This window comes from Bombyx mori, chromosome 5 (assembly GCF_030269925.1).
Source record: "Bombyx mori chromosome 5, ASM3026992v2".
In the NCBI taxonomy this organism is placed as follows: Eukaryota; Metazoa; Arthropoda; class Insecta; order Lepidoptera; family Bombycidae; genus Bombyx; species Bombyx mori.
In genome coordinates this window covers 6,028,680-6,172,858 of record NC_085111.1, presented here as the reverse complement: position 1 = coordinate 6,172,858, position 144,179 = coordinate 6,028,680, and the positions used below count along the sequence as shown (strand labels likewise).

The window sequence follows — 144,179 nt, the reverse complement described above, 5'->3', positions numbered from 1 at the left end:
TACCCAAAGGTACGTGGGATTCTTAGGTTTCATTATATGTTAAAAGGACATATAAGTAAAATAAAAATAATGTTCAATAAAATTTAAATTAGGTAAGAAATTTTATTATTGGTTACAAATGCTTTCTAAAATAAACTATGCTGCCATCTAGTTTCTATTACTTGATGAAAAGTTTTAGTACTAAAAATGAAGTAGTACACTATATTGCCAAAAGGTGGCGGTAGCTTATTTTTTAACTAAATGTTCCAGCAGATGGCACTCAAAACTTATAATCACAATTTAAAGCTGATAATAATATGCATAGAAATTGCCTATTTGATAATATGTTTTTAATATAGATATATATACATCTATATATTTTAACGATGGACCAAATGAAGTATTAATGTTATAGGTATAGTATATTTTTTAGTATTTTTTTTATTGCCCATTGCATATATTGTGCTAATTTTATTATAAGAAGTCTAAATGCATAATCAAATCTAATTGATTATTTTTGACTTATTCACAAATAAAGCATACTATACTATTTAATGCCATTTATAAAATATTCTTATAATTATTTTGAGTAATAGTTATAGAATATTCAATCGAATAAGTAAAAATAAAGTAAACCACAAAATTTTATGCCCATTTTAGATTTAGCTTAAGTTCCTTTTGATATGTTAGTGAATATTATGTGGGTTACAGTTTGGTTAAGTTTAGTGGCGTATATATTTTGCAGATTACAACGATTTGGCTAATGGCGATTTCTGCCCACTGAGTTTCTCGGCGGGTCTTTTCAGTGGGTCGCGTTTCCGATTCGGTGGTAGATTCTGCGAAGCACGGCTCTTGCTAGGGTCCGTGTTAGCAACATCGTCAGGTTTGAGCCCCGTGAGCTCACCTACTATTTAGGCGAATCTAGAATAACCCCTCGAGGCTACTAGAATAGGTAGAAAAAAAGGCGATTTCAAGAAAATCGTATAAAGCAAATCTTATGCTTCGTTTACACGCTTGCCGAGGCTTGGCAAACGTCCATAATCTCCAAGACTTTACAACCGCTTGGATGTCATTTACACGCTTCCGGGTCGTTAGTGTGGTCCGGACAGGCAAGCTGTGCCGGCAAGCATGGCAGACGTGGACGTCGAAGTCGATCGAAGTTGTGTCGGCTATTGCGTTTAGCTTGACATATTTTCTTCAATAAATACATACAGTACAAAGGAAGCGAAAATTTTGCCAAAGAAGATGGTGGATTACAAATCCATAGATACTGATATTAAAAACGCGCCAACGTGTAATGTACGACACAAGCGCTTGCCGCAAGCTTCCTTTGATTTGTGTTAAAAAACCTTTGCCCGAATTGGCGACTAGCTCAGCCATAAACCCCGTTCACACGCTTGTTTTTGTGGACGTTTACCAAGGCTAGCGTGCAAACGTAGTATTATTTGAAACATGTATTATCTATACATTAACATAGTATTATGAGAGATACACAGCCCGGGCAAGACGAAAAGTTTCGCGAGGACCTCATCTTTTCTTACCACAGGGACTCTAGTTAGGCTTGTTCTTTTTATGACAAAATGCTGACCTGTTTGTTAGATGTGAAACATTTATTTATTTAAAACGTGAATAAATAGATGAGAAAAAAAGGGTGCGTGTACTTATGTACGCGCGTAAGAAGTTATACTTTATCTTTATTAATTTTTTTTTTTTAATGATTAACAATAAATATTTAACGTTAATAATTTAATAATATTTAGTATGAATTATATTAAATAATAATTTTGTCATTTATATTATTAAAAAATGAATGCTAATAACACTTTTTTTTACGAGTGTACATGCGCGAAAGTTCACCTGCGGCTATATTCAGACTCGCCAAGTTAAGTCCGTCGTATTGTAATGAGCGATTTAGTGGGCAACTTCATTCTGTTAATTTTGTGTCACGGTGCGCGCGCATCGTAAAATTTCACTCTCATAAATTTTTCAAAACGCGCCTAAAGAAGTATAACTTCAAAAATTTTAAAAAAAAAAGAAAGAAAAAAACCACGATTCCTGATTTTATTATTTCAAGGAGGCAACAAAATTTAGCGTTTTTTCTTCCTTTTTGATTTGAAGTCGGTTATTGATTAACAGTTTTTGCGCTTGGCAGTAAATCAATTTGTTTTATGCAAAACCACATTCTGATGAACGAGATTATAAATTCATCTATGTACCTACTATCTAAAATCTTCTATTATTATGATACCGTCATGGAAGTGTGTCAGTACATTAGATACGGCTTATATAAATAGTATGGCTTAGAATTGACCCTTAATCAATAATTATTGTCAAATCGATTGTTGACTTGACTTGTTTTTTTATTTATTTTTATTGCCCTTTTAGGCAGACGACCCCCCCTGTGGGTGAGTAGTTATCGTCGCCTATGGACTTCAGTAATGCCAGGGGCAGAGCCAAGCCGCTGCCTAAAAACGGAGTGCGGAGAGCGGATTCAATGGAGTGTTTTTTTATTTATTTAAAGAGTACAGGTGGCCCGGAGGCCCTTCCAGTTTCACCAGGACAGGTGGGCGGGCAAAGGCTCAGGTAGGAGGGGTGGGATTTGCTAACAGCTGCCCGAACGCCTCCGAAGGAGACCTAACAACTCAAGAGCAGCTGCTTCGCGAATGAATCTACTACCGGATCGAAATAGCGACCCGCTGAGAAGATCCGGCGAGAAACTCAGCGAGCTGATTCATGGGTTAGGTTGCATGTTGAACTCTTTGTCGAGTTCGACGAGTACGGTTACCGGGGTCCCTTAGCCTGCTCCTAGTGTTAGAGCTGAAGGCGTCAACTCATTCAAGTGTAATTGTAACCAAATTGTTTATGTACATTGAAGTAAACGTAATACCGAAGAAGGAACTCGCTATAAAGACGGATTTAGGAGATTTAACAATAAAATACTTTTTATACACAATACAAACCGATATAGCATGACCTTTCATTTCTAGTCTACTCCATATTATTTATTCTTAATGCGGGTGGAGCGGCAGATATATCTAGTAACCTGTAAATTCATTCTAAAGTAGTGACTTTCTAATCTAGTGACTTATATTATATGTATACGTTTGTTCTGTTATAAATCGAAGGAAAACGCCGATTCCATACATCACGAGGTGGTTAGTACAGACAGTGAGACATTAGAACAGTGTTTTCAACTAGGAGCTAAGAAAATATAAAGGTGGCTTATTTACAAGAATATTATAACGGTTCAAGTTGACGATTCAGACGGAATTGTTCGCGAAGATATGTACGAGTATATTATTTTTTTATGTATGGATAAATATTGTATTAATTTATGTGCACATCAATCACAGTTGGGCTTAGAAAAGCGTAACTCAAAAAACTATTTTTGCACTATATGCGTGATCGAACTCACGGCTCACTTGGTGATAATTATACCCCTATCTATATTGGGACACGGGGTAAATTCTTAATTTTATTTGTGGACCTACCTAAGGTGTGCTCTGAAGAATTGATTGAGATGATCCCATCATCTCGTTTTTACCATCGCACCGTCCACCACTGCAGTAGAGTTCATCCATACTACCTGGAGCCACTGCGTTCTTCCACAGTGCGTTTCCAGAGATTTTTCCCGAGCGCTATGACATGTCCTTCTTCAAACGAGGCTAGAAGAGAGTACTTAACGGCAGGCAGCGGCTTAACTCTGCCCCTGGAATGACTGAAGTCCATGGGCGATGGTAACCACTCACCATCAGGTGGGCCGCGTTCGCGTTTGCCTTCAAGACCAATAAAAAACAAAACCTTTCAACCCGCTTGTAACGGCTTCGCGATGACAGCTAGAAACTTAAGCACTGTCCGATTATCATTAATCCGAGCATCTCAAAGGCACCGTATGCTTTCACCGGAGGCTGCAAAATAGTTATTACTAATCTACTGCGGTTAGTGCTCCGAAGAACTTACTTATTTAATTAATAACACAAGTGATTTATATTGTCTGTTTAAATTGAATTACGCCTGTATATTAAGCCGAGTATAATAGAAAACGACGTTAGTAGCTTTTAGAATTAATCCTTAGTTATTTTCTGATTTATCACAGTAATATAAATTGTTTAACCTACATTTTTGACTATATTTGTATTAAAAAACTATTTTTAAGCTATTGTATAGCTTTTATCGCGGGCCTTGAGCGCGGCGACCGAATCATGAAATTCCGTAACGAAAAAAACCTAACACCCCTCACTCCGCCTACCATGTAGCTGCGTTCAACACATTCACACGTTGCGCTTGTGTAGTGTTTGTGAATAAGCGCGTGGCGTGACGTCATACTGCATGCGCATCATGAAAAGTCTGCCCATCTCTCTCTCGCGCGGTCTAGCTTATGAGTGTGAAGGGGACAGTTAATTTTTTGCTTTTATTAATGTTTAATATAGCGTGGTCTTGTTTTATAATTTTTTTATATTAAATTATCATTGTCTAATTATAATTGCATAAGTTGATAAAAAATGCTATGCAATAGCTTTACCGGGGCAGTTCCCGAGTGCCACACATTTGGTTTTTTTTTCAAAAGTAGACTAGCCTAGAACACATTGAAAAAGTTTGACCCTCGATTCTAAAAAAAAGACCTACCTGATAGTTAATGATCGCGTGCGGACATTGTCATTGCCAGAGGCAAAGCTAAGTCGCTGCGTAAATACTATAGACACTTTTCAAACTCGATCAATTGTACTTTAGAAACACCGTGCTGAGGTTCAGATCTACCAAGGATATCCAGAGCTGGATATCCTTGGTAGATTTCAACTATCGCGCTGTTATGAAGATGATAGGATCATCTCAAACAATTCCTCAGAGCACTTAACAAAATTACGCTACAAAACGGAAGTAAAAATAACCAAATGAACTTCAGCGAATATAGGCTATAAAGTCTGTGTCAGTATTTTTTAGATAGATCGTAAAAAAATGACAATTAACCTCGTCAATCGAGATAGTGGGATTACCGAACATTGAAATCTAGGTCTAGGTTTGTATAGAGACGGAGCGTCGTGTCAGTTCTTCATTAAAACGACCTTGATTTAGGCCTTGCGACTAATGTTACAAAAGAAACGCTATTAAGATTCTCACATTATGCCTAATTGCTATATTTTTTTACCCTACCTATTCAGTGGTAGCTTAAGGGACTATTCCAGCAACTAAACGCATAAAAATATTCAGAATGAAAAGAATTAAGGCGCGAATAAATCCTAGGGACATACGAGTATTATTTCGGTGCGTATTTTTTTTTTATTATTATTTAAAGGCAGCCGAATGTTGTTCGAAACTGGTCGGTCGTCAGCTGGCCAATTATGATACTTGTGTCAGGATAGCTGCCTCGTTCCCGACCGGTTTTAAGACAAACCCAACATCTGCACGGTGGCTCAGGTCAGAAATATACAGATGCTATTTTACTATATCAATAATTTATTTGAAAATAAAGAATTTATGCTTAAGATATTGAGTCGTATCTAGCGAGTTAGATCGCATCCATACTATTTAATTTTTTGATATATGAATCACCATCTTCCTTGTAAGCGGCACATGGACAGGGAGTATAAGTGGGTACTATCCACTGCGCAGTAAATTAACCCATAGACACAGCCCACTAAGTTTTTTGCCGGATCTTCTCAGTGGGTCGCGTTTTCGATCCGGTGGTAGATTCTGCGAAGCACTGCTCTTGCTAGGGCCAGTGCTAGCAACACTCGGTTTGAGCCCCGTGAGCTCACCTACTAACTCGGTGAATCTAGAATAACCCCTCGAGGTTACTAGAATATGTAGAAAAAAAAGGGTAATATAGACTATTATTGTAATGGAGCATTCATTTTTAGAACTATACTAGCTCATGACCAAACATTGGTAGCGACATATGTATATAATGGTATAATGGTATATATGTATATCGGGTCTCTACGTGCTTAATAATCATTTATTAGACAATCATATTGTGGGTCATTTTTTCCTATCTAACTACCAGTAGCCTCAGTAGATCCAAAATTATATGTCTAGAGCGATAGCTGTTGTGCGTTACATCTAGGAAGTGTTGAAATAACATGGGTAAGTGACATCTTGCCTATTTCGCGAAGCAGTTATACGTTTGGGTTCGATAGGTAAGGCAGTCAGTGAATACAATTGAGACTTTAACCTCATGTTTCAGAGTGGGTGACGGCATTCACGTTGTGATGTTTGTAGGCTGCTGTAAGCATTTGATACCAGGTGCACATGTATTGCAATAAAAGACCAAGCTAACAATAAGGGTGAAACTTCGAGCAACCATTCAAATGCATTGATTGACCTTTTTATAGCCGTGAATCGGGATTGAATTATGCGAAAATAGTATCAGATTACGAAAATGGTAGTAGGCACAAGGTAAAGTTGAATCCAATTTAACGCAAATTGTTCCTTTGAAAAAATACCAAGCGAGTTCAACCTCCGATAACCGGTTACAAACTAGATTTGTTAAAACTATTATTTTTCGCAAATAGCAGTACGATAATTACCTATATAAGTATCAAAACATTTTTTACAAACTGACAATTTGCCGCCATTAAAGGTCATCAACATTTTTTGGTACAGATTATCTTCAATTTATGTGTTCATGAATCAAAGACACCGAATCATAAATTATATTGATATCGAAAACCAAGTCTTATATGTAATTATAAGTATTTATGAAGAATGTTTTAGTTTAGTTTAGTTTAGTTCAAACTTTTTAATGTTCATTTTAATTCTAAGTACATATGTAATAACATTTTTTCCTCATTTACATTTGAAGATGATTAAAAATGAGTGTCGCCCTATTGTGGTAATTGCTGGTTTAGGCAATTGTGACAAAGCACTTTAGTTCGAGCATCAAGTTTACATCTCTTTAATGGATTTAGTGTCCCATTTCTGAACAAGCACTATTCTTAAGTTTACGTGCTAAAGAGTCAAGTGGTCTCATTTGAACATTAAACTCTTAAGCAGGTGTGACGTGAGATTTTTTAATATTATTCTGTGCAAGAAGTAATAATTTAATAAGATCTGGGGACAACTTCGTCATTATTTCTCATGAAAAATTGCGAAAGAAGAATGCATTAAGAAACACACATATTCTAATAAAAAGTGAGTTATTACGGTCGAATTTCAATCACTAGGCGTACACTAGCATTCATATAACAGATACTTATTTGTGTTCGGAAAATGGAACTACATGGATTTTTTTAATTATGTTCAATCTGTGTTATATTTTTCTTTTAGCGTATCCATCAGAGTTCACAGCGTCCGATGTAATCATTACGACACGAACTTGACAGCCACAAGCTTAAAAATTATTTAGAGAAACATTATTATTAATAATGTTGTAATTTTTTTTTTCAAAACCAATTAGAAACCGCATACGTAAAAACAACATTGTAGGAACATCGTCACATACTACAAGTGTATTACAAGCTATGAAATTAAGTAATTTCTTCAAGAACCTCGTTCACCATCTTCAAGTAAACTTTTAACTAGACTACACAACTGATCTTAAGAATTTCACAAAGTAGTATTGACGTAGATTGAGACTGACTCATGTTACATTGGTCGTCATTTGCTAATTGCATTGCATTGGTTGCTCAAATGTATTTAACTATTTTAAACTTTTTTAATTATGACATCGCATGACTCTGAAAAAAGCTTTTAGGCTTATAAGCAATGAATGTACATCGTGTTAAAAAGATGCACCCGAAAAAAACAAGCATTGACCAAACATTTCGACCCTCACGACTTTTCGTATCGAACATTATAGCAATATATACAAAACATAAATAGGGGTGTTAAATAATTAACATTTTTTTTATTGCCCTTGTTGGCAGACGAGCATACGGCCCACTTGATGGTGAGTGGTTACCGTCGCCCATGGACTTCAGCAATGCCAGGGGCAGGGCTAAGCCGCTACCTTCCGAATGTAATACTAATACATACTAATACATATAATGCTGTATTACATAGAAACTATTATACAGTTCTATTTATCTTTTATACCGCTGTAAGCCTGGCAATGTTCGTGGTAATACTATCCAATCTCATTTTCGCTACAATGTTACTTTTATTGCAGCCCGGGGCATCGAGAGATTGCATAGCCTATCTTTAAATCTAAATCTCGGTGTACATAATAAGCTCTTGTTTGTAGACCGCTCAATATAATTAACACTAGGTATTTTTTCTAGCTTCATAGCATTTTGTCTTCCGGCTTTGCTAAAATACACTCTATGTTCATTAGATAAAAACGTATTAGTATGTCTTATGTGATTTGGTGTAGAAAGAAATCTTTTAGGTTGAGCACGTGAACTCACCTACCCGTCCGGTCGCGGGAATAGCTCCTTAGACTACCGGCGAATAGGTAATGAAATAAGTACTCAACAAATGTTCACGATTGACTTCCACGGTGAAGGAATAACATCGTGTAATAAAAATCAGACCCCCAAAATTATAATTTGTGTAATTACTGGTGGTAGGTTTTCTTGAGAGTACGCGCGGGTAGGTGCGTTTCGGTTTGAAGGGTGGGGCAGCCGTTGTATCTAACTATACTGAGACCTACTGAGAGCTCGTCCACCCATCTAAATAACCGGTTTTGTATGCATATACATATAGAATATATCATATAGATGTAGAATAGAATCTCCATGAAAACTCTGTCCAGCTATTGAGGTACGCATATGCTATCTTGACTTACTCCTATATCTATCATTCTTGCAGTGGTTCTATTTCTACTGCCTCCTCATTCCTCTCTCAAGGACTGGTGGAGTGTGCTATGTGCCCGATGGGAAACATCGATCTATCTATTTTTGCCACAAACCGTTTATTCACGCGTTCCGGTTTTAAGGGCGTTACAATCGATTTCCAAAACAAATTAGACTTCGATCTTATGACTAGTTTTTTGCTGCACTGGACGGATAGATGATTTAATTCTTAACCGGAACTGTGTTAGCAAATTCGTCAGATTAAAGTCCCGTGAGCTCACCTACTCGCTCGGTGAATCTAGTAAGACTCCTCGAGGTCACTAGAGCAGGTAGGAAGAAAAAGACCGGAACTGATTTAAAACTTAACTTGAATTCATCTTATCTTGAGGTTCGACGAGGGCTTCAATGAGGATGTCATTCGTGAACACGTGGTATGTGCGTATTTCATTAGAAAGTAGTGCATTCTTCGATAAGGTCACATGCAGTGCCATATATTATAATACCTTGAGCCACTTACTATTCTATTAAAATAAGAGCTTAGAAAAGGATCACTAAATCTTTTTTATTTATTTTTTATTGCATAATAGTGTGGACGAGCTCACAGCCCACCTGTCATTAAGTGGTTACTGGAGCCCATAGACATCTACAACGTAAATGCGTCACCCACCTTGAGATATAACTTCTAAGAGCTCAGTATAGTTACAACGGCTACCCCACCCTTCAAACCGAAACGCATTACTGCTTCATGGCAGAAACAGGCGGGGTGGTGGTACCTAGCCGTGCGGACTCACAAGAGGTCCTACCACCAGTAATTTCGCAAATAAATAAATCTCTAAGCAAGGACATTTATCACTTAACACACGACCCGTCATCACATCAGTTGATTTTTTTTAAATAATTATCGATGCCGTTAACCAGCAGAGATCTTACGAAGTGCTTCAGGTCACGACGCAGACTACTAAAAGATCTAGAACAATTTAGATTACATCAGATTGTTCCACTTTGTTTTTTTTTTGGGTGGCCAATCGATTTCCACGTCGACTGAACAATTTCATGGTCTGACATAACAAGGTTTGTTTTTTTTGTACCCGGTTTTAGATTTGTGGGCTGCAGGATGTAAGAATGGTCTTGAAGAAGTGATTTGATCTCGATGTAGGGAGAACAGCGTGTGTGGTTCGCGCAATAGCAAAAATAAAATTATGTAGTTGATCATTTTGGTCTTTTTTTGACACGATGACACCAAATTGTTTGTAGTTCGAAAAATTGTAACTTCCAATAGTTTTTAAATTTCACGCACTGGTAATATCGTTTAAACCAGTTGACATCAGTTTGTGAGAATGTATTGAGCAACTGCTTGGGTTTGCTTTACATTATCTCACGAACTTATTTACTAGATCAATCTCGTAAAATTATATTGCTTTAGCTTTCTTCCGAGGGTAAGCACCACCATGTTGCCTATTTCTGTCTTGCGTTCTGGATTGAAGACTACCGTTTTATAATACAATTGAGGTTACGTTCATGTCTCACAACGGGGGGCGGTATTTAGTTGTAATATCAATGAGCTTCTTTATCACTGGGTAAAACGTGAGATGTTCTACGCAATAAAAAATATTAAATCGAAAAACATTGTTATTAATGTATACCAACTACCCAAAAACTTCGACGCAGATACTTGTATTGGATCGAAAATGAGCTCACTGAGTTTCTCGCCGGATCTTCTCAGTGAATCGCGATTCTGATCTGGTAGTAGATTCTGCGAAGCACTGTTCTTGCTGGGGCTAGTGTTAGCAAATCCTCTCATGTTGAGTCTGTGAGCTCACCTACCTATCCGGGCGTAGCTGGAATAGCCTCTTAAGCTACGACCAAATAGGTAGGGAAAAATATCGAAAATGTCACACCATACATACAAAAAAAATATTTTTAATTCGCATGCTTATACCAGTTTACCTTTTAGAAAACTAAGAAGTGTCAGCATTTAATACTTTTAAATTTTCAAAACTTATGACACGTCATTTCATTTTTATGATCACACACTAAACATTCATAGGGCTCGTGCATACAACCGAATGCTAATAAGTTCAGAAAACAATGAATAGTTCATGTACTATCATCTAAAAAAGTCGGACTCACTCCACGGTTAATGATTTTTCTATAATTCGTTACTTTTTCTGTATCTACTTTTATTGCTTATTGTTTAGTTTTTGAGTAATGCTACCATAGTTTTGCGTTTGGACTAATCACTGTCCTGGTTAGTCAAACGCAAATAAAACGTCATAATGATTATCTTTTACATTCAGACACGCATGTCTATATAATAATATGTCTACGTGTCCCTGTGCAATTTACCATAGCTCAGAACAATACTTCATAATTTAAATTCAACAATAAATAATTTAGTGCAGGGTGGTTATTCTTACCTACCATGGTGAAGTGTAAATATTTTTGAATTATGACGTGTCTCTAGTGGAGGTCATACTTTTGATCACGCAACACTGCGTGTTCACGTCTGTTTAATTAGCGAGTTCACTAGTGCTCACGATCGAAAGCATGTTAGCAATGTATGCACATTATTAATAGATGGGCTTATTAGCACTCGTTCATCAAACATCATATTAAGGTAAATATATTAATACGTAAAGCAAAAACTTTGTACCCATATTTACGAAAATTGCGCGGACGGAGAAGTAAGAAGTTTACCACCCTTATACAGAATATAGAGAAGAAGTACAGAATGCTAATATTTCTTTGAAATTATGTGTTCACGATTAACTTCCACGGTGAAGGGATAATATCGTGTAATAAAAATCAAACTCGCAAAATTATAATTTGCGTAATTACTGGTGGGTCCTCTTGTGAGTCAGCACGGGTAGGTACCACCACCCCGTCTGTTTCTGCCGTGAAGCAGTTATGCGTTTCGGTTTGAGGGAGGGGGGGGGGGCAGCCGTTGTAACTATACTTTTTTTTTATTGGCTTTGTAGGCAAACGAGCATACGGCCGACCTGATGGCGAGTGGTTACCATCGCCCATGGACTTCAGCAATGCCAGGGGCAGAGCCAAGCCGCTGCCTAAAAACTTAGAACTTATATCTCAAGGTGAGTGGCTCAGTTACGTTGTGGATATCTATGGGCTCCGGTAACCACTTAACACCAGGTGGGCTGTGAGCTCGTCCACTTATCTAAGAAATAAAAAAAATTAAAATAATAATAATACTTTCTTACAGGACTGTACCGTCGAGCGTGCTTTATGCGCATCCTGCCGAGTGTTTGGTAAATAAATAGACGTGAACTCTACCGACCCTGGCCACCACGTGCGATGCACATTGAACTTTAGCACTCTTAGTAATCATCCTTTGTTTCCTATTTTAATAATAATTAAGAGTTTGTTTATTATTGTTAAACACAATCGAATGCACGATCTATTTAACTAGCAAAATGAAAATATGTATTAGAACATAATATATTAAACTAGTGATCCCGCAGTAGTCGAAATTCGACTATAATTAATTGGAATTGTAAGTTTGTACACTATTATGATTGTATTTTATACTTCTATAATCACAAATTTCGCTAAGGGTACACTATAAAAAATATTAATAAAGACAAACAATATTTAATCTATTCTCAATTTGACCACAGACGTCAAGAACAAAAGTTTGACAATAAATAGTATGTATGCGTGTGTGCGTCAAATACATGGTATGTAGTGTGTGTAATGTTTTCTTTATTGATTTATTGTATCTTTAATGCATTATTTTAAAAAAATATTAGCATTCTGCATTCCTTCTCTATATTCTCTATAAGTGTAGGAAATTTCATATTGCTCCGTCCACGCAATTTTCGTAAAAAGGGGTACAAAGTTTTTGCTTCACGTATTAATATATAGATAAGTACGTACAATATTCCAATTTGTTATACGAATGAAGCTCTCTCTGATGATATGCGTTGTTGAGATGTTTGCATATCTTGTTTTATAAACGATCATTGCCGTTCCATTTACACATTGAATTCGTGTTGAAGTAGCAGTTCTTAAGCCATTACCCGTTACATCAACATTGTCATGGTTTTTGTTCGAGTTTTATTGGTAATATTTAATGTGTTTATTTTAAGTCTCATTTAGTGCAAGAATAAGAAGGCATCAAGTTTTTTCTTCGGTTTTCGTGACATAATTAAAACTACTCATATTGAGCGTCGTATGTGTATATAGTCATAAGTATTTGCAACGTCGGAAAGGGTCAAGGAAATGTCACTAAAAAGGCGAAAATAAAAACTAGTTTTTATTATAATAAGGGTTGAGACAGCGGGGTATTCCGTAGGATAGCTCACTCTAACCGGCGCCATCTAGGCTGGCTTCGGATAGCCTGCCGACCGAGAGGGCTGGTGGTCGTGGCGCCGACGACCGCCGGTCCGGCGTCCCGAGGGGGAGGGTGATGGAAGAGATGTGCTCCGCACTAAGCGCTTCACTTTCCCCCCTTTGCCTTTTCATGAGTTCTGTCTCATGCGAGGTTTGGACGTTGATTGTTGAGCGACTGGAGGTTTTAGTCAGTTCGAATCTGACGTGCCCCGCCCCCCAGTGGAGGACGGAAGTCTGGCGATTTCCTCCTGACCAAAAAAAATGGTTTGAGAAGATACGTCTGTACTGATCTAACTGTGTATAATACACACATATCTATGTATAATGGAAGCATGCATGTAATTTTTACTGACAGTCAACTTTAAGCACGATTGAAAAAGATTAAAGTGAAACAATTATTATTATGTACTAGGTTTTTTCTAGTCTATACCTTCTATATAGGCCGTTGAACTTACTGTTAAACCGCAATCGAAAACATAGCAACGTGCATGTCACCAGCCATCTTGAAGCACGGTTCGAAGTCTGTCCTACATTTCAAACCAAGAAACATGTCGACTTCGCGGCTGAAACAAGCACGAGAACAGGCAGTCAGTTTTCAATGCAATTAAGACTCAAGACACATCTCACAAGACGGAAAGCTGGATTTTATTGTTGCTAAGCACTGAACTAAACAACTCAAATCCACTAACTCTATCATTAGATGCCTTCGGCTCTAGCACTAGGAGCAGGCTTAAAGACCCTTGTAACCGTACTCGTCGAATTCGGCAAAGAATTCGATGTGCAACTTAACCTATACATCAGTCCGCTGAGTTTCTCGCCGGATTTTCTTAGCTTATCGCGAATCTTATACGGTAGGTAGTAGATGTATTCGCGAAGCAGCTACCCTCGAGTTGTTAGGTCTCCTTCGGAGGCGCTCGGGCAGCTGTTAGCAAATCCCATCCCTCCTGGCTGAGCCCGTGCTCGCCTACCTGTTCTGGTGAAACTGGAAAGGCCTCAGAGCCACAAGTTATCCTTCCTTTCAAAAAAAGAAAAACTAAGCGACATGACATACGTTGCAGGCGAAAACAACGTTATAAAAGAAAGGCATTTAACATAGACAAAGAAAGCATAAATAAAATAAAGTTACAACGTGTACATACCGATCACGTTCCCAAACATCTTTTATGATATGCGAGAACATTGAATAGAATTTATTATTAATCCGATTATTTCGTTGTTATAAAAACAAACTGTCCCGTGTAATGGGTGGACCGCCCGTAAACATAACTAATAAAACACAAGAAATTCGAAGAGTCTTAATAAACGTACATAATGGTTTATAGCTTTTTAATTGTTTTTTATAGGCAAAAGGATGTACAGAAAACAAAAGGTACAGGTGTTTTATGAAGGTAAGTATCTATATATTAATACGTGAAGCAAAAACTTTGTATCCCTTTTTACGAAAATTGCGCGGACGGAGGAGCATGAAATTTTCCACACTTATAGAGAATATAGAGAAGAAGTGCACAAGGCTAATATTTTTTTCAAATAATGCATAAAAGGTACATTAAATCAATAAAGAAAACACTACACACACTACATACCATGTATTTGACGCACACACGCATACATACTATTTATTGTCAAACTTTTATTCTTGGCATCTGTTGTCAAATTGAGAATAGATTAAATATTGTTTGTCTTTGTTAATATTTTTTATAGTGGCGAAATTTGTAATTATAGAAGTATAAAATACAATCATAATAGTGTACAAACTTACAATTCCAATTAATTATAGTCGAATTTCGACTGCTGCGGGACCACTAGTTTTCTTTATTCGTCCTGGTTCACGTAAGTGTCTAAATCTCTGTTTTAGGTAAAATGTGCATACGCATAAAGTTTGTTGTAACAAATTATTACGTAAGACGATTTGACAATTCGATACTAATCGATTTCTAGTTTTTTTTTTTCTTTCTGGAAACTAATAAGGTTTTAGGAATTTTTAACAAAACTTATTTGCTATCATATTATGCTCTATAGATTTTAGGATCGCATTCTGTCAATACAGAGAAAATACAGTTCTCGTTTCTCAGTTCACTAGAAACGACTTGATCGGGTTACGTTCCGACATTCTTCACTACAATGGGATTATAAAGGCGAGTTTTTAATGCGATGTTTGGATTACTTCGAAAAAATATTACGAAACCAGCGGTGTCTTCGCTTTCCGTACCAAGAAATGTACGTAAAATTATACGACGTGTTGTTATTTTAACGGTATATGTATTAGCATTAGCATTAGTATATATAGCAATAGTATTAGTATTTTTACTAGTGGTAGGATCTCATGTGAGTCCGCGCGGGTCGGTACCACCACCCTGCCTATTTCTGCCGTGAAGCAGTAATGCGTTTCGGTTTGAAGGGTGGGACAGCCGTTGTAACTTACTTGAGACCTTAGAACTTATATCTCAAGGTGGTTGGCGCATTTACGTATGTCCATGGGCTCCACTTAACACCAGGCGGGCTGTGAGATCGTCCACCCATCTAAGCAACAAAAAAAAAAAAATAGCAAGAAAAAAAGGATAAGTGCGTGTTGAACTACGCACTGTCACGGGTTAAGTTTACGTAGTTAATAATTAAAATACGGGCGGCACTGAAAATTTCGGGAATTAACGAAGTGACACAACATTACTATTTAAAAATGTATTTATTGCTTTTCGAAGTATTCTCCGCGAAATTTGACACATTTTTCCATACGATGGAACCAATCATTGAAGCAACCATTCCATTCGGAAGTTGGGGTCTCCAAAATGGCCCTTTTGTAGGCGTCCACAGCTTCTTCAGGTGATGAAAATCTCTGTTCACGCAATTTATTCTTTATTTTAGGGAAAGTATAGAAATCATTAGGGCTTAGGTCGGGGCTGTACGGCGGATGGTCTAATAATTCTATGTTTTCTTGCTCTAAAACTCTTTTGTTCTGTGCGCGGTGTGAGAACTCGCATTGTCGTGATGTAGGATGATGCGGCGGTTGCAGTTCTCTTTACGGAGTTCAGAAACGACCTGTGGCAAACAAATGCTAGCATACCATTCTGCATTAACAGTTCTTTGTCCCTCAAGAGGAATAGTCGTAACATGGCCGGTTTTGGAGACAAACGTGTCCACCATTTTTTTTGCAACACTCCGTGAACGAACAATTTTTGTTGGCTTTAACTCATTTTCGAACACCCAAACTCGTGACTGGTTTTTTGTTTCGGGTTCGTACGCGTATATCCAGGATTCGTCACCTGATACAATGTTGTATACAGCATTTGAGGATCCTGCGTGGAATCTTTCGAGAGTTCTGACGCACCAAGTAACGCGAGCCGCTTTTTGCTCTTCACAGAGCGAATGCGGTATCCATCGGGAAAACAACTTTTTTACACCTAATTGTTCATGTAAGATTATTTGTATTTGACTCATGCCAATGTCTAAAGTTGCCTGAATTTCGCGGTATGTCACATGTCGATCTTCCTCAATCAGCTTACGCACAGCATCAACGTTTTCTTGGGTGACTGCAGTTTTTGGACGACCTTGACGGGGATCATCACTGAGCTTGACACGTCCACGTTGAAACTCAGCAAACCAGCGATAAATTGTGGTTTTGGATGGGGCTTCATCACCAAATGCAGAAATCATCCGGTCAACACACTGTTTTTGTGTTAAACCACTTCGAAAGTCATAATAAATCATCGCTCTTGAATTTTCTCGAGTCAATTCCATTTTCTCAACGACTAAACAAGTTTGACAAAACCTCGTGACAAGACCGAGAATCTTTTTTTAAATAAATAAATGGTATTCGATTTTTAAAACCAAGGAGTTTTCAATTAAAAAGATTTTAATATGACAGAAACAGTGGAAATATTCCATTCCCGATACTTTTAGTGCAGCCTAGTATGCAGCTAGCTATATATTATCGCTTGGCTTCGTGTTCGGTATCGCGATCATTACAAATCTCAAAAACTTCATACAAACCTTCGAAAAAAATAGACATTTTTTAATTTGATTGTTTATATATATGGGGTACAGGATAAGACAATAATGAACTTCAACAAGGACCTCTGAGTGTTTTATTGTTTGTCCCGCATGTTTTAAAACTCGATATTAACAAAAATAGTTTTTATTTTATTTTAAGATATGTAATATCAAACAAATCTACTGTTCTGACAATACGAATGCCACCACAATTCTAGGGACACGAAGTGGATGTTTCAATTGCAGAGGAATGTAATCTGTTTTATCGTGCAAGGAGTGATGAGTTGGAGAAGGAAAACCACGGATAGGTCGGACTGGAGATATTTACAGGACCATGCTAAGGTCCGTCCGCAGGTGTTATGCCTCAGATGATGATGACGATTATGATGATGTAAATACTGGTGGTAAGATCCACACGGATAGATAACAATATCCTGTCTATTTCTGCCGCAAAGCAGTTTTACTACCAGTTTGAAGGAGGGTATGGCTCTTACCTTCATGTTTCAAGACGAGCGGCGGTATTCATTTTATGATATTCATTTATGAGTTCCACTACGTAATTGATACAAGATGCACTCGATTACGACGAAGAGTTCGTTTTTTACCATTACGTTTTTCGCCGGTTTTTTTTAGTGGGTCACGATTCCGATCCGGCGGTAGATTCTGCGAAGCACTGCTCTTGCTAGGGCTAGTGTTAGCAAATTCTTTCAGGTTGAGCCCGCGAGCTCACCTACCCGTCCGGGCGTAGCTGACTATTGTAGGCAGACGAGCATACGGCCCATCTGATGGTGAGTGGTTACCGTCACCCATGGACTTCAGCAATGCCGGGGGCAGAGCCAAGCCGCTGCCTACCGCTTAATACTCTCCACAGGCCTTGTTTGAAGAAGGACATGTCATAGCGCTCGGGAAACACCGTGGAGAGGAGCTCATTCCATAGCCGGATGGTACGTGGCAAAAAAGACCTCTGGAAACGCACTGTGGATGACCGCAGTGGCTCCAGGTAGTATGGATGAACTCTACTCCGGTGGCGGGCGGTGCGATGGTAAAAACAAGATGCCGGTATCATCTGGAACAATTCCTCAGAGCACTCCCCATGGAACATACGGTACAAAATACAGAGGGAACCGAAGTCTTGGAACTGGAAGGACTTGTGCTTTATAATGCAAAAGCTTTTAGCCTCTTAGGTTACAACCGTAAAAGTAGGGCAACGAAACAAAAACAAGGCAGACAGACTACAATGATATAATACTCATCCTAACACTGAAACCCGTAACTGTCTCCAATACGAATGCTTATTGTTTGATTAATTTAGTTTACACAATTAGTTTTGTCATTACCATAACAACACACGGTAATTTATCATCAAAATTAATTAAAACGTTTAATAGTTTTCTCAAAAACCGAACCTTGACCGCCATAACCAAATAGAACACAAAATAACGTATTAATTTTTCGACATTCCCATTTGGCATCCAGATAGACAAAACACTAAAGGAACCGCATTGTACCCGTGTCGAAAATCGAACAATAAGAAATGTTGATGCGCTTCCGTTCTTTTTGTTGTTCCTTTACAGCCTACCCTTTGTCCCTTGTATCCTGTATGGTCGCAGTATGACATGAATATAGATGCAGGGATGCCGTCTGCCGCGGGCCAGACGGCATCCCTGCAGTGGTTCTGAAAACGTGCGCCCCTGAGCTGACGCCTGCGCTAACGCGTTTGTATCGCCTCTCTTATTGCGCTAACAGGGTTCCGTCTTCATGGAAGACTGCCCACGTCCACCCTATCCCCAAGAAGGGTGACCGGTCGGACCCATCGAGCTACAGGCCTATCGCGATAACTTCCTTGCTTTCCAAGGTGATGGAGCGAATAATTAATATACAACTCCTGAAGTATCTGGAGGATCGCCAGCTGATCAGTGACCGACAGTACGGTTTCCGTCACGGTCGCTCAGCTGGCGATCTTCTTGTATACCTTACTCACAGGTGGGCTGAAGCCTTGGAGAGCAAGGGCGAGGCTCTTGCTGTGAGCCTTGATATTGCGAAGGCCTTCGACAGGGTCTGGCATAGGGCACTTCTGTCGAAGCTACCATCTTACGGAATCCCCGAGGGTCTCTGCAAGTGGATCGCTAGCTTTTTGGATGGGCGGAGCATCACGGTCGTTGTAGACGGTGACTGTTCTGATACCATGACCATTAACGCTGGCGTTCCACAAGGTTCGGTGCTCTCCCCCACGCTTTTCATCCTGTATATCAATGACATGCTGTCTATTGATGGCATGCATTGCTATGCGGATGACAGCACGGGGGATGCGCGATATATCGGCCATCAGAGTCTCTCTCGGAGCTTGGTGCAAGAGAGACGATCAAAACTTGTGTCTGAAGTGGAGAACTCTCTGGGGCGAGTCTCCAAATGGGGTGAATTGAACTTGGTTCAATTCAACCCGTTAAAGACACAAGTTTGCGCGTTCACTGCGAAGAAGGACCCCTTTGTCATGGCGCCGCAATTCCAAGGAGTATCCCTGCAACCTTCCGAGAGTATTGGGATACTTGGGGTCGACATTTCGAGCGATGTCCAGTTTCGGAGTCATTTGGAAGGCAAAGCCAAGTTGGCGTCCAAAATGCTGGGAGTCCTCAACAGAGCGAAGCGGTACTTCACGCCTGGACAAAGGCTTTTGCTTTATAAAGCACAAGTCCGGCCTCGCGTGGAGTACTGCTCCCATCTCTGGGCCGGGGCTCCCAAATACCAGCTTCTTCCATTTGACTCCATACAGAGGAGGGCCGTTCGGATTGTCGATAATCCCGGTCTCACGGATCGTTTGGAACCTCTGGGTCTGCGGAGGGACTTCGGTTCCCTCTGTATTTTGTACCGTATGTTCCATGGGGAGTGCTCTGAGGAATTGTTCGAGATGATACCGGCATCTCGTTTTTACCATCGCACCGCCCGCCACCGGAGTAGAGTTCATCCATACTACCTGGAGCCACTGCGGTCATCCACAGTGCGTTTCCAGAGGTCTTTTTTGCCACGTACCATCCGGCTATGGAATGAGCTCCCCTCCACGGTGTTTCCCGAGCGCTATGACATGTCCTTCTTCAAACGAGGCTTGTGGAGAGTATTAAGCGGTAGGCAGCGGCTTGGCTCTGCCCCTGGCATTGCTGAAGTCCATGGGCGACGGTAACCACTCACCATCAGGTGGGCCGTATGCTCGTCTGCCTACAAGGGCAATAAAAAAAAAAAAAAAAAAAAAAAAAAAATATTATCTTCGTGCCTATAGACGCTTCTCATTGTGATGTTTTTTGGGTTATACTTGTCGCTTATGGCTTCGGTGCAAGGTCACTTGATGACTTTGTTTCTTGTTGATTGTAAGCTTAAAGAGAATTAGTACCCGGTAATCGTACTCGTCGAACTCGGCAAAGAATTCGACGTGCAACCTAACCTAAACATCAGCCTGTTATGTTTATCGGCGGATCTTCTCAGCGGGTCGCGATTCCGATCCGGTAGTAGATTCATTCGCAAAGCAGCTGCCCTTGTGTTGTTAGGTCTCCTTTGGAGGCGCTCGGGCAGCTGCTAGCAAATCCCTCCTGGCTGAGCCTTTGCTCGCCCACCTGCCCTGGTGAAACTGGAGAGGACTCCGGGCCACCAGTAATCCCCCAAACATAAATAAAAGAATTAGTAATTAGTCATCCTTAGAAGCAAGAGCCTAAACGCGTCCTTACTAATCCTGGTCGACGTTACTTTTCGACCAAGCATATTTCGACCAGAAACACACAGATAAGAGCTCCTATTAGACTCTATCGTCAGTACTCGCATAGATTGCCAGACGCAGTGGGTTAGCAGACGTGGATAGGACGCCCACGAGGTAGAATGATAACCGCTCGACGACGATTCGCAGGAATCTGCCGGATGTGGTTATTGTAGTAAGCCTTGGAGAGGGCCTATATCGAGGAGTGGGCGTCTATGGGCTAAAGATAATGATCAGTTGCACTAGAAATATTTGGATTACTTCTTCGTTACAAGGACAGCGCTTTGGAGGACATTGTTCGACAATTACATCGGAATACTAAAATTACTATACCTCTTACTATTGTTTTTACTGATGGCAGAACTCCTTGTTAGTTCGCACGGGTGGGTACCACCACCCTGCCTATTTCTGCCGTAAAGCAGTAATGCGTTTCGGTTTAGAGAGTGGGGCAGCCGTTGTAACTATACTGAGACAATTTTTTTTTTATTTTTTTTATTATTATCTCGTTTTCCCCCGACGTTGTCAGAGCTCTTGTCAAAGTTGTTTAATGCTTGTTTTATATTTATGTATCATTTGCCTAGAGTTTCTGATTTTAAACATTTTTTTCTTTCCAAAGTAATGAAGTTACACTATTTTTCCACTAATTCCCCATGCTTACAAGACCATATTATTTCTAATAAGGTGGAAGCATGGGTCAGGCTTCTTTATTCCGTTTAATTATTCTCTTTTGGGCTCAGTGGCAACCCGTTCTTGATCAGAGCCACGTCCTCGCATCTTTTGGCGGTTCTACCGCTGATCCTCCTATACTCTCTCCCTGTCCCGCTTCTTGTAGAACCCTCCAACTCTGCGCCTGTGCCCTTTTCACTTGGGACTCATAAGTTTCTTTTGCTTGCAGGTACTCCCCGACGACTCTCCGCCTACGAACTGGTGCCATGGTGCAGCGCTCCGTATGCGGCGTCTATACTGAGACATTAGAACTTATATCTCTAGGTGGGTGGCGCATTTACGTTGTAGATGTCTATGGGCTCCAGTAACCACTTAACATCAGGTGGGCTGTGAGCTCGTCCAGCTAGTCTATCTAAGCAAAAAAAAAATAAAAAAAAATACAGGAGATATTTTTTTGTATTTTCCATTTGATTCGTGTCTCTTTTTGTCTCTTTTTGCTATGGTCGTTGGTCTAGTATTAGTACTAGCGGTAGTAACTCAAGTTGGCCGGTAAATTCAAACATTATATGTTATGTACTCTTTGACTAAAAACCATTTTTGCATATAGTTTGCGGTTGACATAGATAATAAATTACAATGAATTTCTTATCAAATTCAATATGTTGTAAAAATTAGATTTGGACAGGTCTCGGAATCGTTATCTGTTTGAGTAATATCCGGTTGAACTTGCGGTCTAACCGCACAGAAGTTCTTTGTTTGCGTTTCAACCTTTGTTGTTACATTATTTTTTTATTGCAGAGCTGACGGCCCTCCTAATCTTAAGTGATGGTAAGTGCTATGTGGTTTAGCGCCCATGAACGATGATTATAACTTACCAGCAGGTAGGACGTATGTCTGTCTATCGACAATAACAATACGAAAGTAACTCTACTAATTCGGTGTGAAAGTATAAGTTATAGGAAATATAGACTATCCCACTTCCTAGCACGGGTTTCTTCTCACGCGATTTAAAATGTAGTCAATGCAGACAAAGCTGCGGATCGATCGCGAGTGATTAATAAATAGATCAAATAAATAGATAAACAGATGTTTGTCAACTAGCAGATGTTTCAAAACTTGATATACACGAACTCGATTTAAAATTTTTGCTCATTATGATTACTTCGAGAATGCATGCGGTTTTTGTGCATTGAAATGAATTTAATGAGGAAAAATACAAAAGTCATGGTCAACATATCGCAATTTTATTTGGAATAAGGTCGCAGCTCACGTATTATTATGTTTACAAGTAATTTGAAGCGTTCATGGAAATGTGAAATCACTATTTGAACATATTCGAATAATCTCAATTCAGGGGTGAGGTTAAGGAAAATTATTCATAAACTAAAAACAAATGTTTTTGTCGCGGATCGCAATTCCGATCCGGTGGTAGATTCTGAGAAGGATTGCTCTTGCTTGGGGCCAGTGTTAGCAAATTCTGCCAGGTTGAGCCCGTAAGCTCACCTACACGTCCAAGCATATTTAGATTAGCCCCTTAGGCTACCGGCGAACATGTAAGGAAAAAAAATCTAATGCTTACTGATACTACGAGTATTGCGCCATCCGCAGTAGATAGAGGTTAACTTTGACAAATACCCTTATTTTTTTTATTTTTTTTTATCGGGCCGGGGGCCGAACCTCCTACGAGATCCCCGCGCCTAGGAGGCGCGCGGGGTATGTGAGACTCAACGATCTGCAGGTGTTGAGCGCAGATCGCGAGATTTTAGGGCCCACCCACTAAACGACTCCCCTGCACTCTTACACCCGACGTCCGATCTCCGTCCGGGGTCAGAACCCGTTCAGAGTAGGGGGGTTCCCGCGGTCAACACAAATACCCTGACATAATACTCAGATCGTATTCAAAATGATTTCTATAAATATTATAATACGAGTACTTAGAACGTTTGTAAAGACATCTATATATTAATACGTGAAGCAAAAACTTTGTATCCCTTTTTACGAAAATCGCGCGGACGGAGGAGTATGAAATTTTGCACACTTATACAGAATATAGAGAAGAAGTGCACAATGCTAATTTTTTTTTAAATAATGCATATAAGATACATTAAATCAATAAAAGAAAACATTACGCACACTACACACATGCATCTGACGCACACACGCATGCATACTATTTATTGTCAAGCTTTTGTTCTTGACGTCTGTTGTCAAATTGAGATTAAATATTGTTTGTCTTTGTAAATATTTTTACAGTGTAGTCTTGGCGAAATTTGTGATTATAGAAGTATAAAATACAATCATAATAGTGTTGCAAACTTACAATTCCAATTAATTATAGTCGAATTTCGACTACTGCGGGACCTCTAGTATCAATAAATAAAAAAGGCCTTATTTAACTCATTTTTAAATCTCATTTCAAATATTCCTATTTGTTTTACACTAGATGATGATTATGTTCGATACATCGCCAAGAGTCGTGTGATCGATTTGAGCAAACATTCGTGTTATGGACAGTTTTCTTTGCTCTTTATTTACACGTAGCTAAGAACATGTGTGAATATGTGTCCAAAAAAAGTTTAATCCTTCTAAAACGACTGACGAATAAACGTTTTTCCTGTCTTGTTACCAAAGTGTAACGAATTAGATGTGCCGTGAGCGTGGTGATTCATTTACGATATAGGCTCCGGGACTGTCAGATACCGGGTCATTTACCTAACAGACGTTCACACTAGTTCACAGTAATTCTGTGGTCTCACGGTCAGACTGGCAAATATTTGAGGGTTCGGTTATTCGCATATTTGCATTGGACAACAGAAACATACCGTTTTGTTAGTCGCTATTGACTGGGTTTAATTTTCAAATCAAAGTTAAGTGTGTGATGATTTTATTTAAAAAAAATATGATATTACTGTATTGAGTTTACTGTTAGTGATGATAAAACGAAGCGTGAGTCTGAGTGGATACCACCAACCTGTCTATATCTGTGAAGCATTCAGTATCAGCTCAAAGCCGTGATACACATGAGACTTGGATCTCATGTTATGTGAGTGACTCACCCTTGTCCTCTGACTTTAGTTACCATCAAACAAAGATCACACAGTAAATGAAGATTACAGTAACAAAGTTGCAACTTTAAATGAATGTATTATTGTGAGTTCATTAACAACATTTTATCAGTTAATAAAATATAAAAAGTGCATACGCTGATGACAGGAAAGTTCAATGACCCCGTTCGCTGACAATGTAATGCGACAACACATTGCACGCACATCCATTAAATTGCGGTATAACAAAACGGTAATTTATTTAAAGAGAAATATGACAGACAGCTCTCGTGTAATTAAATTTGGCTATATATCTATGGTTTTTACTAAACTAATTGTCTTTTTAAGTTTACCACGAATTCAGTGTAGTACTATTGAATTATTTGATTGAAAGACAGATGTATACTAAATAATTTAACCTCTATAGACCATGAAATATTAATATAAATAAATTTGAAGCGGATCGGTAGGGCAAATCGTTCGTTCGCCCACTAATTTATGTAATAAAAAGATACTTTTTTTTTTAATATTTTAGGTTAACTTCTTTAATTATCTTCCGGTATGATCGGGTTTATTATTCTTGGCTGTATTTTTTTTAAAGTAGATCGGAATCGGATTACTATACAAGACAGTGTAAATAAGTTATTAGTTCATTTAAGAATCGTGGTATATTGCAAAAATCAAAATGGTTACTGTTGCCGCAAACGTTGGTCACTATTATTATTACCTGATACAAACCGTGAATTTTTTTAATTCACTCAAGTTGCGTTTTGTTTTGATTGAACCCTGGTATGTTTCAGTCTTGAAACTTAGTGGAGGGTGGTCTGAAAAAAAAACTACAACAAAATTTTGTATAGATTGTTTGATAGATATTGATAAATCTTGTTAAGCTCTCTAGAATGAGGAAAATCGATGATTAAAAATTACACAGCTTACACGATGAACACTAATTTCAGTTTTTTAAAATACCGTTAAATTGTTAAGGTACCGACATTTTTAATACTAAATGGAATTTATTAAATGGAATTTTGTTATCTCATACGAAATTTATAATTGGAATATATTATCAAACTTGTTTGTCGTGTTGTTATTTTAAAAACATTTTTGTACACAACTAAAATTCTATATAATTGCCCGTTTGTTTGGTAAGAACAAACGGGCAGCTATGGTAAGCAGCGGCTTGGCTCTGCCCCTGGCATTGCTGACGTCCATGAGCGACGGTGACCACTTACCATCAGGTGGGCCGTAAGCTCGTCTGCCTACAAAGGCAATAAAAAAAAAGAACATTTTATTTACGTAACGATAGTATACATAGTAAAAACGAATACGTTATATTTCTTTTAAATTATAGGCTTAGCTAGAAGACGCCAAGCTGTCTAATGCAAAAGTGGCTATGTCACAACACAGAGCGGGTCGTTGACCTGAGAACACAAATCCACCATTAACGTGCTCTCCGCTGTTTCGTGATTAAGTGAAGAACCAGAACAAAGAAAAGTTTGTATTCTTAATACCAAAGAGTATGATTCTTAGGTAAAATGAGGTTGACGTTAGAAGCTTAAGTAGGGAGCGGTTTTAGGCAGCAGTTTGAGGCAGCGGCTTGCCCCTGAACTAATTGATAATCATGAGTGACGGTTTCTGTTACTTTGGTAGACCAACTCACGAACCATCCGCTGTTAAGTAACAAACCACTGCGTTTTGCCTGTGGGTTCCATGCAAGTAGTAAATACTGCCATACACTTTGATTCATGAGTTTTAAGGATCTTGTCGACGTCCCCCAAAACACGTCATTACGGATCCTTCCGATCCATTAACGGTGCTTCTAGGTACCACAAGCACCGGTCACCGTCCTCGTCGAACCCGTCGAATTAACGCTTAAACACAGCCCACTGAGTTTCTCGCCGGTTCTTCTCAGTGGGTCGCGTTTCCGATCCGGTGGTAGATTCTGCGAAGCACTGCTCTTGCTAGGGCCAGTGTTAGCAACACTCCGGTTTGAGCCCCGTGAGTTCATCTACTAGTTAAGGTTACGCTGAAATAGCCTCTCCAGGCTATCAGCTTAGGTAAAAAAAAAGGCTCAGTTTTACAGTATAACGGCTGCCCCATCTTCGAAACCGAAATCCATTGATGGTTCACGGCAGAAATAGCCAAGATGGTGGTACCTACCTACCCTTGCGGTCATAAGACGCCCTACCAACATCTTGAGATAAATAGTAAAATTTTCAATTGTATCGTATACTGTCGGAAACATCAATCGGGAAAGCATCGTTGCTTTGCTGAAGAATTAGATAAATAGCTGTAACTACCCGTGCGAGCTTTCCGCATACTAACTTTACTCTGGTACCTACTAAGTGGCAACTTTAGTGTACATAAATCTATTTGCAGCCTACATTAAAGCTAAATCGAAGAAATTATGCAAATTTTCATTTGTTCGGGTTCTACGATATCTAACACAGGCCGGATATTCTGCACTGCAATATTCGGAAGACGCGTCATTAGCGGTTTTACACATTAAGTTTTTGCGGACGCCGTCAAGCAGTCTATTGCAATTGTAGCTACATTGTAATAAGCCACAGTCTGGGTCATTGATCTGAGCTTAATACAGCTCTGCCATTAACTGGCACGCGGCTGTTTTCAACCTGCCTATTAAATAATTTTATAGAACTCTACATTACAGCTTAAGTTTCCAAATGGAAGCTTCCTACCGCATTATTATCTTGTTTTGGTCGGTGTTATTATTACATTTTAATCATTTGCTTGTCGTTTGTCTTTTGAAATAATTGAATGAAAAATATATTTTAAGTTTGTGACGCAGTAAATAACGGTGCTAATCGCAAATTATTCATCATGTTTAAATTTCTGATGTGATCGAGCGTTGTACTGGTTAGAACTATATTAAAGGTTTACGGTAGGCAGCGGTCTGGCTCTGCCCCTGGCATTGCTGAAGTCCATGAGCGACGGTAGCCACTCACCATCAGGTGGGTCGTATGCTCGTCTGCCTACAAGGGCAATAGAAAAAAAAGGTATGAGAAATTTTACCTTAAAATACACACGTGAGCTAGCTTCATCTACGACCTCTTTTTATCGTCAATGCTGATGAGCATCAGCAATGTTAGAGGCACGTCTGAACCTGCTGAGCATTCCACTTTTGAAATATAATGATATGATGTGATATCTTGTCAGTATTTTTTGTATGCTATTTGCATAAGCGTTGACAGACAAAGTTCCCCTCCTTAGATTCAAAAGTTAAGTGATGTTAACCGATGCATTATTACAGCACCTACATTTTTTTTTAATTTTTTCCTATGCTAATAGCCTTCAGTGGCTATTTCAGTTTCACCCTAACATGTAGGTGAGCTCGCGGGGCTCAAGCTGGAAGTGTTGCTAACACTGGTCCTAGCAAGAGCAGCGCTTCGCAGAATCTACCACCGGATCGGAATCGCGACCCACTGAGAAAATCCGGCGAGAAACGCAGTGTGCTAACACCTCATTGATGACATAACAGTCTAAGCCTACAGTCTAAAATCTGGATATTGCGTAACATTTTTTACCAGTTTATCATCCATCAATAAGATGCTTAGCATCGGCACAAAACTTTTACTGTGGCCGATTGTGATTTGTAAAACAGATTTTAAATACAAAGTTCACATAACCAGTCTTTCAGTGGTTACATAAAACTAGCCAACGGAATACGAAAGTTCATTCGCATGACTCGTGAATGGTAATAATAGGAGGAGACGCGGTCTGCGTTTAGTGTATACAGACGTACTTGTATTTGTCTGTTTTCGCCATAATAATGATCTTTTTCTTATTTTTTTTATTGCCTATATAGGCAGACGAGCGCACGGCCCACCTGATGGTGAGTGGTTACCGTCGCCCATGGACTTCAGCAATGCCAGGGGCAGAGCCAAACCGCTGCCTACTTTTTTTTTTTACGCGACATCAATTAATTTTATACCATACGATTTCTGTTCTGACACTGTTTCTGTTGTTTCCATGATTTTTTGTCTAAATGAATTAAAATCGATATTATTAATCTTTTAGATACATGATTTTTATTCATTTCTACACAGCTTTCAGATATTTTATATTGGTGGTAGGACCCCTTGTGAGTCCGCGCGTGTAGGTATCACCACCCCACCTATTTCTACCGTAAAGCAGTAATGCGTTTCGGTTTGAAGGGTGGGGCAGCCGTTGTAACTATACTCGAGAACTTAGAACTTATATCTCAGGGTGGGTGGTGCATTTGCATTGTAGATGTCTATGGGCTCCAGTAACCACTTAACACCAGGGGGGCTGTGGTGAGCTCTAAGCAATAAAAAAAAATCCTGTCCTTCAAAATTACTGATTTAAATGAAACATGTAGATCGTAACAAATAGCCTTGTTTCGATTTTAGCTTCAGTATAAATTCTGAATTTACAAACTAAAATATATTGTATTCATTTTAAACTGTGACGGGACGGAAGTTCGAGATTTAAAATGACTTTTAATATGAAATTTACATAATATTATTGTGCAACTGAACAATAAAAGGTCCTTCGTTGAAGGTTATAAATCTTTTCGAATGTTAAAATGAATTCGTATAAATATATAGTTAGACGGTATTGCATTAAGACATGTACCGCTTCGAACGGTTTGAGGTTTGAGTTGACGCGCGTTAAGTGTACAAAATATAATAAAAAAAAAAACTTCAGAGGTGTCAAGGGACACCCGGATGGAACGAAGTTCTTTTCGATTAATTAGTGAAGGAATTGTAATTTTTTTTTAAAGTTATAATAATAAATTACGGCATTATGAAGAAGAAAAAAACAATACTATGAACTAAATTACTATTGTTGAAACGCTATCTCGAGAAACTGTACTCATTACGCGGACCAATCGGATACGAGCAATGTCACGCGATAAGCGCCTACACGTTGATTGGTCAGAATGACGGATCTAAAAAGTGTCGTGACAACTTTTCGTAAGAATTTTTTCCGTCTAGCCCCCTTTCACAACGCGCGATAAGGAACTTCGTTCCAAAATACTAATCCATACTAGAAGTTACTGATCACATATTAACTGATATTATATTAACACACATATTGTATTAACTGTTAGTTTTTATTAATACCTGTCAATACGGTAACATAACAAAATAATGTACATTTTTCTACAATTTGCTAAACGTTTTCAAATCCAAGATCGGTAAATTTGAAATAACGCCGTCGAGAGAAGAAATAGTTTTAGCAATTTGTAATTTATGTATCCCGCAGAATACTTCAACAAATAGGTATGCAATAATATGAAGCTTAGATGTTAAGCATCGTTTTGCAGTAGCACGAATAAAAAAAGCTAAATTGATCTTCATAATTTGAAAAAAAATAATCTTTACAATTACACAGTGTCAAACGAACTTAAAAAACATCGAACTCTCTGATAAATACCCATTAACATTCCTTGGATAGGACGATAGCTATCTGTCAACTTATAGGATTAATTTTTATATAAATTGGAAGAGGCTTTGTGAAGAATATGGACTTTTTCAGCGTTATTCTTTTTTTTTCTGACGTCAAAAGTTTTGTGTTTTGAAATCCTTGTCTATGAATTAATAAACAGAAGAGAAGTCAATTAAGTAGGCATTCTTATCTGTAGCCCCTTGATGTATATACATAGTACCGCATATGGGTGTCGTAAGAAAAATAAAACCGTAGCAATAAATTGTGAAAAAAAAAAACCAAGTGGTTTTTTTTCACAAACATAGTGTAAAAAAACTAATGTTGTTTTAATTTTTTCTTTCTTTACTCATCTTTATATTTTACACACAATTTAATTTTAACTAAAACCAAACAAAAAGTACCTATATTGAGAACAATGGGCGATCTTATCGTTAAAAGCGATCTCTAGTCTCGTTATTAGAACACACATTTCAGTTCGGGCATTTATGAATAAATTACACTACAATGCAGTAAATAACAATAATGTTCTAATATGATTAATGATGCCTAACTAATACTCACAAAAACGCTTCATATTTATTAGCTTTCTTACAGTGCATGGCAAAAAAATGGTGATAATCTCGAAAGACTTCTCATCACCGGCAAAGTTGAAGGAAAGAGGCCTAGGGGGCGTAGTCCCATGCACTGGTCCGATCAGATTAAGACGACTTTGGAATCCAGCATCAATGTCGCTATCCACTGCGCGGAGGACAGGAGTGAATGGAGGAACATAGTCCTAATAAAAGTGCTCCGTAAAGGTCACGACCCTCAGCACTGAGGAATACGACGCACGGAGGAGGATAGTGCATCGCAATGAACGATTACCCACATTTTGAATCCAATGCATTCTCCCAAGTCGTCTACCCAGTGGTTTATTACTTGGCCTTCGACTTTCGATATACACGAGAGCGGCAATGAATTGTTTCACTAGTAAGTCAACGCCTCTGCCAGATAGACCTTATTCCAATGCAGCTGGGGCTTTTATCTAATGTCTCAAGATCTGCACAGCGTGAATGCCGACATTAACATTTGAGGTCGAAGTCAATTTGATTATATGTATAACGGGCTATTTAACGACAATTTTGTCGTCATACGACCCTTCGAACCGAAATACAGAACTGTTTCGTGGCAGGAATAAGTAGGGTGGTGGTATCTCTCCGTGCGAGTTCAGAATATGCTGTACACTAGTATGTAATTACGTAAAATTTATAAAGTATTGATAATTATTAGACGATGTTTTATTATTACATTATTCTTTAAAATGATAGGATAGAGAGTAACACAAAAATAAACCACCCACAATCGAACGATGTGGCGCAGAAATACTAAGATAGCGGACCCTAAATGAACTGGGATAATAGTCAAGAGAAAGAAACAAAGATTTTTGAAGTTTTGTTCTTCTATCGTGAAAGTCGTGCATAAAAATTGTTGCGTGGTCATACGGAATTTGAACATGCGCATGAATATTGTGGGACTTTTCCTTTACGCCACGACGACGGCTAATAATAAATAATAAAATTCAGTAGTATCCTGATTCCAAATAAAGGTGGATCTTGGTTGAAGTGGTGATCGAGCTATGCCGCTAATGCCCGTAGAAAGAATGAAACTTAATGCGAACGGAGCTTTAATCTTGTCTGATTTTTATCTGTTTTTTAAACACATGACTTAACGAGTTCAAAGATTGCTTTTAGCAGTAAAATGGCCAAAACATAAGATTACTATCAGGCATTAACGAATGCGTTTTCACGACTAACGTTTACGAGTAGGAAAATGTGGTATTAGAATAAAATTTTGCAAGACCATTAGGTTACATATTAACCATTTTTAATCTACGATTTTTAATTGTTTACTGCGTTAAGCCGTAAAATATATCGTTACGATAACCAGCACTAAAAATATTTCTCTTTAAACTCCGTCAAAGTCATTTACGTAACGTTCCGACCGTATGGTGATTTATATTTCTTACTCTTCTATTTCCTAAGTCCCGTAATATTCTTTTATTGCTTTGTATATAAATCTTTTTTGGGATTCGAATCGTAAAAAAATCTGATAGTCAGTACTTTTGGATTTTGATTGGCTTTTAAGACAGATGAGCTTGTGCCTTAGGTAAGTGGTCATCATCGACATTAGCTTCTTTTATTCTACCTATTCGCTGGTAGTCTAAGGGGCTAGCTGCGCTGTGACTGGTAGGTGATTAGGGCTCAACTTGAGAGAATATGCTAGAACTGGTCATAATAAGAGCAGTGTTCCGCAGAATCTACCAACGGATCGGAAACGCGACCCACTGTGAAAATCCGCCGTGAAATTCAATGGGCAAATCGACATATGCAAGTGCAGGACCACAGTCAAGCCAGGTGAACTGTCGCCTTCCCGGGTAATCCAATAAACAAAAACACGGACCATTGAAGAACGTAACCAGATACTTTCTTTTTAAAAACTATTATTGTGTATTGCTGGTTACGCCTTTATAGCTCGATATAGGTATCGTTACAGAAAGCGGCCCAGAGGCAAAAAAATGTCAGCAGGTATGTTAGTGAACGGTAAAGCACTTTGTGTATGCGGTGTGATGTATCATGTCCTTCTAAATATAAGGTTTTAAAAGAGGGATTGGCTTGGCCGTGTCCAAAGTTACAGCAAATAGAGAGCTGCCAGTATCTACCCGCGAAGCAGTCATGCGTTACAGTTTTCAAGGGTGGGACACCCGTAAATATTAAAGCCGTAAATAGTAAAGTCACGATTGAAAAAAATATTGGTTTTGAACTTCACGCAATGAACTCAATTAAAAAAAAATTAGTTGACGCATAGGTGTGTCCTATGTTAGTTCGGAATAGCTATCGTACGGCTCGGGGTCTATAGAAACGAGGGCTTCGTAGGCTGGATAAGTTATCGAATTCCTCAACCGAACTCATAAGGGTTCTATTCAATTTACAGTGTGACCGTTCCCAATACCCTAAAGCGTAAACTGTCAACAGCTCCCGGTAAAAGCAGTGAAATGTCTGAATATTACTGGTGGTAGGACCTCTTGTGAGTCCGCGCGGGTAGGTACCACCGCCCTGCTTATTTCTGCCGTGAAACAGTAATGCGTTTCGGTCTGAAGGGTAGGGTAGCCTGGGCAGCCGTTGTAACTATGCTGAGATCTTAGAACTTATTTCAAGGTGGGTGGCGCATTTACGTTGTAGATGTCTATGGGCTCCAGTAACCACTTAACACCAGGTGGGTTGTGAGCTTGTCCACCCATCTAAGCAATAAAATTTTTTTGCAGAAAACTCACTAGTGTTACGACGACTACTCTCAGAATAGTGAAAGACTTTAACACTCCAAACCGAAACCAACGATTGATTTGCAGAAAAACATTTGTATTTATTTATTTATTTTACCTACATAATCGTTGGTAACCGGCTGTTCCAGCTATTCACGGGCCGTGTTTGTACTAGCTCGTACTCACAAAACTAAACGTATTATTGTACCTTTAATTACTCGTGTTATTTATCCCGAAGCGACGATTAGACCACAACGATTGTGTTGAAGGCGAAAGTTGCTGATACAACAATTTGACTGCTTTTTCATTAGTATGATTGATGCCGATCGCAGTAAGCCCGACTCGGGTGACCGTCGTCATTTTAGATGAAAGTGATTTTTTGATATCATATTAATATTGTATTGCGAGAGAACAATCACTATAAATCTTTATTGAATACTATATTTTATTACTGCGTTGCTTTTTTTATTTTAAATGTAATTGGGTGTGCTAGATCGAAGTTTTCTTCGCAATAACATCCTAAAGATGCTAGGAGACATTTTGAATACGACCCACTATGTTAAGTAAATAATAATTTTGGGGTTAAATTAATTTTCAATGTTTTACTTTGTAACACGCATCAAGAAAGTACAGTCGAATTGAGAAACACCTCTTTTTTGAAGTTGAAAAAATTGTCCTTTCAAATCGAACAAGCACTTTTTATAAACATTGGAGGGTAGGTGAACTTAGAACCACACGATGACAACAGCTTACCCGCCCTTACAGCGTAGCCTACAAAGGTCACCAGACGGTGACATGAGTTGGAATCCTCAAATTATGTTGTATTTTATTATGTAACTATACTTGAGACCTTAGAACTGATATATCAAGGTGGGTGGCGTACGTCGTAAATGTCTATGGGCTCCAGTAACCACTTTACACCAGGTGGGCTGTGAGCTCGTCCACCCACAAAGCAATAAAAAAAATTTTTATGACGACTGTTTCACTCTTCAACCCTTAATATACATATAACAACTTGTACAGATCATATAGATGTACAGGACGTCCTACCACCACCAATTACGCAGGTTGATTAACAACAATGAAAATATAGTATCTTCTTCCCTTTTCGGGATTCGTCGACCATTCAATATAAAACACAATATTTACATACCACTCAATAACACGTTAGTCGTCCGTGATCCACGAAAACTGTAAAATATTCGAAACTCCGAAAATAGAAAAACGCGAATTTAAACCGTAAAAGTTAGGTTTAATTGTAGCGAAATTGCTTTGAACGCAATCAGAATTAGAGTAATCGCGTATTTGCGAGCGCCGCGGTTATTCGCGCATGTGCATAACAAGGATATAAGGCTCTGTTCACACCGTCCAAAAACTGGGGCCGTTCAGCGGAATGACAACTCGATATGGTTGTCGATCGCCCTGTCATCGCATTACAACCAACTACCAAATAACATGATCTCTCAATTATACGAAAGCCAAATGTAGTTTGTGTTTCTAAGTAAATATGTTAGTACCCTCTTCGCAGTACGACACTTTCAACATGATACGTATTGTCTAATTTCATGCTAACTCTATTTGAATTTGCAAACGCGGTAATATCCGACTTTGTTTTTTTTGATTACATAGAAACAACAGTAGGTATTTAATTATAGGTGCTCTAGTATGACACCCCTTGTATTGCAATGAAATAACCATTTATTAAAAAAAAAAAATACGGTTATTTACATAGCAGTTGAAACATGAATAGATGATGAAGATGTGCTCTGTAGTAATATTTTTATAATCTGGCAACCACAGCTCGTGATTGTTAATGGAGATTGCATCGTTGAGGCAAAATAGGTAGAGGCTCAGAAACAAAAAGCCTTATTTTTGATTTAAAAAAAAAAAAAAAACGAACTTCGTATTTTGTAATTTAGTTGTCGGGTCTTCTTTTTTATTTATTTATTGCCTAGATGGGTGGACGAGCTCACAGCCCGCCTGGTGTTAAGTGGTTACTGGAGTCCATAGACATCCACAACGTAAATGCGTCACCCACCTTGAGATATGTGTAATGTGGATGGCGGCATTTGTTGATGACCACGAGCCACAATAACCACTTAAGACGTGAGCTGATTCTCCCGTCTAAGCAATACACGAAATACCTTTTTTTTTAATTTTCAAAATAACCTACACCGATTTTAATGTAGTCGTGACTGCAAAACCAAAGCGTGCCACGCATGGCATTTAAAGATATTCTCCGTGAAAATCACCGAGGAAAGGTTAATATTCTCACTAAGTCTCGTAACATAGATTTCTAATGCCATTAACTTAGGTTTTAATACTCATCAACCTTTATTTATTGCACATGAAGTAGCTTGAATCAAAACAAAAAAACATTGGATTAATTGAGGCCTATAAAACCAGAGGCAGCTAAACGCCTTAATGTCGTAAAATAATAATAATAATAATAATATTTATTCAAGCCTCTTAAAATCGATTAACAATGGCGCTATCTTGTTTAGTTAGTTGGACACGCTTTAGTGTCTTCATGTTATAACAAATGCAGCTAAATCTCTAACAAATTCAGTTCAAAATTTTTATTTTTACTCTGTACTAAGTACTAATAAACGAAGTTTTATCATTTAAAATTTAGATTATTAGTAATATTCTCATTCTTTATAAATCTGCTTTAAAATAAAGAATATCGTAGCAATCTGAACAAAGTTATTTCAGCGTGTTGCTAACACAGGCCCTAGCAGGAGCAGTACTTAGAAGGATCGGGAGGATCCGTAATGACGTGTTTAGGGGCGATTTTTGTAGTTTACCTGAATATTTGACAGACTTGGATTTAGCTGCCTTTGATTTTATAGGCCTCAATTTATATAGATTGTACGTTATAAACGCTCTCTTTGGAGTATGAATATTTGAGAAGCCCTACTAGTAAAATATTATACGACAGTATTTAGTCGACGTCTCCCAAAACACGTCATCTTGGATCCTCCCGATCCACTAACGGTGCTTATAGATTTTTTTTTTTTTTTCGGGCCGGATGCGAACCTCCTACTAGGTCCCCGCGCCTAGGGGGCGCGCGGGGTATGTGAGACTCAACGATCTGCAGGTGTTGAAAGTAGATCGCGGGCCCAAGGATTTTAAGGCCCACCCACTAAACGACTCCCCTGCACTCTTACACCCGACGTCTGATCTCCGTCCGGGGTCAGAACCCGTTCAGAGTAGAGGAATTCCCGCGGTCAACACTACAACCAGACACGCGGCGCCACCCCGAGGACGCCCGACCGACGGGTTGTCGATAGGCTTATAGATACCCCAAGCACTGGTCGTCGTTCTCGTCGAACCCGTTGCATGCGACGAAGGTTTCAGCGAGTAAATTAACCCACAGACACAGCCCACTGAGTTTCTCGCCAGATCTTCTTAGTGGGTCACGTTTCCGATCCGGTGGTAGATTCTGCGAAGCACGGCTCTTGCTAGGGTTCGTGTTAACAACATTGTCAGGTTTGAGCCCCGTGAGCTCACTTACTAGTCCGGTGACGCTGACATGATATCTCTAGACCATCAGCTTAGGTAGGAAAAAGAAGATAGTATTTTATCTTTTTTTTTGGCAAAATAGGGAAAATTGTAGACAAGCGTGATCTCGTCGAACCTTTAGAGGTTTTGTTCTGCCAACGTCAATTTACAATAGGTTCGCACAAAATTGCTTAAAGGGAAAGGCTGTATTCTAACAAATGAGCGAAGCTTGCTAATGATAATATTATTAGTAAAATACGTATATTTTTTGGCTTGATCTCACACTTGAGATCTACACAGTAATAGGAATTGTTAGTGAAATTATTTTTTTAGAGCAAACGTTGGGCGACGATCACTCGGCCCACCTTGTATTGAGTGGTTTTGGAGCTTACTGACGTCACGACCTGAATATGGCCGCCCATCTTGAGACATAAGACGAAGATTCAATTTTCCTATATAACAGCTGTCCTATAAACCGGAATTTATGACTATCACGGTAGAAATAAGCAAGAAGGTCGTAGGTACCTACCTACCCGTGTGAGCTCACAATATGCCCTATCACCAGTCATTAAATACAGGCTGCCTGTTACAAGTCGAATTTCTATTCGGGTATAGTGAAATTTGTATGATAAATGCGAGCGAGTCGAGTCCATCGAGACCACCCGCGTAGCACGCTCGTGTGGTCATTTGTTCTTCATATGACATTACTTGTAATTTTTCATTGTTTGTCTTTAGCTATTGTATTCTATATGACTTCGAGTTCGTAGAATTCGAAAGCGTGGAGGCATGTTTGATTTTGTAATTAATTAATAAGCTGCAAATGATTTAGTTTTGAGTTGCGCGACTGATTGATTTGAAACTTTTTAATTGTTGAACATTTGTAATTTCTACCCTATTGGTAGTTATTTGGCGTAAACTGGTTGAGCTCGCGGGCATCAAAACGTGAATATTTTTACACGCCTTCAAATGTGATCTAGCAGTTCCAATATGCATTTACAACTTTCCATAAAAAATAAATACGAAATCTAAACAGGAAATTGAACAAAATTCGGTAATAATGAATTGTTTTGGGCCAACGCTCTGGTGGTACCGTGAAAGTAATTTATAAATCGATTATAGGTTGAGCTCACCAAAGTCTGTTAATGATGCATCTACTTTAAATAAAATTTAATACAAACTTTTCTATCTGGTCAAATGAATAAATGACGACTTCAGTTGCTAGTGAACTTTTAGGTTAGCTGTGGAATGATTTGCATTACATTCCCTTAATTATTTTTTATTTCTTAAGCTTCAAATTTCACAGCTATGACAGTAGAAGACAAAAATATGACTTCGAATTCGGCCCGGATACACAAAACATTCCACGCGCATTTTTGTTTTACAATATGTAAACACAGTAATATGTATACTGCAATTTTAGTTTTGTTTACTTATTTATCAATTACCGTTGCCCGTAAATTGAAACAAGCGCTCACTTTTACTACGTGATGCAATGCACTCGGTAAAATAATATGCAGTCTTACGTATAGTATAGTATGCTACGTGCTATACTAGTATAGAATTAGTTAGATTTTTAGGTATTAGTTAGAGATTCAGGGTTTATTTTTCGAACTGATATCTATATTTATTTGCTTTTAAAAAAGTAGAAGCTACTAACTACTACGCATATTTGTAGCGATTTACATAAATAATGAGATTAGGACAACATAAATCAAAATTGTAAGTGTTAAGAAGGATCACAATTTAGCTAGGTTTATCAAGGTAAAAAAAGTACATTTGTTTCATTTCTAGCTAGTGAACACCGTGTGCACACTACCTACTTTAGATTCAGTAACGTTTGCATTAGACACCTTCAGTTTCAACACTAGGAACCGGCTTCGGGACCCCGGTAACCGTACTCGTCGAACTCGAGTTCGACGTGTAACCTAACCCATGCATCATCTCGCTGAGTTTCTCGCCGGATCTTCTCAGCGGGTCGCGAGATTCCGATCCGGTAGTAAATTCATTCGCGAAGCAGCTGCTCTTGAGTTGTTTAATCTCCACTACCTACCTTGAGATAAGAGTTCTTTGAGTCTCCGTTTTACAGTACAACGGCTGCCTGCGAAACGCATCACTGCTTCACGGCAGAAATTGGCAGGGTGGTGGTCCCTACCCGCGCGGACTCACAAGACATCCTAACACCAGGGATTACGCAAATTATAATTTAAACCTTTATTACACGATGTTCTTCCTTCACCGTGGAAGTCAATCGTGAGCATTTGCTATGTACCTATTTAATTAGAAAAATTGGTACCTGCCTGGGGGATTCGTGCAACGGTGCATCGCAAGATACGAATGCACCGGATGTCTTATCGTTTAGAGCACGACGACTTAAAAACGCGTATATAATTATTAGTTAATTATAATATACTAATACTGTTACTAAATATGTTAGTGCATGAAAACAATGTTTGATGTTACGCATACGTATGCTACTAATTACAGGTATGTATCATATATGTACAAAAATCACACGTATTCTCGTTAATTGTCAAATCAGCGTTACAATAAAGCCAATCGGCGTTTATTGAAACCACTGGAGTATGAAACCTATGTATGATTGAAACATGCATCAAAATTGACATATCTTGATTTCTATGAAGAGAAACGAATCAATTTAAATAAAACGAAATTCTAGCTCGTGTTTGTCTCGATATATAAATTATTGAATCACCAAATATCATCATAGGTAATTTTATCCAGCTATTGTATAAATTAATTTGCGCAAACGCAGGCACGAACGCAAGAAGACTGTGAATGCGATTTTATTACATGTATTGTCGAATAAAAAAGGAAAATAGTATCACCTCTTTCCTCAACGGTTTTGTAAAATACGACTAAGGGATTTTTCGAAGAACGAGCCTCTCATTAGAGGCTTATATCAGCATGCTATCGCCAAATGTCATCTACTTTTGGTAGGACATATGTATTCTTTTTTTTATGAATTATGGTTTACTGGTGGCCCGGAGGCCTCTCCAGTTTCACCAGGACAGGTGGAGGGCTTATTCTAAGCACGTACGGAGTCTCACGGGTTCATACGAACCTGCCTACTTCTGCCACGAAGCACTCATGCGTTCCGGTTTGAAAGATGGGATAGCCGTTATGCAAACGCAATTGAAATTTCGACTTCTTGTCTCAAGATGGGTCGTGGCATTCTGTAGTGATGTCTGTGGGCTCCGTTAACTTTAAATCAGGTGACCGGTGAGCTCGTTGATTCATCAAAAAAGATGTATGGTGTCGTGGGACACCGGATAGGAACGAAGTTCCTTATTATAAAAATATAAATTTTAAATTCTATTCGAGGTATAAAGAAAATAATTATTCGGGTATACATTTTTATTATGATTTTTTTATTGATAAAAAAAACTACTTTACAAAGCTATCAACTTTATTTTATTCACAATGATTTATATATAATATATAATAATAATATACAAAGAAACAGCTATTTATATTACTGATAATAATAACCGTCATCACGTAGACTATACATTAGACACTGTATAGCCATCATAATAAGACTATACATAAATATTAAAAATCTTACGTTACGGACGTTTGTTCCCAGTTAGGGTACCCCTCGGCGTCGTCCCATAAGTAACTTCGTTCCAAAAACAAATCATTACAAAAAAAACTTTTTTTAAGAATTGTCTTCAATATCAAATTTTTTGACTCTACCAAACTAAATTATATAGCGTAGCATCGCATAGATTTTCCAGTTGAGACAAAAGCGCAGGTTAAGTAAGCAGAGATGCCCCATTTCACATGAGCACTCGCTGAAGTGATAAATGCTGTGAGCGCGACCAAACATTGATGTCTACCTATTATGTTTTGTTAGTGGGTTATTGTGTTTCAAGTAAAAGCATGAACGAGTTTCGTAATACTACACGTACTGTGTGTGTGTGCACTGTGCATTTAGGTCATTTAGGGGAGCGACAAACAAGAAACTGTAATTTATCTAAAACAGTAGATATTCTGTACATGTATTTGTCATTGCTTCGATAGTATTTTAAAAAAAAAACAAAATGCGAAAATAAAAAGGTTAAGATCGTAAAAAGGTTTTATTTGATTGTATATTTTAGACTTTTATTATTTATGTAAAGAAGATCACTTTTTTAAATAATTTTTGTATAAAAACTTTGAAACTTTTTAATTATTTAAAAAAATAGATTTTTCTTAAATAGATTGACTGAACTCTCTATCATTGCGAAAAAAGAGGAGTTCAGTTTGACTTAATTCAATAATACTTGTGTAAAATAACAATTTGTGGAAAATAAAGGCTTTAGATGTTGTTTTCTTAATATTGTACAGAAAACGCAATTGAGTCTTTTATAATTGTTCAACCATTTTTAGAATATTCTTTAAGATTATAATTATAATTTACTTTTGCTGTTGCTTCGGATTGCGCGTGCCAGCCAGAAAGCTGAGTGTGACGAAATATGATTAGGTTTTGTTGAGCAATACGTTTGGTTTAATTATTAAATACTCTCGCTACGGATGACGAACATCTAAACATTTTTTTTTATTGCTTAGATGGATGGACGAGCTCACAGCCCACCTGGTGTTAAGTGGTTACTGGAGCCCATAGACATCTACAACGTAAATGCGCCACCCACCTCGAGATATAAGTTCTAAGATCTCAGTATAGTTACAACGGCTACCCCACCCTTCGAACTGAAACGCATTACTGCTTCACGGCGGAAATAGGCGGGGTGGTGGTACCTACCCGTGCGGACTCCCAAGAGGTCCTTCCACCAGTGATAGGTCCTACTAACAGTGATTGCAGTTTGCCGCAGAAAACAAGTTAGCTCCACGTGGTTGTTATTAATTATTTTTATATAACCTACTAGTATTTATACACTCACTGTTTATCCGGTATTCAGTGGTAACATTACAGCTTGAATCCCGCTACCACTCCCACCAGGTCGAGTCTAGATAATGCAATGAAAGGCAATGTTTAACACTGAGTTTCTCGCCGGATCTTCTCAGTGGGTCGGGATTCCGATCCGGTAGTAGATTCAGCGGAGCACTGCTCTCGTTAGGGCTAGTGTTAGCAATTTTCTCAGATTGAGCCCGTGAGCTCACCTATCGCGCGAAGATGGAGGGCTATCCCTTAGGCTACAAACAATTAAGTAGGTAGGTATGTGAAAAAAATTTTGAACGTGCGGCACGTAAGGTCATTGTAATTAAAGCCTGGGATTCTCTTGAAAGATGAAGCCAAAGTCATTTGAAATACATACAAGCCTTCAAGACATTTGTTGGTTTTGCTTAAAGTAAGCGTGGCTGGTACTGGTAACTTTACAAAATAAAAAAATGGTGCCCAAAAATAACATAACAATTCAGTTTAAATACCTTTTGTGACAGATTCTTTTTTGTACGAAATCCGAAAACTATGGAATCCGAAAACAACTATAATAAATGAATAGCTTATCCTGTTAAGTAGTAAAGTTATCTATACCCCTCCCCTCTTAATTCTTGTTAGGACGTGTTTTAAATTCGCTCAGGCTGATACCACTATACGTGCTTTACCCGCGACTCATTTATCATACATTTCAGCTTGAAATCGGTAACTTAAACGTTCAGTGTAACACTTATTTTGTGAAACCGTAACTACTTAAAAGAAGGTGATCTCTTCTATACACGAGTAAAAAATGTAGATATTTATCTAAACACACGTTTAGTTATTAGATCAAAGATCAAAACTAGACCGTTAGTTTCACAACGCCTCCAAATTAAGGCTTATCTCAAAACAAATATTATAATTAGGAATAAACTTGCCCTATAACTCCGATTAACTTTATGTCAATCATCAAAGGTAGCCTGTATGCAGGATTTGGATACAATTGGTTAAATTGATTGCTACTAAGTCCATTGCTGTTTTGTTTCGTAAAAACGGTCGTTGTCAGGTAGCGGCCGAGCAATGTACTTGAAGTCTTGTAATTTTCAGGTAACAATACAGATTTGACCCAGTTTGATCTGTCTAGCAGCGGTCTAGTTGCTGAGTCAATGGCAGGCCCACTTTCTCATGTTTGGTGCAAACGTTGGCCCAATGTTGATTATTTTTTTGTATAAATATTGTATTATACTATTGTAGTTCTTACTTGTAATTAACTCTTTGGAAATGGTCACAACGATTCAATAGTTTCTATGAAGGCCTACTTGATAAAAAAATATTTTGTAATTTTTGACTAAATAAATGATATGATTGGTAATCTTATTCAATATTGAATTCGTTTACTCACGTAGTAGAAAATCTGAAAGCTTCCTGTGCAGGATTAATAAAATTTAAAATTTAGATAACCATTTAGTTGTGAGAATATTTAATTTCATGACTAATAAATACGTAATATGATTAGATTCTGAATTTCTAAGAATTTTCATTATATAAGCTTACACACTTAACGTTTGACCAATATCGAAATATTGGTCCAGACGTTCGGCACTACCATTTCCAAATAGATATTTCATATCGTAAAACTTTCGTCCGTTATTGTAACTGGACAAAGCGATTGTTATTACAGCAAGCGAGCAGTACTCTAATTATTTAGCTGGGTTAATTATATTCTTTGAAAGATAGTTATCGTTTTTGTTTGGGTGTGGTCTTCATATTTTTTTGTTGCAGATCGGCACACCATCTCGAGCTAATGTCGTACACTGTGTACTGAAATCATATCGTCAGTATTATTATTACTGTAATATGAAGATTATCAGAGTTTTGTTATTATGTTGTTATTTTTTACTGGTGGTAGGACCTCTTATGAGTCCACACGGGTAGGTACCACCACCCTGCCTATTTCTGCCGTGAAGCAGTAATGCGTTTCGGTTTGAAGGGTGGGGCACCCGTTGTAACTATACTGATACCTTAGAACTCATATCTCAAGGTGGGTGACGGCATTTATGTTGTAGATATCTATGGGCTCCGGTAACCACTTAACACTAGGTGGGCTGTGAGCTCGTCCGCCCGTCTATGCAATAAATAAAAAAAGATGACATTTAAGTTGAAAAATAAGCGATTCGATTTTAAATTCAATTTGAACTATTGTGTGTCATTAAAATCCTGTGTCTTGGCTTTGACTAAATTATTTAAATATTAGCAAACATTCTATTTGTACTAACTATTTTGAATGAAATTATTATTTAACGTAGGTAATCCCAAAAACAGCTCATTGTTTACATATTTAGCTTAATTGAAGTTATATTAACATTGGACATTTTTTTATAATAGGCAATAGCCTGCATATGGGCCATATGGCCCATCTGATAAAAAGTTGTCATTATCGTTCATGGTCATCAACAATGCCAGGGATATAGACAAGCCACTGCCTACCGCCAACGTCTATGTTTAGTTGATCATCAGCTTATAGCAGTCCATGTTTAGTTATTTGTAGCGTAGCACTTGTAGTTTTGGTGCTTATACATATAAGAGTTTTCAATTCTGTTGCATACCAGCAACTCATCATACCTGACCCATTGGGTAGGTAGATTTTCGTCCTAGTAGAAGAGTTCTCCCGAGACCTGTACCGTGCGCACCGTGGGGTATGCGACGACCCCTAAAAATTATTGTATCAAATTTTTTATATTTTACAGACATATTTAACAAAAAAAAAAGAATTATTTCAAACTTTTTTCCATCACATTTTGATTTTGATGTAGTTGATTTCCAATTGTTGAATAGTTATTTAAATGTTTCTTTACATAAAAAAAAAAAGATATACCTACGCAAATAACAAAGCGATTAACTAATTAATTTTAATAGCCACAACGCTACTGATAACCCACAGAAAGTTATTAATCTTCAAGTATTCGCGCTCACTTAATCTACTGACCTTTCTCATTTCTCTACTCTGTGCACGTTGCATCTTGTACAATATATCAAAACAAGAGAGATATTATCGAGTAGTTAGCACTGGGCCCAGCCGTGCTGTCGTCATAAACGATAGGAGATTCTTGTTCGTAAATCGTAAAATGTAATTATAGTACATGTAGGAAATACCCGTTTTGAATGAGTTCTAATTAACAGTAATTTATCCTTTCGAGTTGAATGTACTTTAATATCTGTTATTCTTATTATTTTTATTGGCGTAATACGCATATTTTACTGGTGGTAGGACCGCTTGTGAGCCCGCGCGGGTAGGTACCACCAACCTGCCTATTTCTGCCGTGAAGCAGCAATGCGTTTCGGTTTGAAGAGTGGGGCAGCCGTTGTAACTATAATTGAGACCTTAGAACTTATATCTCAAGGGGGGGTGGCGCATTTGCGTTGTAGATGTCTATGGGCTCCAGTAACCACTTAACACCAGGTGGGCTGTGAGCTCGTCCGCCCATCTACGCAATAAATAAAAATACTAGTTGTAAGGATTTTTTATTGCCTTTGAAGGGAAAACCAGCTTACGGCCCACGTGATGGCGAGTGGTCATCGGAAATAGCAGACGGTTAACCGAGCCGCTGTTTGATTTGAACCGTCGGAGCCACTCTTTGATAGTCATTTTCGACCTAATGTCTTAAGATGAACGGTGTAATTCACGTTGTAGTTCGTCGTCTTCTAAACACCAAATGGGCTGTGTGCTTGTTTGAATTCATACCGATTTCGATATGGACCCAATAGAAATACTGTCAAGTATTTTGAATTGAATTAATCTCTTGACTGAGCTTATGCTCGCCCACCTGTTCTGTGGAAACTGGAAAGGCCTGGCCACCAGTAATCCTTCCTTCCTAAAAATAAAAATAATGAAATAGAATTTATATTATACTAATTTGAATTAAAAAAAAAATCTAATTAACTATCGTAAATTAGTGAAAGCGATTTGCCATAATATTTTTTAAAGTATGGTTTTAAAAATAAAGATACTTCAAAATTAGGTTGCAGCTGGTGGCGGTGTGTACGACCCAAGCTCCAGAAAACTCCTCGCTACATATTGCTATTATTATTATTAATTTCATTGTCCTGTCTGAATGCAAGGTTGTTCCGCCGACCGCTAACTGTATCAATGCGAAGATTGCTCTACAAATGCGGGAGCCGAACAAAGGTAACGACAGCAAAATCGAAATGAAAACTAATGAAGTATATTTTTTGGAATGAAGTTCCTTATGGGACGATGCGGAGGGGTACCCTAAGGTAACCGCGAAAAAGCGTCCGTAACGTAAGATTTTTATTAGTAATGCACACAGTGTACGACTTAACTTTGTAATAACGTACAAAAAATAACATAGTTTTATTATATATTTTTCATAAATCATTCTGAATAAAATAAAGTTGATAATTTTGTAAAGTAGTTTTTTTTTTATCAATAAAAAATCATAAGAAAAAATGTATACCCGAATAATTATTTTCTTTATACCTCGAATAGACCTTAAAATTTATATTTTTATAATAAGGAACTTCGTTCCTATCCGGTGTCCCACGACACCACACATCTTTTTTGTTTATTATTAAATGCCCTAGATAGATAGATGGATTGAAAGATTCATTTAGAACAGAAGAACGTCAATACCACATATCTTGGAACCTGAGGTTGAAGTCTTGATTTTATTGTCTTTTCCACTCTTTGCGACAAAATACAATAGAAATAGGATAGTGGATTCAAAAGGGTATAAAATAAGCCCTAATATACAAATGTTGTTCACAAATTCTAATAGTAAAACTACTCGGTAAAAACGAAAGTATATTCATGTTTCTCATTCTCACCAAAGGTAGACAGAGGGGCCTTCATAATCTTATCGTTCGTTAGTGTCGCTAAAACTCGAGAACTGCTGGACCGATTTGGCTAAATTTGGTCTTGAATTATAAAGGTAGATAAATATGAAAATGCTCGGAATTAAATAAAAATAACAATTTTGTTTTTCCTTTGATGTGTCCCCCGTCGGTCTTTTATTGATCGATTGAGGCATTACGAAGTCTGTCGGGTCAGTTAGTACACGATAAAAAAAATATTTTTTTTTACACTGTCGTTACAAGTTAATAGCACACCGTTTAATTCGGAGCTCGTATGAAGATTGATGGCGGCCACCCCGGGATTATTTTGTCAACAACGAATAGACTTAAGGTGCACCGTCTCCAGGATGTCCTTATTCAGCAAGGAAACCTCTCTGGGGTCTTCATCGTTGTTAATGGCTGTACTTTCCTTTCATTGCTAATTTGCGAGGAAACGTTCATGGTATCTTTGACCTCGAACGTGTTTCGGAGTCAGGATGGAACTCATTTAAAGCAATTTAAAATGACAAACGGTCCGGAATCTGGAATCTATATATTAATACGTGAAGGAAAAACTTTGTATCCCTTTTTACGAAAATTGCGCGGACGGAGGAGTATGTAATTTTCCACACTTATAGAGTATAGAGAAGATGTGCACAATGCTAATATTTTTTTAAAATAATGCATAAAAGATACATTTAATTAATAAAGAAAACATTACACACACTACCGTGTATTTGACACAACACATATATATAAATATACTCATTGTTTATTGTCAATTGTCAAACTTTTGTTAGTGTTTAAAGTCTGTGGTCAAATTGAGTATAGATGAATATTGTTTGTCTTTATTATTATTTATGTATAGTGTAGTTTTGGCGAAATCTGTGATTATATTAAATAAGTATAATAGTATTTGACAATAGAACCATAATAATGTTTAAACATAAAATTTCAATTGATTAAAGTCGAATTTCGACTACTGCGGGACCACTAGTTGGTTTGAAATGTTTAAAAAAATTCATAATACAGTCTGTGGCACAAAAAAAAAACAAATTGTCTCTGACTACTTCATACAAACTGTTAATTTTTCTTTACAAATCTATTTGAATGTAGATTTCGATTTTCGAATTGTCATACTTCTCTTTTTATTAATTGTAATGGAAAGCTAAATTTTTGATAGACACTAATTATTTGAACGGTGATTAAATCCATTATTTTATGTGTAAATAGATAGCATCACATTTTTTTTTAATTTTTTTTTATTGCCTTTGTATGCAGACGGACATACGGCCCACCTGATGGTGAGTGGTTACCGTCGCCCATGGACTTCAGCAATGCCAGGGGCAGAGCCAAGCCGCTGCCTACCGAAAAGCTGCCTACATTTAAGCAAGGTCACCCGAACTGACCTGAACTGACCTGAGTAACACTCAAAACAACATGTCGAATGCGACGAAGAATCCGGCGTGCAACCTAACCCATCACACACAGCCCATCACACATAATCCATCACACACAACACAAACTACTGAAGAACTCTAAATCTACTCAATCTACATAATATTGAAATAAGTTACAGTCCTTCTTTTAAATTAGCGTAAATTCGTAAACCAACTTTTTACTTCATTTTAGCTCTTTCCGAAAGCAACTATGGATTTTAATTTTATTCCACAATCAACTTCTGCGTACTTCGTGTAATAAAAATCAAACCCGCAAAATTATAATTTGCGTAACCACTGGTGGTAGGACCTATTGTGAGTCCGCACGGGTAGGTACCACCGCCCTGCCTATTTCTGCCGTGAAGCAGAAATGCGTTGCGGTTTGAAGGGTGGGGTAGCCGTTGTAACTATACTGAGACCTTAGAACTTATATCTCAAGGTGGGTGGCGCATTTACGTTGTAGATGTCTATGGGCTCCAGTAACCACTTAACACCAGGTGGGCTGTGAGCTCGTCCACCCATCTAAGCAATAAAAAAAAAAACTTGAATTTCCCCTTGAGTCGGAAACACGACTCAAAAACGAGTAGATTTAGGTCCTGAGCACCAAATATCTGTCAATTGGTTGACCCTGACTTTGACCAGAAGTTAAATCCTTACCACGTAACAACAACTAATAGATTGACGAGTCCTTTAGGCAGTTACGACAACTGTAAGGTCCTTTTCAGGGTCACGACGCCTCCTCACGTTTGTTCATGAATTCGCGACAGCGGCCCCCAATATTAAGAGTTGTTAAAGTATTTAAAAATTCGTTCCAAGTAAAGTTCAATAAATCGAATAGTCGAAAACGTGTTTAATACCGTCATTGAACCACTGACAAATAAAACATGGCGTAGAGCAGTGAACCTACAGAGTACGTGTTCACGAATGATTTCCAAGGATAACATCGTATTATAAACGTTGCAAAATTTATTTGGATACTGTTTGTAAGGTATAGATCGAAATCCTTAAGTAGCTTTTGTAAGTTTTAACAGCATACTATCATACTGTCAGCTAGATTTTTGCATAATTAATTGAGTTGTTTTGAGGGCGTATCAGTAAGTACAGCATATTTTTGGCGCGAAGCAGTTTTGCGTTTTTTTTATTGCCCTTGCAGGCAGACGAACATATGGCCCACCTGATGGTGAGTGTCTACCGTCGCCCACGGACTTCAGCAATGCCAGGGGCAGAGTCAAGCCGCTGCCTACCGTTACGAATTGAAACGCCGGTCAGTTGTTTTACAATACAATTCAGACTAAGATTGTTTGAACGATCTGGTAGTCACTTACCACTCAGTGTAGTAAAATAGAAAACATTACAATTTCATCTCTTAGGGAAGAGCGATAGGAGAAAACTTATTTTTCTGTCCAATTATCATGTTTTGAAAAGTTTGTCATAGGGTTAGTACATTTTGTCACCACCTGGGTTACGCCGTGATCGCCCGGCTGTCTTTATGAAACTAGAAAGGCCTTCGGGCCACGCTAAGTACTACCTAAGCACCTCCGCGTATTCCGACGTATATTGTGTGATTTCCAAGTAAAAAACATGGAAAGCTAACAGTGCTACCAAAATGAATAAAGTGTAGAATTTCTGAGAAAGTTGACATGTAGAAAAATTAAGTTCTGTTTTACGAACTTCATCATGTAACTGGAAACTTGAATTACGGGAAATATACGACGGTTAGAAAAAAACGATTTTAATATAACTTATTTGTGCCGTAATAAAATTAAACTGTCGTTTGATACATACCAACACTTCAAGAGTTTGTTTTTCGGTTTGGTTTATCACAACGGGCTCAAGTATAAGGGAGTCGACGTTGCTGAGATATGGCATGCTTAATAATATATAGTTTATACTCTATGATAATAGTAATAAGGAAATGCGTTTTCACAAAGCATTTTGTATTTTTTATTTAGACATACGTAAAGACTATACGCATTACTGTTGAAAAACGGATAGCATACGAAATTTAATGCAAATGAATTTGTATGTAAATTTAGTTAATTAATTACACTTTTTTAATTATTTTTGTGATGTTTAGCACTAATATTACCATATTTATTAATAAATCAATCAAATTTATTATTATAATAAAAAAGATATATTACCTGCCGCCTATAATTATTACCTCTCAAACTTAAACTTTAGGGCGGATCTAACACTGCTACTGTTTTTTACATATTTTTTATAACGAACGCTTCGTTTTAGTGCTTCCAGTTTGGAAAAGCTTTCAAATTGACAAAAGTTTTTTAAATATGTTAGAAGGCGGACGGTATTGTAACCTGACAAGCAAATTTATCGTTTTTCGTTTTTTTTTGTTTGAAGCTGACTGCCAAGTAAACCAAGTTTAATTAAACTGGATTTCTATAAATTAAAAAAATATATATTTGGTTGTTCCATTTGCTCCGCTATTGTAGATATTAGAGTTCCGATACGCACAGACAAATAGACAAAAATCTATTTACAATTTATTGTATGTCTAGAACTGATTTAGGGATAACGTTCGTAACGGGATTTCGTTTTTTATATATTAAAATTTTACATCAACCAATACAATACATAACATCAAAAATATATGAAAATAATGCATCTGGTGTTCTTAATAAATCGTTATGTATTCAAGTATAATATGTTAGTATTTTACAAATTAATAGTCTAACCCGGCCCGTTTATCGGGTCGATTTTTAATTTGACTATGATTCGAGCGCTACCAACTAGCCTTCAAAAAATCACATTCACATACCAGTCCAATTACAAAATTTCCCGAAAATTTTATCGAAATCGATCTAGATCCGATCGTTTCGGAGTCTATAGAAAACGCATACACATCGACTTATAAAGATAGGTTTATTTAGCTAATTCAAAAAATAGTATGAAGTATTTCATATACAGTATATTATCGATTTGATATAGATACTGTTTTTTTCTAATTTAATTATATGAATCCTTTTAGTTAGCAAATTAGACAACAACCAAAGTAATCGTAGGGGAACGGAAGTAATGCACAATAACAAAATTGGATGCGGCACGGGTTATGGCGTCATTGCTATTGAGTTACTGTTGCAGCTGTGCAAGTGTGATTGCAAGTTATTCCAATTTTCCAACACCTAGATATTCCCGCTACTTTTCTTAAGCCCATATTGAGAATACTATTATAGTTTGTCTGTAATTTTATATGTAATAACGTGCTATATAGAACTACGAAAATATAAAAATTTGTATAGCTTATTACAATTTCATAACTTACGTTTATGCCAATCCTTTTTTTTTACCTACTCCGGTGTCCTATTAGGGCTATGCCAGCGTAACCGGGCGAGTAGGTGAGCTCACGGTACTATAACCTGATGAGCTATTCGTTGACCGCGCAGTTAATGTTCATCATATGTCGGAGCTTACGAATGCATTGCCGGTGCATTTGTTGTTGCCGACATCCGTTGATTTAAAGCCGGCAGTATAAACGCATCGTATTCCATATCCCGTTAACTATTCCCTTTGAATATTTAATTGTCATTATTTTTTCGGTTCTTAAATAATCTTGAGTCGTGTGATGCGAGTAGATGCGTCACCATAAAAAATCCCTCCGCCAGTATGAATAGATCCAGCACGAAATACACAAAGCCTTATTCGATCATCAGCCATTAGATCTTTAGCATAGCAAATTATAAAACGGTTCACAGATTATATGGCATTCATGCGTTTCCTGACGTCTTGCAGCAAAATAGAAAGCTAGCCTAACGCTAGGAGCTAGGACCTTAGTCGTCGAACTCGGCAAAGAGTTCGACGTGCAACCTAACCTAAACATCAGCCTGCTGAGTTTCTCACCGGATTTTCTCAGCGGGTCGCGATTCTGTCCCGGTAGTAGATTCATTCGCGAAACAGCTGCCCTTGAGTTGTTCAGTCCCATTTGGAGGCGCTCGGGCAGGTGTTAACAAATCCCACCCATCCTGGCTGAGCCTTTGCTCGCCCACCTGTCCTGGTGAAACTGGAGAGGCCTTCGGGCCACTAGTAGTCCCTCATTCATTAAAAAAACATAGAAAGTCGCTTTCCTTGTCGCTCTGGATTATACCTTTTTATCACTGTAGTATTAATCATCGGAAACCTGTTAAAAACTTATTACTTACTTCACTAGCGCAGTGGAGTTTGCTTTCTGATACCTTAATCGTCGCAAATTCTTCTTGTTTTCTTAATAAAATTGATAACGCTATCAATGTTAACACTAAATCAACAAGTTCACAGTAGTTTAATTCCCACATGTCAGTCATACCAGTCATTATAATACTTGGAAGCGACTATTAAAATAATGGGTGATTATTAAGTTATTTATTATAACTAATATACGATAATTGAGTGTCTATAAAATACCTTCACATATTACGCAGAAAAAAAAGAGTTGTCGTTTTTTGAAAACATAAAAGATGATTCACTGCCAATGTTATATTTACATAATAAAATACCTAAATAGTTTTATACGCAGATGACACTCAAAATGAGAAATCAAATTTTGTTGAATCCAAAATCGTAACTCAAGAAAATCCGTAATATATTAAAGAACAAACAGTTTCACTTTTATTCGGAATGAAGTCATGAGCTTCGACCAGTAAATACGAAATCAACACGGTCGTTTAAACATCCCAGTTTGGTAAGGCAGTCGTGTGGTCTTACGAAAGTTTTCCCTTTTTAACAAGCATAGAAATTTAGTATTTATATGTGAAGTCTTTCTTAATGGGCTTTCAAATGAACAGTTAGTCTGTCTGTCTGGTTATTTAGTGCATTATAACATGCCAGATAAGATCTGCGCACTGCATAATGGTGCCAATAATAAATAATGGTTTTTTGCCGGTGAATCTTGCTTAGGAGACCAAAATCCGTTACGGATCACCGAGCCAGATATGTAAGTAAAGTTTTTACTGGTGGCTTTAAAATGCGCATCATGTCCGCATGATACCACCACCCTACCTATTTATACTGCGAAGAAGTTATAGGGCGCAGCTTGAAGTGTCGAGCAGCCCTAATACATTACTATTTAAACTTTTAAGACATGATTCGGATTGACTACGGCATTTAACTTGTGACGTATATGGATTTTAATAACCGCTTTTTGTTTGAAACTATAAGTTGAAAAAATCCTTTTGACACCTGAATGCAAGTATATTGGTGTCGACTGGTGTCCAATATTAGAGTAATTTGGAGAGCAAAGTCAAGTTGGCGCAAAAAATGCTGGTCCTCAACAGAAAGTCATACTTCACGCCTGGGCAAAGACTTTTGCTTTACTAAGCACAGCATCGGTCTCGCGTTTAGTACTGCTCCTACCTCTGGGTCGGGGTTCCCAATTATCAGCTACTTCTATTTAACTTCTTACAAAAAGGGCCTTTCAGACTGTCGATAATCCCATCCTCACAGATCGTTTGGAACATCTGGGTCTGCGGAGGGACTTCGTTTATCTATTTTATACCATATATTCCATGCAGAGTCGGGCCGGAGAAGGACTTTTCCCCGACTCCGGCCCTTGTAAGAGACGACGTGAAGGTTACGAGATGACCTGAGGGGGCGAGACTGCGCAGCGCGCTACCTGCGCTCCAGCGTGCTGCATGATAGTAGTTCCACGGAACTGCTGTGTTAGAGCAACCGGTTGGCGGTCTATCGCGTCCCGACCTGGCAGGTTGGTTCTGGTTCAGCGGGGTATTCCGGAACACCAGCGGCTTTGGCTGCGGCAGCCTGTCAGGTTGCCGTACTGATACGGCCGACGTAGAGTCGTCGAACATCGCCTCGACGACCCGTGGGTCGGGCGTCCTAGGGGTGGCACTGCGAATTTGGTTGTAGTGTTGACCGCGGGAACCTCCCTACTCTGCTTGGGTTCTGACCCCCATACCGCACCCACCACCCTAGGCGCGGAACTCTAGTATATGGTCCGGTCCTTGCCCGAAAAAAAAGGACGCGTGTTGTGTCTCAGGAATAGAATAACCGCGCTATGTTTTATTTTAGTGATACAGTTATGTGTTCTGGTACAAAAGGTGGGGAAGCTGTTTCAGAATATAATTTAGACTTTGTAGTAATCGATTCACATCGTATCGAGACCGTGTTGCGCATCTTGTGCTCTTCATCTACAGCTTAGCGTTATAAAACATGTGCGTGATTAATTTAACCACTACAAAAATACATTAGATTTTCACATAGATTATATACTAATTATTGTTTTTAACGACATAATTAACACTTTCACAGTTCGCTCTTGAATTAATTCTTAGCGTTGTTAAAGTGTAACAATGTTTTTCGAATGAAAAAAAAAACTAGAGATTTTTATTGTTAATTCACTTCATTTCCACCCTCCAGTCACTCTTAAACATCTTCATAGTCCAAATTTCATTTATGCCAGACCAATCGAAGCTACTTTAATTGGTATTTGATGGCAAGTAATAACGATTAACACGAATCTTCGATGACGATTATGTTTGGTTAGGTAGCTTTCACCAAACTCACTTCAATTACGCTTTTCTGTTAATCCGTTTATCTTATGTGGGACTAATGTATTGTAAACTTTCACTTTTGGGATCTACGATCAATGTTAAAGTGTTCAGTGAAAAGCAAGGATAACATACCGGTAACGAGCTACAGATTATTTAACTAGAGTGACTAGATAAGTAACAAGTTAATGGATAGTGGAAATAGTTGAAACACACAAGGATAGCGTTTCGAATATTTCATTTTCATACATAGTTAAAAGTGTTCAATACATACCTTGCTTGTTGTAAATCTGATTTAAGTGCTGTAAAGTATAAATAATTATAATAACATTTTCGGTTTGCTTATGTCTAATTGATAAGTTTGAAACTTAACTTATTTGTGATTACCGTTTGCTTTTGTAATGTTGGATTCTGAAGATCAAAAACATTTACCATTTGCTGTGTCTCATTTAATCCTCAAATTCTTTTTTCTTGGAACTTATGACGAGTCAAGTCTTTTTTGAAACCATTCCCTCATCTAAATTCTAAACATTAAACTAACTCTTAAGCTGTCACTATAGATCCTAATCAGCATCGTCCCAAGTGAAAGACCGATTAATGAACCGTTGTATTTCATTGAATTCGTTAATGATAACATTTATTTAATCAACAACGTTACGTTTCGGTGCGTTTTGTTAAAAGGGGACTTATTTATTGGTTGTGTTAACCACTTCACTAATTTGGTGAGACCTTTTCGACAATTCCGGGGATAATTTATTGGAAGGGTGTACGGTACCGTAACATTGGATTACAGTATTAGAAAAAGAGCCCTGCCTGTTTTTTTTTTAAATAGCAAATTAGTAAAGCTTAATGCAAGAATCTGTAGATAGTCGAGGTTTTTGATACATGGAAACTTCGAATAGTTGGTGCAATTCCTGTCAAAGAGCAATATAATGAACACGCTTACAGAATAGGCATTAAAGACAGCCTTTGTAAGGATTAAATGGAAGATCCCGAGACTGTTACTCTCCAGTTACTTGACTTCACAACAGAGGTTCTCGATCAACAGCTAGGACAAGTGACCGACCTGCTTGAGGAGTTAGAAAAAATTCTCGTAAAACTCATTACGTGGACGTCAAATGTACATATGTGTGTCATAAGGTGGGTGGGTATTCACATTAATGATTTTTTTTACAACAGCCATCGTTTGATGAATACAGTGCATTTAAAATAGTTTACGTTCAAGACTTTTGTCTTTATGCGCTGCGGTATATGGTATGATTTAGGTATTAAAATTAAAATCGAAACTGAGTAAAAATTTACTATTCTTTTACATAAATGAATTTCTTCGTGTAATCGATAAGGGAATCAAGTATTTAGAAAGTGTGAACTGAAGAACAGACAAAAAAACCGCATTAAGAAAGGAAATTTAAATGTAAAAATTTTTTTTCCCCAAATTGCCCCAAATTTTTCTAATTCAAAATTTTCCCAATTTTATTTCATATAAAAGACAATAATTGCGTTCACTTCATCTATCTGATCATCAAACAAGAAGCATACGCGAAATAAATAAATAAACCGGTAGAAGTTGTTAACGAAAAAGGATATGTAAGCTTGAGGGTAGACATTATTTTGTTGAACACCAAGTTAAACGAAGTCACCTTTGATTTCTGATTTAATCAACAATATGTTATCTTAACAATTCACTTTAACACTTGTCCAACTTTAACCAGTACGTACAACAGTCACTGAATCACACAACGTAACAAGGATATAGTAAGTGCACCAGGCAAACGCAGTCCAACGAATGTTCATTGCAAGGCACGTTCCGCCTTTTTATACTAGCCGGCGCAGCTGGCTTATGAGTCACTTCTGTTGCAGCTGTTGTTTACGAGTCGAACGACACGGCCGGCGCACCTGGCTTGTGTGAGTCACTCCTATTGCACGTGCTAAACAAATATCGTTAACGCCGTCACGGCCATACTGACGTGCGCTCGTCCTCGTGCGCGCATTCTTATGGTATGTCTGTGAACAACAAACGTGTTCGTTCATCCTGACATTAACGGATGCAACTTAAAACGTGGTCTATGATATTAACAATCTAGTACAGTTCGGTTCGCATAATTCTTCAGAAAATCCTATACTGGCTATAAATAACCTTCAGACTGCTTACATACCTGGGCCAGTTCATTTAAAACTCTTCAGGTATGTAAGTATGTCCCTTTTAACTTAGACCGGAATTGTTATCCCTTCAGTTTTTCGAACTGGACCGGATAATGCTAGACCGAATCGCAATCCCTGTAGCTAATTGTTGTGGCTAATCTGGATGAAAATCCCTATAGCCAAGCCATTGGACCGGACAGACCCTTCAATGACTTCTCACTTTCTTTTTTTTTTTTTTTCTCTTTTTTTTTTTTTGCTAGTCCGGATTAACATCTCTCTAGCCACATACAATTCTCCTCTTTTTTTTTTTAATCTGCGTGTACGGTAGCGTTTGTTAAAACATTTCTTAAACCAGAACATTTATACGGAATTTCTTCAGAAATAGTGCGAGACCGACCATCGTTTTTACATTTCCAACACCTGCACCTAAGGTGCCTGAGCTTACAGACATTGTATCACTACCCGCAGACTATGTTTGCTGTATCGCTATTTGCGGACAAAAATGTAGCTTCTATTGTCAGTGATAGAGTCGTCATCATTAAGATCAGTTTCATGAACAAGATTACTTAACCCATCTGTGTACGCCGTCACGTCATCGTCACTATAATTTTCAGAAATTTCTACTAGGCCTGACGGGCCTCGAGGTACTTCGCGTAAGTTTTCATTTAGAACTTTGTACACTAGAACCATTTACACGTCTCAACTTATACCTATCGTTTTCCAAAACTGCAGATGATTGAAAGATTACTGGTGGCCCGGAGGCCTTTCCCGCTTCACCAGGACGGGTGGGCGAGCAAAGGCTCAGCCAAGAGGGGTGGGATTTGCTAACAACTGCCCGAGCGCCTCCGCAGGAGACCTAACAACTCAAGAGCAATCGCTTCGCGAATGAATCTACTACCGGATCGGAATCGCGACCCACTGAGAAGATCCGGCGAGAAACTCAGTGGGCTGATGCATGGGTTAGGTTGCACGTCGACCTCTTTGTTGAGTTCGACGAGTACGATTACTGGGGTTCCTCAGCCTGCTCCTAGTGTTAGAGCTGAAGGTATCTAATGCAAGAGTTATTGGATCTGATGGATCCGTAAGGACGTGTCTAGGGTGACTACGGTGACTTGTTCATGAAACCGCTTACCATTGAATAAATTACTATGGCTTTGTTTTATAAGACTACATTCTGACCCTGAATGGAACATAAAGGGGGAGCCAAAACCACTTATCTGTAACACACTGAAGCTCTGGAACACACGTTGACGTCTCTGGTTGGACCTGCCACAGCACCTGGAGCAGTGTCGTTTTTCTTCTTGTAGCGCATGGAACACCCAGAAGCTACATGGCTCGCATCACCGCACACGTAACAGCCGATTTGCAGGCGAGAGCCGGGCGCCCACGGATGAGGAGGTTGTTCAGGTTTTGCAGGCTGTATTTTTGTGAGGCAAGTAGCAGCTCGAGCCTTAAGCGAATGTGTGAGAGTCAAAATTAAATCGACACCATCCAATACTTCAACTACTTTAAACGGCCCTTTAAACTTCGTATCTAATTTCGTTTGATTATGCTCTTCGTATTAATGTGTGGACGAGCTCACAGCCCACCTTGTGTTAAGTGGTTACTGGAACCCATAGACATCCACAGCGTAAACGCACCACACACCTTGAGATAGAAGTTCTAAGGTCTCAGTATAGTTACAACCGCTACCCCACCCTTCAAACCGAAATACACCACTGCTTCACGGCAGAAATAGGCAGGGTGATGGTACCCGTGCGGTCGATGGCACTATACGGAGCACCCGTCTGGTGCCACGTCCTTACCCACGAGAACGTCGCCGCGCTGCGACGCCGGCAGCGCGCGATCGCAGTCAGAGTTATTCAATGATACCTCACAGTCTCCTACGAGGCGGCGCGCCCTAGCGCAAGTGCAGCCGGAGCGCGGGGGCTCCAATATCGGCAGTCCGTGCTGGAGGCGTGGTCTCGTCGTTTGGCGGACCCGTCGGCCGGCCTCCGTACCGTCGAGGCGATCTGCCCGGTTCTCGCGGACTGGGTAGGCCGCGACCGCGGAAGTCTCACCTCCGGCTACACGATGTTACTCCCACACTGAGGAAGCCAACCGCGAACACTTGTCAAGCAGGCACAAGCACGCACTTCACCGGAAAAACCTGCATCCGCCAGCGGAACCCGAACACCGCCGCATCGCCAGACACGAACGCACCGGACGTCTTATCTTACAGGTCACGACGACTTCAGATGTGTCAATTTTTCTTCCCCACGGAAACTTGCTTGCTTTCTTGTTTTCTTGCTTGCTGGAGCCCGAAGTCATCGAACGTGTAGTGTTATTGGTGTTGAATCGAGTAGATTCTAAAATTTCAGCGACAATTCACAGTCTCATGTCCTGGTTTACTGTACTAGTGCCATGTAACTCTAGCAGTAGTCATTGGCTTAAAAACGATTCGTGTCGGAACTACCCACTCGTCATGACAGATCCATTATTGCGATCGAAGTTTCACTTGAGATTTGCACTTGCCTTAATTTCTTGCAATAGCTTGTTACGTGTTTTATTTCCGTTAGTAAATGCCATGTGATGAAGTCGACAGTCAAACTGGGCAACATGAGCCAGAACGTAAGATGTGACGATTTCTTCGTGGCTCAGATCTTCCATCGAGGTAACAGAGACGTTATTACACGACTTACGTATGCTGCATTCACGCTCTTGTGGCGTACCACTACTAGTATTCTGATCTGCATCATGTTTTTTTTGCTGTACTTCGAACATGTTCAAACACGTCACGCCAGTGAGAGTAGAGTCCTGATCTCACTTCTGATGTAAGCTTGAGGGTAGACATTATTTTGTTGAACACCAAGTTAAACGAAGTCACCTTTGATTTCTGATTTAATCAACAATATGTTATCTTAACAATTCACTTTAACACTTGTCCAACTTTAACCAGTACGTACAACAGTCACTGAATCACACAACGTAACAAGGATATAGTAAGTGCACCAGGCAAACGCAGTCCAACGAATGTTCATTGCAAGGCACGTTCCGCCTTTTTATACTAGCCGGCGCAGCTGGCTTATGAGTCACTTCTGTTGCAGCTGTTGTTTACGAGTCGAACGACACGGCCGGCGCACCTGGCTTGTGTGAGTCACTCCTATTGCACGTGCTAAACAAATATCGTTAACGCCGTCAGATATATGAAATTTTTGTGATTTCCAATAAAATTTAATAGCTGAATGCTGTTGATCTTCGAACGAAGTTTTAGAAATTATGTTTATTGAAACACCCTAATGAAACAAGTTTTGTGTTGCTGACATCTTGCATAATGATCTCAATAAATTACAAGAATAAAAACCTATTTATCGATACACAAAGCTACAACGGATACCCGCTATTACTCATTAGAAAAGGTCTATGACCTTCAGCAGCCCCGCTAGTTTTCGTTCTAATCAAATTAACACAACTAACACCTATCGAGAATCGGTCATTAATTTAAATATTTAGCGAGCCATCTAATCGAATTTCGTTTTTAGTTCAGTAGCAGGTAAAATCCTTGCTCGGTCATCGTTTTCGTCGAACCCGTCGCTAGCGACGAAGGGCTCAGCGAGTAAATTAACCCACAGACACAGCCCACTGAGTTTCTCGCCGGATCTTCTCAGTGGGTTGCGTTGCCGATCCGGTGGTAAATTCTGCGAAGCACGGCTCTTCCTAGGGTTCGTGTTAGCAAAATCGTCAGGTTTGAGCCCCGTGAGCTCACCTACTAGCCCAGTGACGCTGACACGGTCTCTCTAGACCATAAGCATAGGCACAGAAAAAAAAAGTAAAATCCTGGATAACCTACTTTGAATTTCTAAGGACTTACATTATTTATTTAAACATTTTTATTATCCTAATAGCATTAACAACATGAGACAATATTTTTTTAATCATAAATAAATTTATTATGTAACTTCTATTGACATTTTGGGGAATATGCCAGAAAATTATAATTTATTTATTTATTTACAGAGGCCATTTAAAAAAAAAAAGGTATTAAAGAAATAAAGAACCGCTCTAATGCCCTAGTACCTATCACAAAGAAATTAAAGTTCTTATGACGGTGTCTCATATTAACCACGGTGACGTCGGTGTATCAATTCCAGATAAACGAAGAATGATTTCTTACTTTAACCTCAACCATGCCAGGCAGAGGTTAAGAGAGCGAGGCAAGCAGAAAATATAGGACATGCCTCCTCGGATAACCCACTTTATAATGCCTACATTTACAAGTTTCCATTAATGTAAGTAGGCACAGAAGGATACCGAGGGTTACGTCGCGATGCACTTAGCGGCATTAGATAATACGGACACCGTTAGTGCCATCGCTTGTTTTACATAAGTATATATACATTGCCCCTAAATTACTTGATGAACTCGCAGTTGTTAAAATTAAGGCTTTTGTTAATGTTTAATAGAGTTTAGTTTTTCGCGACTCGTAAATACAATTGAAAATTGCGTATTTGAAAAAAGTAATACTTTCGTTTTATAGAAAGAGAGAAAGAGAAAGAGAGAGAGAGTGAGAGAGAATTCTTTATTGTACACAAAAAAAAACAATACGAAACATTAAATATAAAAAAGTACAATTGGCAGTCTTATCGCTAAGAGCGATCTCTTCCAGACAACCATCAGGTGGACAAGAATCATTTGGATACGAATTACGCGCGGTGTACCAATCCAGTGAAATATATAAATTTACAGATACACTCATACATACACACATATATATGCACATAAACATACATATACATACACATTTTAATGTCATCATATTACATATTCCTAATGTTTTGAGTCACTTTACAGCTTTCGTGGTCACGAACGACAGTTCGCGGTACATAAACCGTAAAAGTAGTTTTATTTATTTTAATGGTTCTCAAAGTAGAAAATATTTCAATTAAAATCGACGAAACAAGTGGTTAGTGCCCGTAATGAAATGACATGTCGTTTTATACGCAAACCTGTAAATGTTAGCGACACTTTTATTGCTTTTGAAAGTCTTACGGAAATCAGCCATACTAGGGGCACAATCAAACCGCTACCACTGCGGACGTGAGCTGATACGTGAGCTTCTAAAGTAATAAAAATATGATTGAGCAATATATTTTCTATGCAAATCTATGAAATATATGAACACCACATATATTGTTAACAATAATTTAGAAACAAAAAGCTCTGATCTGTGAATTCATTTTTATTATTTTGAAGTCGGTTAATTTTAATGTAAATTTCTAGAACAATACAATGTTAGTACCGGGCATTTTTTTTCTAATACAAACATTATTGTGTCAATTCTACTAAATCTAGTTAAATACTTACACCCTACTATTACAACTTTTTCGAATGAAATAAGGTACGGAAAATGTGTGATATCTACTGTAAATGTAAATTAGCTACGGGCACACACAACCGCACGGTTGTAATTTGTCGTAATTTAAAATTTAATTTGATACCTGTAAGAATTCCCTTGTGTATTCGATTTAGCAATATCCACAAGTCCGCAATCTGTGCCGGGCGTTCTATTTGCGGTTTGGTACGACTATAGTCCGCATTCGTTTTTGAAAATTCTATTTGATATACATACGTGTACTTAAGCGATTTTTATCACGAAGTAGCTGACCCGGCAAACTTTGTAGTGCCTCAATCGATAAATAAAAGACCTAAACTTTTGAATAAATAAAATTAAAACAAACAAAAGGAATCCGTCCGACGGGGGACACATCAAAGGAAAAACAAAATTGTTATTTTTATTTAATTCTGAGCATTTTCATATTTATCTACCTTTTAAACCTTCTCTGGACTTCCAAAAATAATTAAAGACCAAAATTAGCCAAATCGGTCCAGCCGTTCTCGAGTTTTAGCGAGACTAACGAACAGCAATTCATTTTTATACAGGGTGGCCCATAAGTCCTTTGATATGAAAAAAAATTTATTAAAATAAAACTAATTACATTATGAATTAAATTTTTATTTACATAAAAAGCTTAAAAAACGGGAATTATTTTTTGAAAATAACATCTCCTAAATGTAATCCGTTGCGATCACGGCACTCTTGCAAACGACGTCTAAAATTGTCGATGACTGCGCGGCACGTCACTGCTGAAATGCTTGTCATTTCTCTGCGGATGTTTTCTTTTAGAGCCTCAATTGACCGCGGGTTTGTGTCGTATACTTTAGCCTTAAGGTAGCCCCACAAAAAAATATCCATCGGGGTCAGATCTGGACTACGTGGAGGCCAGAAAATGCCTCCTCTCTTAGAGATAACTTTGCCAGGAAAAAGTTGACGGATAACGGGCATAGCAGTGTTAGAGGTGTGAGAAGTGGCCCCATCCTGTTGAAACCACGTCCTGGCATTAAAGCCTGAAAAGTTTTGCAATTCTGGTAACTCTTCGATCATAGCCACATATCGCTCCGACGTAACAGTAACTGCGCGCCCTCTCGGATTTTCGCGAATAGACTGTGTCACTGTGTCTATGTTTTGTTCCGTACGTGACGTCCTTGGGCGACCCAACCGCGGTTTATCTAACGTCGAACCGGTCTCCTCGAACTTAGCAACCCAGTTCTTAATCGTTTGAAGAGTTGGAGTGTCGTCAAAGTTGTGTAAACCTTTGTGTTCTCGAAATTTACGCCGCGCAACGGTTGCCGAATTGTCGTTTTTATAAAACTCGCGCACACAAAACGCACGGTCCGCTCCGGTAAAACGCTCCATCGCGACTAAATTCCCAGAAACCGAAGTTACTCCCCCCGCTTCCCCTGCACCGCTCACGCGCGCCCTGTTCGTTTTATTCAAATTTTACTTTTCAAAGGACTTATGGGCCACCCTGTATATACTTATATAGATATTAATGTATTGGTGCCATTTTCGCTGTTACTATGAGCTAAGACTTATATACACACCTCGTTTTAAGCAGATTTTAATTGTGAGATGCTATATCTATTCCCTGGAGTATCAACGACTTTTTTCCCTGCCTTTTCGCTGATAGGCTACGGGGCTATTCCAGTTACGCTCTGACGGGTACGTGAGCTCACGGGCTCAATCTGAGAGAATTTGCTAACACTAGCCCTAGCAAGAGCAGTACTTCGCAGAGTCTGCCACCGGATCGGAATTGCGACCCACTGAGAAGATCCGGCGAGACACTCAGTAATGCCAACGATAAATGCAATAAGTTACATTTCAATCAGATAGTTAAACATCCAAATAAAACCCATTCCACATTATAACTATAGTTTTTCACGAGTCGTAAACATTGTTAAAACTGCTTTTACGGCTTAAATTGAAAGTAAACGTCAAGAAATCGTTTTATAGAATACTAGCTGACCCGGCAGACTTCATAGTACCTCAATCGATAGGTAAAATATATAAGCTTTTGTATAAATTAAACTTAAAACAAACAAAAGGAATCCGTCCGACGGGGGACACGTCAACGGAAAAACAAAATTGTTATTTTTATTTAATTCCGAGCATTTTTGTAGTTATCTACCTTTTAAACCTTCTCTAGACTTCCAAAAATAATTCAAGACCAAAATTAGCCAAATCGGTCTAGCCGTTCTCGAGTTTTAGCGAGACTAACGAACAGCAATTCATTTATATATATAGATAGATTTGAAGGTAGCTAAGACAATATCCAAATGTCAACATATAACACCGTAGTCGCTTGTGACCACAACTGTAACGTATTGTGTAAAAACTGTAAAGTATTTGAAAGGTTCGAAATAACAAAACGAAACGTAAACACGAAATTAACTCGTAAAAATAGTTATAATTAATCAATAGTAATTTCGTATTATTTATGTCGTGTTCTACTGCGGAGCAATCATGCGTTTCGATACGAAGGATTGGGCAGCCATTTTAACTACATGTTTTGTGGTATTATATATGTCCGATAACTGACCTATCAGATGGACTGTAAGTTTGAGTCTTAATAAATAAATAAATATTATTTTATATTATCCTATAGGAGCGCGGACCATACGGTCCATATGGAGGTCTGCAGCTGTCTATTGCTACAATTCAGTTTTGTATTTAAAGTAGAAAGTTTAAGAAGAAAAAGATAACATATTTTTATTAATGTATTGGGCAATTATAAATTCGAAACAAATCGAAGTTTGAATTCTTTCAAATGTGTGTGTTTAAAGCAGAATAATTTACAGGTCGATGACCATTGAAGGTTAAATGTCATTGTTCGAGGATATTCATCTATTTACTTCGTTTCCATATGTAAATACGCTGGATTGTCTTAATCGGGAATGTCATGGAAATCGAGCGAAAGGGTATTTACTAAAAAGTTGTTTTAATTTAAAGTTGCACAATTTCCTGTTTTTCTCATTCGACGTATGATGATAATAACGGCGTCTGTATGATAAATGATTCTATCTCCAAAATAAACGTTATTGTTTCCTATTGTGTCGTCGGTATCAATATTATTACTGGAAATTGTAGAAATCGTACAATAAATAGCTTTTATTGGTTCCTAAGAAAGCAGTATATATACAAGCACACTGTATGTTTCCCATCTAATTACGAATGTACTATGAAGTAAGGTCTATCGGAATCCAACTGTGGTTGACAGCTAGCAAATCCAACATTATGTGCCTCTTAAGTGCTCAAAACAGTATCTTGAGGATACTCTCGTCGGCGCCTTGATATATTCGTAATTAGAAAATCCACGAGTATTTGGAAATCCTAACCATATTGGACGAAATTAAATGATACTCAGTCAACTATAAGGACCGCTTGACAGCTCACCGAAATCCCTTGTCCAGTATGCTCTTGCAGCCAAATCCGATTAGAAGACCCAAGAGAGCCGATATGTTGTTCTATTAAGGGGAGACGGCTATGCCTTTCCAAACCCCGACCTGTCGCAACATACCTAATTATAGTCTTGGCGAATGATCGCAGGTATTAACGAGAAAGAAAAAAAATTACAAGTATCCTCGATGAGGTATTCTGGTTTCATCGTCAGCTAGTTCACGGAGCTTAGCTTGAGATACTGCTAACATCTGCACTAGGAAGAGCAGTGCTTCGCTGAATCGACCATCTGTTCGGTATCGCGGCCCACTGAGAAGATCCGGCGAGAAACTCAGTGGATTGTATCTCTGGGACAGTATCTAAGACATCATTTTATATTAGCGCAATGTAAAAACGCAATACAAATGTGTTACGTATTTATATTATTCTAATCTAATGTAACGATTAGTATATTTACATGAATAACTTTCAGCAAGATGGAATTAAAAATATAACAGTTTTATTTTACAGTTCTTATCTTCACAAAATATGAAATTATTTACCGGTTCACAGTTTAAAGGAAAAGATTTGGAATAAAACAAAATGGTTCCTCCGATCTCGACCGCAAATAAAGGTTGCATTTTTAAATTAAGTATGAGAATCAATAATAAAATGACATTCGTTTAAGTGCATTTTAAAAGAAAGAAATACGCGACGCGATATTGTTAATTTAACAAAGTAGCAAACAACGGTTTAACCTCATGTCATTGAACGATAACAGCGGCAACTGTCGCTTCACAAGATAATTTACCTAAGTGCTTGTGAATAAGCATACAGTTAACAGAAGTGCGTTCGACTGCCCTAATTCTAATTTGTTAATTACGCTGTAAATAACAAGATAAGAAAGATTAGGTACGGTTATTACTAAATAATACACGATAATGTAACTGATGAAGATCGAAAATAGTTTTTTTTTTTTGTAGAAAAGCGTACAAAATAACTCGTTTTGTGAAAAGTTGACATTGAGAAATTTCACTTGTTTATGGATTCGATACTATATACTAGTTGGTGTAGTAGGTACTTATTTTATTTTTTTTGCGTGTAAGGATAAATTTGCCCCGAAGATCTTTCCAGCTTCGCCGTGACGTGTGGCCACACTCAAGGGCACACACCCAAAGGAAGCAGTGTGCTTAGTGCGAGTTTCTTAACGTTCTCGATAGCGTAAAAGTTAAGCCAATTTAGTATGGAATTGATCCCATTCCATATAAATATGAGCTAACTTTTACGCTACGAGGGAACTGGTGGTCGTGTCGCTGACGGCCACCGGTCCGGCGTCCGTGGGACGGTGGGATGGATGTAATGTGCTCTGCGTCAACCCTGTCCCGCCGTTTCAATAGCCCCGACTGGGCTCCGGCCCGGTCCGGGGTAGGGCGCCGGTCGTGAGCGGCAGGAGTTTTTAGTGAGGTTCAACTCCCACATACCCCACCTGCCGCGCGGGTGGGGATCCGGCGATTTTCTCCTGTGGAAAAAAAAAAAAAACTTTTACGCTATCGAGAACGTTAAAAAACTCGCACTAAGCACACTGATTAATAACATGTAACCCTGATAGGGAAGAACTTAGTTGTTGGGGTAACGAACCTAGTGAATTCTTATAAGATTGTCACGCGTTTGCAAAAAGTGAATTATTTGGGAATAAAGAATTTCTAAAATAATTTCATGGATCGATTATAATCATTTTCAAAGGACTGTGAATGTGGATCAAATTATTTACGATTTCAAATAACATAACATCTACGGAGAGGCTTATTTATCTATAATATTTTTTTACTTTTATGAAAAGAAAACTAGTGAAAAAAAATGCAAACGTCTAAATCTTTAAATATGTCTAGTTATTTTTTTCGAATCAGTAATTATTGTTACGCGTTCTACCGAATTACAAGTTAACACTGTATTCAACACAGAACACTTTAATACGTTCACTGCCATGTAGGTCACCGGTGCCCTACGCTGCGCGCTGAAGTCACAATGTCGATCTCTCTCTTCGTTCTTCTTAAAAAGGCGCCGGAATATCTATCAGACTCTGGGAAAGACGAATCTAAAGAAACTGACAATGAATTTGTTCCTAAGAGACCTAAAAGACTAAAACATACATTAACAAACAAAAGAAGGCAAAGGTAGGCAATCCAGGCCATTAGTAACACAAATCGGCATAATTACTTCAGTGCGCCGTGTAGGGCACCGGTGACCTACATGGCAGTCAAAAGCTAAACACTTCACTACACTTTTAAAATTTTCAGTGCGCTTCTTCCGCTTCGCTTCAGGTGATCCTTTCGCTGTTTTGCTTCGAGTAGTTGCGATAACTAACTGACTGCGTTGCGTGCCATCTCTGCAACGCTTTTATAGCCGATACCACATCCTCAGAATTATCGAGAATATTCCACACATCTCTAGTATTGTGTTTTCGCTATCTGACCATAGATGTCATTGTGCTTCTCGAGAGTTCTAGGTGCTACTAGATTCTTCTATATTCATTCGACTATTCGGCGATAGATGACGTTACTCTTAGCGACGTAACATTATGTATCATTCTTATATTGAAACGTGAGGCACTCAGAATCCCTTAAATTTCAACAAGTCGACTTATATCAAGTTTGGTCATACAACTATAAATTAATACTTAATAGATACAATGTCAAATGATGGAACTAATTAGTAGCTAACCGCATCGGCTCTCTAGATGACGTAGCTTGAGGCCTTACTTCTTTTAAAACAAAAGACTGTCAATAAAACTTTGTAATTGATTTCTTCCAAAAACTAACGAGTTTGATTGCAGTAATTCCTCCTATTCAATCCAGGAGACTACGACTTTATGACTTCAAATTCAAATGAAGGTGTTTCAACAAAAATATTAAATTTTTTTGCCTACCTGTCATGTCTTTGTGTATGAGTGAGCGAGTACTTTGTTTAAATATAGAAGTCTATAAGTTTAAACGGAGGCATAAGCATACATATTGCGTAAATAAAATACAAGTATTTCTTTTTTGGTTTTCGTAGTTTTTTTAGGCTTAAATTGAATAAAAAAGAACACAGTTTTTTTCGCTGCTCACGTCATATTGTAATATTCTTAAATAAATAAATGAATAAATAAAAATTACGAATTTTGTTAATTTCGCGGCTTGGTAGCTGTGTTTGATATTTAGTTAATTAAAATGGCTTAGCGGGCGAAACCGGGAAACCGTAGACAAAACAGCTCAACTTCAGACATGAGTATGGAGTCATTCAATTAAATTAGTACAATATAGACACGCTTCGTTGCAATATAGTCGTAGTCGTAGTTTGTAGTCAAGATATATACACACACCCGTATGTTGTAAATAATATAGAATTGGAATTTTACGAATAAAATTTTCTCATAAGAAAAAAAGAAGTAAACAGAAAGAAATTTTCTTATTTTATTAGTAGCTATGGAGTCGTAAGTCAATCCATATTGTCTATAAATAATCTAAGAAGTATGTATGTAAGTATTTGACCTCTATAAAAAAACTTTCGAATCGTAAACAGAAACAGAATAGGAGCACATTTTTTTATTTATTAACAATCTTAAGTTATTACGTCGTGTTATTTGTGAGCCGTCACAAGATACAGTTACCGCGGGATGAGTTTTACAACGGATTAGCTTAAGACTTTTAAAATGACAAATTGAATGAAGAACTCTTTCAAGATTACATAAACAATTAACGAAACAATTCTGAATCTTTCCGTCTGATTCTTTGCGTATCTTATTAAGTTCTCAGCTATGGGATTGCTCATTTTTTTATGGCATTTTGATCAATTTATGGTAAAAAAGTGGTTTGTGTACTGATCGGTACAGGCGTCGTCATTCGCAAGACAATCACACGTTTCGCGTTCGCGCGTAGTTGGAATATCTCCTGAGGCTACCAACGATAAGACAGGGAAAAACGAGATTGAAGAAGCCGGACTGTCGTTAATTCCATGCGAACTTCAACCAAATCTCGACAGATAGGCTGCATACGAACTTGAGTTAACTTTTACGCAACCGAGAACTCAAAAGACTCGCATTAAGCACACTGTACCGTCTGGGCCCATCTTAGACAACCAAAAAATACGTAAATTTGATCCTTAATTTTGTCTACGATATTCTACGCTTCGTTCTACAATACTAGACGCTTTGAGTGTGTTCAGTTTTACGAAATACCCACGTTTCGGCAGCGGAAAGAGAAAAACTGTTACAGCAGTATCATGCACGAAATTGTTATCCATTTGGTACTTAATTAAGCTAAAGTTTGGATACTATATGCACATATTCAAAATTAAATAGAGTTGAGGTGCGAGCTCCCAAGACGCCCTTATACCAGTAAAACATGGGAACGAGATGAATTAATAATATAAAATCCTTGAAAAGGGAAGGTTTTGAAGTCATTATGCGGGAACACAGGGGTCATTCTTTCCGGGCTGTTTTTGTCCCTGACGTGTTCTATTCGAAGTGGGAATATGATAATATAATTTTTAGATAATTATTTTTCATTTTCTTTGCCACTGTATTTGTTCTCAAGGACCGATCTTATAAATAATAATTTAATGTAATTTTAATAGTAATGTAGAACAGATATATGTTTTATATTGTTACTTTGTTATATTGTACATAAAAAATATTATAAATATGTATTATGTAAAAATACTATTTAATATAATTTTTTGCTAGCTTAAGGGGCTGTTCCAACTTCGCCCGGACTGGTAGGTGAACTCACAGGCTCAACTTGAGAGAATTACTAACACTGGCCCCGGCAAGAGCAGTGCTTCGCTGAATCTACTACCGGAGCGGAATCACGACCCAAGACAATCCGACGAGAAACTTATTGGGTCTATGGGTATTTCATTATTTTGCGAAGCATTCATTATTTTTACTGGTGGTAGGACCTCTTGTGAGTCTGCACGGGTAGGTACCACCGCCCCGTTTATTTCTGCCGTGAAGCAGTAATGCGTTTCGGTTTGAAGGGTGGGGCAGCAGTTGTAACTATATTGAGACCTTAGAACTTATGTCTCAAGGTGTGTGGCGCATTTACGTTGCAGATGTCTATGGGCTCCAGTAACCACTTAACACCAGGTGGGCTGTGAGCTCGTCCACCCATCTAAGCAATAAAAAAAATGAATCTATAATCATCACTATAAATTTTATTTTTATAAATTGTGTGGTTTTTCAATTTTACAGGGTATGGGTGTTGGTGTTGGTGGTAATCCTGCAGCAAGCATAGGACCTCAAGGGGTTCAGCAACCAAAAAAAATAAAAAAAGAATAGCAAGTAAATATGTTCCCCTATTTTTTTTTTAATTACGTAAATACTATAATGAAATGTAATCTAAATTGTTGTTTCAATACATCACTGAATTTTTGTATTTAATATATTTTAATCGACATGCTTCAGCCATTGTGGAGATTACTTAAGTAAACAGAGACATTAGAAGTTGCACAATATTTTAAATTGTATTCGAATTAGCAAGGCACTTTTAATACAGAACGATAACATAAAATAAAATATAACACATAAAATATTAAACAAAATCAAAAATACGACCACCATGAAGATAATAGAAATTGACCAATTAAATTTTTTGCCTCCCGAAACGAGGAGTTATTGTGATGATTACACGATCATGTAGCCGGTATATGTAGTCAATATTGTCTAATAACATGCCCGTAATCAAACGCAACGAACTGACGTGCGGACGACGCGGACGTAACCACACCTCTTAAAAAAACCTGAATTCAGTAAAAGGCACTACTACGAATAGCGTGGTGGCACGATAGTCGTATGATCTTGAATTGTGTTAATGGCGTATTCCAGCTGCGACACTGTGCACTGTGTTGATTTTATGAAGAGACATTTTGTTTTGTGTCCAAATTCAAATGTTTTACGAAATATTTACCTAGTTCAAATCTCGTATTTAATTACGTTAATTATAACCTCGAAATTTTAATGTTTCAAAACATTTTTTTGTTAGTATTATTCGAAAAGTTGTTATTAAAAATTAAAAATAAAAACATTATGCAGTTTAAATGATTAAATCATCTTGACCACCCTTAGGAAACCTTGGACTTATATACTGATTAATAGCTTCTGCGTTAGACATTTTAGATTCTAGAGTAGTATTTGTGTACAGGCACCCACGATTTGTTTTCGCACGCCCCTATTCTGTATCTAGTCTCGGTTGTCGCACAGAACTGTGTATCGTCGCCGACACCGGTGGCCGGGTAGCTACGCGAGGGAAACCGGCCAGTCCGCGCCGATCCACCGTCGAGAAACAACGTGTTATGAACTTTCAGACCTTGGCGTGACAACTTTATAAAAAGTCGGCGGTGCCTCGAAGGAAAGTGACAGTGCGACAGTGAGTGTACCTGGACACAAACCGGAACTTTAGCTAAATAAAAACCCGATCGAACGAAGCGACAAGAAAGAAAGAAAAAAAAACGATTTTGCTATCATTTTGCACTACATCATTCGGTACGTATATTTAATTTTTTTTATTGACAAATTTTAGTAGCGAGTCACGGTAATACGTTATTTAAATACGTGTTATTACGTGTATTCTGTAAGTAGTACGATTTTTTTTAATTCTTCTATTAACTACGGGTAGTTACGACCTATCCACGAGGACGCGTAATTTTTACGCGGCACCAGTTTTATGTGTAATTAGGTTTTTTTTGTCTTAAACATAAATTGTAATTTAAGTAATTATATATCAGCCGGTCGGATTTCATAGTATTTTTCTAGCGTTCGTGATGATAACCTGTTTTCAAGGTTTACATCGTTTTGGTTGACTACCTACAGCAGTGCTTTTTTTCTTCTTCTTGATCTTGTGTGAATCTTTCAGTGCACGTGTTTAATCTTTTGCAAATTACCGTACGTACACCTTTACTCAATTCTGAAGTCCAAATAAATTTGTTTTTATGTATTTGAATAAAATTTGCACGTCACTAAAACTGTTGTGTAGTTCTCGATTTAATTTTAATTATTCAAGTGCAATTATATTTTTCAGTTACATAAGAAATCGATTTGAAGTTTTTTGTTTCATTTTCACTTATTACTGTAAACGATGTTGCAGTTTTGTGTATTATGCATAATGTATGTCTCCTTTCAATTATGATTCCCACGCCTCCGACCTGGAGACGTCATGTAAAATTACCACAGTTAATTGAAGTCGGTAAGTAAGTGCAACCAATAGTGGCATGGTTTTATAACCATAACCTTGGACCACCGGCGTTGAATAATTTTGCAAGTTCAATTTAATTTCATTAAAAACTATATTAAAGAATATACGTTTTTTAAGAGTTTTTGAAATAAGAACGGATTTTAAACGAACAGCCAGTCTTATAAAACTCAACTAGTCACTATATAAAAATATTTTGTCATAGCTTTATAGATTCTTCGGTAGCAATGAAAAAGATTAATTGGACACATGTGCATAGTAAAACGCATGCACAGATGTTTAGATGAAATATAATTTACAACGGAACTCCACTACGAAGCTAATAGAATATCAACGACCTTATATACAAAGCATGACGATCACCGTTTTCGACGTTTGTCAGCCATCTATTCTCTGTTCGCTAGATTCACGGAATAAATTAACCGGTTTAATTTTAAAAAGTATTTCGTAATTTATTTTGTAATCGACTATGCGAGATATAGATGCAAAAATAGAATATAAAATCGTAACATCTGTGTAACTGTAACAACTGTAATGTTACGAGTCGCATTGTCTAGACGCGGTTCCCAGACGAAGAAAAGAAAAAAAAACAATTTTTCCGTCATTGAATCGGAACGAAAAGTTAAATTACAGCAATAAAAGATCGGACAACACCGATTCAATGACCGTGTTCGGTCTTTTGTAATCGTTCGAATTATTATTTTTTAATTCTAGAAATCACTCGTTCATTCACATTCAGATAACATTTTGGATTTCTTGCACGAATATAATCACGTAGATTACACATTTAGATAACGACGAAACAAATTATTCCACAGTTGCTGATTTTTATGTATTATTTGTGGTTAATGATTTATTTATTCTATGCTAATGAAAATACAAGATCATTTTAAGATGTTCTATTATTGTATTTATGACGTATTCTTTCTAGATTATATTTTGTGGGTTTGGATCGGTGCGTGGCAACACCGACACAATCAGATAACGATATGTTTGCATTTGTTGGGAAGTTCAGTTCTAAAGTCATTTAATAAAACGCGTAAATCGTTTTCTGTCACAATTCCCATGTTCCTTTGCCTTTAGTGTATCACTTGGCACGATAACAACCGGATTAAACGCTCTAATCTGTCTGTAAGTAGCTGTAAGGTTGGTGAAGTCACGATTAGGTCACACATTAAATAATACTGTGCAAGTTCGTTCGGACAATGTGCGCTATGCATCGTTAAATATCTCTCTACAAGGAATCTTAATTATTTTTCAATGAAATTTTTAGTGTACCAATTTTTGTTTAAGTGAAATTCCCTGTTCTTAAGTAAATACGAAAGTAATTGAGAAATGTCAAAATAATAAAATAAGAACATCATTTTAATACAAAATGGCCGGTAATTATGTACAAACATACTGTCGAAGGAATATTCATTATTAAAATGAATTCTTCATTGTTCTCATGCGATTAATAATATGTATGAATGATGTCAATAATTAAATATGTTTAGTAACGTTATCGTTCATATTTGGTTATGATATCTGCAATTTTCTACTCAACACGAAAGAAAATGAAGTGCTATATCGTTTGAACGTAACTTGAATGTCCTTGGAAGACCTTCAAAGTTGACACAAACTATTTACTTACGATAAATTCGTGTAAATAATATGACGCGGATTGTATCTCTTATGTATTTGAGCGTGGACGATGATTTATGGTTATCACGTTTTCAAGGAATTCAAAAAGTCCGTGAACGTCAGTACCGAACATAATTCAACTTTATTTGCATTTGATACGATCTATTTCACCGAACAACTTTCTGATAAGCATCGCTAGGAACCAGGATATGTAATACAGATCACAAAATCTTACAACACTCAACATATTATTTATTTATTTATTCAACTTCATTCACAAAGGTACAATGGCGGACTTAATGCCTGAGGCATTCTCTACCAGTCAACCAAGGGTGGTGTAGAGAGTCCTGTGGTAGGTGCATTACTTATTGCGAAAATAACCAAATTGATAATAATATTACATACAACCAACCACATACACGGCATATATATATATATATAACATACAACAACGTACACAATATTATATGATAATAATATGAAATTTACACATATATCTATATATAATCACTATCATATACGCGTATATTCACATACATATATAATCATATGCAAACTTAAACACAACATAAAAATTTAACAAATTTATCAGAGAAATAGAAGAAATATCTTTAGAATATGTTATAGAATATTTAGGTTGAATAATTAATTTATTTCTGTAACTCATTTCCGCGCTTATATGTCATTGAAAAACATGAATTGGCGCCGACTTCACCTTGCATTTTGCGTACCCGGTTAAATTATTTAACGTTTTCATTGAAGAGAGAAAGCTGGGTACTTTCACGGCGGGTCTACATGAAATAATTTCGTTCGCGAATCCGTATCAAGATACCGATCGAGTTCAGAGCAAAAAAATCGTGTCAATAGGTCTTTGCCCGATGAATAATGTCAGGTAATACAAATTGCAATAGGATAAGAAGAGATTGTATTTTAAATAGATAAACTATTACCAAATATTTCTGCGGTGAAGCAGTAATGCGTTTCGGTTTGAAGGGCGGGGCAGCCGTTGTAATTATACTGAGACTTTAGAACTCATATCTTATGGTGGGTGGCGCGTTTACGTTGTAGATGTCTATGGGTTCCAGTAACCACTTAACACCAGGTGGATTGCGATGTGGTTTTACTAAAATGCAACGACTTCAATAGTAGAACGTTTTCGTTGTACGGGTCTGATTGTTTCAGGTTATCTCATTCTACACCCAAACAAATATGTTTTCTGTACCGATTTGTGTTTTCATCGTTCTATAAGAAAATTGTTTTTTCATCGTGTGTTGGTCATATTTATTAAATCTTATCTTGCCTTTACCAAGTTGTCATAAATCATGAACTAATTAGTTGACAGTTTGGAATTTGAGGCGAAATTCGCAGTTCTGAGCCCGTAATACGTGTAGAATAACATTACTTGTGTTAATAATCAGAAAATAGCATTTCGCCTTACATTTTTTTTTAGTGTTCCTTAGTGATTGTTAAAACAATTTTATAGTCTTCACGGTCTTCAGTAATAATTTGAGAGTTTTGATTTTGTTGTAAATGTCATGGTTCATTTAAATGTCATAATGTGCATCCACAAAAACCGTGTCAACATACTTTTACCGAATTGCTCAATTTCCGGAGAGCAGTCAACCGTTATCAGCTCGTGTTTTGTTAAATTACTTTATTAGAAATTCATTTAACCATAGTTTGCTCAGTTTTAGTTTAATATCTCTCGCTCCGAACCCTATTACATTACTTTATTGAGAAATCGCTCGCGTTGGTACCGCCATCTTATCTGTTTCTGCCGCGAAGTAGTGCTTCGTTCTGGCATTAAAATTGGGTCGTATGAGAAAATTAGGACTTCCTGGACTCAAGGTCGTTTCTGTTGTTTAAGAGGCTTCGGTACCGACATAATAATAAGTGTACCGTTAGGTCAACTGCCCATTTAGAGCAATAAATAAATGGCCTTACTGAAAAAAAATCATTAGGATTTCATGATAATTATTTAAATACGTTCCAAAATCAATAACACGTGGATACATACACAAGCTGTTTAAATTTTACGTCATTATAGAGAAATTATTCAATTAAAAAAATCATTCTTTAACGTTATATTAAAAGAAGATAAGTATCTACGAATGGGCCTTGAAATTGTCGTTGCCTAAGGGATAAGACATCGGATCAAGCGATGTCACTATGCCGGTATTAGAAAATCACTTCTTGCCCTTTTGACCACAGTCGCTTCATCTATATATTTACCTTGTGGTACTAGACCTTATAGCAAACAGAGACTGCAAACTTAGTAACTCAGCCCATCTCCAGATACAACAGGCCGACTTTTCAGCTCAAAGACCAGATAAAAAAGGGAACGCATAATTTGTTAGCAAAGGGTTAGTATTCGTAAATTCGCCAGTTTAAGCCCCGAGAGCTCACCTAATCGATGGATGAAACTGAAAAATAATAATTGTTAGCAGGTGAAATGGAAACGATGGTCCCTGCCAAACTATTATACGCAACATCCATGTAATTGGATGCTCAGTTGTCATCGCCAAAATCGGTTCTTTTTCCAGGATAGAGCGCAACGAAGTCGCTAAGTTAAATGGGCCTCACAGTCTATTTAAGCACAAGCTCACTCTTCGTATCGTGAGTGTACAAACAGCCTACTTAATGTAAAACAGACAATAATGAATGACGTAACGCGCGACTGATTACGGCATTATTCACGAGGCAAACAAATAGGACATCTAGGTGTGGTTGCTAAATTAGATTCCGAAAAAAAAAACTGCCAGCTTTTTTTTTTTAATTTCCCTTGTAGGCAGACGAGTATACGGCCCACCTGATGGTGAGTGGTTACCGTCGCCCATGGACTTCAGCAATGCCAGGGGCAGAACCAAGCCGCTGCCTACCGGCATCATTCGGCATGCCTATCATCATTATTGCAAATTTTTAACAATTAACGTGCGTACTGCTCTCTAAGTCGCAGTCACGTCGTAATCATACTGAATTTATGATTTCGGTAATTTAAAATCAAGAAAAACTACGTTCCTCTTTGGTTTTGATTAATGAAAGTTTAACTCTGACCGAAAGAATTTAACTTTGATTTGATTTGAAGGGTAGACCATCTTTTCACCGATACAATTAAGACTTCAATATTAAATTTTAAGTGGGCGACGGCATCAAGTATAATATATGGTATCTATATGCCCAGTGACCGCTTTGATTGAAGTGCGCCACGAACCCAAATCCTCATTAAAAATTATAATAGCTCTATACACAATACTTTTTTTAAATGTTTATATGGGTGGACGAGCTCACGGTCCACCTGGTGTTAAGTGGTTACCGGAGCCCATAGACACCTACAACGTAAATGCCGCCACCCACCTTGAGACATGAGTGTAAGTAAATCTAAGTGAATAAGTAACATAAGTGTCTCACTTTTAACAGTACAATGGCTGCCCCGCCCTTCAAACCGAAACGCATTACTACTTCACGGCAGAAATAAGCAGGGCCGGTGGTACCTACCCGTGCGGACACAAGATGTCCTACCACCAGTAATTGCGCAAACTATAATTTTGCGGGTTTGATTTTTATTACACGATGTTATTCCTTCACCGTGTCCGAAGTCAATCGTGAACACTTATTTTATTATAAAAATTGCCACTTGCCAGCGGGATACGAACACCGGTGCATCGCTACATAAGAATGCACCGGACGTCTTATCCTTTAGGCCACGACGACTCCAAAATACTTATAGGAATGTTCTGGAATGACATAATCAGATACAAAAATGTCGCCCGCGTCGCTTAAAAATTTCTTCTTTTACAATATTCCTAGATCCTCAAGATCCTCTAAACCTAAGTTTCATAAAAGGATGACCCTACTACCTTCATAGATAGAAGCGGACGTAAATGAGTGCCCGATAAATTTAAGTGTTTCAATGTGTATTATAACCTTACTAAAATATGTTAGTAACTAATCTTTGTTACCAAAAGCCTTTAATTGAGTCTGTTTTTGTCCACGTTATCCGCGATATCTCTTAAAATTACCTATTGTTACTAAAACGTAGTTGTTTTAATCGTGTCATAAAAGGTGTGTTCGCTTCAAACGGGTCATAGGCTATTAAGTAGATAGGGCGCTACAAGAGTCATTGTGATCGGTACAATACGAACATTGAACGCTCACCTAATAATAATTCCGTGGCTGTATGAAGACAGCGCTGGAACGCTTCTTCATGACAACAATGAAACATGATAATTCTTTAATAGCGATATCTGACCCGACTCAGGTAACAGCCACCGTTGACGTCCTAGACATGAAATGATGGATGGACTAGATCTAAATAACCCGCTATCGTTGCTGTTGGATTCTTCTAGTTCTAGCGCTAGAAGCATATGAGACCTCACTCATTGAAAATTTCGACGTGACGCTTCCTTCATATCATCAGTCTTCTGAGTTTCTCGTTGGATCTTTGCAGATCTGGTCCGGTTGTAGATTTATTCCCGAAGCACCTCTCCATCAGTTATTACTGCTCTCTAAGAGGCGATCGGGCAGTTGTTACTAAATTTCCTCCTTCTAGATGAACTCCCGAGTACACCCATCCGTTTTGCTTGAGCTGGAAACGCCACAAATAATCCCTTCTTACAAAATAAATCACCAATAATATGTAGTATTAAGTGTAAATAATAATTAAGAACGAGCTTTTATTTTCGATTTTAAATGGTAAAAATTTAAAAGAAAGACCAAATTAAAAGAACCCGTCAATCACAGATAAATTTATTGAACTCAAAATGAAAAATTCAAACTCATGAAAAGAAAAATTATTTATTCTTTATTGTACACACAGTTAATATTATGGCCCAAGAGCCCGCGACAGCCAGACCTTCGTTATTTTATAAAAGCTGAAAGTTTCTCTGTGTATGTCTCCAACACAGGTAAGAACGACCCGCGATTATAGAGTTCCGATTGTGGTTACTTGGGCAGGTAACAGGCAGTAAAGGTATATAAAATAGTACCTTAAATTCGTTAAAGTATAAAGGTCTTTTTTTTAATATTTAGTCCAGAATATCTTTAGAAATCATGATATCCGTTGCCGGACACTTTTTCCAGTTGTTACCCCCTGCCAGACACCCTTAAACTTTAATAAATTTTAATTATACTTTCGTTATACTATAAAAGCTAAATTTTATATATGTTACTTAGGGACTTATAAAAATATGTTACCCCAAGAGCCGGACAGTTTTAATGGTTCTTACATCTTGCCAGACACATTGACAGCCCGCTGTAGGTGCGAGCGCGAGGTAGCAACTGTTCAAGCGGGTGTGAGCGAGATAGAGTGCTTAGTCTATTGTGATCTTTTAAGATATCCAATAAAAAAATTATTTTATTATGTTCATAGCAATATTATAGAAAATAAAAAAGGTTATTTTAATATTATAAAGTACAAACAAAATATTACATGTCAAAGAAAAATATTTAATCGTTCTTATAATTTTCCTCATTGTCGTCGATATTGAACTATCGAGTCGGCCTGAGGGGCCTACGAGGGGGGCATAGCTACTACCGTATCCGATTTGAGAGTACGAGTTAAGCGGTAGTAAGACCTTTGAGAGGGCGCGAGTCCTTCTAAGAAATCAGACCATCTGGCATCTCGGACTTCGGCGATGCGAGACTTTACGTCGCGTTGTAGGGCACGCATTCGAGTACGATTTTCCACTGTAGGATACCTATCGTAGGTACGGATCGAAGCGTTCTTAGCTCTAAGGAGTTCCCTAATATCGTCGGGCAATTTGAAGCGGTGAAGGAAGTCCTCCGCCACAACTTGCTTCGATGACCTATCTAATGTCGAGGTGATGTGTGACGTTAAGATGTCTATGGCTTCAGCGGTATCCTGAGGAGACGGGGTAGAGTCCGGGCTAAACGGGAGCGATGCTGGATCAGATTCAGCCAGGCTAATGCCCAGCGTGTGCCAATCCACCACAGTCCTCGTGACGGTAACGGAATCGGGAGCGCGACCGAGCTTCATAATGACGGGGCGGTGGTCTGAATCTAACTGTAAAACTACTTCGATCGAGTGTAAGCGCAGAGTTACGTTTTTTAATAACGCTATGTCGAGTACATCCGGGCGATGCGCGATATTTAGCGGGTAGTGAGTCGGGGTTAGCGGAGCTATGATATCGAAGGCGAGATCATCGACTAACGCGTCGAGCCGCCTGCCATTCGGGGTTGTGGTGTGTGAGTTCCACCTGATGTGTTTACAATTTAGGTCGCCCGCCAGAATGAAAGAGCTTCCCATGCCGAGTAGCGCCTCGATATCACTGCTTAGAACGGATAAATCCTATAAACGACAGCTGATGTGCAGTAAAAGATCACAATAGACTAAGCACTCTATCTCGCTCACACCCGCTTGAACAGTTGCTACCTCGCGCTCGCACCTACAGCGGCCTCTCAATGTGTCTGGCAAGATGTAAGAACCATTAAAACTGTCCGGCTATTGGGGTAACATATTTTTATAAGTCCCTAAGTAACATATATAAAATTTAGCTTTTATAGTATAACGAAAGTATAATTAAAATTTATTACAGTTTAAGGGTGTCTGGCAGGGGGTAACAACTGGAAAAAGTGTCCGGCAACGGATATCGTGATTTCTAAAGATATTCTGGAGTAAATATTAAAAAAAAAAAACCTTTATACTTTAACGAATTTAAGGTACTATTTTATATACCTTTACTGCCTGCTACCTGCCCAAGTAACCACAATCGGAACTCTATAATCGCGGGTCGTTCTAACCTGTGTTGGAGACATACACAGAGAAACTTTCAGCTTTTATAAAATAACGAAGGTCTGGCTGTCGCGGGCTCTTGCTCTATTACAGTAATTGCGATAAGATAAAAAAAATGGCGAGCTTAACTCAACAATTGAGTTTTCTACCAGCTAACCGTTCTTAACGAAGGAAAGCTTTATATGAGTGGGTAGAAGAATACAATCTAATCAATTTACAATCTAAACAATAACAATAATAAAAATAAAAATAAAACACTAATACATAATACAAAATTTACTAGAGTAAATTAAGTAATTTAAAGGCAATTTAAGATTTAACTGAAACGTAGTTAATTGATAAAAAATATACACAACCGTTGACATTCACAGATAATAAATTATCTGCATTGCTGATATCACGTGCATTTGTAAATATTAAATGTATAAAATAAATAAAATGTTTGACGCGTTATTGTAGTGTGCATTTCGCGACTCAAGCTACTTTTTTTAAGATAACAATATTTGTATAACTATATAGATTCATATTTTATTTAACTAATTTTGTGAAATTACGATGACTTTCAATTTTATATTTTCGTAAATATACAACTACATAGAGCAATTTTTAATGTACGTGATATTACTAAATTATTAATTTACATACATATATTTAGTAATAAATAAGATATTTAAGAGAAAGCACGTGTTGCGTTTGATTCATAAAAACTTGTTCCACAAAGCAAACAGGCAAATTTTTTGTTGCCATGTTCATTAAAGACAAAAAAAAACATTTCAAACCTTTGAAATTTCCGACTTTTTTTAAATATTTTTTTCCAAACTGCTATACGCATTGTATTCATAGAAAAAATAAGTAAAGCTTAAATTGTTAATGAATAAAATATTGAAATCTATTTATTGTACATGTTGAGAAATAAGTACCTACAAAATTTCAATTGCGATTTCAAAATATGAGGGTATTGTAGATAGCTAAATGTGTTTTAAGCTCATTCGTACTTTTTAAGTGTATTCGCATTTCCTCTTCGTATCATAGGTATTATTTGAGTTATACCAGATTTCTTTAAAGTTAAAATAAATTAGATTTTAAATAATACCAACATTTTTTTTGATCATTAAATACCATAATATGAACAGATAAGAGAGATCTTATCGCTTCTAATAAATCATTTACGATTTGTACTGGATGACCTCGATTCATTTTATATAAATCACGGGCCATAAGGCATTGATTACGCTGAAAAAGAGCTGTTTGTTTTCTGATGTTATCTCGTATTTATAAGCGACTTTCCCAGGCTACCAACAAGGAGTCCATTGATAGTTTCATAAAGATAGTTCGACTATAAGACGTACATTAGTTTAAAGTGGAGAGAAGAAGTCGTTTGCTGAGTTTTATGTTGAATGTTTATCTGTTCTGTTGTTTGTTGATATGTTCATAAAGTTTTCTTTACCTTAGGGATCGTTTAAAAATGTCCCTACTTAACTAGTTGCTAATTTCTTTCTATATAACCTAGTGACAAATAAGAGTTTTATCAGAACTTCGTCGTCTTGCAAAATTTTATTTGAACGAAGTGGAGCTTTAAGAAATGAAGAGGTTGTTGAGTTGTTCTTTGAAAACGAAGCATACTTGTAAAATCTTGTCAAGAGTACTTTTGGGGGGACAAGTGGGCATCCTTCATTCAACGCACTAATATCGCAACACGAACCCATTTAAGCTTGCTAACATTTTTTTTTATTTTTTTTTAAATGTGGCATCGGTGGCTGCACGGTCTAACAGCGTATCTGGTGTTAAGTGGATACCGGAGCAAATATATACATATAGTATGAAAACTGTCACCTTGACATGTGAAAAAATAATATTATTGTAAAATGGCTGACACCCACCCCTCAAACCGTATCAGAAATATGCGAAATGCAGGTACTAGAATTTTTGTTTCAGAATTAATGCTTTAGAAATATAAAATTTTAGTTTAATAAGGGTTAACAAACATAGAGCTACCAGCATGAAACCAATGAAGCAGCGATGCCCGTAAACGTAGAGCAATTGAAGAAAAACCACTTCTATAACACTGTTATTTGTAAATAGGTTGATAAATTTAAATCAATGAACATTACATAAATCGTAATTGAAATGTTTGCCGTTCTCGGTATGTTTTATTGAAGGCGTTTGTAAACACGACTTTAATTAAGGGAATATTTTATCGATAAGTAACATGTCAAAGGTTTTCTATTTGCAACCTTTCACATCCACGTGACCGGTCGTCAGCCGGTCGTACGAAGTGTACGCGTGATGAAACCGTGTGACACTGAAATATCGCTCAAGGTGTCTCTCTCTCTCTCAAGGCAATCAATCATAATGCACCTCCATTATATGAGTAAACAGCGTCTATATTTAAATAATTGAATTAATAAAACATAACATAATTGACTTACTGGTGGCAGGACCTCTTGTGAGTCCGCGCGGATAGGTACCACCACCCTGCCTATTTCTGCCGTGAAGCAGTAATGTGTTTCGGTTTGAAGGATGGGGGCAGCCGTTGTAACTAAACTTGGGACTTTAGAACTTATATCTCAAGGTGGGTGGCGCATTTATGTTGTCTATGGGCTCCAGTAACCACTTAACACCAGGTGGGCAGTGAGCTCGTCCACCCACCTAAGCAATAAAAAAAAAATGTTCTATTTATTTTGTTTCTAAAAATCATCTTAAATGTCATCTTAAATACGTAAGGCCGAATATCCATGAGTTCAATTATTATTGAAAATTTTAAATTGTTAAAACCACTATTAAATTACGATTTAATCTCAGGCTTATTATTCTCATTTCCTTTTTTTCGTTTAGATATCGTCCAGGAGTTGATATTAATTCTTTAGGTGTGCAAAGAAAGGTGAATGTGAAAAAAAAATAACTAGAAAATTTGACGGTAGTTAGCACAAAATTCAAATGTCAACAACAAATTAATCGTCCGCGACTGAAGAAAATTATATTTTTGTAATGTATTTTAAATATCTACGAGGCTAATTTAAACAGATTTTTTAATTAATTTAAATTGATCTAAATACAGCGATCGAGGATCCAAGTCAAATAAAATAATTATGACGCGTATAAAAGCGATTTTAGCGATAGTAAGATATAGATCAAACTTTAGGCTTTTGATGTGTGTGGCTAGCTGTATTCACGAATTTCTAGTTCCTAGTAAATTATTTTATATCCACAGTAAACAAATTAGGATGATATTTTCTTAAAAACGTACAGATGCGCTTACTCATATTGTTTGATGAAAAATAGACGAAACAAAAACTTTAAAAAATGCTTTCATCTTGACAGGGCTTCAAATACCTTTCTTTCTAAGGTAACTCGTCTATACCTAGCAGAAGTCCGATGCCGCAAATGGCGACGCCTCAAGCACGTACACAGTTATTTTCGCTTATTATGGCCTCTCCTATAATTCCCGACCTGTTTCTTGATTATTCCCGTCGACTGCACAAAGAAGGTACACGTTCTTCCGTGTTCCATAGCGTTATACCAACGACACGATTTTCGGTTTTAGTAAAATCCGTTTTCGAAAAAAGTTTTAAAAAGAGATTTAAGTGAGTGCTCTATGAATACCTAGTTCATGACCCACCTGACATTACCTAAGTTGTCATCGGAGAATATAAAAAAAAAAATTTTTGGTACAATTTTTCCTTATTAGGAAAGGCAAGGGGATCTAGACCACAGATCATAGAAACAAGGAGATTAGCTTTGTACAAAAAATTATTCGTGTTCAGATGTCTCCGCGTTTCTCCCACTTACTTCACTCACACAAAACCAAAAATTGTAAGAACGGCACACGAGCTCATATTTCTCCCGCACACGAAGAAACTTACAGCAACACCAATAAACTCATTAATAGAACACATGCAAAAAGAGGGCGGCGCATTTACCTGTAGCTACGGACTCTGAATAAACACACATGTGCAAGTTATGCAACTAGTGATGTTAAGTGATAATCATAGAAAAGTATCGATTAAAATTCAGTTAACTATATTATCTGCTCTCTCTCCTAAAATTTTATTGACTATAATACTTATAATAATAATAATAAATTGACTTGAATACTATACCGGAGTTTCCCTCGACCGTAGGTACTCTATACAAGCGAAGTTTTATCATAATTGGAATATTAACTAATTATATTAACTACCAAGAAACAGTTAGGATATCAACTTCTCGAATCAAGAGAAACACAAGTAAAACTGCAAGAATTTTATTGTTAAGGATTTTATTGACCAGTAAAATGTAAATATTTATTTAAAACTTGCCGCTTAGACAGTTTAGGTATAGCGTTCTTAGTTAAGTAGTGTAATCTTATGTTTACATATTTTTCCATTACGGCTTTTATAAGAATTATTAAATGGTTATTCATTGGCGATTGATTAAATTGGTGAAAATTAATTTTTTCAAAAAGATTCATACCTAAAAAATGCGATAAAGATTTTGACATGAGCTCTTGTCTAATATTTTTTGATAAAATTTTCGTGGTATTAGATGAAAGAATATATGTTTTTATTATTACTTCCATCCGTTTACATATGGTTATTACGTCACTAGATGGAAATATAAGGCCGCCTTTATCCTTCAATTTTATTAACTTGAGGTGCTTGTCATTAATTGTATCTGCAATCAAACCGCTACAGCATGTATCACACTTCAGCAATTTTAGCAAACGATGAACTATAAATCCAGCTATGTATGACACTACCTGGCTACTAAATTCTGTGACATCTTGTACAAGTATACTGATTTCCTCATCAAATACGGCTTGTTCATATAATAAACTCATCTCGTCTTCGTCATTACCTTCGTGTAACTTACATGGTTCGATTGTCAGATTTATATTTTGGACAGCTGAAGAGCACGACAAAAAAGAAACCTCCTCAAGAGCTATACAGTTTCCCTGGTCTACATCTCTAAGCTCCGACTTTACCAAGAGCTTTTTATATATTGCTTGAAACTGTCGCGCCGTTGGGTTGGTGCTGCATCCACCATGTGACCGTATATGTCCAAACATAAGCTCTAAATGATCTTGGCTGATTTTGTAAGCCGGAATGTACTTAAGTTTTTGGTCCTTTTCAATTAGTTGTATATACAAGGCCTTGAGGCTTTCTATGCACACTAATAAACCAATAAAACCGGTTTTTCTGGGTGTAATGATAGCTTTTGTACCATCTGAAAGCTTTATAGATGTTAGACACCGTTTCGCCTTTTCTAAAGTTTCAAATACCTTGTCTTTGTTGCCTGGGCAAACTGGTTTTTTATAATGGAGTTGGGCCATATGCCTTGAATTTAACACATCGAACAAGTTGTTGATAGTTTTTAGATATTCCACAGTGCCTTCTACATCATCAAAACCAGCGATTTGAAGTTCACAACAAAAATTCAGGGCATCTGCAACACTGTTGCTAAATAATTGCGAAGCTAAGCGAACTTTCATTTTTTGGTTCTTGAAAAAGATATGACTTTTTCGTAATTTATTTGCTAAGTGCAGTTTTTCTTTATCCTGAATGTCATACAGATTTTTTAGATGACTCCATTTTATACACCTATTTGAAGCATCCATGAAACATCCATATGATTCAAAAGCATTTCTCAATAGCTTCAGCATGTGGCATGGATCGAGAAAAATATGTACAGGTTGACGAGTAACGGGGTGCTCAAAATATGATTTTAAGTTTTCAACTTCAAAAGAACATCCGAGTTTCTTAGCCATGGTGATATTGGCTGGACAGCCGTCAAAAGTCATCGAGGTAACTTGAATACCTGTATCTTCTAATAATTCCAAACATTGTCTGACAAGATTAGACCGTTGTTCTCCTGTGACACCGTCAATGAGAAAATACCCGACTGGTATTTTCCAAGCCCCATTAATTGCGGTAACTAAAAATACAAGAACTTCTTTGGCTTCGGGTAAACAATCCCCTTGTTCTGCAGAATTAGAAATATCAACATACCCGTGCATTTGTTTTCCATCCCACTCTACATGCTGTCTGATTGCCATTTCATCTAAAACTAAATTACACAACAATTTGTGTTTAGTGCAGGCAGTTTTAAGTTTTATCGCTTTTAATGATTCTTGCGTGAATCCAGGCTGAGCATCGATAGATTGGTACCACTTTTTTATGGTTCGAATATGAGGCAAAGCTGTTTGGAATTTTTTTCTTACATACGCGTACGCCTTTGGCGAATAAAAGTGAAGAGTAGTGGCAAAAATTCTTAAAGCAGGCGGATATTTCTGGTTAGTACTTTGACCCGATGAAACATTTCTTTCATAACGCTGGATAAGGTCGGTTACTCCAATGTTTTCTAATTGCGTAACGTGATCAGCACTAATGAAGTTTTTTTCATTAAGGTTTTTCAAAATGTCCTTTAAATTAGCAATTTTTTTCTGATAACGGCTGGTTTTCTTTTGAAGCCTTCTGATTTGCATTTTTTGTGTTTTTATGAAACTGTCTTGTACCAAAATCAATTGGCGTAATTTACGCTTTCTAGGTGTTTCGATGAGATCATTTTTTTCCAGATTTTCTTGTTCCAAAATGCTATTTTGTCGAGCATTAAAGTTTGTATCGATACCATATATTGTAGACGTTGGAGCAGTATTTTCCGAATTATCGTTTTTTTCACAAGTGAGATTTTGTGATTCGGTTCCGGTTGGAAGTTTTAAAGCAACCGTCTGTAATTAAGAAAACATTCCGCATTTATATAATTTCTCATATAAAAAACTTACTTTGTTTTATATTTATATTAAAAAAAAGAAACAAGTTTTTGATGTTGTAAAATAGTTTAACTTACCAAATTAGGATCCTTTTTATCCAATTCAGAATAAAAGCACACTTTGGATGTGGAAGGTTCCATATAATTCATCAATACCATACGCAACTTCAATGTTGGGACCGACCATTCGAAGAGCCGACGAACTTTCTTCAATGGTTGAAAGCACTTTGGCTCAAAGTGGGACGAGCATATGGTGTGATTTTTTGTTGGGAACCAGCTTGGACCCCTTCCTGTCGCATTTATCCACATTTCTTTTATCTTTGGATCTTTCGGATAGCTAAAGTTTTAAAATAAAAGCATGGTATAAATGATGATCATTATATGAATGATGCATGAATACCACAATATATTAAAAACCAACACATTATCTACACTTATTTTACGTTTTATCAGTTATTTAATGCTCAGTTTCTGAAGTTACTATTTACCTATATTGCCATTAGCTATTGATTCAATAAAAGTTAGGTGAAGTAATCAAGAAATAGAAACAAATTGGGTTTTTAAATAATTAATTGTATCTTAAATAATCATTCGTACTAAATAGGATCGTATAAAATATCGACAATACAGACAATACAATAACAGACAACCCTAACACACAAAAGCCGACAGCGGCCGCTTCACGAAACTATCGTGTGAGTGAGAGTATCAGTAAAAAAATTATCCATTGCGCTATTAGAGCAGCCGATTCATCGATTCATTTGTACTAAGCAAGCAATGGTTTTAGTTCCTAATGAAAAGGGATCTATCATCGCTTTTCTAAATTTTTTAATGAATTCTGTAATTTCAATATGATAAACTATAATATTGTAGTACTTACGTGTGAAATGAGATGCTATCTTTCTTGTAATTCACAATACAGCTGTTATTTTTGCAAACAATCACTGAACAACGCGGCATTTTGTTAAAAATCGTAAGCAATGAAGACGTCGCAAGTTGACATTCGACTAATGACCGAAACTGGCATCAAGCCGCTTTGAGGCCAGATGCGTTCGCAAGCGCCACGCCTCCTTGCCATATCTCCTGTGTTTCTATGATCTGTGATCTAGACCATAGACATCACCATTCACTATGAAACATTAGGTCGTAGTCTTAATAGAGTTGTAAGGAAGACCCGTTCTTCAAGCCGAACGCACGACTAGTTTATTAAACGTCAAAACTCAATACCATTTTCTATCAATAAAAACCATACTACGGTTTTGACCACAATTGACACGAAACTAAGTATAAATCACAGACAATTTAGCCTGGCAGCACATCTTAGTCTTTTATCCAATAAATTTAGGCATTTTACACGACGGGATAATTTATTTCAAACGTTTGACATAATCTAAAATCGGGGTGCATATTTTATTACAATTGGAAGCAACAATTGAATTTCTGAGAAGGTGCTAGGGTTGAGATTATAGTCGTATTCAAAAGATTTTTATGTGTGTCTAAATTCTTCCCCTATACATTCGAATTGAATTATTGATTCGAGTTTCGAGATATAGGATGTTGTGGAAGGATCATTCTAGTTTTACATAATAAAAGACGGATCTACAGTTAACATTGAATTGTAAATTGTATTGGTTTACCACTGAACAATATACGTTTTTTTTTGTTAACAGTGTGATCAGAATCACGTGATACTTCTTTTATCAATGTCATATCATTTGAAGCGACAATTGGAATTAACATGAATTTATAATTTGTATATTACATTTCGTATGGCAAACTGGCAAGTGGCGATATTATGAATTTCGGTACTTCGAAAACAGATTCGGATATAGCCACAACGAAAACGAACCTCCGCCAATTCCGCGAACCGCCCAGGAAACAAACATTCCAAGCGAAAATTACAATGTTTACGAAATTGTGTATAACCAATATTAACTTGTTATTTTCGTGTAAAATAACATTTCAGCACTTCGAACAACTATTACCTATATGCCTTTACCAATTCAGTTGGAGCCCTGAATCTTCTAGTGGATCATGTAAACTGCGGACACTTCTATGATAGTGTTGATAAACACACCTACATTTAAACGTATTGTGATGAAAGTATTGATCACCAAAACTGTGCACATGAGCTCTTTGCATCTCTTTCAGTTATTAACAAATCGTTTACGAAAAAGTGTATCGTTAGCAATACGTGTTATAAATATAACTCTTATGTAACACGATCATGATGGTTATCATGTTTATTTAATAATGCAGAAACTGGTTTTGTATGTCTTTGGGTATTTATTGTTGCTTTGTTGTCTTCTTTTTCCGATATCGTTTCTATTCTGCTATTTATTGTGTTTGTGTTAATATTTTGAATCGGTAAGTTCCCTTCGTACGGTAGGTACATCGTGAAATTCATGTTTTAAATTGTACAACTGGAAACACGAGTCTTGCAAATAAAGAGGAATATATCCATCCGTTAGGGGACGTCATTTTTGCAGGACAAGAATTGTTAAGGCAATCAGGATACATGCCCACTCAGTGCGTGGGCTGTGTGCCTCTAGTAATGCGCAGTAAAGCCGTGAACCTGCATAGTTCGTGCGAATTGTGTTTGAAAAGAAACATATTTTTCGATAACTGCATAATACATATGCTTTCATGTTTATGTTATGTTTGGAAAATCCAAAGAAAGGCGAAAGATATCACATTCTCGATACTTTTAGCTACATAAGTACAAACACAAAGTTCCAAACCGAAATAACACGCATACGTGACAGACGATTCGGAAATCACATTTATTAATATTTTGTCGAAATACCCCTAACCATTAGGTATTAAAAGTTGTTTTTTAATCATCTCTATTTCGAATGGAATATAAAATGTGAGTGAACAAGTTCAAAACGATCGAAACGTCTTTTACGATTATTCTAAATTGAACTTTAAAATAAATATTGTCCTTTTTGAAAACCAACCCTTCACTAATTGTATCAGCCCACAGGATTTTTACGATTAATTACTACTAGGAAACTTACTACTAGTGCAAGCGCTGCTATGAGACAGGATAATAAATTTAGAATCTTGAAACTGTCATTTGTTGAATTGAACGTTATTTTCGGTAATTTTATTGCAAATATTTCCTTTCCAGAGAAAACTGTTGTGTTGTGAATACGAAATCGTTTGTCTCGGGATTTATTAGAAAGGGGGAAATGTCCGCTGTCGTAGGCGTTATACCTGTATTTGCTGGCTAGACTCAGATCAAGACCGAAAGAGGTCAATGCCCCAAGGAATGCCATATATCAAAATCGTGAAAGTAGTCTGCAACATATAATACTAGTTCAGTATTGCCCGTAACAACTTGACTAGATACTATGATAGTTTTTTTCAATATTTCACTGGTAATTCTTATAACTGACAATTACGTATAAAATGTTGAAAGGGTAGAGCAAATAATACTCATATAAATAATTTAGTTAATAATTAAAGTAAACATAATTATAGAACCTAAAGATGTTTTACCAGATCGTTAAGGATGTTTAGTAAATTTATTTAAGATTCAAATTACTACAATTACTGTTATTGCCAAGTTAATGCGTACGAAAATATTATAAAAATATATTTTTATTTACACTACTTAGATGTTTTTTGCTCTCAAAGTTCATTTATTTTTTGGATCCTGCAGTAAATGTTTAGGTCAGAGAATATACCCCCAATCTAAAATTGTTATGACAGGAATGACCGACTATTTTTTACATGTTTTTCTTATTGGTCTGAGAATTGAGTTGGGTGTTAAATATTATTTAATATTTAAATTGTTTTTTGTCTTTTTTCAGTCTCGTCCTGATTTAACCAAATACTTTTGTATGTATATAGTAATTTACGTCAAATAAAACAACGGAGTGCCGCTTGAATTTTTTTTCTTCTCTTTATTAATATTTTTTTAAGAATGTTAAGAATTGTAATATTTATTATAAAAGCCAATTCTTTTTTATAACTTTTAGAGCCCGTTAATCCGAGACGAATTAATCATAATTATGTACTACGCCAATGGAAAAATTCAACAATCTTTAAGTTATTACTGTCAATATATAATATCTGTGTCACAAGAGATGCTTCTAGAAATGCACATGCGGCGTAATTTGCACGTGTCACAAAAGTGTGAATAAAGGTTGTTGTGACCTTAATTTTGAATTGACTAAGCAATTCGCTTTAGAGCCACACGACAGTTGAATGTACGATATTTTATAATAGCAAAAAAAGGATTTACTTTTTGTGGGTGCTAAATATATAACTTACCCTAGATGTTTAATATAACGCTAATCGTTATATGGTAAAAAGAGTTTTACTGCTTTACAATTAGGTAGTTATTCATAGAAAATATTCTTTTTATAATTAACACAGTACACCGAATTACTCACACACACACACACAATGAAATTCGCCTGTTATCTAAAATATACTTTAGTTATTTAAAGTATTCGGTGGAAGTTAGGGTATTATTTTTAGACTAATAAGACGCTTTGGTTATTCAATTTGCGATGCCTCGCTTTTGATAAGTTGTATGTCAAACAAATAATATCGATTTTCTTTAGAAAATAAATCAACTCATTCATCAATTTCTATCGATCTTATCAAATTTTGTACACTTATTTGATATCGGTAAAGTAGTAACAGTATCAAGTTCAGTAATCGATTTTGCAACGCGTGCGTAAACTAAATTCGGTTAGATAACGTCGAAACTATTCATGTAAAAGTACCTACGTATGTACGTGTAATGTACCATTGTTTAGCGTTGCATATGTTTGTCGATGCGTAATGAGCATAATTGTGCATTGGTCGTGTTCAATTGTTCGAATGTTAATAGACACATTTGTTGTTTTAGGACATAGGACACTGTAAATATCGCACCTTTAGAATTATAAAGACCCAACTCAAAAAATGTGTTTTTTGGAAAACATCCATTAAAGTTCTCAACCCGAAAAAACGTAGAGGAAGGGGACAGAGTGAAAGAGACCTATAGATAGCTTTGTTCTTTTATAAGATACTTATATGGTCATTTGATTACTAAAAGTCGCTGAAAAGGATCGTTCTTGGTCAATTTTTGAATTAAAGACGAAATCCAAATATTTCAAAATGAGTCTATAATTTTAAAGGTGTGATATATCAACGTTTTACGGTGCTATAAATTTGCAGGTAGGTACCTAATACTTTGACTTATTAATTTAATTGTAGTGTTTAGTTTTAGTTTTTATAGTTGTTATTCATTGTTTTGTAAAGTTTAATTGATTTAATTTTAGCGTTGTGTATTTTTTGTGTCAATGGCTTTAAATTTCACCACATGCTAGCGGTCATTAGAAATCATACGCAATACGAGTTCGGCCACCCATATTGCGTCAAAGTTTTTTTTATCGGAATACCGGCAATTCGTTTTTTGTGGTAGAAATAGGCCTGTAATTCGGTTTTTCCATTGAACCAAGACCGAATTATCGAGTGAAAACAAAAGTATCTCTCGCAGCAATTTTTTCATAGGTGGATCGATAAATGTGATACATGTTCAGTTTACATTTATGTAAACATCTGGCGCGCACGTAACAGTGTCAAAGTTTTTCAAACATAATAAATATTAAAGAGCTGTCTGTGCACATGAATTCGTTTGACCTGACTTTGTTATTCAAGGTCTGGGCCAGACAGAGGGTACATACCATTAATACAAGACGAGGGTCTAGCCATTTTTTTAATGCACGGTTTGCAATTGTTTTTTTTTTCGTTCAGAAAAACAAAGTTGTAGTGGAAAAAACGCACAATACTTCGAATCATTCATCTCAACATATTGAATAACAATTGCAGTTGATGGGCCGTTGTGCTCACGGCCCATTCGTGTTAAGTGATTCCCAAAGTACCACCAATTAAATAGTCGAAGTTTCAGTCATGTTAAAGAACAGCTATCCCATCCTACGAATCGGCATGACGCGATGAAACAAATTTAAGACAAAAAAAATGTATTTAAACCGCGGGACTCTAACATGGTCACGTATGAGAGGCGGTGAGACCGTCGTCTGTATTTGTGCAAACAGTCACCGACAGATAGCAACGTTCGTATTACCGCGATAGTATCAGAGTAACCGTGCACGAACTTACGAGAATTTCTCAGATCCCTACCTGCCCCGGGCTTGGCGTCGCCGAATAATATCGCCGACAAAAAACCGTTTCCTTTACATTCAATTTACAGGCCCTCCGACACTGAGGTCCCTTTTGTACTCGGCTGCTCCCACTGTGGCTTTACCTACGACCTTTTTTTTTGTAAGCGTGCCTTTAGATAATTAAGCTGGCAGTTCACGAGCCATTAGAAAGTAAATCATTTGCCACAGATTCGTATTTTAAAAACAATGCGTTCAAACGAATTCGTTCCACTAATTAAAATTCTGCAGAACGCACGTACGTACAATAGCTATGAAACATATTTTTTTTATTGCTTAGATGGGTGGACGAGCTCACAGCCCACCTGCTGTTAAGTGGTTACTGGAGCCCATAGACATCTACAACGTAAATGCGCCACCCACCTTGAGATATAAGTTCTAAGGTCTCAGTATAGTTACAACGGCTGCCCCGCCTTTCAAGCCGAAACGCATTACTGCTTCAAGGCAGAAATAGGCGAGGTGGTGGTACCTACCCGTGCGGACTCACAAGATGTCCTACCACCAGTGAAACATAAAAATGTTTTTTTTTTTCTTTTTTGATTGAAAGATTACTGGTGGCCCGGAGGCCTTTCCAGCTTCACCAGGACAGGTGGGCGAGCAAAGGCTCAGCCAGGAAGGGTGGGATTTGCTAACAACTGCCCGAGCGCCTCCGAAGGAGACCTAACAACTCAAGAGCAATTGCTTCGCGAATGAATCTACTATCGGATCGGAATCGCGACCCACTGAGAAGATCCGGCGAGAAACTCAGCGGGCTCGACATGAAAATGTTCGGAGAGTTCATTTATATGCACAAGGAAATTAAGGTTTTTGTGATCGTTTATTAAAATCTGTGCCAGAATTTGCGTGAATAAGTATATTATTATTGCTGGAAGATTTTAATAAACGAAAGTCATACGTGTTGGTCTAATTCGCACGTCATTTATTGCAGACGATAAACGAAAATTCCACAAGCACGACCGTTAAACAACCTTGCTCGAAACGGTTTACTTTGAATAAAACGTATTATTTTCATCCATTACGATGCAAGTAGGTGGATGTGGGCAGCAACGTTGTCGGTGATTGTCACACAAGTTAAAAATGAATCAACGAACACGTTTTTTTAAATCAACCTTTCCACGAAAATGACCTAATCAATTGAGATTTCATGTGCAACGACTTTTTTTATTTTTTTCTTATTATTTAGATAGGTGGACGAGCTCACAGCCCACCTGGTGTTAAGTGGTTACTGGAGCCCATAGACATCTACAATGTAAATGCGCCACCCACCTTGAGATATAAGTTCTAAGGTCTCTGTATAGTTACAACGGCTACCTCACCCTTCAAACCGAAACGCATTACTGCTTCACGGCAGAAATAGGCGGGGTGGTGGTAACACTGGTAACTACTCGTGCGGACTCACAAGAGGTCCTAACACCAGTGAACTTTTTTGTCCCATTGAAAGAATTCAAAAATATCAAGATATGTACTTAAAAATAGTTTTGGGAACGACGTAGCTGAACTGACTACCTTGGGGCTTTAATCTATGAACAAATATCGCGGAGTAAGCTAACACAGTTATCACCGTTGATGGCCTTGTGTCCTTCTACGGACATTCAAACAAATAGCTTTGTCTTTACTTTCCATTAGATACATGAGCCCGGCCATTAAGTGTAGAATATTTTATCAGTACAGATGACGACTACAACTGAAATTTTATTTTGCCTGCCTGCCACTTCGAAAAGTGTCAGCAAGCATGTTTAGTTAATTCTTAGTCATCCAATTTCATAATATCATAAATTAAAATTAGATTATAATGGCGTAACTAATTTATGTTCAAGGAATGTCATCCTTAATAACGGCTATTAGACTGGCTTAGAAGAATAAGTTTAAACATACTGATACAAAAGTCGGTTACTGGAATATTTTATAAATATCAAACCGAGTGGACAACAAAAATTATTAGCGGTGCATAATAGTATTATCGTCCCTGGCAACCATTCCCACGATATCTAGCAACAAATTTGCGATCCATAATGAGCAGGCTGAAATTACACTGTGTGAATTTGCTTGTTATTTACGCACTAATGCATAAGCGCAAACCGCAAACGGTTCGCTCGAAGAGTTCTAGAGAACTTGTGCAGTTGGTCTATGCAATGATACCCTCCAGACTTGTGGTCTTACTTGTTTTTATGCAATAGCACGCACGCATATACCATCTTGACCCGCGTCTTGCATCACTAGCCATGTATGCTTCAAGTGCTTGTGAAAAGTTGATTACATTAGTATCTTATAGCTACAAATAAACAATTTAACTATAGTATGTATAATGCAGCATTTTTGGCACCTTAGTCATTTCAATTTTGTACATGAGACAATTTTGGTTGTCATACAGTGTTTCTTATGGCGCTAGCATATTTGAATATTTGCGAATATACGTGTGCTTCATTATTAAATATATGATTACTGATATGTATGGGTGACATCGATCTCATTAAAAAAACTTCGTTAGTCACTGTCCAGTTTGGTAGATCATTATTATTTGTAACTATCATCAGAGATTTGATGTGACTGGACATTTCTGTCTTGTAATGAATGAGTGAAATCAATTACTATTTCAATCATTGACATTGCATTTATAAGCTTCAGGCTAACGTCTCTATATACGTTTAGCAAACAACACCTACGCGTTCATTATTTGCAAAGTAACTTTCACTTGGGTTTTTTGTTTCTGAAATCACTATTGACCATTGTGTGCAACATCATCTATCAAGATACGGAAATAAATCTTTGTCGTTTCAGTTATTATAATAACAAATTGTCTAATGCAGTACACGACGAAGTTGTGCCAATTTAATCAACCCGTAATTTAATGAAGAACCAAAAGAAAAAAATACATCCTCATTAACATTGTGTGCATTATAAAGTTTTGCAATATAACATGGTGCGAAACGGGAAACAACTCACGGGACGGATGACGCCGTTTTTGTCGTTGTTATTTGGAAGTTACCACGAAACTTCTGACAAGGCTGCGTACACAATTAGATGATTGAATGTCATACGTGCATGCTAATGAACAGTGTATTCTTATTTCCGGACTGATGCTTTTGCATACAATCGATTTTTGTTTTACATCTAATATATTTGTTTTTGGCTCCCATTTTAATGAATTCGAATCAAGAACATGACAAATCTATTAATCTTACTGCTAAGTTTGTTAAGTGTTAAATATATTAAAGATATACACTTTGATTATACATTCAGGTTTCAACTTAATGGCTACTCGACGGTATTTTGCGTATATCCCGTACGGCAAGCGGTCCACGAGTACCGTTATTTTAACTACCTCTACATTCGAATGCTACATCAAATTTATCTCAAATTAAGCTGCGAAAACTGTTAGGCGAAAGTTTGCATTTATCATCATTAATTGGTATTATTGGTAGTAGTAGGATCTTAATAACGTATTTGAAGATGGAGAACTCGTAGATTGAAGAGTAAAAGAAAGAGTAGGACAAAAAACTAACTGCCTAGACTTTAATGGAGTTAAATTTAGTAGATAAATATTGAATTGCTTTGGTGCAAGTATCTTGGAAGAAGAATATTGAAAATATTTTTTAAAATAGAACAAATTGTTCGACAATCTATATATTTTAATGGGAGTTTAATTGATCGCTTGGAACCCCGCGGTCTACAGAGAGATTTTTAGTTTGGTCCGTGTTTTGTACATTAGTCGCATCGAAATTTCAACACTATTTGAATCACTATTTAGATTCATTCTTATATCTGATCATGACAATTTCTCTTCAATTTCTTTTTCAGAACAGTTGCTAGAAAACTAGGAGAAGTCGAGAAAATATTGATAGTTGCTTCTAAATGAAGAGAAACTAAAATCAGTAAAGAAATAAAGCAAAAAATTCGCAGAATTATTTTCTCTTTGCGTTTTTATATATCGAGCTGTTATTATTATAGCAATATTCCAATTTGCTTAAAAATTTTAACAGCGTTGAATTCGTTTTAAGGCCGTTCGCCTCTTCAGACGTTGAAAAACGTTTTTTTTTGCCATCATACGTTCTGACTTAAAGGAGAAAGAATTATATTCTAAAGTCATGCAGACTCCTCATAATCATAGCTGTTTTCTACATACTAAATTACAGTAGCTTAATCGAGATAAAAAAACAGATCAAACACCCATAAAAATTTATAAATACTCTTAGACATTCTTACCTTTTTTATCTGCCATCTGGTATTTATTTGTATTAAATATTAAAATACTTGCATCATGTACGCAAAACTAGACGTTAGATTGTGCAGGATCAATAACTTCATCTTTACCATTTTACCATTTGCTTCATTAAATTGGACGTTATGGACGTGCTATTTATTATACTATATGCTTTTCAGAGAATCGAATAACAGGATTTATCCGTTAACTGGAATTGCCTCATCTCAAGGTATACAACTTGATTAGCAAACTATGGATGATTCATCATACAGCCTACGTCATAAATTGTCACAGCCTTGTACCATATTTAAAATAAGCTGTCTGTATTTTCGTACACGGCATACAAAAGTCGATGTTAACGATATTTTTATTTGCTAAAATGGTCGTATGCTTGAAGGTATGCTGACATATTTTGAACTGGTTCTATAGTAAGAGACATGAAAATTAATGTCTTTTGTTTTCTGAATCTGAATTTTAAATAAAGCGTTCGACCGGATTCGAATATAGAATTTAGGCAATACGTTATTTTTCCATTAATAAATCACTGGATAGTAGTCTGGAAATATTGACCGGTGTATTTATTTGCGATAATTTCAGGGCTTTGAAATTTTAAGAATATGCACCAATTTGTTAGTAAACGTGCTCGAACACCTCTGCGTCAAAATAAATAGACTAGGTACCTATAGATAGTGGAAATAGAAGTCAAAATAGTAAAATTTTGGATGTCTCGTAATTATTGGGCGTCTAATGACGTCAGACTAGGATGCAGCGAGATCAAGATTTGGAAAATGAGACCTCTGTTAAACAATATCTATTTACATTTGAGACATCCATTATATCTCAAGGTGGGTGACGTTGTTGATATTATAATTTTTATGAGCTCCGGTAATTATTTAATAACAGTTAGGTTAGCTTGAGCAATAAAAATATCAAGTACCTATACACTTATTCGAATTTCAGATTAAAATATAAATAGTTTCTTTGTCGAGCATTGATTTATCTTGTGCTTATTAAGTCTGCTATCTCTGCTGCGGTCTGATAGATAACCTTTGCTCGCACGTTGAGGCCCGAATGCGAATCTGCGATTGTTTTAATGTCTGTGTACTTGGACAGTGATTGTCGTTGTGAACAGATTTGTTAATCACTAACTACTACTCTTTATCTATAGGTACTAATATATAAATCTACAGTGGTTTTTACGGATGTTCCGTTATAACTACTGAACCGTGCATCCGATTGACTTGAAACTTGGTATCCACGTAGAAAATACATGTACTTAATGGATAGCCTAATATTTATATGAGTGTTGGACTCCCTAATAATAATGACAATAAATAATAATGTTAATAATTTTAAATGCTCAGCGAAGCGGGCGAGTACGACTAGTTTCTTATTAGGTATATCTATTGAATGTTATTTTTTTAATTTTTAGAATGTTTTCTGCCATGTGGCATCTCGAATAGTATTCAGTATATCAAACGATTACCTGACAATTAAATACCTTAACATAATAACCCCCGGCAACAGCTGTTCGCTATTGAAAAGAGCACATTGAATTTTATACACGTGGATTCGGCATCTTTGAAGCGAACGTTTATTGGCAGCTGCATTTGTGATATATACGTATTTTTTTGCACATTTGTGAAAAATTTGTACACGATAGACATATTCTTTATTCGTATTATTGTTTGTTACAGATGTGCAAGAGGGAATGATTCAATGCAACTGATGACGTCTTCTAGGTAAGTCGTGAAACTTGTTATTATTTTTTAAATCGACTCCAAAAGAAGGAGGACGGCTCGATGCGACTCTTTTTTTAATTAAGGATTACCGTGGTAGCCTGGAGGCCTTTCCAGTTTCACAAGAATAGGTGGGCGAGCACGGGCTCAACCAGGAGGGATGGGATTTGCTAACAGCTACTAGAGCGCCTCCAAAGGAGACCTGGCAATCCAAAAGCTACTGATTGGCGAATAGATCTACTAGCGTTGCGGAATCGCGACTCGATGAAAGATCCGGCGAGAAAATCAGCGGACTGATGTATGGGTTAGGTTGCACGTCGAAGTGGTCATGGTGGTGGATTTAATAATTTAATAAATTTAATATTTTATCGAGTTCTTACCGGTTCTGTTTTTGAGTTATCCTAATGCATATATAAAATTAATTTTGACAAAATTGAGAATTTCCTCATCTTATTTCGTAGAAGACGACCTCCTTTTTTTGTTAAAATTTTTATATTATGATAAATAGTTTATTTAAGCTTCTGTGGCCTTGATGTATGAAGCGCGTTTAAGAATTCTAGATTATATCAGTTCGCTGAAATAACGTCACATTGGTAACGGCGCGATCTCAAACTGCAATGACTGACTTCGTATAATAAATAAATCAGAATACATAATAATATATTTTTTGTGAATAATGATCATAGTTTTTAGATCATAGTTATGGTCTTTACGAATTTTATTGTACCGTTTCTTTTTCTTTCGTATTAACATTTTTTAATGTCATTGAAATTCAGTTTCAATTTATCAGATGTTAATAATAATAAAGGTCACGCAGTCCAAAGTTCACGCGCAAATGCATTTGTTATTTTTCTTATTCTCCGACGTTGCCTTATTTACGGCTGTTAATACACGAAGAATTTCTCGTCTAGGAGCGCAGAGATTTTTTTTACCTATGCTGATAGCCTTGAGAGGCTATTTAAACTTCGCCCTAACTTGTTGGTGAGCTCACGGGGCTCAAATCGGAGAGTTGCTAACACTGGACCTAGCAAGAGCAGTGCTTCGCAGAATCTAGCGTCGGATCGGAAACGCGACCCACTGAGAAGATCCGGCGAGAAACTCAGTGGGCTGTGTCTATGGGTTAAACTGAGATTATGGCAAGTCTAGAGTGGTTCTTACGATTACGTATATTTTTTAATGAGTGTAACGAATAACTTTTGCCAACCAGCTCCTAACAGATGTCGCGAATGTATGACATAGGAGTTATGGGAAATTTTGGGTAGGAACATAAGTTGCCGAAACTGGGTTGTATCGAAAATTAACAGTCGGGAAGATCATAATTTACGCACATGCGATTCTGTGGTAAGAGCTGTTCATACAACAATTAGGTTCAATTGGATTATAACCAAGAAGGCATAGAACGTGACGCCTTCTGAATAGGATAATGTCGTTCTTATTACCCCTTTTTTTGCCTAATAATTTTAGTAACCTCAAGGGGCTGTATTGGTGAATTTACTAACACTATCCCTAGCAAGTGCAGTGCTTCGGTGAATCTACCACCGGATCGGAATCACGACCCACTGAGAAGAACCGGCGAGAAACACAGTGGGCTGTCTGTGTTAATTTTCACGACGAACCTTTCGGCGCGTTCGACGATAACGCTAAAAGTTCTCTCGAAAATGTACGCAGCTTTATATCTGAGAAACCGAATTGATTTAATTTTTGGTAAATTCTCTATTGATATTACCCTATTCATATCAAACAGAACTGTCCTTGTGTACAATAGGCCTTACGCGTTGTTCGTCTAAAGGAACTTGATTACGTTTGAGCGCAATTGACTTTAATTAAAAAGCGAATAAACTCAAATCGATCTTCAATTGCTCATCATTAAAATGAATTGGGAGCAGTTAAAGTTCTTTCTCTATCATTCAGTAAACAGTGTATTGTTGTGTCTTGATATGCTGTTTGAATTGGCGTGTAACAACTGAGTCGTCTATTATCAAAGGTGGCAATGTGTGCATATGGACAAAAAAATGTTATTGATATGGCAATACAGATTGATTTGAATATCAATCGTCTCCTTCAAAGAATACGGTTCAAAACCTGCATTAAATAAAGTATTAACTTAACCTGTTATTTATCTAAGATGTCGTTCAGAAGAGTTTTGTGACTGTCAATGGAATACAAAGTCAATAATTCGTTTTTCTGATTTACCAATAATTGAGTCGTCTATTATCAAAGGTGGCAATCTGTACATTTGGACAAAACATTTTTATTGATATGTCAATACAGATTTATTTGAATATAATCGTCTCCTTCAAAGAATACGGTTCAAAACCTGCATTAAATAAAGGTTAATAGTTAACCTGCTATTTATCTAAGATGTCGTTCCGAAGAGTTTTGTAACTGCCAATGGAATACAAAGTCAATAATTCGTTTTTCTGATTTACCAATCATTGTCCAAAAGTCAGATTGCCGCCTTTGATAATAGTCGACTCAATTGTCCAAAAGTCATATTGCCGGCTTTGATAATAGTCTACTCAACTAACACACGACGCCGCAGTGTCAAACATTTGCTTTGGTATTTCCTTACACGTGAGTGTGGCGTATCGTAATTCGAGACACAATATGACATCATGTCAGAATTCCAAGATTTAACACTGCAATTTAAATCAAATATTCTACATATACTCGTAATATATGTTACGTAATTTTAATTAAACATAGCTTAGTCTGGTATGATACGTGATGTTCTACATTTGGTAATTTAAAGGTGTTCAGGCTTCGTAGAGATAATTTTTATTATACAAGGTTTTTGCGATAGATTTTATCTCCAGTAAATATATTCAACCGTATCGGGCCAAACGTAAATTGGGAAAGTGCAAGATAAATTACGTAGGTCAACCAGTACTGTTGCGAATAATAAGTGAATTTCCATTGTTTATTTGTTGCATTTTCGAATTTATATTCTGCAGAATGATGAGTAAACGTCATCTCATTGTATTACAATATCTGTCTCCGAAACTTGCCATGAATCATTACGGACTTTGTGTAAATCGCAAAATAACTGTGACGTACATTTTAATCTTATCTCTTTTAAACCGAAAAGCGGTATTGTGAAAAAAAATCAACAGGACACTCTGAGCTTTGAAGTTTCTAGTGACGTCACACCGATTAACGTCCTTATCCGAAAGATAACGGTCTGAAGTGAAGCCCATATCCGAAATATTCCTCGTTCTTCGAAATCGAATAGCAAAAAATTCGAAATAAGTCGAACGAAACGTCTCAAATTACTATTTAATACGCGGGAGTGCAAAAAGCATGTTCTAGAAAACGTGGCTCCGTCAGGTTTTTTTTGCTGAATTTACAAAAGATTGTCGTCACACCGTCTCTTCTGTAAGATGTCAAATGTATGTTTTTTGCTGTTGCAGCAAAATTATGATAAACTCTGCTGCTTACAAACTGCTGAATTCGCTGTAATTATTAGGTCGTTCAGGTATTTTTCTAACTATTCTGACAAGCAATTTAGTATTCGTGTGTCAACAAAATGGCTTTGATTAATTTAATTGTAAAGATTTGAACAGCAAAACTACGTTTAAAATACTGACTACTGCTGATCTTCTTATGAACATTAGCTTATCTTTAATGCGGCCGTTAATTAGTTGATATTATTAAAGGTTTAATTGGATTTTATTTATAGCTTATCAACAGAACTGGGTGAGAGGGGTTAATGTTTTTTTTAGAGAATACGGGTTTGATAATGTCTTTAAAACTTGTTTAAAATATATTTATATATTATATAATGTATAATTGAAAAGGCGTTTATAATCTAGGAACGGAAGTTAGTACTGACAATGCTACTACGTCGGGGCTCAATCCTTTTCAACTTGTACTATTTTTGTTTAGCTTAAGTAAGTATATTTATCCACGAACTACTTATTCCCTCTTGAGCCCATGCTCGCCCACCTGTACTTGTGAAACTAAAGGCCTTCGGGCCACCAGTAATACTACTTTTCAAAAAAAAAAAGAGAAGAGAATTTCCAAAAAAAATATACTTCAATGAAGGATGATCTCGCTGAAGCAGGTCGTGATTGGAAAATTCTGATTCTCCATTCAAAGAATAATTTAAATACGGTAATTACTTAGTAGGTAATGGCTAGATTTGTTATGTTATTTATTTTTAAATTTAATAAAGATTATTGTATTCGGATGGTCTTCAGTTTTACTTAAATTACCCAAGGCCACGAATCTAGAGCAAGAATCTATTTTATCTAGTAGATAGAAAGAATACGCTGTTTTGTACGAATATTGTACACCAAAATAAGTACAAATGAAAAATATTAATCACAAAAGTGTAATTAGCGGTCTTATTGCTAAGAGCGATCTCTTCCACAACCATTGGTAGACAAGCATAATTTCAAAAAAGAAATTAACCGCGGTGCACTTATCGATTGAAAAATGTGCTATAAATATAAACAACATCATGTTAATATTACTGCTTTACGCTTGATAAATGAATAAACCATGGAAAATGGAAGTACTTTTTTGGCACTTCTATTGATTCCAAAAATCTATATATGTATATAAAAATGAATTGCTGTTAGCGTTAGTCTCGCTAAAACTCGAGAACGGCTGGACCGATTTGGTTAATTTTGGTCTTGAATTATTTGTAGAAGTCCAGAGAAGGTTTAAAAAGTAGATAAATATAAAAATACTCGGAATTAAATAAAAATAACAATTTTGTTTTTCCTTTGATGTGTCCCCATCGGACGGATTTCTTTTGTTTGTTTTAAGTTTATTTTATACAAAAGTTTAGGTCTTTTATTTATCGATTGAGGCACTGCGAAGTCTGCCGGGTCAGCTAGTCAGTGATAAAAATATCCAAATAAAATGAAAGCAACTTCTATGACAACTCTCACTTTGTAAATACATATATTCGGAATTATTTCTGTCGTCGGTCAAGCGGCCCACAATAAAATTGGAAGAAAGTTGATAAAGATTTGGAGATCCGCCAAAAATCATAGACGAGGCGTCGCCCTCGGCTTGTTGTGACATTGAAATATTTTGCAGCCCTATTTATTTTCTGCAATTGATATCAATGGGAAAAGTAGGTCAAACTCTTATTGTCGTATTTATTTATACTAGAGGTCCCGCAGTAGTCGAAATTCGACTTTAATCAATTGAAATTTTATGTTTAAAAGGTTTAAACATTATTATGGTTCTATTGTCAAATACTCTTATACTTATTTAATATAATCACAGATTTCGCCAAAACTACACTATACATAAATAATAATAAAGACAAACAATATTCATCTATTCTCAATTTGACCACAGACTTTAAACTTTAACCAAAGTTTGACAATTGACAATAAACAAAGAGTATATTTATTTAAATATGTTGTGTCAAATACATGTGTGTAATGTTTTCTTTATTGATTTAATGTATCTTTTATGCATTATTTTAAAAAGATATTAGCATTGTGCACTGTTTCTCTATATTCTCTATAAGTGTGGAAAATTTCATACTCCTCCGTCCGCGCAATTTTCGTAAGAAGGGATACAAAGTTTTTGCTTCACTTATTAATATATAGATATCTGAAGGAGCGGTTGGGCCTTGTCAATGCAGCTCATTTATAAACAAGTATACAATAAAAAAATAAAAACAAATTACAAAATTTTCCATATTTACGTTTTTCGCCCCCATTTTCTTGTAGTTTCATCCAATTTATTTTATAATTCTGTAGAATATTATTATGTATATTAAGGTCAGAGTACATTCATAGTTACGTGGTTATCGGAATCTATAGACACACAACGAGAATGTCTTCAACCCTAAAACATGTGGTCGCATTCTCAATAGTTGAATTGTAATCGAACCAGAACAATAGGTATAAGAATGTGTGTTGCTAAAAAGATTAATAGATTCGTAAATATTAGTAAAGAACAATATTTAACGTAGACAATAAAAAAAAAACATTAGCCGCTAATTATTATTTAAGACTGGAATACCTATTCAATTCTATTTTACCTCGCTTATACATATTCGTTTTTCCTGTACTTTATCTTATGTTAGTACAGGAAAAACGTTATGTTATCTATGGAACGGATGTTTTTAAAGTAATTGTTACCAATTTTAAAATTTGCACACGCATCAAGGTTTAATGGCAACTCAATAATTTTATTGTTTTGGGTAAATATCCTAGCCAAGTTCATAGGTCATAAAAGAACTATCTTAATTTTTAGTTCGGCTTGTGTTTCGAGCCTCTCTTTTGTAGTTATTAAACTGTATTTACTTATTCAACTTAATAGCAAGTAAACTATAAGAAAAAACGGCATTTAAGTTAATACACACTACTAATTAATTTATAATCTCAATAACGAGGTCGACATAATTCTTATCTTAATCTAATTCACCTTGTAATTTCTCATTCTTATCTTTACGTTTGTCAAACGTTTCTCAAACCACTAATCTTTTATGATTTGTTCAGTTCGTATTACGTAAATATTGATTGAAAATATCTATCGTCTATAGGAACTCGAAAATATATTGATCTCAAGACGGACCCTAGTGTTTATTTCGTGTGATCCGGTGAATTCAGGTGGGATTGGAGATTAAGTGCCCATCAATACTGTAATAACATCCAAAGGTACGATAATAATTATTATTATCAAATCGCACACTTCGCTCACAAGCTACCGAACTTTTGTTCAAAGTCTGTAGTTCCTTCCTTCCTCAAGCTACCGGCGATTCGGTAGGAAAAATAAAAAAGTTCGAAACTGGAATCGAACGCCGACTAATCTGTTTTATTTGTAACCAAATCTTTTATTTAATTAATTAATTAATTATCGGATAATTAGATCGAAGATATTCAGGACGGGAACTGTGAAAACACTTCACTTAATTGATATATGAATTGGAGAAAATTTAAATTACATTTACATTAGTACGTGCTCAATAACAAACCACCAATGGCCCAGTTGAACCACAGACCTGATAAAACAAATCAAAATACCTATCACGACAAAACCATTAAAAAATACCTATAAATTAATGATACGAAATTAAATATCGATATCTATAAATTAATACGTGAAGCAAAAATTTTGTATCCCTTTTTACGAAAATCGTGCGGACGGAGGAGTATGAAATTTCCCATACTTATAGAGAAGGAGTGCATAATGCTAATTTTTTTTTTAAATTATGCATTAATAATACATTAAATCAATAAAGAAAACATTACACACACTACCATGTATTTGACACGCACACTACTATACTATACTGTTTGTTTATTGTCAAACTTTTGTTATTGCTTCAATTGCTTGAGTCTGCTGCTTGCTGTGATTGCTGCTAAAGTCTGTGGTCAAATTGAGAATAGGTTAATATTGTTTATCTTTAAAATTACGAGTATTTGTCTATAGTGTAGTTTTAGCGAAATCTGTGACTATAGAAATATAATAAATAGTATTTGACAATAAACCATAATAATGTTCAAACTTATAATTTCAATGAATTATAGTCGAATTTCGACTACTGCTGGACTACTAGTCAGGTTAAAACATTAACGTAACCGGATTTAAATGCAACAGATGATGTTATTAAAAACAAGCTTAGAATTTTACTGATAAGAAGGTCAGGATAATAACTTAATTATGAATCAACATCGATTATTTGTTTCCGCATTGCAGATTTAATACAAGCTTATCTATATCGTTAACTATCTGCAACTATTCATAAGTGGTTGCGCGAAAAAAGGACCGTAAATCTTTAATTAATTTAGCGAAGAGATTCCTACTTGGAAGAATGCAGTATTGGGCAAGGTTTTCAAATATACAATTTACCAAATGTGTATGTTATTTTAAGTCGGACTTGCGAAAACAGAAGCTATAAAAAAAAAAATTAGGAGATTTCTCTCAAATAACGATTTGTCATTCGCCCTGTCATTGCTGATGTACCAAAGCGAAATGTTAAAATTACAAATACTTATGCATTTCGTTTGATTTGTGGCAACGTAATAATATTCTAATAATTTATTGAATGTTTTGGTAGGCTTGTGAGGTTTAGTAAGTAGGCATTGGATTTAATCCACTGAGTTTCCAGTAGGTCTCGATTCAGATCTGATAGTAGATTCAGTGAAGCACTGGCGTGAGGCATACGTCTGGATTCGTTTCCCATTCTAGCCACCAGCATTCTATACACGAAAATAAAAGTCTAAAACCCAAAGGAGATTGGCTTTTAATCACATCCACCTTCTCATTTACAATGCAATTGAATATTAATACATAGATAACAAACACACTATCCATACTATCTGGGACCAATGGGTTCATCCACATTGCGTTTCCAGATATCTTTTCTGCCACCTATCATCCGGCTTTGGAATGAACTCCCCTCCACGGTGTTTCCTGAGCGCTACGACATGTCCTTCTTCAAACGAGGCTTGAAGAGAGTACTTAATGATGGGCCTCGATTTGGCTGTCAGGTGGGCAGTACGCTCGTCTACCTAGAGAAAGGCAATAAAAAAACGCAAGCAATAAAAAAAAACATTAATGAAATATCAAATCTTCATTATATAAATCCCAGCAAATTATCTCTTATTGCCAGCACAAAAAAAAACCTTTAAACTTCCCAATGATGAAAACAAGGAGTCTTACAACTTAATGTTCGTACAACAAAAGCGAAGGTTACCGTTCGTAAATGTTAGTTTTTATTTTAGTTTTTATACATCTTCAAATGCGTTAGCAGAATCATTGAGAGATTCGTAAAAAAAAATCGCCTGACGTAAAATAATAATTATGACGTTTGTACACGTATTTTGTAAACAAGACGTGAATTCTTCGCATTTATGGCGGTCTTCTTTGCTTTCGGATTTTGAGTACGATTGATGTTTAAGAAAACTATAAATAGATTTATTTGCTACAAGCTTAAAATAGCGGACTTAAGTGTAGCTACGGCTCTTGATTTTATTGCTAATCGCCATAAAAATGAGGTTAAAATATAGTTTTTAGAAAATGTATCCTTATCTTTGATAAAGTTTTGATTTGATGAAGATTGACCTAAAAGTAGTTGAGAATAAGCTATTGCAAAACACAAAAGTCCACAAAATCTGGTCACTAAAGCTTATTATTGACAAACAATGAGAGTCACAAACGTTTCTTGCTCCAATTAAAATTTTAAAATGTAAATATTGAGGAAATTCTACCAAACAATACGCAACGTTTTCGTAAATGTTTTCATTCAAATTCAAATACCGATGGATCCAGCCAGGTTGTTGACCCTAACCGCGTTCGGTAAATTATTAGAATGCTAACTAATCATCATTCGAATTTCAAGATTTCAAATTTAGAAAAAAAAAACTATTTTATAATATATTTCTATTATCGAATATACATAGCAGACAAGAATGAATATACGGGATTTATTATTATCTTATCGAATTTTTCAAATTACATTTTAGTTTTCTATATTTGTATTCTGTGCGAAATCCGATTGAAATATGATTATCAGTTGAATTTAAACATCGAACAGAGATTCAAATGATTCTAAATTTAAAACGAGAAACAATTAGAATTTTTTCAACTAAAATTAAATTCAAACTCAAGGTATCCTTAAAATTAAATTTTAATAATATCTACGACAAAAGTACACTATAATATACCTAATTCAATGCAAACTTGTACCTTCGTGCAAACATCGCTTTGCATTTAAATCACTAGAACATTTTTTCCGTGAGGGATAAACGTGCACAGTTTCAAGTTCAGCTGCGGGTAATTATCGACCGTGTCATTGACTACGCACTCGCTGCCAAGTGTCAACTGACAGCAATCGTGTATCCTTTATCCAAATTAAATCTTAACTGAACATTAATTACGAGTAGCAATCACATTAATATTGTAAAATTAATTGAAATCTTTCCGATTTTTTTTTGTTATCTTGCGGCAAGACATCGCTAGGCGACGAGAGCTAAACACAAAAATAGATAGATAAAATGCCGTTTGTTACGCATATTCCCGCTGTACTTGTAAATAATATGAGATAACACGATCGATTCTATTCTTATCGTTCAATTCTCAAGCGAAATAGGTTAGCGGGTTATTCGTTCATTGTCGCGACACGTTCAATAATTGTACAGAAAATTTTCATGCTTTATTCAGCTGGCGGACTTCCAGTGACAATAATTACCTTGAACGTTGCCGTACTGACGAACGTATTGTGACTTTTCACTCGTATTTCTCGAACGCATGGAACAGTTCGATTTTAGTTTTTTTTTTTTTTTATGTGTGATTCTTTGTGTTATCTGTGATTCCTTGGTGTTGTGACAATGTTTTATAGTTGCGTTATTAGATCGTAATATTGTACGAATACTCTGACAATTAAAGAAAAGGTATTGTATTTTTACTGTAATGAAGGTAGATGTATGTAACTCTTTTGTAACCGTCTTTTTTTCGATAGGCACGAATTAAAAAAATAGTAACCATGGTAAAATGGTAGCTTAAATAATAGTAATTAATGAGGTGCAGCCAAGCGTTAATAAGCTGACCACGAAAGTCTGCATACGGGCGTGGCTTTTTAATTAAATTACACGAGGTACCTATATTATGAAATAGGACGTTATTATGTTGGTTTGGTTCTGTTACGACGAACAAAATATTCGCGTATTTCTTTTGCAAAAACATGTTGGAGTATTTCACTCAAACCACGACATTCGAACTCCAGAAATTTAAAATTGAAGAATTGAATTGAGTCTTTAGCTTAGCGGCCGTGTGCTATGATACCCAAGCTCTTATGATAAGCATAATTAAAAAAAAAATAGATGCCTAATCTGTGTTTCGTTTCTCTGCTTTAATATGTAAAGATATTTCATAAATATTAAGATCAATATCACTTCGTCGATCAATACAAAGAGCACTTCCTGCTATAGTGTAACACTAAATATTTAATAAGCGTAATAATTTTAACTTTACGAAACCGCGGCATAGTCTTTGTTGTTTTTTAAGTTTGTTAATCTTGTTATTTGTGTTTTTTATGTTTATGAATGTTGTTTTTTTTGTTTAGTTGTTTTTGAACACGTACTTAAACTTAAGTTCTATTTGCTGTTTTTGTTTCGTTACTTTATGTATAATATTGTTAGAATACTTGTTAATTTCAAGTTAAGCTCAAACGAAACAGGAATACGCTTAACAGCAACTAAATTTGATCATACTTTTTTTTTTAAATTTGATTTTATGTTTTACAAACAAATACAGGACGGTATACATGTGCTGTATTTTTATGTGAAACTCTTGTGCATCTGCGTTTAAACATTGTGGGCGTAGTGTCGTCGGAGTTTTTCAATGACGAAGCCGCAAAAATATATTCTGACAAAAAATGTACTCAGAATTATTCAGTGGAATTACAGTAGAATTGAATAGAAAGTATTTCTTGCTTGTAGACCATTAATTTGTAATTTTTATAAAAATACTGTTACCAGGCTTATTGAAACTGTAAAAAGTCTTCAATGGCAAAATGAAAGATATTATTTTGTGTTCTAATTTCGAACTAATTCCGTTCTGTGTAGCAGGGTACTATAGGAAAGATTGAAAAATAATTAATACAAAGATTGTTTGTGTTGGTTGTATTGTTGTCTACTTATGTGGATACCGTTAATTTTTTTGTTATTTATTTAATTTATTTAATATATTTTGTACACACAGCTGTTAGAAAATACACGTCAATAAGGATACAGAGTACAAGGGCACTACTTATTTCATGCTGAAATCTCTTCCAGTAGGCCCGCAAAAGGAAAGAAGAATTAGGAACACAAACCTAGTGCATACAGTAAACATTACATATAGTAATATATACATATTACAAGATACAAAACAATATATATACATACAAATACACACACACACACACACATACATATATATAACATACACACATATACTTACTTTATATTATAATACATTATACAAATATATATAATTTATTTAAGATGGTAAGGATAAATAATGTTCCTTAACAGATTTCTTGAACGCTGCTATGGTTTTGCACGCTCGTATGCTTGGAGGGAGGGAATTCCAAAGTATAACTGCTTGTACAGAAAACGATTTTGCGTAAGCATGTGTTTTATGAACAGGGCAATTGAGGAGAGTTTTAATGTGTGTTCTACAAGGAGCAATGGAGGGACGGGCATAGGTAAAGCGATCACGTAAATATTGTGGGTAGTTAGGATTATGTAGGATATTAAATAGGAAGCACAACATTCTAGTATTTCTGCGGAAACGGACTGGGAGCCACTTGAGCTTTTTGCGAAATTCAGAAATATGATCATATTTTTTGAGACCAAAAATAAAACGGATGCACAAATTTTGCAAACGCTCAAGCTTATTGAGAAGCTCCTCAGTGGCATCCAAGTAGCAAGCATCAGCGTAGTCCAAAATGGGTAAAATGAGACTTTGGACAAGAGAAATTTTAGTTTCCAAAGGCAAAAAATATTGGAGACATTTGAGTGAATGGAATGCAAAGTTAACTTTGCTGCTAACATTGTTAACCTGCTCATTCCAGCTTAAGAAAGAGTTAAAGGTAACGCCAAGGTTTTTAACAGTTTCACTAAAGACAATTGGTTGGCCATTCAATATGAGAGATCCAATTGCAGAATGATTTAATGCACGAATAGCATATCTACTACCAATTATGATGGCCTGTGTTTTGTTGGCATTGAGTAAGAGTCCATGAGACGTTGCCCATTCATGAATGTTTTCCAAATCACAATTAACATCCTTGATTGCTCCATCAATTTCACTAGGTGTGCAGTGATGGTAAATTTGCAAATCATCTGCATAAAGATGAAAATTTGAGGATATCAAAGTAGTGACTGTGTTAATAAACACTGAGAAAAGAAGAGGAGAGAGAACACCACCCTGAGGCACGCCAGCATCAACAGCAACCCAGTCTGAGAAGGATTCATTTTGACGTGTGCGTTGTGAACGGCCCCGAAGATATGAATCAAACCACCTTAGGGCAGAAGTAGTAATGTTATGGGATCGAAGAATACCGAGCAGGATATCGAGATCCACGCAGTTGAATGCGTTACTGAAGTCAAGTAGTACAAGAATGGTTAGGGATTGGTTTTCAATTGCCCATCGAATGTCATCTGTCACTTTCAGCAACGCAGACACCGTGCTGTGTCCCGATCGGAAACCTGATTGAAAGTTGCTAAGAATATTATTGGAGAGGAGGAAATTTTGTAATTGCTTGTGAACAATGTGCTCCAACACTTTCGAGAGAAAAGGAAGTATGGAGATAGGACGATAATGTGACAAAGACGAAGGATTGCTGGTTTTAGGTAAAGGGATAATATTAGCGGATTTCCAGGATTTAGGAAAGGATCCAGATTGTAAGGAATGGTTAATTATGTTCGTTAAACAAGGAAGTAGTATATCCAGAATGGGGATAAGCATTTTAGAGCATAAGTTGTCACTACCTACAGCATGGGAAGAAATAGATAAAATAACTTTACGAACATCATTGGTCGATACTGACTGAAACTTAAAGGAAGAATGTTTAGGCAAAGGGAGATTATGTAACGTTTGCAAAGTTCTCGATTTACGACACTGATCAACTGAGAAAGAGGGTGTAGAAAAATGTTTGTTGAGTGCGTTTAAATCGAGACCGCCGCAGGACGTAGATGATGCTTTTCCTATGCCTACAGATTTCAAAAATTTCCATACATCAGAAGACTTACGATTTATGAGAGAATCATGGAAATGGCGTCTCTTGGCATCTCGACATAGGCGATTGCACCGATTACGTAATAGTTTATAGTATGTTAGATTGCGCTCGGACGGTTGACGTTTTAGCCTCTTTCGAGCTTTATCTCGGCAGACCATCCATTGCTTAATTTCAGGAGATAACCAAGGCGCTGGCTTATGTTTGATTTTGACACGCTTGATGGGAGCGTGATGGTCGTATAATTCTAAAATCGACTCCGTGAAAAATGCTACCTTTCCATCTATATCCAATTCATTGAATAGCGGCCTCCAATCGATTAAGCCTGCATCACGTCTCAATGCCTCCATGTTAATGCCTTTGTAACTGCGAAGAAATAGAAACTCAGACTTACGCTTAGGAGCCCGCACACGGAGAGATAAGAAAATCAAGTCATGGTATGAAAATGAAGCGGTTATTTGACCATGAGTGTCAATACTACTAGAAGAAGATACCATCATCAAATCTAATAGAGAGGGAGTGCAATTTGGAAAATGGTGAGTGGCTGAAACAGGCAATATCCTGAGATTATGAGAACTTAAAACAGATAATAGTTGTTTAGATCGAAAATCATTCTTCAGCATGCAAGTATTAAAATCCCCCATCACAATAATATGATCGGCCAAAGAACAGTGATTAGACAGCAATTCATCAAGACATTCAAAATAATTAACACGAAGATTAGGACTATAAAAAACACCTAGTAAAATTTTAGTGCAATGCAGTGTCAATTCGATTAAAAGATGTTCAGCGGATTCAGAATATTGAGATGGAGACACACTTACAATTCTGAACTCGATCCCGCTTCGCAAATAGATTGCTACGCCTCCACAACCTTTGCCCACTCTGTCATTACGAATTAATACAAAGCCGGGAATTGCGTATTGAACCGATGGAATGGATGGTTTAAGAAATGATTCAGAAATCAGTAAAGCGTCAAGAGTATTGCTGCTAATAGATGCCAGAAGATCTGAATAATGACGCGGAATACTTTGAACATTTACATGTGCAATATTTAGGTTGTTAGGGAACGAGGATAGTTCAGCAGAAATCTCATCGTGCAGATGTATTGAGGTACATGAATCATTGCCATCATCAGCACTCAAAAAACTGCTTTCAGACGAAGAGCAGGAGAAAAATGTTTCATAACTAAATAAATTATTATTCATAATAATATGGTAACTTAATAATAATAATAATAATACTTAAATAACATACACTATTAATATAATATAACAAAATGAAAATAATATAATTAATATAATAGGTAAACTAAAAACAAATAAACACGTATATAATATTACTCTTAATCAATAAACTAGCAATTAACTCCCGGCTCAACTGATCAATCAATAAACCTGGAAGAGATTCTGTAACATGTGTTAATTACACAGATTTAGACGTGTAGATAGATACATTAACATCAATGAATTAACTTACATGTTAAAAAAAGAATAGCTCACAGTGTAGACAGTGACTTGGAAATGTGTTCTTAAATATAAAATTTTTAGTAAAAGAGCATATTAAAATAAGCAACACTATACTAGATAATATCAGAAATTAATCTATGGATATTTGTCGTAGGCTGAAAGTTTTATACGCCAATGCCAAAAATTACAAATATTAAGGTATAGTCTATGGTCACAACTAAAGCGAAGAATCTATGGATAAGTTACCGTAAAATGGGGCGATTAGGGACAAATTCCAACTTTATGAGCAATTTTAAGGTAGTTGTTGATGTATATAATGCTATATCAGGATCAAAATGATTGAGTCTTGGGGGCATCTTTGTTGTCTAATTTAAAATTAAGCAAGTAGCATTCCAGTTTAAGCAAAAAATGCAAAAATAGGTGTAATCCCTATTTACCCGAAAATTGCGGTTAATTGGGACGAAATGAGAAATTTGCTAGGGTTGGCACTACTTTTATTTTTATATATAGTTTTAGTTTATTTATTTATTTAGTTGCACCAACAAAGTGATCATCAATAAAAAAAATTTAAAAACTGACAAAAGTACATGGCAGACATCACCTCAATTATAGGTGCAATCGACAGTGCAGTAACAACAAAATATATATATATTAAATATATATTTATACATATATAGTGGGCTTTCTTAGAAATGGTTTATATTTCTCCGTTCTTGGTAAGTACTTAGGGGCTGATATTTCTATCTGGGTTAAGAGATTAGGTGTGTCGGTTATTCCATGGATTAATCAGATGAATACCCCCACTCTGAACAAATATTAAATATTTTATTATGTATTACTTAGACATTTTTGTCCACCTTGAGATTTCATTGATCTTGTTACATGTCTCTGCAAAATCGACTTACTTATATTAAATTGCTTACCTATTTCAACTAAAGACTTATTCCCAATTTCGCTTTGATAAACCAGATTTTTACCAACAAATTTAAAAAATCTTGTTATAACTACATAGACAACCCTACAAACCTGTACCTATTTATACTTAGGTCGTTTCCATTTCACGTATTCTCATCCCAATTGACCCCTTTTTCGTTGTTATTTGTACCTAAGACGTCCCCAATATCCCCAAAAACAACAGATTTTTACATCTATTTTTATTTAATCAAATACATTAAAACCAATAACAACTGAGACTTACCTTTAATATATATGCTGGTTCAAACACTAAATAACGTTTATAAATCATAGTCGTCTTCTATTATTATCAAATAAATCAAAGAGAGCAAAGTTTCTAGAACTAAAATAATTACCACCACAGGAAGTTAATTTGAAACGCGATTTTTTATAAGTTAGCAGCTATTATCATGCATGTTCAGAGTTGTTTTGTGAACTTTCAACATTCTACTTAACAGTAACTACAAAAAATGGAAGATTTTGCAACGAATATAAAACTTATATTGAGCATCGAAAGATTTTCCCGGTTTTTTCCCGATTCGCCTCTCAATCCCTAATCGCCCCATTTTACCGGTACTCCTCAGTGCTACCAACCTGCTAACAAAAACATAGCCAACTGGACAAATATCATCGTAGTAACTTGTAAACAAAACAATGACAGATTTAGTTAAATTTAGGTTAACTTAAGGATATGTTCGTTTATAACAATAAAATGGTTAACAAAAATTTACAAAACAAATTACGTAGTGAATTAGTGTCAAAATAGAATAAAAACATAACAAACAAAATGTTCAAGCACAAGACACAACAGTAAAATACATTAAGCGACTATGTAACGTTGGTATGGGAGTAGAAATAATAAAATTGTTATGCCATTTATCCTAAAACATCAATTTCAGCGCCGGCCTTTTCTGGTCATTTTAGTTATCGTCTTCACATGCGCGTCCGCAAGTTTTGGTGTAGACGGCTTGCCTTGCACTGCTGATTCTACCGCGTCAGTACATATTATTGGGTATTTCTTTATAAGGGCCTGTAGTTCATTCATAGATTCAATCTTATAACGCGATTTATCAGGTAGAACTAACATTATTTTACCGTCGGCTTACGTCGGATAACAGCGTTGAACGCCAAAATGCTTTCGGGCTGACAAAAATACACCATGCCTTATTTTCGTAAGGAACTCAGAAATAGTGACGCCCGTGCCCTTTAAGGAAGTCTTGCTGTCCCATACTGCCTGACGTGACTCGATATTCATAAATCTTACTAACACTGGGCGAGGTTTACCCTGCGAGGCGCCAAGTCTGTGACAAACACTAACACAATCGGTTTTAAGATCTGTCAATTTCAATTGGTCGTTGGTCAATGCAAGAACGGTGCTATGCAGATTTTCATTTTGTTTTTCTGGTATTCCATGTATCAACAGAACCTTCCTCCTCATAGCAGTTTCATGCCGATCCAAGCCTAATGAGATTAATTCTAATTGACTTTTGATGTTTGACAGAGTAGCCATTACAAACTATTTAAACTCGTTAAAGTCCTTTGAGAGTGCCGTGAAGTCTGGATGCAATGTTGTAGAATCACTCGCCACCTTTTTGAGCTTATCCTCGTAGGCCCCCATTCGAGAGGCAAATAAATTTTCGAGTTGTTGTAAGTTACTTGAAAGTTGTGTATCCATTGTGAATATGAATGATGTATCTTGGCAGCAATGCAAGGTAACCGGAACAGGATAGATGATAAAATCAGTGAGCAGGAGTTATTTATGCACTATATACACATTTAAAATGTAAAAACACACAATACTTTAAAAAAATTAAATAAACACAGAGAGCACACTACGTTTGCGTGTTAACACCGCGACTACTCGCGATTATAAATCAATAATATATTTGTTTTGTTTTTTGTTTGAGTTTTTTTTTTCTGGAACTCGTAATTTTATTTTATTTGTAATTTTTAATTCTTATTTGTAATTTTGTTTTCAATAGCCAAAGCTACGTACATTAATACGGGTTTGCTGAGTGCATATAACATTTAGATTGCAATCCAGATTAGATCGAGGTACTACTTGTACGATTTAGCTAATATTATGTACTGTAAAGATTGTAATTTGTTTTGCGCATCAATAAATTAAAAAAAAGAGATGAAAAATGGCAAATTATTTCTATAAAAGGGAATCACTTAGCTCGTTATTAAAATCTAGAAAACAACGTTTTAAATTATAACAATATAACGCAAGAAGCGTTTCAGTAAAAAAAATCCATTAAAAGCCATAGTTTCGTTTTAACTTATTATTTATTTATCCAAAATCTTACTGCGGGAATGTGGTCTCAAAATATCAATTGTACTGCCCAATTAGTTATGGACGTCGATAAACCGATTAGTATCAGTCAGGATAAATCATTGATACATAAAATTCGCGCACTCCAGCTAACGTTATACAAATTAAATTTATTGATCTAAAAATCACGACCAACAGAAACGTCTAATGCAAATAGCGTAAAGTGATAATAATTTATCTGTGACATCATTATTTATGGACCATATCTATGGAGATAAGAAGAATATAGATAAGAGAAAAAAAAATCATTTTTTTTATTTACCTAAACATTGAATCAGTTCTTAGAAACTATCAGTAATAGGTTTTTCGTGATTTCTAAATTAAAATAATTTAAATTTAAATAGGTATGTATCTTCCATTTTATACATTATTATTATTAATTTAAGTGTAACATAAAACAGTTTTTTACTGGTGGTGGTAGGACCTCTTGTGAGTCCGCGCGGGTAGGTACCACCGCCCTGCTTATTTCTGCCGTGAAGCAGTAATGCGTTTCGGTTTGAAGGGTGGGGCAGCCGTTGTAACTATACTGAGATCTTAGAACTTATATCTCAAGGTGGGTGGCGCATTTACGTTGTAGTTGTCTATGGGCTCCAGTAACCACTTAACAGCAGGTGGGCTGTGAGCTCGTCCACCCATCTAAGCAATAAAAGAAATAAATAAATTACGTTACCTCAATATCGTCTATAAAAAAAGTGTGTGAAAGAAATAATGATATTCAAAACACATAAAATATCACTTCTGTGATGAGCTGTATACGCATAATATAGTGAGATTAAAATCATCTTTTCAATTTACAGTAAATTCCTGTAGAAAAGGCACGACACAAACTAATGCTCATAAACCTCGAGAGACCTGTTGAATAATACCGCAAAATACCTTTTAAACTCAACGTAAGTGTACGCATAAACTTGGCAACATTAACGCGAAAGTATCGTTTATTTTATAGCTTCCTCGAAAAAGGTTGTTATCGAACTACACCTGCATTGTTGAATGGATTTTATTCCTTACTTTTGATAATTTAATGGCGCTTTATAAATGTACCTGATTTTCGGTTGATAAAAATGATATATCAATCTCTATCTTCTGTATACATTTGCGCCTACGTAAGTTTTTTTGAATAGAAGCTGTTATGTCTCGCAAAAAAATAATATTTTAACGTACACCTTCTGTTGTGAGCATCGAAGAACATCAAACAATCATTGTTTAAAAGGAACGTGTTTACAAACTTATCGATTAGCGAAAATTGAACGGAAAAACTGATTCTTGACTATTGTTAGAGCTGCCTTCGAAGACAATCGAATTGAAAATGAATTAAAAACAGACACAATGTGTACGTGTTGAAGACGCTTAGTTTTGTTAAGCGGCTCATATATTTTGCTGGTTTATACAAACCTTAAGCAAGCAAAAGTGAAAAGTTACATTATAAACTTCTATTCTCTTAGTTTTAATTACGATACTATTAATATTTGGTAAAAGTTAAAAAAATATATTATAGGTCACAACTTTTCAGTGTCGTAAAGTTACAATAATGCCAAAGGAGTATTGGTAAGAATGTAACACGTCATTACGTATCCTCCCGAACCATTAACGTTGCTTTTAGGTACCATAAGCACCGGTCACCGCCCTCGCCGAACCCGTCGCTTGCGACGAAGGGCTCGACGAGCGAATTAACCCATAGACACAGCTCACTGAGTTTCTCGCCGGATCTTTTCAGTGGGTCGCGTTTCCGATTCGGTGGTAGATTCTGCGAAGCACTGCTTTTGCTAGGGCCAGTGTTGGGAACACTCCGGTTTAAGCCCCGTGAGCTCACCTACATGTTAGGGCGAAGCTAAAATAACCTCTCAAGGCTCTCAGCGTAGGTAGGGAAAAAAGGTAAGAATGAAAAGACCCGACATAGACATTAAAGAACTCCTGGCCTCGAATTTTCGTCAAAATACATCTTCTAAATGATTTCTGGCTCGGAGACAAGTAGGGAAACGGGCTGGTGAACATTTATCGTTGAATTTATGGCGTATTCGACCCACGCGCTATTTGAATGGATCGAATTCAGCGCAAATGCTTCAGGTTCAAGTACGCCGAATAATTATTTATAGGTTAAGGTGAATTGTTTTTGCGTGCACCTTTCATTTGGTTGTACTTCTTTTAAATAATGACGTTGGTTTTTGTAATCAGCGTTACTTCGTTCATAATCTACATCGTTTTCTCCTTTACTATCTATCTTCCTTACTAGCTATCAATAGTACTGTTTATGAAGTCCATAGGGTCAGTAAATACTGGGATTATTATTAGCTCTTTATTTGTTGTACGACGTGTTATAAGCCCACATGGGTAGGTATAACCACCCCGCTTATTTCTGCCGCGAAGGTGGTACAGCTGTTACATAATTTGAAAGTTCAACTTCATCTCTCAAGGTTGGCAGCGGTCTTCATTTGTAATGTCTATGAACTCCGGCTGCTGCCTGGCATCAGGCAGGTCGTGAGCTGATTCACCTATCTCCCCTATCTCCCCTTTTTTATCCCGGTGTGTCACATTCCAAAATTCGCTATTAAGTTATTGCAAAAGTTCATGAATAAGAAGGTCCCGAATAAGGAGACATTTTTGAGCATCACTCTATTGCTTTCAAGCATTTGAAATACGAATATCAAGTAAAATAATAATACAACTATGTTAAATTCGCCTTTGACAAAATACATTTCCTTGCCTCGTATGGCTCAATGTAGGTCATATAGACAACATCTACGGTTACGCATGACCTGTACTGATAAATGTGAGATCTAGTTTTCTCGAGTTAACAGTTCACTGAACAGATCAGATTTAATTTATAATATGCAGAATACTGTTACTGTATTAAAAATGAGCTTTATGAACATATTAACAACTCTATATATAGCATGTTCTTTATCAAATAAAGTTGATAAAATTGTGTATTTTTCGAAAATTTCAAATTATTGAAGCATTTTTAATGGAATCAGAAATTAGAATCTTTTTTTTCTTAACTATCCTAGTAACCTCGAGAGGGTATACTGAGCTCATCTGTTATGGGGAAGCGAGCTTATGGAACTCAGCCTGGCGAATTTGCTAACACTTAGCAAGGACAGTGGTCCGCTGAATCTACCATCGGATATGAATCGCGAAGCATTGAAAATATCTGGCGTGGATGTTAACCGAAACCTATGGTTTCTTTACTGTAAAATCGTAAAGTGACGTCAACACTTAAATAGCATATAGCAGTTAAAAAATAAGCATATAAGCAGGGGATTCCCTAGTACACTATATGCGCGTCTCGTATTCTAGTCAAGATAGAAATAAATAAAAAAATTTAAAACAGTTCCTACAGTTTACATTTGATTGGTACTTGAATGTGATGTGTTGTTCTGGTTGTGCCGAGGTCGACGAATACTTAGATTGTGAAGATTTATTGGTTTTAGATTTTACGAGTGGAAAAGTTACATAATAATCGGGAGTATGTTGACTGGATTGACTCCGTGGTGCAGCAGTTAACGCTCCCGACTGTTGTGCCGAGGGTCGCGGGTTCGATCCCCACATCGGGATACCATTTTGTGTGATAAAAAGGTTGGTTTGCTCGTTGTCTGGGTGTCTATTATCTATATATGTATATATTTCAATTTGTGTTAATCTTACATAGGGAATCCTAAATTGAGACTGGATGTGAGCATGATTTGTTCTTAGTTATTTATTATGTAGTATTTAAATTGAATAAATAAACGTGACCTGCAAAACTTCGCAAAAAGTTTTGAATGATGAAACATGTTTCGGTGTAAAAAAAAACGCCTTATTAATTTTATTAAAAACCTAAATTGAACAGGTGCAATAAGAAAATTTTATCTGACAACATTTAATTTTGCTTATTACCATGAATATATTTATAAATATAATCCCCAACGTAAGTAATTGGTTTTCAACGGAAATCAACTCGCGTATAAAATGCGCAAGATATTAAATTAAGTGTTAAGGATCTTTCTTGACACTGTACTGAGTTGAGTTCACAACTTATTGCCACTATATAAGAGCTCTTTTGCAACATAATTCATTAAAACTAAATTAGTTTTAAATGCAAGTAATGCACATTTTGATAGAATCCTGGCTACAGAAATGCGTCTGGAGGTTTTAAACGATTAGATATTTATCACAACGACAGTTCTATTATTGTATGTAGTTAAACAAACACACATGTAATAACGCACTTTAACCCAAATATAATACATATCGACGCTTGAAAGGCAAACGTGACTAAGCGACAATAACTGCTTTATACATAAATGATAGGCAATAACCATATTCGACGCGCAAAAAAAATATATTTCTAGGTCTATTAAAATAATTTCAACCCTACAGCTAGATTGGTTAAAATATAATTTTTATTCAGGTATTTCAACTTTAAATTAGTCTACTGTAAAGTTCACGCATTGTCGCTTAGTCACGTTTGCCTTTCAAGCGTCAATATGTTAAATCTATGAATGTTTTAGTAAAAAGAGTACTTAAAAGTTTTGTCGTCTCAAAAATATAATATATTAATAGTAACGTTATAAAATCGCCGCGTGTTTGCCAGAAAGCTGATAGCGTAGTTCTTGTTTTATTACACAATTATTTGCATACGTTTTGTTTAATGTAAACACTGCGCTATAGAAACATATCTTTTGAAGGTTACTTTTGTTACGTAATATTTTTTTCATTTATTTGATGTACTATTGTGATGCAGTGATAACGGTATAGCGATGTTAGGGCAATGGATTCAACAGGGATGTTCCCTTTCTTCCTAGGATATTTTTTATTCATTATTTTATATGTAACAGCAAAAATTATATAAAAAAGCTTTTTGTTAAGGCAGCATTGATATAGGTTGGAAAATAAAGTAGTAATTAATATTTAAAAGATTAGTAATAACGGTGCGTTCACGATGGTAGCGTCTCTATATCTCTGTCTCTTTTTAAGAGATGTGACTATTAATGTGCACCCTCTTCATTTATTTGAAACTACATAATATATATCCAGTATTGAGTTTTGCTGATTAATAAATGGAGTTTTTTTTTTGGAAATAATATGAAATATTCTTAAAAAAATATTCAATGGATACGTCTTTCAGTGCAGTCATCAAATAAAAATGTAAATGTACTCTCAACCACAATGAAGTTTCTATCCACCGAACATAAATAAAAACAAAATGAAGAATTGAAATAAATTAGAATGAGAGAATTATTTTATTTTTTGAATTGAGTTGAAAAATTGATACCGTCTGTACCGTGAAGTTTTTCCCTAATTGAAGGATAGACTTTATTCTAATATAACAGGGATGTCCTTCTTGTTATTCTAAGAAAAGTCGGTTTTGACTTTGTTGGTGTCCACACGTTCGTATAACTCAACAAGCTCGACTCTATATATGAGGCCGTCAGCGCAAAAGTGGATTAAGCTTACCATAGTTCGCATGGAGATAATGATGTTTGAATAAAAAAAAAATATTGCTTACATGGGTGGACGAGCTCACAGCCCCCTGGTGTTAAGTGGTTACTGAAGCCCATAGACATCTACGACGTAAATGCGCCACTCACCTTGAGATATAAGTTCTAAGGTCTCAAGTATAGTTACAACGGCTGCCTCACCCTTCAAACCGAAACGCATTACTAGTTCACGGCATAAATAGGCAGGCAGGGAAATAGACAGGTATAACTTTTACACTGCTTTGTAGGCAAAAACAATACGCGCAGAAATAATATTTACAAATCCATCTATTATTTATGTGTGAAACTATGGGTAGGCCAGTTTGGCATCCAAATTTATTTATGTTTTAAATAAATTAACACGAATATGAAAATTGCGGACCAACCCCGCTTCAGCGCTGACAGCCTCTTATACTTTTTGCCATGGACTTCAGCAATGCCAAGGGCAGAGCCAAGCCGCTGCCTACCGCTTGGATAACGTGTATGGATAACTTGGATAACCTACGTGTATAAATGCTCTATAATTCTTTATAATATATTTTCCACAATCAACAACCCATGTCTCATGTTAATTAAATACGAAAGTTCAGTTGACAGATTCGAAAATTTAAAACCCGTCTTGTAATTAAAACAGCTATACAAGAAATCCTTGATACACTGAACTGTAGGACCTTATTTAAATGTAAAACTGCATATCAAGCGCGTGATGGAATACACAAATGTAATGGGCTTAAGCGTTGATTTATATCGATTAACTCGATTGTATCACAATCTTATCAATCGACTGACTCGGTGGTGCAGTGGTTAGCGCGCCCGACTGTTGCAACGAGGGTCATGGGTTCGATTCCCACATCAGGCAAAGACTCATGTGATGAAAAGCTTTGTTTGCTTTTTGTCTCGGTTTTTATTGTCTATATATACATATATTTAAACATATATAAGTATGTATGTCAGTCTTTGGTACCCGAAAGCGAGGGATTTCGAAATTGGGACCAGATGACCGTACGTGATATGTTCTCAGCTGTTTATTTATTTATTATTAATCATAAAGTATATTTAGTTTAAAAACTTTTTTATGTTCTTATATGTAAAGAAATAAAAAATAACGGAAATGTTAATCAGAAAAATGTAATATTACGGCATTCTTAACACGCTAATATTAGTTTGGTGTTTGTGCTTCTTTTATATGTAACGGTATCTTTGAACGTCATTTTCACTAACATCAAGATTTCAGATTAACTTGAAATTTTGCACTCGTTTTTAGGACTGACGAAAATACAATAAGTTTATAACTTCGCTCTCACATACACGTATTAACAGAATAAAAAACAAAGATTAGATTAATTTATGATTCGGTCTATCTAAGCGCTTTTTTTTTTGTTTTTAACTTACCTATTATACTATATTTTCATTGATCAAAAAGCTCGTCAACAGTTACTAAGCAAAAAAAAAACAAAAAAATCGATTGACCAACTCAAGCAAAAAAGGTACTTGATTGTCTTTGCCTATTTATTCTATACTAGAGGACCCGACAGACGTTGTCCTGTGAATACACAAAAATTCAATCAAGTCGACCCAGCCGTTTCGTTGCAGTATAGATAAATAACTTAGATACCGACTGCAGCGCCATCTGACGGGCTGATTTGTGAATCTAAATCACCTAAGGCGCCACCCAAACGCATACAAAAAAAATCATTCAAATCGGTCCAGCCGTTTAGGAGGAGTTTAGTGACATACACACGTACAGTAGAATTATTTATATAAACTAGCTGGCCCGGTAAACGTTGTTTTGCCATATAAATTATTTCTAGGAAAGATAAATAATCTAGATACCCATACTAGATGTCTATGGGCTTCAGTAACCACTTAACACCAGATGGTCTGAGCTCGTCCACCCATGTAAGAAAGAAAGAAAATTATTCAAACCTCATTATCTTCATGCGAACTATGGTAAGCTTAATCCACTTTTGCGCTGACGGCCTCATATATAGAGTCGAGCTTGTTGAGTTATACGAACGTATGGACACCAATCTAGATACCCACTGCAGCACCATCTGCCGGGCTGATTTGTAAATCTAAACCATTCTCGAATCCACTTGAAGGTACACAGAAAATTTCATTAAAATCGGTCCAGCCGTTTAGAAGGAGTTCAGTGACAAACACATGCACAGAAGAAATATTTAAATTAAGAAGATAAAGATAGATAAAATACTTAAATACAATTACAGCAGCGATTCTTTCTGTAAATACATAGTTGCATTATATTTAATGGCCGCAAAAAGACATTGTGTCTAGACCTTAAGCTGCACAGCTGTTCTGAAATATCACCTGACCTTCCAACCATTCGGACGGCTAAAGCAAATACATTGCATGAATCTGTGACATTTAGTCGACGTGCAGCCTTGTGACTCACTGCACCTTGTTATTGACAACCCTTTCATTATTTCCTTTAAAGACTTACAAAATCATGTTCTTAAAACACCGACGTCTTCTACCAAGGTCCTCTTTGCGTGAATCATTTATTTTGACTGCTTAAATTTAAGTTTTTTTTTGATATTATACAGGTAGCCTTGGTGGACTATGCCAGCGTTACCGAATGAGTACGTGAGCTGACGGGGTTCTTACCGGGTTCATACAAGTTTAATGCATTTATGTAATACATAACGTTAAGCAATACTTTTGAGACTTCGACCTGACGATGGTTTGTGGCAATCACGCTGTGATGTATAATTATAGGCTTCGATAACCACTACTCAGTTTATGCAATTATTAATCATGAAATTCAGTAGTTTAGTGTGGTTGGAATAGCCCCTTAAGCTATCAGTGAATAAGTAGGGGGGGAAAACTATGATGATAAAACTTAAAAATTACGTTTAAATTGAGTAACCACGATTTGCATAGATATTTGTTGATCTTATGCAAACATCCGATTTTTTCCCTTTTTTTCCTAACCTATGCTGATAGCCTTGAGGCTATTTCAGCTTCTCCTTGACGTCAAGTGAGCTCTAAGCTGATGGTCTAGAGAGATCATGTCAGTGTCACCGGACTAGTAAGTGAGCTCACGGGGCTCTAACCGAAAGTGTTGCTAACATTGGCCCTGGCAAGAGCAGTACTTCTACGTCATAATAATCGCCTTATCGTCATGATAATCGCCTTATCGTTGCCGCCGCTGACTACTCCCCGAATCCTGATCACGCAGGAGCCAGTCACCGTCGACGCCCTAGACACGTCCTTACGGATCCATCAGATCCAATAACCTTTGCATTAGACGCCTTCAACTCTAACACTAGGAGCAGGCTTAGGGACCTCGGTAACCGTACTCGTCGAACTCGACAAAGAGTTCGCCGTGCAACCTAACCCATGAATCAGCTCGCTGAGTTTCTCGCCGGATCTTCTCAGCGGGTCGCGATTCCGATCCGGTAGTAGATTCATTCGCGAAGCAGCTACTCTTGAGCTGTTAGGTCTCCTTCGGAGGCGCTCGGGTAGCTGTTAGCAAATCCCACCTCTCCTGGCTGAGCCTTTGCTCGCCCACGTGTCCTGGTGAAACTGGAAAGGCCTCCGGGCCACCAGTAATCTTTCAACCATAAAAAAAAAAAAAGCAGTACTTCGCAGAATCTAGCACCGAATCGGAAACGCGACCCACTGAGAAGGTCTAGCGAGAAACTCAGTGGGCTCTGTCTATGGGTTAAATTAATCTTTGAGCCCTTCGTCGCAAGCGACGGGTTCGACGAGGACGGTGACCGGTGCTTGTGGTACCTAAAAGCATCGTTAATGAATCGGGAGGATCCGTAATCACGTGTTTTGGGCGACGTCGACAAAAATCCGAGAGGACACACGATCGATACTTCAAACATTTCAATGTTTTTAGTTTAACAGAAAATTACTGCAGGCTTACACAGGAATTTTCATATACATGTTTCTATATTTATTTTCATGTATTTCTATAAGAGTACATTGCTAAACAAAGCTATCGTGGGGGAGTTCGTCTATAAACGTTAACGTCAATTTCTTATCTCAGTACGTCGTACAGATGTATATATGTATATTGTACCGTCAAATTTGCACAAATGGTTAACAACTCTCTTCCTGCTGGCATAACATTGAACTATATCTTGACTCGACGGCCAAGTGCACTGAGGATGTTGTGCGGACGCAAATAGAACGTATTGAAATAAATAAATGGCGGACTATTTAAATCAGCTGCTGAATTTATCAATGACGAATCCGGTTTTTTTTGTGTGTGTGTGTGTGTGTGTGTGCGTTTTAAAAAGTCTTTTTAACCGAATTTAAAGTCTTTAAATTTTAAACTCACGTTTGTTTTGTATTTATCATCATCCAAAGCCTGGAGACAAACCAAAATCGAATGAGATAAAATTAAAATTACATTAGCCATATGCATTAAGTAGATTTTTTGCTATTAGTCGAATTGTTATCGAATGAAAAAAGAACTAGGAAGTTGAGAAGTCCTAATATTTTTCCTTAGACTATTCAAGGACTTTATTAGGCAGATTAAATGACGTGAGTTGGCTTGTAAAAAATAATCAAAGCACTTGTAATTTGAAGAGCCACTTAGAGCATGTAGAATAACAGAAGAGGGCTCAGATGACAATTACAATAGATCGTAAAATACCAATGAGACTGCTTTATTGAACACAATTATTGACACCGGTCATTGAAGAGGCTAATTTGGATACCGTTATCAATAAAAAAAGGAAACTATTAGATTCAAATTCTCCTGTGAATGCACTTGCCATGATTGGAGATGTGAAGTACTTAATATATAGGTAGAGGTCTGAAACAACTTTATTGTTTTATCCTGCTATTTTTATATTGCTCTTCAAATTAGGGTGTTGTGATTTGAATATTTTACTGGTACTTTTACTGGTGGTAGGACCTCTCGTGAGTCCGCACCGGTAGGTACCACCACCCTGCCTATTTCTGCCGTAATGCGTTTCGGTTTGAAGGGTGGGGTAGCCGCTGTAATTATACTAAGACCTTAGAACTCATATCTCAAGGTGGGTGGTGGCATTTTTACAGGTCTATGGGCTCCGATAACCACTTAAAATCAGGTGGGCCATGAGCTCGTCCACCCAAAAAAGCAATAAAAAAAACTGACGATTATGAATGTTCAGTTTGCTGAAAAATAATTTATATATAATAAATACTGCTCAGTATTCTTTCTGGAGCTTTCGACCAACGGTAATTTTACGAACTGCAACTAAGAATCTTTGCTGTTTTCACGCAACTATTAAAAACCCGTCTGTTCTGAAAATATATTTGAAACGAGTTTCGGAACCGGTAGATCAACCTTTTGATTCGGTCCAAATTGAAAATGCATAACCGTTGATAATCTTATTATAAGGACCTTTTCCATTAATTAGTTAATTGAAGCGATAAATTCAGAACCCCAACCGGTTTATTTTAAAAAATTTCGTTGAAACCTGTTATCTAATTGGTATTATTTCTTATTCCAGGTGCTGACATGATGACGTGGACTCCTGTTTTCTCGTGTTTCCTGGCGGTGTCACTACTAGTGGCTCCCAGCTTAGCAACCGTCTGTCCCGAAAGCTGCGTTTGCAGTACTACTCGCGATGGCTTACATCGTGCCACGTGCAGTAACCTCGCCGAGCTTTATAAGTTCACCCTCCGCCAAAAGCACCATAATATTAATATTTTAGATCTTTCCCACAACAACATTACGAAATTGAATCATGAGTTGGATCGGCTTACCGAAGTTGTCACGCTTGATCTGTCTACCAATGGTATTCAGAACTTGAACAAATTCTTACATAATGCAAAAAAATTGGTGCACTTAAACTTAGCAAACAACAGGATAAAAGAACTCGCCATGTCGCATTTACCGGCTAGTGTTAGCTCATTGGATTTGACCAACAATCTTTTAAGAGATGTTCCTTCAGATCTTGGGCATTTGACAAGTTTGGAACATTTGGAATTAGAAGGAAACCCATTAGACTGTTCTTGTGAAAACATTTTGCTTCGAGACCGATTAATCATAGCAAACGTAGTGATCGACAATGTAAAATGTTCTTTACCGACCAAACTAAAAGGCCAGTCTTGGCTCGAGTTAAAAACGAAAGATATTTGTAAATCAGTAAAAACTGAACCTCAGTTCTTAGATATGATGATGGGGGATCAAGCTATTGATGCTGCACAAGTTGGTGAAGAATCGAATGCATTAAAATCAATGCCTCTAGTAGCAAAAAGTGATTTAGATGATGGTAAAGTTATACAGAGTGGAGATGTTGGTGACGACGATGATAACCTTTTATTCCTCAAAGTCGGACAGTCTAAAACAGCTGCACCGTCATCCTCTTTGAACGACATAGAGGGTTCCGGAGAAGGGGAAAGTACTACACTATCTGACTTTTTGATAGAACCAAAAATGAATCCTAGATTTCATGCAGACCTATTCACTGCCGATGAAATCCTACCAGCTGATAATATTCAAACCACTGAAGATCCAATAGATGGATCCGGAGAAGGTTCTGGAGCTATCCCCTTGGACTTTGGTTCCGATTTGTTTGAAGAAGAAACGACGACAGTTGTGTACGAAGAATTAAACACGCATCCTGTGCGCAGAATTTTCGAAGATGATTTTAATACATCTACTACTGAATATCCCATCCCTAAACCACCTGCAATATTTCAAGGGAATGACGATTGGGATAACAAAGGCGAACCGTCAAGCTCTACAGAAAAAACTACATCATCTACAGCCCGTGATACTACCGTATCTGAGCAAATAAGAGTAACTGCGGTATCAGAAGTTCTTGGACAGAGACCAGCTGATAAAGACGAGACCCCTACTCCACATAAAACCGGAACTTATGTTTGCATAGCCATCATTGTAATGTTGCTTGTAAGTTTGATAGGTTTTGCAATAATTAAAGGACAAATGAGAAAAAGAAGAGACAGGAGACTATTACGCCAACAAAAGAGAGACGTTGAAAAAGCTTCGAAGGAAATGGTAGACATGAACAAATCTTTACTCGGTAAACCGGCTGTTATTGAAAATCCCATAGAAAAGAAAGTGAATGGTAAATATGAATTGGTACCTACTCACGAATTGCACCAAAAGAAAAGCGAAAATGGTGACGTTGCCAATGGAATTAACCACGCTGAAAATAATGATCCAAAAACCGAGAGTCCTAGAGATACAAATCAAAATAGGAGTAGTTCGAAAGATAATAATCTTGCAAAGACTCCATCGCAACAGGAAACTTCATTCGAATCAGCTCCGGCTTCTCCTGATTCACGTAAAGACAACAATTCACTGTCGAGTGAAGACTTATTTGTACCGTTAAATGACGATGAAAACCCAAGATTAAATGGCACTAATGACTCTGATACGTCCCAGCCGCTTATAAACGGAGATCAAAATACGGATTCAGATTTCTTATCTCCGTCGCGTGAATACGTGCCAGTATATTCGCCAGACATGGGAAGGGTTCGCATAAAGATGACTGAGACACCGAAGCCCAAAACACCTGTTCTAGTCACCAGGAGTAGGTCGAACGCTGGAGACATCATAATAACTCCATCTGAAAATTCAAACGCGCGTAAATCGACCACTTGAAATTGGGCATTCCTGAGAGAACGTTTTAAACACATTGTGGTGTGAATGAGTGTCAAGGGACGAATATTTTCACTATTGGCAAAATTCTGTGATCGTTTTTGTGCGTTTCTAGAACGATGTGCGAGTTTTAAGGACTGATTTTCGGGAGAGTTATGGTATTTTGTCTATGACTCTCCCTGCCAAAGTGTGTTTGTAGTCGACAGTGCCTTGATCATTAAAGTTATTTAGTCGTATAAATTTATATTTATGAGAGTATATTGCGTATTAGTAAAATCATATTTTTATACGTGTAAACTGTTGCCATGTTCATGATAATTACAAAAGGTTTTGTTGGGAATAAATTCGCATTTTATCATTTCGTTTGTTTAGTGGAACGAAGACCTATGATTACCAATGCTTCATGTCTGACACACAGAAAAGAATTGTTGTTTTGATAATATGATAAATTTTAACATTTAATTACGCAAAATTATAACGGTTGTGTACTTACTGTATTCGCTGGTTTAACAGTATCTAAATTATGTTCAAATTTATCATAACACGTTATAAAGTTGTGTAACTGCGTATTGTCTTCGCAGCATAGAGATTCTTTCATCGTGGTATGGCTAAACATAAGTTCCTTGTAATTTAAAGAGCTTAGAATTTAAGAATGTGATATACCATTTATATTATTTAGCATTCGATCAATTTCTATGTATGTGTTGTATTATAATTTCAATTCTCTTTAGTGTGTATACGTCTAAAGTTTTTAAATCTGAATTTATTTTATGATTAAGTTATTGTTTAAAATCGCTTTCGGACTATTTTAGTTATTCGTTGATACTTTTAACTGTCGCCTCTTAATTTATAGATAGATTCAGTTGCTATCAAATTTCGTTTTCTCTAAAACAACTTATGGAGACCGAGAACAATAAATAGGTGTAAGCAGATTTTATAAATGTAGGTATTTTATTTTGAAAATTTACGATATAAATGGTTAAAAAATCCAAGTCTGTTTTCTCATTTCCATCCCAGTGATTCGTTTTATTTTCTGTGTTTTATCTTCCATTCTGATGACGTCATGTGTGGCTAACCGATGTGTACATATTCGATGTGTGATCTATGATTGCCCTGCCATCTATTGCCATGGCAATGACGTCACCTATAATGAAATTATGTTCGGCCGAACTTTTCTAGGAGTTTATTAGAAGAGCCTTATCGATGTCCAGCAGAAAAAAAAAAAAAAAAAATGCCTGTGACTGTGATGACGACGATGATGAATTTTGTTGTTTTTACGTCATGGGCTATGCCTCTGGCATTGCTGAAGTCCATGGGCGACGGTAACAACTCACCATCAGGTGGGCCGTATGCTCGTCTGCATACAAGGGCAAGAAAAAAAAATTATAAAGGGGCCCATTTCCCGTTACTTTAAATAAGATGATTTTAATGTTTATTTGCATATCATTATCATCGACTTCAACACGAAGGATCAAGACCGATGACAATGCAATTTTATAACTTCGCTCTAACATCCTGACCAGTACTGGCACGAAAAAAAGTATATGAAATTAATCGTTACTTCAGTTAATTATTTCAAATTTTTTTTCTTTGTTTTCGCTCTACATACCTTTTGATTTCTGTTAACATCCTACTAAGATGTTTTTACGGTTTGTTTCTAAAAAAAAGTAAATGGCAATGGTGAATTAATTGTACGACTTCATCTACGAATTTCGCACTGTGGTTACCGAAAACACAAACGTGACCAGAACACCGAGACACCGAATGCAGAACAAGTTAAACGAGCAAGCAGATCAACTTTAACTAGTTAGATCTAATACAGTACCTACTAATCGTAACGGAACAGTTAGCCATGGCCTCTTGCTATGAAGCTTGCTTGCCATTGAAGAATGAGGCTGTAATACAAATAGCCAAAACTTTTTTATTTATTTTTATTGCTTAGATGGGTGGACGAGCTCACAGCCCACCTGGTGTTAAGTGGTTACTGGAGCCCATAGACATCTACAACGTAAATGCGCCACCCACCTTGTGATATAAGTTCTAAGGTCTCAGTATAGTTACAACGGCTACCCCACCCTTCGAACCGAAATGCATTACTGCTTCACGGCAGAAATAGGCAGGGTGGTGTTACCTACCCGTGCGGACTCACAAGAGGTCCTACCACCATCACTTGCGAACTACTTTCATGTTTTCGTCTTGTCGAAGTTGCTGACACGACTTAATGTATAAAGAGGAATTCGCCGGAATTTTCAGCTGGCGGCGTCTTAGATGTGCCTGTTGTTACAAGATACTGATTAAGGCGATTGCTTAACATCCAGTGGGTATGTCGTATGTACGTCTGTCTACAATGACAATTAAAAATAGATCGTGTGTATCTGACCTTAAATCAGTCATTTTTTCTGCTGGTTTGTTGAAAACGAAGTACTACTACGTTGATTTGGATATTTTTTTATGCATTCGAAAAATTCATTTGATAAAAATAGATCGTGTGTATCTGACCTTAAATCAGTCGTTTTTTCTGCTGGTTTGTTGAAAACGAAAAACTAAATTGATTTTGATTAATCTTTATGTTTTCGAATAGTTAATTTGAAAACTGGTATTTGATATGACAGTGCTAGAATAATCCGACACCGTCTGTCTATCCGCCAACTTTAGCTTTGATTCTTGATGTCACTGCTTAACTGGTATTGCTTTCAAAGTCTACGTAGTTTCAGTAAATTTCAAAATTGTTAGTCGGAAAATACGAACACAACAGTACTTACTAGTGCTTTGCGTGGTCTTGTTGAGGAAAAGCCTAACTTGGCAACCCGGAATATTAAAAAAAAACAAGAGTAAAACTCACAATCGTCCATTTTGTCATTTATTACAAGTTTAGCCTGTGCAGTTGGACGAAGATTGCTCGTAACTACACTATTTATATGCTAAAATGGATGCCAGTTGTGGACAGAGTGATATATAGGTAGTATTTCTAATATTTTCTTTTTAATTTTAAAATCGAAAAATTCAAACTTTCAGAATCAAAGGTTTGATCAAGATTAGTAATACAGTTTGATGAATAAGAAGAACCTAACTGAAATTTCCATGAATTATAGATAGGTTTTGGCAGTAATTATTAAATTATTAGAATATATTTAATTTTATAATAATATAGGATAATCTTTGCAGATTAATGTTGTGTATTAGTGACATCTATTGATGAAACTTAGAACTAATCTCCACAACTATTTTTAAAACTTATCAATAGATGGCAGTCTTTTTTAAAATTTCAACACTCATCGGCTTCATAACTTTATTCATAAACAGTGCTGTTATTAAGTGTATAATCCATGTTTTTCACATAGAAATATTATACATAATTTAGCTCAGTCACAAATGTTACATAAGTATCATAGATGTAGTTTTTCTGCTATTTTGCTCTTCTTTCGTTAGTAAATGTCTAGCGATTATCCGCAATTTGGTACCTATGTGGATAATTATAATTAATCCATTTAAAAACTGTTGTATACTTATTGTAATAATATTTAACAAAAAATTGCGTACACAATAACAATAGAGAGCTCTAGCTATACACATGTTGATAGTAATATTTGTGTTTATTGTTTTGAAATGTAATTAGTTTATTTGAAAGAAAAAAAGTTAGTAAAAGATAACTATCATAAATATTTATTTCAAATTTCACATTATTCTTACTTTGCTAGTTGTCTATTGGATAAAAAAAAAATTAAAAGTCACTTTCCCTGACATCATTATCATCAATCGAATACCGTCGATTTCTAGGGCGAAGGGGTCGTTCTAACTGCGCTTGAACTTCCACAATAACACTATCATCGTTTTCAACAATATATTCAGACATTCGCCGACGCCGAGCACCTGGTGATTGATCCAACTCAGCTATTTCGTGACTGCCATACCTTCTATTTCTTCTACGACGCCTCCGCTGTCTATCTTCCTCTTGGGTCTCGGTTAGTTCTAAATCATCATATACGGGTGCATCACCGTTCCTGTCAGTTTCTTCTAATAGATCACCACTCGATTTCGTTTTCCTTCTCCCTCTCTTTCTCCTGGTTTTTCCTGAACCGGTTTCGTTCAAAGAGTGACACGATACATTTAGTTTTGGCATCGAGAGAGCTTCATCGTACGACGGTGGCGCGATCAAATCACGTGGATCTGGTGTATTACATAACGCTTCCTGTTCCGCACGTATTCTCATTTGCCTCAATCTGTCTCTAGCTTCTTCCACTTGCCTTTCCCTTTCTGCTTGTATGGCGGCAAGACGACGTTTCATCGAACTTCGGATTCCGCTCACTAATAATATACACAAGGACAAGCCTATGATCATGACAACAATAAACCATATTAAAGTGTCTGCGTTAGCGGTTTTTTCGGTGGGATTCCAAGTAAAGTAACACGCCTCGAGCCACGTCTGCGTGTTCACATTAGCCGGACTATTGCATATAAGATTGAACGATTCTTCTTTTTTATTTGGTTCTAAAGTGACAAAGTCGTAAAAGTCCCTCATGTTCTCATCGGAGCAATCACATCTCCACATGTTGTCACTCAAATCCAGTCTTTCCAAATATGGATTGGAATCGAAAAACGATCTCCGCCAGATCATAGTGAATCTGTTACCGACCACGCTTAAGCTAGTCAACCGATTCAACATGAAAAACGTTAAATTATTGATGCTGCTAATTCGATTATAATTCAAATTAAGGTATTTCAAAGTGTTCGAAGAAATACTATCCGGAATATAAGACAGCAGATTCTGAGACAAATCTAATTCAACAATCGACTGCAAGCCCTCCAGTGAATCTTTACCGATTGTATTTAATTCACATGAACTCATATCGAGAATCGTTACAGACATTGATCTCAAGTGACCAACTCTCGACAGGTAATTTCTGGATAATTTCAATTGCGTCAAAGACGGCATTTCCAATAAGCTATCTTCTGGAATCACAGCGATTTCGTTCCAAGATAAATCCAAGTGTTTCAGCATCTTCAGTCCTCGAAACGTATCGTATCTAAGCGACGCAATGTTGTTATTGGACAAATCCAAATATTCCAATTCTGTATTGTTAGCAAAAGCGTTACTTTCTAAATACCTAACCATATTGTGATTTAGGATAGCTTTTCGCAAACTAGGGAACCCCTTGAGGTTCGGTTGCAAAATATTACAGTATGAAATATCGATATATTTCAATGATTGCGAAAACAAATTGTTCGCTGAAGACGCTAACTCGAGACGATAGTTATTTGACATTTTTAAATGAGTCAACGAAGGTAAGAACATCAACTCGTTATGATTTAATGAGGTCAGCTCACAGTTACTAACGAAAAGACTCCTCAGGGATGACGATATTAAATTTTGTATTCTCAATAAAGGATTGAAGTTCAACTTTAGAACTCTTATGTTTATCAGACCACTTAATGGAGACCTACCATGTATGGAATTTATTTCACAATGATCTAATATTAACGTTTCCAGGGATGGGCTGATCAATAATTCTTGATTGGCCAAATTGCCCATAGTCTGAAATTTGTTAAACGACAGGTCCAGAATTTTCAAGTGTGTAGCCGGGAGCAGTACATCGTTCGGATTCAAATTAAGCCACGAATCAAAGTAATTTCTTGATAAATTCAGCACTTCGAGCGCTGTTAAATTGTAAAGCGCATTGTCAGGCAATCCCTTCAATTGGTTGCTGCTAATATCCAAATTCACGAGGTTGTGGAGTCTGCTCAGAGACTCGGGAAATTTTGTAAACTCATTATTCGAAATGTTCAGTTTGGTCACCTGTGAAAGAAAACATGTAGCAGTGAGCATGAAAAATGTCTTTATGAATGAGTTAAATGAAAGAATTCTATAAGTCAACTTACCTGTAATCCCAATCCATTGGGGATGTCCGTGAGGCCTCTACGTGAACAATCAATATCAGTTTTATCTAGATTACATCTGCATAGAAAACACAAATCTCCTATGGTTTTGTCATCGTCATCCAAGCTTCTTGCAAGCGCTAACAAATTCCATGATATCAGAATAATCCATACGCTGGACAGTCGTAACATCACGCCTTGCTTTCATTACTGTCTGCAATAAGATATTTTAAGGTAACGGTGAAATCGATTTCACAATAATCCCGACAGGAAAAATAATTATAACAATACATTTGACACCTGCACGATTAATTTGTCTTGGATTCCCAACACGTTTTGTGTTACCTAAAAGGTTTACGACACATAACGTATTGTTAATTCAATTCATTTCGGCTAAACCTAAATAAATGTCAGAACGAATACAACAGTTTTATCTTTGTTATCAGTTTTTGATAGTGGCTGTAGGTTGGTGGGATGTGAAATTTGGGTCGTAACAAACCACCGCACCTGTTTTATTATTCCATAGAATTACCTCACGACCTGGTTGGGTGATTTAGTTATTAGTCAGCCTCCTAACACAAGATAAAGGATGTTCTAGCTAAAATTGATTTTAATCTAAAGAGGTGTTTCGATAGAGATGCTTATATCATGAATAATCGTCAACTGAGATAATTTTTTGAATGACCACCGTAAGTAATAAAATTTTCATACATTTACCTATAATGGCCTAGTAAACATAGTACAAATAAATAAAGTTCTTTCGATAATTTCTTAGAAGTATTTCTGTCACTTACCTAGTTATCCAGTTTTTCGTAATTAAGGCTGTTTCACAACTCTAGGGTGTTTTATTCATATTTCGTAACAAAGTATGTTGCTTGACATACTAAGAGTGCTTATTATTGTAGTGACTTCAGTTTTGTAATCCATATAATCCTTAAGATAAAGGCGGTTTTTGTTGCCTCCGTTTTTTCCTTTGGGCGTAATATAGTATTTCTTCACAGTTATTTTTGCTTTTAAGACGTGCGTACGCTGGACTGCGACTGCATTGTGTGAGTCAGATTGTGACTTTTTATCAATGGATAAGAGATAAGAATGGCGAAATTATATACTTACTGTAGTGTCAGTAGGTGCGCAGGACTATTCTTCATAGAATTATTTATGATTAAGCAGGTTTAATTTTGAAAATGTGACTAAATTCCTAATTTAAAAAATGTATAATCGACGAATAAATATGTAATATACTCTTTTCGTCTATTATTTACTGAATGAATTTAATAAATTTAGCAGAATTGCACTAGTCAGTTGGTTTTTGTAATGATGACTGATGTACACGATCGAAACTTCAGAATTAAGTGAGTTAAAAATTATAAAAACAAATGTGTGTTACCAGGTAGGTAATTACACAAATTACTATTCTTCCAATTACGAGCACCTACGAGATTATGCCACTTCGAGTTGTTAGTGTTTTTAAGACATTTTTTCTTTTAAAGCTATAGATCGTTTGGCTTTAAAAGGAATAGTGTACTATTATATTTTCTTTTGAATGTTCCGTTTAAAGTAATTTACGTAATCGATACAACGATGATACAGTATGTCAGCAAATCGAATGTCGAGTCTCGAGCAAAGATAATACATTTATTATTATCTTGACTACAATGACTACTAGTTTGATTAGGTTGTAATAAAAGCTGAAGATCAGTTAAATAAATTGATTCACAGCTTCTTAATAAAACGATTACGTTGTTTACATAATACTGCAGTTGGAACGTTAATTTGTAACATGTTTTTTTTGTATTAATTATTTTGAAAATATATTTAACAGCGCCATCTATTATTCATAATTCAAAGCCCAGGGACAACAATCAAAAATGTGCTTCCTATTTCGGCGCCCGTTTAGTCAGAGCTATATCATCGTTTTAACAATAGATGTCGCTGGTCATTTGAAAAACTACTTTAATTAAAAATAAACAGCAGGTTTAAATTGAGACTTATTTAACGTAATGTATTACATTATAAATGTGATTGATGTCGTTTTATAATCCAGATTTCATTATATTCATTTTCGAAAATACTCACCCACTTTTTCGTGATTAATTTAGAACATTCCTAATGTCTATCGGCATATGTTTTAACCATAGAGTTACTATTCTAACTATTCTTCTATTGTAGGTACTTATTAACTCCATGGAACTACAACACGATGAAGTTTCATCAAAGTCCGTTCAGTAGTTTTTGCGTGAACGAAAAAAATATTTAAATAAACATCTTCTCACCCTCATAAACTTTCGCATTCGTAATAATTAATACATATGCAGGAAAGTCCGCAGAGCGATAATTGAGATTGCCTTAATATTTTTTTACGTTTTTTGATATTCGCCTTTTTCTAACAGAACCTAGTTCTAGAATTTCACTGCCAACTGTCCCGCGTATCAAGCTACATTTTACAGACTATAAGTGGCAGTTCAAAGGCTAGGAATGGGTATAGAACGTAGGCGGTATTAAATGTGTTTGACGCTGTACGAAAATTAATCTATGGTAAATTGTTAATTTAAAATTTAATATAAATAAATAACGTGCATGCATTCTTATGTAAACTTAAAATAAATAAAAAATCCTTTAATACTCTAACAATCACTCGACACACAACAAATGCACATACAAAAGAGTTTTTACACTAAAATAACGCTAAAATACATTTAGGTATAGGCACTTAAAATAAAACTAACAAAAGCAAATATTCATATAAAAACTTTTACAACATATTGTAACATATGGAACATGTCAAGAATTCGACGATCACATTATACCCACTATACATATTCATTTACCTAATGTTTTTATAATTTAAATTAATTTTATTACGTTCTTCGCTGACAGAAAATACTCGAATCCGTCAATTATCGAATGAAAATGAAGATAAACAAATAACACATCAGGTTATATGTATTTCGACGGTTCGCCTCACAGACCGCCGATCGCTCACTCTTGGCCTGTGCTCCGTAAGGTCTCCAATAGATCTTGACCTCCGAGAACGTTGACTAGGTTCATCGTCCACAAAATCGGGCAGTGAATGGAATGACGAATTCAATCGCGGCATCAATAGAGCCTCGTCGTACGTCGGAGGCAGGTCCTCATCACGCAGAGGCACTCTCATCACGACCGACTCGGCCCGCGATTGTGGCGTTCCGTTGAGATTCACAATAGTCGTCTCAGTTTCAGGCCTCGGAGGATCCGGTTTGTTTATAGCAATTATGCCCCGACAAATTAACGATGTCACCACTATACCAATGATAATACCGACCATAGCTGCCAGTGTCGTATAAGATTCAACTGTAGACGCGTTGGGGTGCCATGTTTGTATGTACGCCTGCTGCCAACTCAGCTGAGTCACGTTCGATGGCGCGTAGCAAATCAGGGAAGCTCTATCGTGAATTTTCGAAGGTTCTTTCGTGAGGAACTCGTAAGTGAGCAAAAGATTAACGCTAAAGCCTTCGCAGTTCCATCGGTTTCCCTTCACGTGGACTTCCCTCAGAAATGGATTCGAGGCGAAGTGTGAGGTGGACCAAACCTCCCTGAACTCGTTCCCTCTCAAGTTCAATACCGCTAAGTGGGGTAGTGACGAGAACGTGCGGTCAGTTAGCGAGCCAATTTCATTATAGCTCAAGTCCAATTCCTGGAGAGTGTTGGACGAAAAATTATCTGGTATGCTTTCAATTTGGTTCGAAGATAGGTCGATTTCGAGCAGCGAAGTCATTTCTGACAGAGAATCGACCTGTAAGTTTGTGATCAAACAATAGCTTAGATGAAGACTCCTCAGGGAATTCGATTGAAATTTCGGTAATTCAGACAAATAGTTTCGACTTAATCTGAGTGTGTTCAAACTTTTTGCCGCCGTAAGGAGTTTCGGAGAGAACTCGTTTATTCTATTCTCAGAGAGATCTAAGAAATACAAATTGGTCATTCCACTGAACGAATCTTCTTCAATGTTTTTTATTTTGTTCCTCGACAGATCCAGTCTTCTGAATTTGTATTGGCGGCCATCGTTTAGCCAACTTTCGTAATTGTTGTTCGATAAATTAAGCGTGTTTAGGCTGGTCCAATTTTCTATGTAGCTGGGCAACGGCACGTTCAAATGGTTACCGGATAGATCCAATACTTGCACGCGCGAGAAGCTTTCCAATTGCGACGGAAACGTTGCGAAGTTGTTGTTCGTTAAAATGAGCACTTGTGACTGAAATAAAAGGAAACGTCAATTTGAATAGGACCCTACATATTATGATCAGCATAAATGAATGTATCGTTAGTAATAATAACTTATTTAAATAATAAGTAATGTAATTTTTTTCATTAAATAAACCAGCTGACCCAGCAGACTTCGTAGTGCCTCAATCGATAAATAATAGACCTAAACTTTTGTATAAAATAAACTTAAAACAAACAAAAGGAATCCGTCCGACGGGGGGACACATCAAAGGAAAAACGAAATTGTTATTTTTATTTCATTCTGAGCATTTTCATATTTATTTACCTTTAAAACCTTCTCTTTTTTTTATTGCTTAGATGGGTGGACGAGCTCACAGCCCACCTGATGTTAAGTGGTTACTGGAGCCCATAGACATCCACAACGTAAATGCGCCACCCACCTTGAGATATAAGTTCTAAGGTCTCATGTATAGTTACAACGGCTGCCTTACTGCTTCACGGCAGAAATAGGTAGGGGGGTGGTACCTACCCGTGCGGACTCACAAGAGGTCCTACCACCAGTAATTATGCAAATTATAATTTTGCGGGTTTCATTTTTACTACACGATGTTATTCCTTCACCGTGGAAATCAATCGTGAACATTTGTTGAGTACGTATTTTATTAGAAAAATTGGTACCCGCCTGAGATTCGATCACCGGCGCATCGCTCAACACGAATGCACCGGACGTCTTATCCGTTAGGCCACGACGACTTCTCTGGACTTTCACAAATAATTATTCAAGACCAAAATTAGCCAAATCTAACGAACAGCAATTAATTTTTATATATATAGATAGATAGATAGATAATACCATAATTTATACCTCTAAAAGACACTGTATCGCTGGCATTACTGGGACACATTTGGGATCTGTATAAACTTTTAAAATTTATGGTCAAAATACTTGCCTCATAGTTCAAGCCTTCAGGTAGTTCACTAAGCCCTCTCTCATTGCAGTCGAGATAGATTAGTCCGTTTAGGGTATAAGTACTGCAGGGCATTTCCTCTTGCTCATCAGTCGTTCGGCGAACCAATCCACCAGTCACCATCCCGGGCAAAAGCCAGAGCAGTAGTCTGGTTCTGAAAACTCCTAGAACATTAAAATATAATTTAATTAGTTGTCGCAAATCGGACGGCATAATATTGTTGGATCAATTACATATTTATCATCTTTGTAAAATTGTTAATTAGGTTAGGTTGTTAAATTGCTAGGTAGGGGCATGAAGTTTTTTTTTTTGTTGTAATTTTAATTTTCAAATCTAATTGTTTGATATTATATTGTTATTAAGAAGACGCAATAAGTACAGTAAGTAATAAATAGCCTTTGTTTTTGAATTTTTAAACTTGTCTGGCATTGACGTTGAATAATGAACCAACAATGTGTATGATTTTTTATATTATTTCAATGAATGTAAAATACGCAAAACAGTACATTAATATATGTATTTCACAAAATTAAAAGAAGATAAGTTCAAAAATTATCAAATATCAAATAAATGTAGATTCGCAAAATGGTAAACCTTAATAATGACAAATAGTATTTTTTTTTTGGGGCTCAAACCAGAGTGTTGCTAACACTGGCCCTAGCAAGAGCAGTGCTTCGCAGAATCTACCACCGGATCGGAAACGCGACCCACTGAGAAGATCCGGCGAGAAACTCAGTGGGCTGTGTCTATGGGTTAATTCGCTCGTCGAGCCCTTCGTCGCAAGCGAGGGGTTCGACCAGGACGTTGACCGGTGCTTGTCGTACCTAAAATCACCGCTAATGGATCGGGAGGATCCGTAATGACGTGTGCAAATAGTAAAGAATCATTCATGTTTTTATACTATTTCTCAAATGTATATGTATTCACAAAATCGTTAATACATATATAAATCATTATATGATATAATTTCTGGTGTCTTTTACAAATACTTAGGCCTGTACTTGTACTCCGATAAGATTACGATGATCTATGTGAATAGGCTTAGTGCGATGTATCGGTAAACAAAATTAAACGTACCAAAATCCATGAGTGCGAATGGCGTTCACATGTTACAGAATTTCCACGTACAACATTGAACTGAATACTAAACAGCACCAGAATATTACTATAGATCGATTGCGGCCAACAACATACTGACCGTTGAAATATATTTAAAATATATGTTTTTTTTTTACAAATTCTCTTGCACGTATGTGAGCGATGGGATAGATAGTGCAAGCTGACAATACTTTGTGTGTTTCACCATTCAAAAATAAATATACAGGTGGAAGATTTTTGTTTTATAGTTCAAAATTAAAGTTTGAACCTACGATTTACTTGAAATTTTTTTGAAAGTTTACGTCAGCCGTGATGCCTCACATTGTTATTGTATGCATAAAGGAATGTTTTTTTATTTGTAACAAATGCGATTTATCGTATCGCAGTCGGGAAATGATAATTTGTGATTATTTTTTTCGGCACTTCCCCATTAATAGGAGATAGGTAGAGTTTCTAATATTTAATAAAATATATGTATTTTATCGTAAATTGAAATTTGTTTTATGAACTAAACAAAATATTATTGAATTAAAATAAACATCCTGTATGTCCAGCGCTATCACCCATGTTGTCTTATCGTTGATTAGGTATCGAGTTATCGTTCGCCCAAAGAAACGTATTCACCTCGAAAAATAACTTAGTACTTTGAATCATTGCAGTTACATTCAAACTAATACATTCCATTGGTACAAAATGTAAATATACATAGCGTTTTTTTATGGTAATAAACCATAATATAAAACATTCGAGTCTGTATCAAAGTATCAAAGA

General features: G+C 36.6%; 2 protein-coding genes and 4 long non-coding RNA genes across 9 annotated transcripts in view; 2 read left to right on the top strand and 4 right to left on the bottom strand.

Annotated features, from left to right (window-relative positions):
* LOC134198896 (uncharacterized) overlaps positions 1 to 46,040 on the top strand; it is a 53,677-nt gene extending 7,637 nt beyond the window's left edge. Inside the window, exons 2-4 of the long non-coding RNA XR_009973168.1 lie at positions 21,683 to 21,777; positions 22,252 to 22,281; positions 45,731 to 46,040. This is a non-coding gene — a long non-coding RNA (uncharacterized LOC134198896). The remainder of the gene's footprint in view (positions 1 to 21,682; positions 21,778 to 22,251; positions 22,282 to 45,730) is intronic.
* Positions 12,972 to 13,588, bottom strand: LOC134198837 (uncharacterized). The gene is made up of 2 exons (XR_009973085.1): positions 13,517 to 13,588; positions 12,972 to 13,309 (listed from the first exon to the last, which is right to left on the bottom strand). It is a non-coding gene; the product is annotated as an uncharacterized LOC134198837 (long non-coding RNA).
* Positions 46,041 to 56,039: 9,999 nt separating the features above from the next.
* On the bottom strand, positions 56,040 to 59,714 carry LOC134198891 (uncharacterized). The gene is made up of 2 exons (XR_009973161.1): positions 58,413 to 59,714; positions 56,040 to 57,818 (listed from the first exon to the last, which is right to left on the bottom strand). It is a non-coding gene; the product is annotated as an uncharacterized LOC134198891 (long non-coding RNA).
* Positions 59,715 to 71,013: 11,299 nt separating this feature from the next.
* LOC101737461 (protein windpipe) lies at positions 71,014 to 132,257 on the top strand. 4 transcript variants are annotated; one of them, XM_012695709.4, is made up of 4 exons: positions 71,014 to 71,812; positions 99,720 to 99,764; positions 119,013 to 119,105; positions 129,146 to 132,257. In XM_012695709.4, the coding sequence occupies exon 4, from the start codon at positions 129,154 to 129,156 to the stop codon at positions 131,266 to 131,268; it is 2,115 nt and encodes a 704-aa protein (XP_012551163.1). In that variant the 5' UTR covers positions 71,014 to 71,812; positions 99,720 to 99,764; positions 119,013 to 119,105; positions 129,146 to 129,153; the 3' UTR covers positions 131,269 to 132,257. The 4 variants fall into 4 exon arrangements, with proteins under 4 accessions (XP_012551163.1, XP_004932353.1, XP_062524560.1 ...); XM_004932296.3 differs by lacking the exon at positions 119,013 to 119,105; XM_062668576.1 differs by lacking the exons at positions 71,014 to 71,812; positions 99,720 to 99,764 and adding an exon at positions 109,652 to 110,128.
* LOC134198895 (uncharacterized) lies at positions 107,963 to 109,723 on the bottom strand. The gene is made up of 2 exons (XR_009973167.1): positions 109,425 to 109,723; positions 107,963 to 108,247 (listed from the first exon to the last, which is right to left on the bottom strand). It is a non-coding gene; the product is annotated as an uncharacterized LOC134198895 (long non-coding RNA).
* Positions 132,258 to 134,905: 2,648 nt separating the features above from the next.
* Positions 134,906 to 143,627, bottom strand: LOC101737747 (uncharacterized). Its single transcript, XM_062668486.1, has 5 exons — positions 143,388 to 143,627; positions 142,293 to 142,474; positions 140,078 to 141,370; positions 137,143 to 137,343; positions 134,906 to 137,059 (listed from the first exon to the last, which is right to left on the bottom strand). The coding sequence occupies exons 1-5, from the start codon at positions 143,395 to 143,397 to the stop codon at positions 134,987 to 134,989; spliced, it is 3,759 nt and encodes a 1,252-aa protein (XP_062524470.1). The 5' UTR covers positions 143,398 to 143,627; the 3' UTR covers positions 134,906 to 134,986.
* Positions 143,628 to 144,179: the final 552 nt, after the last annotated feature.

Excerpts from the sequence above, each read along its gene's own strand:
- LOC101737747 (XM_062668486.1), bottom strand. Across the intron at positions 141,371-142,292 it reads CTGAAGGCTTGAACTATGAG|TCACAAGTGCTCATTTTAAC; the intron begins GCAAGTATTTTG and ends CTTTTATTTCAG. Across the intron at positions 137,344-140,077 it reads GAACCGTCGAAATACATATA|AAGCAAGGCGTGATGTTACG; the intron begins ACCTGATGTGTT and ends AGACAGTAATGA.
- LOC101737461 (XM_004932296.3), top strand. The coding sequence starts at position 129,154 with ATGATGACGTGGACTCCTGTTTTCTCGTGTTTCCTGGCGGTGTCACTA.